The following is a 134,467-nucleotide window of genomic DNA, read 5'->3' as shown; positions in this document are numbered from 1 at the left end:
TTTCTAACATTTTTGGCTTGAATTTGAACCTAAAGTAGACTTCGAAGAACACAGACTTTTAATAGCCCATGAGAGATGAGCTTTCACAAAAAACCCAAAACATTGTGTCTAGCAAATACTGTCGGTTGGTGATAATATCAGTGTGTGGGATTTAAATGATTGCCTCTAGCCTACATAGTCTAATTTCTGAATATATCACTCTGCTTAAGCTACAAAAAAAAGAGATATACTTTGAGTATGTGTGCAAATAAAAAAAAAAACTGTTAATATTTGCAGATATGAAATGTCTCATGAGAAGATTTAAATTCCATAATAATGAGATTATCTGAAAAAATGTAGCCCTTCATTCCGCTTGTTCCGAGGCTTTGTGAAGGATCCCAGCGGATCTGAGTCATTTCAACTTTAATCTCTCCTAGTATAACAATACGTCGACGTTTGAAATTCTCTCTGTCTCCAGCTTTAAGTAGACTTGTAGTCAAGACCGCCTAAACCGAGACCAAGACACTACCAAGACCAGACAGTATCAAGACCAAGACACTACCAAGACCAAGACCAAGACAGACCAAGTCAAGACCAAGACCAGTTCAGCTCGAGACCGAGACCGAGACCGAGACCAAAAAAAAAAGTTGTTTTTGCCATTTTGCATGAGTTGTAGAACATAAGCACCATATTGGGTTCAGCTGCTTAGTATATGAGAAATGTATTATTTCAACTACAGGCACAATAATACAGTGACAGTACATGTCTTGTGTGTGAACTCACTATAAATGTTTTCATCAATTGACTAAAAATCTAATATGTGTAGCAATTGCATGACCACACCGTACTACACTATTTGAGGATTGACTCTTGAGTGCTGTTAAGGACTGACATGACTATAGTCCTAAAGTCATCTAACAAAATAACAAGCCCCCAACACCACCCTGCACCTTAAAAAAAAAAGTCTAATGAATTGGAAATATGTCACCAATTTAAATTGTCCTTAATTTGTAGATAAAATGTTAATTCTAAATATTATTATATTATAATATCAGCATCACTGAAATGGCATAGGCCATTGCCCACTGGCAAACAATCTCTTTATGGTCTGTAAAACCGAACCTGATGACTGACGAATTCGCCGACATTTTGCGTCCTCCTTCATAGATCTTGACCGTGCTTCAGAGGCTTCAGAGGGGGGAGGGGGGAGGAGGAGGGAGGGGAAGCGTGAGAGGACAAGCGCCGCCGTCTGTGTCACAAAATGTATGTGATTGGTACTTGAAGGGGGCGTATAATGATAGCTGTATTTAAAAAAAAAACTGTCCTTGCCTGCCTGGATAGGTTACATTCCCTTCGAGACCGCGCTGCCAGTCCGAGACATTGCGAGACCGAGAGACCCGAGACCGAGACAAGACCGAGACCAAAGACTGTCGAGGCCGTGACAAGACCAAGACCACGAAAAAGCGGTCTTGAGACCGGTCTCGAGACCAAGACCGGTCTCGAGAACTACAAGTCTAGCTTTAAGTGTGAGCTAAACTGCTGTGGAACTAAAATAAATAACTAAAGAACTTAAATTCTGGAGAACCGTCCAGAATAACTTAAACTCACATCCATAATATTACTAAAACTATAATTACAGTACAAGATGTGGGAACCGAGACGTCTTCTGATTACTGCAACAGTTTGGGTCTAACTCACGCAGGCTCCGCTCCCAAAAAAGGACGCAATTGACTCTCCTCCAATCACAAGCAAGCACTGAAAATCTGCATAAGCATACCCGTCAATCAGGAAGTGCCTTCCCGAATATGTGCAGACTTCAAAGTATAGAAGGCAGCATCTCTTTTCTCCTCACTGACTCTACTGACTTCAAGAATCTGGTCACTGGTTTCTTCCCAGCCCACCTTAGACTGATATTTGCAACATATCATAGGCCAAATGAATAATGGGATTCAGGGGTAAACCTGGGGAGTACACACACGTGTTCCTTCCTCATTAATTTCCACACGGGAGACGAGAGAGATTAAATACAGAGATGCAACGTTTGCTGCTTGAGTGAGCCGGCATTCACAGACCTCATCACCAGGTTGACCCTTTCCATGTCGGCCCCCCCATCAGCCAGTCTTCCATTCATGGAGGGTCTGGCTGTGACACAGCTGGTCGCTTGTCCTCTAGAGTCCTTTTTATGGGGAGTGGCAACGCAACAGAATGGATCGACAGGACAGTGAGACTGGGTTTATTCTCTCCAGTTCTGCAGCATGAATTTATCCCCCCAGGAGGAGATAGATTACCCTCTTAGCAAGATCTCGGCCTTGTTGCAGCCGTGTCTGTCATCCCTACTCACGATGGACAGAAAGGTACTACTTTCTGGTTCAGATTCATTTTGGATCTCTGTGTCCTGAACCGATGCATTGTCTGCAAGATGTTGTGTATGCTTACCGTCTGTTCCAATGCTTCTATCTCTTGGATCGACCTGGTTGCTTCTCAGGGTCTGTAGTTCTATTCCATGGGGGGCCTGTTGCTTCTACATCACCCGCTGAAGAGGGTAGCAGACAGTGGTGTCTGCTGCCTTGTATGACAGGTTTACAACATCGTAACCTTTGTTTCTTGTGCTCTTATAAAAACTGCTTCCCACTTAACAGACACAATACAATCTGGCTACATGAAGCCACTCCATCCATCCTGGCCTCCCACCGGCTCCTTCATGCCAGCTTTGACGGTACATTACTTGCATTTCCACTATGCTGTTTAACAGACCTCATTGCACTCCAAATACCGCTGAGCATCCTTGGATCGCTACTTATCTACCTGTAGTCAAAATGAAAAAAAAACACTGCACAACCACTTCTTAATGTCTTTGGGTTCTCCATGCTGGGATTAATCAAGCGAATTCCCCACATCTCTTTAAATTCAGGCTGGAAATGCGACCAATTCAGATTCTCACCATGGAAATGTTTCGCCACACTGGTGCACGTTTCTTTGTGTGAGAGTTTGTCCACCGTAAAAAATGCGTTTCCTACCTCTTTTCATTCCGGATCATGCCTGGCTGGGCAGTTATCTATGCCCTTTGTGGTCTTTACTCTTCCGGCCTCCTCGTCTTTGGTGGTAGCTGCTGTTCATGGTGACTGCTGATGTTCCTGCAGGCTTTACAATCCTCTGTTGACCTTCATGACAACAAATGACAATGCAAAGTATTATTTTCTGGTGCTGGATCCATATGTTAAGCGAAGAAACCTTCTAATTCTGTTTATTCTATGTAAATCATTGTATATTTTTGCTATGGATATGTATAATGTGTTCTCCATTCTGAAGCCTGTTTTTAAACATTGTGTGTTTCCATCCACGACCGTACCGTGAATCTTAGGAGTTGGCCACATCGAAATAAAGTTGGTAGTGCCGATTCCTCAGTCAGGTGCCATTAAACAACTGCAATAAGAGTCTCTGAAGAAGTGGTGCTGGTGCATCAAACACCTCTAGATTATTTACAGTTGCATCCGTTTAATGATTAAAATATTCTGTCCATCATGGTCAGTGTACCAGTTTATCAGCAAGGCATCCGTCCGGATCACTACAGGCACAAGATAAAATGTTTCAATTACAACACCATCCAACTCCCTCTCGGTATAATCAGAGCACTAAATACATCACTGAGGGCTTCAACGTGAGTCTGTTACCAAGACCGCTGACTAGAGGCTTTTTCACGGCAAGTCTCGGACTGATTTACCGTCCACCAAAACTCTGCTTTGGAGGCAGAGGATTTTTTTCAACTCAGACACTTTAGTAACATCCGGTTGCTATGATACGGAATATGCAGATAAGTGAAAATGTTTGTTCAGATTCAAAATCAACTTTACGCCCCAGAGAGAAATCCGTTTAGTTCCAGTGTTCCAGACATGAGGACACCATGATGTCCGAAGTTAAACACATTAAAAACAACAGCATAAGATACACAATAACAAAAACATGCTCATAATAAAACGCATCACGTCTTCTTGGTAGGCTATTTGTCCGTCCCTTTGACAGGTTGATGCAAAGTTAAAAATGTTCAAGCGACGCTGACCTGAAAAAAACCCAAATGTGTAGCGTCAGCGCTGAATAGATGAGCGTCTCCACGTGTTAATAGTTGTGTAAATACATTTCTCATTTCTTTCCTGTGTGCCTTAATTTGAATATTATGTAACTCTATTTGTCCACAGTCCATTAAAAACACAAAGGTGGAGAAATGTATGTCTACACCGTGTATTTTGGAACAATGGCTTTGTCCCTGATTACAGCAACTATGCTGGGCTCTGGCTGGTATAAATGTTCCTTAGTACTCAGTGATGAGGCTCCATGGTATATTTAGAATTGAGAGATTCACAAGTTTTTTTGTTGTTGTGTTGAATGAAACACAGAGGCTATCATTATTTAACCATTATTATTATTATTATTATTATTATTAACAATGTGAGAAAATACTGCTCTCTAGTGTAGGAGGACATTGCTTTAACAAAATATACATTTTTATATAATAAATATACAAATATTCATATATATTAAATGATAAAAGGCTCACTCTGATATATTGGTGCTCAGGTTGTCCTTTTCATGTTTGCTTATTTTCTTCTGCTGAGGCTTGTTCTCTCTTCAGCAGACACACAGATAAGCATGCTCATGCCTGGAAATACAGCATGTTGAGGGGAAACAGAAAATTATAAAGAATGCATGCAGCCATAATGGAGGAGGTGACGAGTTGAAATGATTGCAGACGAGAAAAGTGTTTATGACATTCAGCTACATATAGAAAATACTGCCTTGTTTCTGGGAGATCCGTGTCTGGATTAGCAGAACTGACAGATAAAGAAATGGGAAAATGTCATGTATGCTATCTGGGGAATAGAATTTGTGAATACTGAGCTTCCTGGATATAATTCAGTCTTTTACTGCCTGAATCCTTTCACATTTACAAGCTCAGGCTGTACCCTACGCTGAGAACTTTTTTTGTTCTGTGTTTCACAAAAATAAAAGATCCAAAAGGCACCAAAAGTTATGTATGACACAATAGAACACAGACAAACTTCTTGTGCACTTCACCTCAATTTGCGTCACGACTGAACATTTACGTAGATTATCTCTCCTATTATTTTTTTCCCCTGTGAGGTTTGCCCATACATGCAAATGAGAAATACTTTTTTTTTTTTTTTTTTTTTTTTTACGTCATTAGCATTATAATTTCAAGTCAAATTAGTATCCATTTCCCCCATCCTGTGGAAAGAGATTGCTATCTGTGTATGACTCATCGGTAGGGCTGGACCATTCGTGAATTTAATTCATAATATGATTAAATTGGTAAACGGCACACATTTTTTTTGACATTTGTTCGCTTTCTTGCCACGAGTTAGATGAGAAGGTCAAGACATCATATGGTATACGTGAAGATACAGCAGTAACACAAAGGCTGGGAGACGGGGAGGCTGACTCTGGGCAAACCTAAAAATAATCCTACTATTTTACCCACACTTTACCTCCTGTGAGCCACACAAAAATGCAAGCCGAAACCATACCTTGTGATTTTATGGGAGACTTTTACAGACTATTTGCTTGGTTGTATAAGCAAAGTCTTTATGCAAAGCTCAGCTTAGCTTCCCCTGGCTTCATAGTTAATAGAAAGATAAGTCTAAGAAGGGATTCAGAAAAAAAAAGCCCAGCATTAAAACAGATCAAGATCATGTTCCTGACACGGTGCCGTTGTAAAACCTTGTCAAAGCTTGTGAAGGTATCCAAACTCAGTGGAATTCATTAATTTCAATGCTTAATTCCGTGATTTGACAAACAAATAAAAGGTGTGGGATGTGAGGTGATGCACTAAGGTGATTAACAGCGTGAGGGAAGACACCAAAGGAAAAGCAGCATATATGTGAACACAGACAACGCACACTTGACTTCTCATGCCAAATTTGTGATTTCATGGGCTTGTTATTATAATTATAAGGTTCTATCTTATATTTCGTTATTTTAACCTGACTCCCACAAACTGTCAATGTTATGTACATTTTTGAGAACCTTGTCATATGATGTTTGACAGTTTTTCAGACTCTTTATCAAATGTTTAAAAACTTGGAAGCCCAGTTTGAGATTCGCTGAGGGCACGCTCTCCACATTCAAAATGATTGAATTTGCAGCGTTTACCTCCAGTATGTAAGTGCATTTACACTTGTGTTGACCTAATTCATCTTCTATTACCATTTTCAAGTCGTAGCAGATACAAACGTCAAATCTGGCTCATGCTGTAAAGACACGTATCCTGCCTAGTGGTGCTAGCAATTTTGCTAGTTCATGCTACCTAAATTTTCATTTTCTGACTCCACAGATTACAATGGTATAAGTCTTATCACTTTACAATCAAAACTCACTGAACTCAGCTGAATAAAAAAAAGAAATCTCACTTTATAAAGCCATGACCATAATTTATGTCTTCCCATTGCTGTGTGAAAGGGGATATTAATGCCGCTAACAGCTACTCCAGCCGTCTGTATTCATTTCCATAGCAAGGAGGAAGAGTTGCAGTCTGCCTTCCTCCAGCATTAATCAATAAATGAAGTGAAATATGTTTTACAGTTACTACAGAACATTTGCACACACATAATACCCAAATGTGGAGATTCCGACTAAATATTTCTTATCATTAATGTACATTTTAGTATGAGTTGCCAAATCCAGCACTTCTTATCTCTGCCTCAGACAATCACAGGTTATCATTTGATGGATTGATTTTAAAACGGTTCCATGATGGAAAGTCTTGTTGGAGGTCTTTGCCCGACACAATATAGCTTGATATCTAAATTATAAATCTTGACCAAATAATCAGGGGGAGATAATGATGAACAAGTGAGAGTCTGATTACGTTCCTGTCTAATCTTAACCCTGCATTAATCATGATAATTTGCCTCACCCTGACACCTCAAGTGAGCGTGCCTTGTTTAGCTGCGATACCATTCGTTTGTCATCAAAATTGTGTTAACTGGACTCCGGTTGTACGACGTTAAAATGTCTTCTTGTGGACTTGAGATGTCTTTGTCTATTCTTGTGTGTAGGTTTATTGTTTATTTACCATGTTAGCATTAGACAATGGCTCATTTGCATAAACTTCGGAAGATTCAGAATACACAAAACAATTATCATAATGTTAATAATCAACTGGAGAAGTTTCACAGTGATACCTACTTAATTCAAAGCACGCAATTTATGTTCTTGAAATATATGCAAATTAGCATGTATTTAATAGCAATGGCACATTTTAAACATACATTATGTAAAATGTAAAATTGTGTTTACATTTTTTATTTAGTTTTACCCTATCCACATGCAGTACCTCCCCTTACATGTATGATCCATAATTATATGAGTGAAGCTACATAATCCTCCTTTAGCTTTCTATCTATAAACCTCAAAGCCAGCTTGTTAGTCTACTACACACACACACACACACACACACACACACACACACGTGCACACACGCACACGCACACACTGAGTTGTGCTACCCTCGTCTTCCTTTGGAGGATCAGAGGTTTTGTCGCTGTAGGTGTCGGCGATGAGTCACACCGGCAAATTACCACGTTTCAAACAGCTTTCAAATTACTTCCCTTCCAGTCGGGCGGTGCGCTGATAACCGATAACAGTTCTCATTTCAACAAGGAGTTTTGGAGGACTCATCTTTCCTTCTGTTTGTCTGCCTCAGGGTATATAGCCTATGTGGAGCCTGTGCCCGTTTGCATGAGGCCTAGAGTGCAGCACATGCAGCAGGGAGGCCTTCAGCACATACAGAGCTCAGAGTCGACAGGTTGGTTTCTTTACTTCACATTTTAGATTTACCTTATCCACGCTTGGGATGCTGACACCAATATGATCTGGAAAACATCAAAGGAAGCCAATTAAATCTTTGCTCATAAAAAGGCTCATTTAAGCCGACTCATTATCACTGAACATACAGGGTATGTTACAGTAACATCACAGATGGTGTCGTGAGCTCAAAACACACAAGAAAACATCTTCATATCTTAGTCAATAGTTGCTTAGCAGCTATATAGTCCAAAGTGCCACCGCATTACACTTGAATAAAGGGATGCAGTTTGTTTTTTCCCATGAGTAAATTTACGTGGCGCGCATCACATCAATGCGGAGGGTTGCACGGCCTTTAAAATGTGCCTCATGTTATAGCGAAGGTCTGCAAAAGCATGGTTTCTCCCTCCATTACACCTACAGTCCGTGGCTTCACCATCTGGGCTTTCTGGTGCAGTGATTTCAAATGAGGTGCATGCGAGCTATTAGTCTAATAAAGTCGAGGTCCGACTGCGGTGCAATAAAGGCAGCTGGCTGCAGGCCGAGCGCCCTGTCCTCCTGAGGCCTTTTCAACGTGCATGCATTGCCTCTGGAATCATGTGTACGTGTGTGTGTTTTTGTCAGGGTTGGGTTTCCATTCACTTTCAATAGTGTGTTTGCTGATGCATGTGCCAGATGTCTACGGGGGAGAGAGGGGGAAGAGATTGATGGTGAGCGCTGATGTCGCACACTCTGATATGAGTCGCCTCATCAACCTCAAATTCATTGCCTGCTTCTGGCCTCAAACACTATCCGTCACTGCCGCCGCCAGTTTCTCAAAGGTTGCAATGCCGCATTTTTTTACAGCTAATATTCAAGGGGGGTAAATAATTTCTGGGTAGCAGACAATGAGAGAGTAGGACAACAATCACCACAATGCGCACACATCACTCACACGGGATCCACTTCCCACGACTCCCACCATAACTCTTCTCACAGGCCTAATTTATGCAGTAGACATTTGGCATTCAGCGCCTGTTCCACGCTTATCCTCTCACATCATCTATATTGGCTCATAGATCCAAATATTACGTTTAACGCCATATTCATCAAGGTGGAGGTGTTAACTCATTAGAGGACGGCGTTCATTCACAGAAGCCGGGAAGAGGAATGTCTTTCAGTGCCGTGAGTTATTCTTTATGAATGATGGAGAATGTGAGGGAGCGGAGAGGATGAGAGCAGCGTAAAGAAACGGGCGCATTTGAGTCTGTATCACTTTTGATGCTTTTTCTTTCACTGTAAGCCACAAACATCTTTGAATTGTATTGATTTATTCAGTTATGTGCTCCATTTTAATTTCACAGGCGTGGAGTGTATATGGAACTTCCTTTAACTATTCTATTTTTTGCCATTTAGTCAAACTGTATCGTTCCCAGCATTAATCATTTACAAGCAGCACTAAAGAGACCTATAATAGGTGATAAAAGTCACAAGTAATAGTCAAGACACTTCATATTGTTGGTGTCAAAGCTCCTTGTAGTTATTACATTCTACAGAACATATACACACATATACATATCTATTTATGCACACACACACACACCTGAGAGAGAGAGAGAGAGAGAGAGAGAGAGAGAGAGAGAGAGAGAGAGAGAGAGAGAGAGAGAGAGAGAGAGAGAGAGAGAGAGAGCTCTGGTGTTGAAAATAGTGTTTTCTACAAAACTGGGCCAAACCTGATCTACTTCCTTCATCTCTACCTGAACACTGACAAACAGGATTGAAGGATAACGGATAATCTTCATAATGTAATCATAAATCCTATTTTTTTTTAACACCATTAAACACTAATTCCCGGCCCTGACGCAAACACACAACATGCATATCAGACATTTTGTGCAATGATTGTGGCTTCCCGCAAATTTGCGCTTTCGAAATGCATGTATGACGATAAAAAAACAAAAAAAACAAACCCTGGATGAAACTGTAGATTACAGTGTGGGGGCCGGGGTCCTGCACACATCATCAAGTCCCAGCTATGCATTGTGTTGTAGGAACCTTACGGTGCAATTACTTGTCCTTCCCTCCCCTGTGGCGTGGGCAGAAAAGCTTCTGTTAATCATGGGCTCTATTTGATCACTTCCAGGTAGAGACCCTTCGCTGTGCGAGGGAGCTGCATTAGCACACTTTCCCCAGATCCCCAGCTTGCATCACCATAATTGTTGGCGAAAATGTCAGCGAGAAAAAAAAAAAAAAAAAAACATACAGACATCGCTTCTCATCTTAGCAGTTTGTATGGAGAGCCATCAGTGACAGCCTCCTGCAAAAGTTGAATTTGTTTGGTAATGTACATTACAGTAAGAGAGTGTGTTTGTGCGTGTGCACAAGAGCATAACTGAGAGAGAGAAATGGAACTATTACCGCGAGGTGTGTGTGTGTGTGTGTCCGCCACTGTGTGTATTCTATTAAATGCAAGCACAGTGTACCGGTGTTAATCTATGTGAGTGGCCGAGCAGGCGGCAGAGTGTGAGTCAGTGCGGGGATGCGGACATGGAGTGAGGGTAAGGGGCCAACTAATGCTGAGTGGCAGTTGATAATGCCACACCGTTATATCAGCATCTGCCCTCGGGCGCCATGCTTACCTCTCCGGGTCTGCTGCTACATCAAGCATTTCAACAAAGACACACACACACACACACATGAATCACATGACCGCCAACACTCCACATTCTGCAGCAAGCAGTCCCATTGCACAAAATCTAATCAAACAGAGGTTATGTGGTGCCTCGAGCCACCGTAACAAATTACAACTTAATTGAATGTGCATATCTCGTCTGCTAACTCAAAACAAATATTTGCACGCACAGACTCAAAGTTGAAATAAACCCACCTCCAAAACGGAAACTCCATCTGGGTGAGAAAGAAGTGTTTATCGAGAAGCATCTTTACCTTCCACTTGTCAAAAACACAGGGCTGTATAATTTCAGCAGCGTCACTGTGAGCTTTTGTGTTTATTTTAAGCTTAACCCCCCCCTCCCTTTTCAAATGAGACGTCAAAGATGATATTTCTGTTCTGGGATCAGGTAAGAAGTAACAAAAATCTAACATTCACATCAGCGGAGCGTGACATTTTGAATCAGCCCACACAATATTGGCTTAATAAAGTTGGCCTTGTGTGACATCTTGCGCTAATATCCAATTAACCTTAGAACAATGCTGATAATATGGAATCCCTGTCTGTGGTTAACTGAACGTATAGTGCAAATATTAACACTGCACACAGACACAAAAACACACACACACCTGGAAATAAAAGCCTCGACGCAGTGAGAAACCAACCCGTATGAGGACTGACAGCTGGGTTTAGTGGCACACAAGGCCAGAGCGGAGGCTTGGCACTGATAAATGAAGTGTATGGAAATGAGCTTGGCTTTAACATCATGAATAAACTTGTTTCTACATTATCTTGTGCATGAATTCCTGTAACGTCTTCCTTTAACTTAGGGCAGAGGAAGAAGGCTGAAATATCAGACATACTGTAGCTGCGTACTTATTTGCCCTTCAACCATAATGTACAAATGCTCCATTAGAGACCTTGGGATTGACTGGTTGACGGTGAGTGTCTTTTTTTTATTTTATTTTATAATAAATGGAGCAGAAAGAAAGTGGGGGAAAAAAACAACAGAGGTGACATCACATGAGTGCATCATGTAATCAAAGCATCCCTCTACAACCTGGAGTTGTTTTCTTCAGGGAGCGATTGATTCTTATCCTGTTTCGAGACTATTCCCGCTTTAAAGCCTTCGGGCAGCCTAAATTCTCCACCGCCACATTTCTGCAAAGCTGCAGAATTTCTTCTCCCTGCCTCGGATATCGATCACAATTAAAATCAGATGGCATACAAGTAACCATTCAGAAAAGCTTTCATATTCATGCAATCAAACGTGGGTAACGCTTTATGACGAGGGTTCAGATCAGGTTCACGCTTAATGCACAACGAACGATGAGTCATGATGATTTAATGAATCCTTAATTAGAACGGGACGCATCATGAACTCCTGTTGGTCACTATGAGTTTATGTTATTAGATGATGCTGAATCAATGAATGTCAACTCCCGGTTCCACCAAATTAGGTTGTTAAGGGACATAAAATAGGACACTCAGACACATGCATGTGAAAAAAACGTAATTTGAGACATTTTTCGACAATGTAACTGTAACATATGCTCAACCATGTCTGTCCATTCCACCTTAATTTGTCAACTGGCACTTGCTAGATGATATTTGGTTTCAGTGCACTCCTTCCATACCATAAATCACTCATATGTTAAAAAGAAATGTCCTGCTTTAAGAGGGCCTGATCTAATGTATGTGCTGTATTCCCTCCTGTATGTACATAACAGGATTCAGCCAATAGTAATCACATAAACTCACAGGGACTTGATTTCTGAACGATGCATTCATGCGTTCCCTCTTTATTGTAAAGTGCTTCCGATCAGGACACAAATGGTTACTCACTCGTGTCTCTGTGGTGTGAAAGAGAATGGCGATATGTTAAGAGCACAATGTGCCGCTGGGTGGAAGAGCGGCCAGAAAACCATGTGAGGCGGCGGGTGGAAAATGTGCAGTCCTTGGAAATTGGGCAGAAATTGAGCAGCAGAGCACGACGGCTCCCCGTGACCCACGAGCCGTGTAGCGATGGAGGATCAGGGCCACCTCAGACAAAAGCCTAACAACCGGGCTGCAGGAGAAATCATCCCCTGGAGTGCGCACCACTTTTCTGTCTGAAGCCGCAGATGCAAGACATTGATTCTTTAGAGCGCATCACAAAATGACCCTAATTGATAACCTGTGAACGAGGTCACTCTACCCCCCTCAAACCCCACCCCCCAGGCTCCTGAATCTCAAACCAGCTAGAGGAAGGAAGGAACAAGGGAGGAAGAAGCAACACACTAACCTTTACCATTTGAGAAGGAAAATGGCTGCGCACCAAGCTCTATCTCTACAATTTTCTCTTTTCATTGAGGAAAAGTACTATTTCATTCATGCCATTTCCGTTCATTCATCAGCTGGGGCCAGCCTAGACTCACAGTGCCGTCTCCACACCAACATTCTTATCAATGGAAGTGACGTCAGCACTGCCTGCAGCTGGGGGGTGGAGAGGTGGTGGGGGGGTGGTCACGTGGTTCAGTGAGGGGTATATACAATAAAGTTGCGCTGACAGGGGGGCTGAAAACATTCACTCAATTGTACATTAGCACCAGGGCTGCCGCCACAAACACACAACACAACTTAATAAAGATCCGCCAGGTTTTTTTTTTTCTTGATGTTGGTCAAAGGCTGAAGAGAGAGCGAGGGGGAAAACAGAAATTCTCTCAGGTCATCTACATGAGATAATCTTGGCTTTACCCGCGTTGTGAGTTTCACCACTTCCCCACCCCCCAGTGGGACTCCAGGTAAGTGGAACGGAATCACATTTTGTCATTTGCAAGCCATAATTAGATACGTCAGGACATTTTTCTTGCCGTTATTCATTTCACCCTCATTCAATTTTAATTGTAAAGAAAAAAAAAAGAAAAAAAGGATTGAGGTGTGTGTTTTAGGCTAGAAGGGCGTGGAAGAATTCTATAATCTCAACCTAATCAGAACAATCGATCTGTTATCTATTTACCACAACTGGTTGGTTGTCTGTTTGTAGTAGATATGCTATGTGACTGTTTCTATCAAATATTTTATTTTAAAGAAAAACAACACATTATGGAACTATTGAGAAATTCTTTGGTATTATTTTTTGTTTAACTTTGATAATCTTTACTAAATTGAGAAAATGACACGTTTATTAACAAACCAATTTTAATGAATTTATTGTAATATATGTGTAGTAATTAATACTAACTGCAAAAACAATAGAATGTGCTATTTAGTATTTAATTTGGTTGAGGGATAATTAAAGAGTTAACCTCTACAATGCGCAGCCAATACATATTTCTGTGTGAAGCTGCTGGTTCAGAGCCACTGGAAAAATTCGGTCGATATTTTTTCCTAACGTGATTATAACAAAAAAAAAATCGGGACAATTTTGGGTGGGATTGAAAAGCCACAGTAAATTATGTGTTATTAAATCCTAACTAAATTAGAGTCTGAAACACGTCTCCTGCAGGCCAGTTATCGAATTATGTGGATTCGGATGTTTTTTTTTTGTTTTCCACTCTGCTGCTTCAGTTTATAAAAATGGAAACAGTCCAAATTTGAGCTGCACACTGTGCTGTCCAAATTTGTGCTCGTCTGCATTCCACCACTGCCACCGAGGAGAAACATGCCCACACCACACAAGGACAAAGCCGCGTTACTTACTGACTGCTTCCCTCCGTTCTGTGTGCCAAAAAGGGGTTCGCACCCTAAAATGCAACATCCAGCTCATTTACTGTTTGGATTGCTCGCTCAGGGACCGCAGGGTTAAATAACTCGCCCGTAGCCACCGGCTTTACGCATGACTTCCCCGTGCGTGCCGTCTTTGTACCGGTGTCCTGCTCACGCCGCGTCGACGCGCGGAATACCAAAAATTACAGCTAATTCAGTGACAGAGCTCGGATCAATTGGCGTTTTCTGCATTTTTCGTATGAAATATACGTTTTGCGCTTAAAATGGCAAGTGCGTGCGTTCTGGTTGGATTGGCTTGGAGGAAGAGGTGAGACATTTTTTTTTTTTTTAATTAATCCTAGAAATTCAATCAGAAAATTGAATACGTGCATTTTTGTGTTACTGTTGTAACAGTTTTCTCGGTTAAATCGAATAGAATATAAAACACACGAGAGCATGCATCCGTTCGTCCGCGCTGTGGAGAGATAAGGAATGGGTTAACGCACGAATACAGACTGGTGTGGGTTCGAAGCGCAATTTATATATGCAAATTATTACCTTCCCTCTTGAAAGGCACGGGCAATTAGATATGGAAAGCATCACGGCTGGTGTGCTCAGACCAGACGTCCATGTCTGTGTTTCCAGATATACACCGAGGTTACAATGGCAAAAAAAAAAAAGACCTAAGAAAGATTATGATAGAATGTCATATTCCATCAAAGACATCCAGAATAATAATACATAATAATAAAAAACAGACAGAGAGGGAAAAGCATACAACTTTCTTTGTTGGATTTGTAGCTCTATAGCTCATTACACTGCGTTTGCCTGCTGCTTTGTTCTCAAGCGTTAGTTCATTTCAATTGTAAACTGCATCTGTATGGTGGCATCATGGTGGAAAGGTATATTGTTTTTAAATAAAAAGATTAGCAGTTTATATGCCATTTGTGTTCTCTAACCCTTAAAACTGAGAAATATTCAGTCACCCTCTGTTCCTTTAAAAAAAGGCTTTCGACAAAACAGCTGTACATTATTTAAATGATCCAGATGTGCTCGTATTGCCATTTGAAATTCCATGTAATCATGAATCTAGAAAAAAAGAACCTACAATAAATGTGAATAATTTCTCATGATTCTTTTGTCCTTCTCCCCGTGCCTTTCTTCTTTTTTTCCGTCTTCAGGTGCTTAACCTCCCTCCTGCCAGTTCTGCATGGTCATGACCTGTCATCACGCCTCTTCCACAGCCCACCTCATCCTATTGGTCCTGCTCATTGTCACTCCACAGCTGGCTGGCACCGCCCCTGCTCGGGGTGAGGGAAGGGAGGGAGGGGTGGAGGGGCGCACCCGGACAGACCTTAAAGAGGAGAACCTCGCCCCCTTTCTCTCGCCCCCGCCGCAGAGTCCCTCCAGCCCTGACAACAGGTCGCTAGACCGAGGCCAGGGCCCGGGTCAAGATAGACGATCCGATAAAGTGACGGACCCTGCGCAGGTGCTCGCTGTTCTTTTGGAGGCTTTGGACCACCAGGGGGAGAGTGAAAGCCAGGTGAGCAGACCCAGATTCTGGGAAGAAGATCAGAGTCAGCAGCTGCCCTCCATTGAAGGCTTGGAAGGTGGTGAGATAAGGAGAACAGGGGAGACAGAGGGAGGGAGGGGGCCGGAGGAGGAGGGCAGAGGGGCTGATAAGGCTATTGAACAGCTAATTGTAGGCCATTTGACAGCTGCTCAGGCTGATGACTTAAAGGAAATGGATGAGGAGGATAAAAACACAAGGTCAGAGGAGAATCGCGGGTGGCCTGTGGAGGATGTGGGAGCTGATAGTGTAAATGAGGAGGAAGGGAAAGAAGAAGATGAGTGGCAGGAGGAGGGAAACGATTTAGAATTGTTCTTAAAAAAGGCCAGGCTGAGTTCCGCCTTGCAGGGAGATGATTCCTCTCTGCAGCGCAAAATAAGAGGCTACTTCCAAAACATTGACTTGGGTCTCCAAGACAATGAGATCTTGCCTCCCCTGAAGGGCTACAAAGCATACAACACTCAGCTAGCAAGAGCCGGAAAGAAGCTGCACTGGGAGGAGAACCAGTCCAACAACCGACCCGCCAAGGGGGGCAACTTCATGGATGACTTCGAGGATGAAGGAGAAGAGCTGGAGGAGGAGGTTGAGGAAGAAGAGGAGAGCCTCTCCCACATGCAAGAGGAGGCGAGAGCGCGCGCAGAGAAACAGGAGGTTCTCCGGCAGCAGGAGGAGGCGGAGCGAGCCAGGGAGGAAGAACAGAGGCTGGCTGACATCGCCTCCGACATGCTGCTGCAGTACATGGGGAGGAAGCAGCAGTCGTTCATGAAGCCCCGGCAGAAAAGCAGCATGGGGCCCGCCAGCAACACCGCCGAGGACAAGCGCTCCGAGGAGGTCATCCCCGACGACGACGACGACCTGGACCAGCAAATGATCGACAGGCTGATCGAGATCAGCAGCAAGCTGCACCTGCCCGCCGATGATGTGATTGAGATTATTAGCGACGTGGAGGAGAAGAAGAAGAAGAGGAAAGAGTTGAGATGCCGATCAACAGCAACCCCGTCGCCCCGCGCTTCAGGCCTCTGGTACCTCCTCCTTTGGCGGCTCCGCCTATATACCATTACACAGCCTCAAAAAACCCCAAGAAAGCCCCTTATAGGTACAATAAGTCCAACAAGAAATGGCACAAGGACAAAGTCAAGTCATACAAGCAGGACTTTTGGTATAAGCCTCAGAAGCAGCTTGACTACTGGTATAAACCCCAGAAACAGTTTTTAGCCTTCCCCTCCTATCCATACTACCAGAAGCCATATCGAGCATACTACCCTGTTTATTTCCCATATCCCAAAGCACAATATTATGGCAAGCCCCCTCCCTCCAGAGAACAGCCGTTCGGCCCCCAGGAACTTGGCCTCCAGGCCCCAAGGCGCAGGCACAGGGCTGGGGGTAAGAACCGTGGACAGGGCTGGAGGCAGCAGCCAGCGCCGCGCCTGCCTCTCCCCCCTTATATCTCTAACTATATCCTTCCTCACCCACGGACCTACCAACCCCTACCTCCGCCCAAACCAATAACCACACCCAGGAGAAGCAGGCGACCCCCGCTCTACTATCAACAAGTCACACCGGGAGATGACTATGAGGAAGACGGGTTGGTGCCTCAGCTGGACAGTGAGGAGGAACTGGAAAACTTTATTGAGAGGATCTACATGAAACGTAGAATGTATTGAGAGACTTTTTGGACATTTGTCAGATCGGAGGGGCTGACAGAGGTGGGAAAGATGTACAGTAGCTGAAGAAGAGCTAAAAGAGAGGTGAATAAAAAAAGGACTCCGATGAGATATGCGCTTTGAGCCTGGTGGAAATTTAAGGGTTGAGAAGTAAAAAGTTAGATTTATATTGTTTAATCACTGTATTTTTTTGTTGATTTTCTCTGTCAGGGAGAGGATGAAGGTGGAAGCTCCCTGTAAACCATGTTCAGCCTCTTGCTCAGTTTACATTTTGAAACAGAACATACCCTTGTGTATGTCTGCCTCCATTCAGGTCAATCTCTGATGCTCTTGCATTATTCAGAGATTTCTACAGGACACACACACACACACACACACACACGCACGCACACACTTACATATACTTACATTTTTGACACACTCACAAGCAGATGTGCCCATTTTAAGAGAACCATGTTTACAAAATCACTTTGTATCTTTTGTTTTATATTCTGTACGTCATGTTACAAAATTAAAGTAGTTTAAATGACTTCTTAGCGACACAAATATGAAAAAAAACAACACCGCTATTGTCAAACGTTCAGTGACGGTATATTTTTGGTGTATATTGATGTGTGTAATTGCCTGTCTTATTCCCGATTGGATCAACTTTAAACAGCTGCAATTTGCAAAAGGTGCCAAATACACCCATTTTAGTTTTTCAAAGTAAAGATATTCAGATATTTGCCTTAAAAGCAGCATGGTTCTATAAGGGAAATATCATATTGCATAATATTATCATCACAACCGGTCCCAATGTAGAAACCCTGTGGACTCCAAAAGCACAAACTTGAACACTAAACACTTCCAACCTGGTGGACGAAGGGTTTTCAATCATTTTGGGATCCAGAGGTTATTGGTCAACATCTTTATGGCAGATTCACCATAATCACCACCGCCCTATAGTCCTCCACCATTGAGGATTCCTTCATATCTTCATTTTCACTAATTTCTCATCTCTAATTCACATCCTCAACCACTGTTTTCTTTTACCATTTTCTTGCATCATTCATCACCTCCATTTTCCTTTCCTTTCCACAAAAAAACATCTCTGTTCTGCAGCCTTTTCAAACAGATTTCCACCAAACATTTTGTTCATTTTCAGAAGAAATTCATTGAAAAGTTTCAGGCCGGGGAGTCAGGGATTGTGCTTAAACAGTTAAATGCACGTCTTTCTACTTGCATCTTAAAAAAAGAACAAAAAAAAAAGAACAAAAAAAAGAAAATAAAGAGAAAAAATAAAACAGTAAAAGGGAAATCCAGATGGTTGTTTTCTCTGAATAAACTGTGAACATAAAAAAAAAAAAAGAAGAAATTTCAAAAAGGAGAAGGGCCACTGTGTCCGCAGTGAAGCCATCCGTCTTGTAAAAGGAGATTGTTGTTGTTGATGTCACCTTTAGCATTGTAAGATGTACAGTGTGAAATAAATATGCCCGTGCAATGTGTAAATAACAGCATGATGATTACTAGTTTTGCTATATGATAAAAAATAAAAGCAATTATTTTATTAAAGTTCAGTTTTTTAATGGCTTTTTGGAGAGTGCTATGTTGTACTTGGAGAGCATCAAATACAACAAGATGACTTGATACTCGAGCAACAATTCAGTCGGAGCTTAGCGACAGCGCGACTCTATAAGTCACCATTACATCAATACGGAGACAAACAAAGACTATGGAGGGGGTTTATTATATTTCCAGACAATCAAAAAGGGAACATGAGAAAAATAGCAAGAATGGAAATGAAAAAGGGAAGGACAAACAGAAAAAAATGTAGAAGGGGATGGAGACAAATGGTAACTGCAGTGATTGATGAGTCACATGATTGGTGGATGAGTCATCCATCTGTTCACTTTACTGCGCAGGACCACGCACACACACACACACACACACACACACACACACACACACACACACACACACACACACACACACACACACACACACACACACACACACACACACACACACAATTCTCTTTGAGCTGTATAGTAATTTAGCTGCTGGCATTCAAGATAAAGATTCGTGTTCGCTCCTGCCTCGAGCCTGCCAATCAGCAGACGGAAAGGTGTTTGGCAGATTTTTTACCATATCTTGTTTCCACACCTCCTCACTCTCACAGGCAATATGCCCTTCTCCTATAATTCCTTGAAGTGCTTGTGGCTGCAGCCTGTTTGGCATCACAACAAACCTGACGTATGCCATCAGCGGAACAAACACGGACTGTGATTAGCTGGCTTTCAATACGGTCTAATCGCGTGTCATCTCGCCAGCTTGCTCACCAGTTGAACGCAGGACCTTTCATGGCAGGGACTCTTGGACGCAGTGTTATTATGAATGCAGATTTTTGATTACAGCGTGTAACTTCTGCCGATATCCCAGCTGGTTATCCGCTGGCTGAATGCAAGAATGACTATGTGCATTTGTTCCAGCAATGCCAGCATCGTCAAACAGGACTACAGCGGGATAAGTGACCCTGTCTGCAACAATTATATGTTCAGCAACAATATAACACATGCTGTTGTATTGTATAGGAAAAAGCAAAATGGTAAAATGAGACATTTTAGACTTTTACAGATTTAGAGAAGATCAATACCACTCTCATGTCCGTAGCTACTGTGTGATCTTAGTATAGTAATTAAAGAATTCTCCCTTTTATTTCTCTAGAAAGGCTGAGGTCCACTGATTTCCCTCATTTAAGTCTGTTCACAGGCCTTGAGGCAATCAACTGCATAAGTGGAAAAAAGAAGATTATAAAGCCTTCTCTGGCTGCGGAGGGAACTGTGCAAGTCAGGGTCGGTTGGGTGAAGACATGTTTTCCATCTTTAAAAAAAAAATGCTGCTAGGAAAGCACTGAGCGAGTGCTAACATAGCTCAACACAAACCATGAACTGTACGATACGCAGTACAGGAGTGTAAATGAATGAAAACCTACCTGAAATCTCAAGTAGGCCTGTTGCATTAGTTTACCTGCAGGCCTGCTGTTTGCGTTTAGATAAAAAAAACTCCCCACAATGAGAAAACCTCTAATGATGGTGGGCTCTTTTCCAACTGTGTTCAGGAGCCTCCTGCAAAAACACAGGTGCATGGGGGGGGGGAGCCACTCAGCTACACAAATGCAGCGTGAAAATGCTTCACTCGTTGAAAACAATTACTGCCTAACAACCTGAGTACCCTTTTAAGGTAGAACAATCATGCTATTCCACACAATCATCTTCCAACTCTGATTTTTTTTAATTTTTGGGGGCAATTTAAGAGGCTTTATCTCGGATGTGGTCTCTACCAACATGCCAAGGGGAAATACCCGACAGTTAAGCTGCTAAATGTTCCACTGTGTTCACCAGCGAATTGCTAACTTAGTCTGTCCAGACGTCTGTTCTGAGCTGGTGATGTACAGTCGGCTGAAAACAGCTGCCTTCTGCGTCCAAAAACAGGTGAGTGAAGAAGAGGAAACTGGAGTCGGGTGATCATTCTCTTGGGGTCCCCTTTCACATACAGTCATGTATTGATTATAGCTGCTTTAAACTAGGTTTACATGGGACTATTTGGTCTGTATGATCGCTATCAAGGAGTGAGTGTGGGACTTTCAATATGATAACAGTAGACTTTAGAGTGCTCTCCAAAGTGTCGTTTGGGTATATCTACACATCAGCATAAATCATCGTCAAATTGAACATTATACTTACATTATTCAGTTGTCAGATATCACAGTAACTAAGTTAAATTAACCTGATAGAGGCTGCCAATCATCTCAAAGCTCGTTACATCGCGCTCCCGGTGGTTTTACACCCACCACTCGCAAACCGACGGGTCGATGATTTAATGAGAGTAAAGGTGCTACATAATGATAACGTGTGACGTGTGGGACTATTAAGGACTGACACGCCCTGTCACGGTTTGTAAGCTCACTTTTGAAAGAGGAACTGAGCCCAAATGCAGACAGCAGAGGAGGCAGCAGAATGATGATTTCAGTGATATGAGAAAAAGGCTTACGGAGTCCAAACGAAGCAGTACGTCCGACAGGCAGGTAACAGGAAAATCCATAGTCTGGAAACAAAGAAAACACAAAAGAAGAATATAGACATGGTGTATGAAGACAAAGGAACTGGGCTGGTAAAGTGAATGAGAACAGGAGAGCAGGAGGTGACTGCAGGACTAAAGAGGGACAGGTGAAACTACTAGGAAACAGGAAACATGATGTTTAATACCCCCCTCTCCCTGAAGATGTGGCTAAGCAGGTCTGCTCTGATGATACAGAGGATGCTCACACTGTTGCTGATGAAAAGGAGCCGTTCATAAAGTCCTTTGTCACACCTTGCTGCCAAGCGGTGGACAATAAGAGCATTGTTGAGATGCTGCTATTTACATTCCCACATTCAAATTTCTGCGACGTACAGCACAATTGAGATTTAGGGGGGGAAAAAAAGAAGAAAATTCCAGCACAATAGGATAATTGTGTGTCAAGCTTTAGATCACATTACGTCCTCGTAGTAATCATTTATATTTGCCTGGTGGGTGCGCTATAATTAAAATGCTATTTAAATTTTTTTTTCAAAAGGCTCCAACTCTCACAGGCGCAACATTTGGTATACGTCCAGCTCCCGACACAAAGGAGTCTGACAGCGAAGCAGTTCATCAGTAATGGCACCAAGAAGCCCGCGCATTTACAGAAGCAGAAACACAAGGCAAAATGTCAGAGTGAATACTGAATTACTACAGCGACAAGACCTTCAAGATGGTGAATTTCTACAGCGACAAGACCTTCAAGATGGTGAATTTCTACAGCTGTGGGAGTTCGGCTCAACCTTTCACTTTAAACGTGTGATATGAGCTAAACTGAATTTGCTATGCACATCGATGCATATAAGGTGTAGTTACAGTAGTTTACACAGCAATACACACGCTTATGTGTTGACACACTGCAAATGCAACATGGCTTTTAAAAAAACACCATAAAAATAGGGCTAAAATCACTGTTACTGATACAAAATTGGTCATATTAGGTTGCATGGCAACTAGAAGTATCTTGTTTATGGGTTTTTTTGTTCAGTAAATGGTGAAGCCTGTTTTCAGGCCCTGATTTGATGGCTTTTCATCTTTCCTCATGCTTTCTGTATGCGTTGGCTCTATGTTGGATCGTGTGGCATATTTATTATTTTAGGCACAACTTTCTCAAAATAAAAGGTTAAACAGAGATTAAATTGGTTGGATTTAACATCTCCATTCTATTCTTTTCATCAGTTTGCCCATTGATGGGATTTTTTTGACTGAAGCACCCGTTCGACCACGATATAATCTGGTTCGTTAGAGCTCTGGTTGCTTTGAAAAACTTGCGTCAAAGTTCTGATTTTTTGTAATTTTAGAAATGCTACTAATCGGTCTCTAACATGTCTTTCTTGAAGTGCTTGGAAGACCGTCAGCATGTCTTTTCTGACCGAGTGAACTTAAATCCAATATGAATTTGACAAATCCTTCATTACTGAAAAATGCGATCACATGCATTGTGTTGTGATTGGTGATGAACTTGAATGGATTTATCATTTATTTGTCGCTTCTTGCTTAAGAAAAGTATGAAATTAGGATTACGAGTATCTACAAATTGATACCTCTGGGCCAAAATAAAGAGTTAGTTAAAATCACATTCTAACAAACAAGAAACACCACAGATAGAACTTTCTCACACGACGCGAGAACACCTAAATAAAATAGTTGAAATAAACTTTTACCCACGTCATCGTGACACTCTCCTCTCCTTGTTTGTCAAAGTTGTTGTTGTTTATTTTCAAAGCACCATTGTCGAACGTGTCTCTTTGCCACATAATATGCCTCATCAACCATGCTCTCACCAGCCATTAGGACAACAGAGGCAGAGCAGCAAAAGGCCTCTCCCTTGAATATGCATCCTCTGTATATGATCTCTGCAACCCCTTGTCCTTTTGCGCTCTCCTTTCATCTCTCCTTCCTCATCCTTTGTGCTGCTCTCGATCATCATTCCCATCTTCTCCCCTTTTTCCTTCAATTATCCATGCCCCCCCCCCCCCTCCCCTCCCCTTTAATGCTCCCTAACACCCAATCTTCCCTTTCTTCTGTATTCTCGCTCCATTTCTTGTTTTGTATGCAAGCCCCAAGGGAGAGGAATGGGTGAAAAGCACTCTCTCTGCACCACTGTCACAAAAGCCTGGTGAGTCATCGCCACTTATGTTCCTGTCTCCCTCCTCCCACAAAAAAACACACATATACAGAAAAAAAAAACACTCAAATTACTCCTTACCTGCCGTGCACTTACAGGAAGATATGTACAGACGCACACATTCTACAGCTCTTCAAAACAACCCAGAAATCAACACGCATGTCGCATCATTTAGTTGATGACTGTGGTTGAAAACGGCTCTCATTCATGTGCACTTCCTATTGCGTGTTTATGTGGAGTTTGTATGGTGGAAATGTGAATGAAGGAATGGAGAGGGAAATAGGGAGCTGCTCATGCAAGAGATGCTCCTGGAATATAGGAAATAACCGGTGGACAAAATGGGAAAAAAGAGAGAGGAAAAGACAGAAATCCCCCGGGGGGAGCGATGTGGCTTTGGTCTTGGTTTTGCCCACCTATGGTTTATGAGCCACAACAAAAAAAAAAAAAGGGGGGGGGGGGGGGGGGGGGGGGGAAGCAAATGCTCTTCCTCCATCTGCTGGAGGAGTGAGTCACTTACAATGCAGTCATGTTGCTGTTGTGTGCGCAAGATGGCAGTCCTGGATGAACACAATGCAGCCACCAGAATGACACATACTGAGCTGCAGTGGATAAAAACAGCTTGAGACATTTTTATTTTGAAGCTTTTTAAAAAAAAAAATGATTTACAAGGTGTAAACGCTATCTATAGCTATCCTGTTTTGCTTGCTACACTGTAAAAAATACCACATTATAATTACATTTCTTTATCTTACTTGTTTTACACGAGTTATTGTTCGGTCAATAAAATGTAAATGTTCTCATTTCTACTGAAGCCTGAGTTAACGTCTTCATATAGCTCGTATCGTTTAACAGTTCCAAGATGTCTGACAAATAAGACAAAGAAGGCTGAAAATTCTCACTGCTGAGAAGCTGGAACTGAACAGAAAAGTAATGGTCGATTATTTTGATCATTTATTTATGTCAGTCTTTTCTGACTAAACAATCAAATGACTAATCTTATCGTTTTGACCCTTCAATGATTCTTAAATATATAAGCAGACGTCACACAAAAAGATATACAAAGATCAGATGGTCATTGATTCCCTCATCCTGAATTTGAAGTGACATTTTTTGAATGTGAAAAGAAACATATTTTACTGTTGAAATGATTGTAAATAAGTCTCCATAACAACATATTCTGCTGTGGATCTGTCAGACCTTTTTCTAGGTTGTGAATTAGCAGAATTGTATTTAGTGTTGTTCTTATCAGGCTTGGATGTCAAAACAGACTCCACCGCAGAGACACCAGAGTCCTCACGTGAGGACTCTCTACAGAAACCTGCTTGTGAGCGATTCAGACACATGAAATATTAAAAGCCTGGAGTTTCCGTTTCACACAGAGAGGGAGGGGAGACGGCAGAGAGGCGGTCAGACGGGAGGACACACCGGGCCAAAGGAAGAGGGGGGAAAAGTCAGAGAACGGCGGGATTAAGTGGGAATAACACATCCGGCACCCTGGGAGGGAGACACATGAGCAGGGATGGAGGGAGAGAGGGAGGAACAGGGAGAGAGCACCCAGAGGTAAGACAGGGAGAGGGTGAATGTTAATGCCTAATCAGGTGCTTTAGTGTAACAGTAGAGGCTGCGGCGGTGTAATAAGCTGAAGACTGATTGACTGCTAACTTTCTAGTCAGTCAGTTAGGAGGATGCGTGTTTCTAATTCAGCTGCTTCTCTCTCAAACCTCAGTGGGACGACTTCTACCCAGGCTGACACACCGACTCAGATCTGCAGCACGGAGAGCGAAGAGCCCCAAAATCATTGGGAACCGGAGGAGGAGGACCGGGTCGAGTGTAGAGCTTGGGACGGAGACTTAGAGGCCAGTCAGGTCAGATTTGAAAGGAAAAATTCACACTACACCAGCATTTCATGAACATTTGCATAGAGTTAATCCGACTCAAAGATCATAGTGATTTGGGGAAGTAAATGCAAAGTTTTGCTGACAGTTTTTGTCCCTCGGTTGATGTGATTGATGAAGGTCGGGCAGGATCCTTTGCCACACGAGACTCTGATAGCCACAAACACACCGGATGTTGCCGACTGCCTCCCATTGTCGCCCCTGCCAACAGAGGAAGAGTTGACCCCCTCTTCAGTGTCGTCTCATCTCTCCAACACACAGGGTTAGTCACGCGAGTGACTGATATGTTGTGTCTGTGAGCAGCCCACGCACATGCGAGGCTATATAAAGGCAGTGGAGCAGTGCTTCTGTGTTTGTGTTCTCCCAGAGCGCCTGTCTGAGCCCTGCTGGTATTGCCTGAGGTCCCTCGACTCAGAGTGTCGTCCTGAAACTCCTGAACAGGTTTCGACATTTGTGACACATTATTTCACTGAACCACTGCTGATCAGAGTGATGGATGCAAGCAATGGGGTGCAAAGCGTCGCAGAGCACACTTCATAAAGAGTAGCGAACGAGGAGTCGGCAGGCAGACTGCCTTTAATTGGCAGTATAGAACAGTCAATACAAGTGTTTGAGAAAGTGTGTGAGTCACTGCAACACACACACACACACACACACACACACACACACACACACACACACACACACACACACACACACACACACTGCACCTTGCAGAGATAAAAAGCAGACTGATATTGATTAAAGGGAATCCATATCGTCTTTATGGAAATAAACGTTGTGGGGTTTTTTTTTTTTTTCGGTGACCTGAGAAGAAACCTGCCCCTTTAATTCCACATGACCGTGAAACAACTACAACCCAGCTAAACCACATAGATTCAACTAACAATACAGTTAAACTAAGCTAAGACAAAACTTTCATTTAAACACATCAGTTAATAAAATACTACATGGTTCAATGGCAATGTGGCTAAATAACTAATATAATAATTAGTAAACCACATCAATTCAGTTTAATAAATAAGCGTCGGCCGTTGGCGGAGGGAAAAGTGATCCGTAGAGAAAAGGGGGTTACTCACCACACACATGTGCCCATGCCCTGCACACATACACTTCAACCTAGGGAAAAGGTGTAAAATTATAAAACAAAATGCAAAAATAACCACACACGCAATTATGGGGCAATGAACTTTAAATATGTTGCACAATCCTGTTTTGTACTGCGTTGCAGGACTCGGGTCCTTTGCCAATGTCGCCCTCTAGTGGCCAGAAAGTGAGCTACCAGACAGACCCTCGACCTCACTTTGGCGTGGCGTGGTCCTCCCACTCCACATGTCGCCCCCTGTGGGGCAGTGAGGGGCCCTGCTGGGGACAAAGGAACCAGGACGTGCCTGATCAGACTCACACCTGCCCTCACTGTCATCTCGGGCTGCCCCCTGACACACTGCGCTGGCACGAGGTTGGCGCACACAGCAAAAATACATAGCTTATGTCACTGTGTTTACCAGATAGCCTCTAACTCTCTTTCTCTCTGCACAGGCAAAGTGTCTACTGTTTGAAGGGCTGAAGAACTCTGAGAAATAAATAGTGATCATCAGAGAAAAATGTTGCCTGTAATTATGCTGTCTATGCTCTCAGGTAAATACTTTGCACCTCATTAAGTGCAGTATCCTTCTGCTACAACAACTGTTTGTTTAAACCAAGTAAAGCCATGTCCATTCCATATTTCATTTTTAGTTAATGTCTAATTTCTGTCATACATAACAAGTTGTTTTTTTTAAATATGAAAAATAAACACTTTCTCCCCCTTGTAAGAGTATAATGTAGCCTTCTCTTTACAGAAACTGAAACTGAAAACACACCAGAAAGGATTTACTCTCTTCTTCTCTTTAGGAATAGAGCTTTAAATGTTGGTAATCCAATAATAAATCCTGAGTGTCTGCAGTTATACATCTTAATGAGTGTTAATAAGCAGCCCCCTACCTCAATAGTGTATCTCTTCAACCGGTTTGTTTACGTTTTGGTGTTTTATTTTTTTTTATTTTGGTAGGTGACTTCACAGGTTTGACCTGTGATGGGAAGTGTGAGGGCTGAGTTGGTGGGGAGTATTGGCTCCTTTTTTGCCTTTTTGTAAGCTCTGCTTTTGTTTCCCCATTATGTTTTTAAAATACTGCACGTGTTAAATCACTCATTTGATTTAGTATCTATCTGCATGTGCGAAATTAATTTTAAAAGAATGAATGAAAGAAGTGATCATTCCAACCAGTCAAAGGGAAACATTTTCACCTGTTTCCTTAATGTAAAAAGTGATACCTCCAATCTATAAAGGTATTTACTGTCCACAGTGATAAAGCCTGATACTGCAGCAAATCAAAGAAACTCCTTTTTAAAATCCAACATGTAATCTCTTTAGATACACCTGCAGCACTGGAATAATAGGATCAGGAGTTTTTCTCCAGCATTCTGGAGGTGTTTGGAGACGAAGAGGACAGTGAAGATATGGGAGAAGAACTCGGTGATCACTTCCTGATGTATGCTTGCTGCACGCGCTTCTTCCTGACCGTGAATGTAGGAGTGCAGTTTGTCACGTCGGGTACAATGACATGCATACCAATGTCATGCCTCTAGCAGCGGAATTAATCCCGTATTAGCCTGTAACTGACTCCCCAAATTGAACATTATTTTTGTCTCCACAGAGTAAAGGCCCCACTGAAGTCCCTCTCCCACTAGTCTGGATTTGTAGGCTTTAGGGCCCAGGAACTCTTCAGTAAAGTGAAGCTAACCGTTCCCGTTAGTGTGGGCGCTGTGTGATTTGGGTTTAAGTCCTGGGTGTGAGCACAAACTGGAAAAAGTAAAAAAGTGAAGAAAAAAAACTCAAATTAAACCCCCTCAGGTTTCCTTCGTTGATTTCTGCCTCCGCTTCATCTTTTCCATCAAGGTGGTTTGTGGTGACTCATGGGCTGCCAGACATGAAAGTCAAACTTACAGAGGACCAAATACATCATAAATGACTGGTTCACATTGCAGCCTGACAGAATACACCATGACAGCTGTCTACTCGTCAGACTCATGACGCTGAACAGGGAGCATTACACAGTGCAACCTGTAGAAAGTTGGTTTTGAACTGAAAGTTCACCCAGAAAACACACAATATGTTCAAAGGAAAAGTTAAAAGTAGTTTCTCCATAAGTCTGGGCTTTCACTGTGCAGAGGTTGCTGCACATCTGATATTAAAGAGCTTATACAAGAAGATCATTACTGCCTGAATCTGCACATATATAGCAGTATATTTACACACGAATGTGTTGTTGGTATTATGCAGGTGATAATCTACCCAGTAAATGACGACACTGGAAAGCAGGTGGAGGAAATATTGTCTTCCTACCTTCATCTCCCTCCTGAACTTGAATTTTTCACTATTGTCTTCCCCTTTATATGATCCACATGCACAAATTCTCGCAACCAAGTTACAAAAAAAAACACTGAAGCATGAATAATATATGTTTTTCAGATTAATTAACCGAATGAACATGAACTGGTCATTGTGTTTTGACACCGACTGGCTGTCTCTCTGTGTCCGTCTATGTTTTTATCAGGGGGTGGGGGTTGGGGGTGGAAACACTGACCTAGTTTCATTATAAAGGGTGATCGGGGGAGGCAGCCTGTGTGTGCGTGTGCTCTGGCATGGCAAGAGCACTATTTAAGGGAACAAGGATTAAGAGCCAGCATCAAAATACCAGTCTTGATTGCGTGGGGCATGATACACATACTATTGTATGGTAATCTTATTCATTTGAATATTCGAATCATATATATATATATATATATATATATTATTACCCTATACTATGGCTCTTAGAGTCCAATTAATAACATAAATATATTTTCTGTTACCACAAAATCTTCCTACATACCTCTGCATATATACGTATTTTATGTGCATTGTGTATTATTGGACATTCTCACTGTAATACATTTGTCTTATTGGAATTACATTTTTTAAATGATATTACTATTATTATTACTATCATCATCATCATCATTATTATTATTGTTATTATTATTATTATTATTATTATTATTATTATTATTATTATTATTATTATTAGTAGTAGTAGTAGTAGTAAATTTAAAATAAATTATTATTATTATTATTAGTAGTAGTAGTAATAGTAGTAGTAAATTTAAAATAAATTATTATTATTATTATTATTATTATTATTATTATTATTATTATTATTATTATTATTAGTAGTAGTAGTAGTAGTAGTAGTAAATTTAAAATAAATTAAATATAAATTAAATATGTTAATTCACCCTTTATAAACAAATATATAATATATATATAATATATATATAATGTTAACGTCTTATAAAAAAAAGAAATAATGTTTATATTAATAAAATGTATAATATTTGAATACTGGTGAATTCTGGTGAAAACTGTTGCTGTGGTTTATCATAGTATTTGACAGCGAGGGTTAGACTAGATATTAACCTCTGAACATCAATAAAAAAAAAGCATCCTCCACGTGATTGGTCGCCAAAAGTCATGCCTGGTCACGTGATCGAGTAAAGGCATCAGGCAGCGTGGCGAGCCAATGGCCTTCCCGATCACCTGACCGCTATTTGAATATTGATGCTCCGTCAGACACCACCTTCCCGTGTTGTTATTGTCTGACATTGTCCGGGTGGGACCGTCGCTACCGAGGGGACATTTCTGCACGCGGCCCGGACCACCGACATGTCCTCGCTGCTCAAGCCGTTTTCGGTGTGTGAGGGACCGTGCGCGAGCTGCGGCGTCCGGCGAGGATGCGCGAGCTCGGCTCCCTGTCAGCAGCCTCCGTCGCAGCGTCTCGCCGCTGCTGCCACCGCGGCGGGGCCGGGCTCCCTGCCGGCCCACCAGCGCTCCTACGCGGCGAGGAGAACCATCGCGGCGGCTGCAGTCGGCGGGAGGAAAATCACGCATCCCGGAAAGGCCATTCTCGCAGGTTGATTTTGAAACGCAGCTATTCATTGAGATCCCCCCCCCTCATGTTCGCCTATTGCTTTCTGCACAGCACAGCCTAATCTCAATCTGTCGCTCGTTAAGGCTACCCATGCAGAACTGGGTCAAAACGCAGGCAGCCAGCAGTGATGCTAAAGCAGTCGCATGGCGTATTGCATTTGTCTTTTCTGTATTTATTTAGCACATTGTATTCATTTGCATTCATCTAAACGCATCTATAAAGAAGCCACATGATCATGCTGCGTATCGAAAATACTCATTCAGCCTCTTTCCAAACCAGTGCACGAATCTGCTGTGTAATTACACCAAATTAGCATTTAGTTAAAACACAAATGAAACCACCACTCAGCAATTCATCCTGATAGAAAAAAAAAACGCTAGTGATGAGTTCCTCCTGCTTCCAGAACATTCAAGAGCAATTCTGCACAGGGAGTCGACAAATTCTCACAGCAGTTTTTCCTCCTCCTCCTCGCTCAGGTGGCATTGCAGGAGGAATCGAGATCTGTATCACCTTCCCCACAGAGTATGTCAAGACCCAGCTGCAGCTGGATGAGAGAGCCAACCCACCGCGATACAGAGGGATCGGTAAGGTCACTGGGACATGTGTGACTGCTGCCTGGCTGCAGGTCTGTGTGCTAATCTCCTGTGTGTGTGTGTGTGTGTGTGTGTGTGTGTGCAGGCGACTGTGTGAAGTTGACTGTGCAGGATCACGGTCTCAGAGGGTTGTATCGAGGTCTCAGCTCCTTGCTCTATGGATCGATACCCAAGTCTGCAGTGAGGTGAGGACGCACACATGATTTAGAGAAGCTTCACTGCACAGATCGTATGTGGAGCTGACTTGACATTAATGTGGACTGTTGACTGACATCAAGCGGTGACGCGGCGTTTTCACGTTACTTAAATGAAAGGCAGCCACATTCGATGGGCTGCAACAAATGCAAGAGTGCACATTTGAGGACATGAAACCATCAAAAGACAATCAACTAACCAATGATTCAACTTTCCTGCTGCTACGTACAAACATACAGGAGACTACCCTTGAGTCAGTTGAATGTACCACCTTCCCATCCTTCACAGGTTTGGCACGTTCGAGATGCTCAGCAACCCGATGCGAGACGCCACAGGTCGCCTTGACAACACACGGAGCCTCTTGTGTGGTTTAGGAGCCGGTATAGCGGAGGCCATCATCGTCGTCTGCCCCATGGAGACGCTCAAGGTTGGTTTGGCCCGGATGCCGCTACACATTTCTCTGACTGTAAGGAAGCTTTTATAAACAATGATGAGTGGATGAAACATGGACTGATTATTTGCTCGTCCTCCAGGTGAAGATGATCCACGACCAGTGTTCCCTCAGACCTCGCTACAGAGGCTTCTTTCACGGAGTCAGTGAGATCATCAGAGAACAGGGTAAGAGAGAAGGAGAATTTTTTTACCCGCTACTTGAAAACAATAATGGAGTCCTTAAGTTGGTTTGTGCTCCATATGTTTGACTCTTTTAGGTGTGAGGGGGACGTATCAAGGATTGACAGCTACTGTGCTAAAACAAGGATCCAATCAGGCCATCCGATTCTACGTGATGAACGCGCTGCGCAATTGGTACAAAGGTGAGAAAGGCTGCAAAAACAGAATCTGATATCCCTGTTATTCACTCGTTTTAATGCATCCTCCTCCTGTTTTCCTTCCGTTCTCCGTCAATCCAACATCTGGATTCGGCCTCCCAAAAGGGGACGACCCCAGACGAGATATGCACCCGATTGTCACGGCGATGTTTGGAGCGACGGCGGGGGCAGCCAGTGTTTTTGGAAATACACCTCTGGATGTGGTGAAGACCAGGATGCAGGTAGGAAGCCCGACCTGCGGCCATTTCACTACTGTGAAAAGAATTCCCCATTCTCAACCCTCTGCTTCCTGTAGGGTTTGGAGGCCCACCGCTACAAAAACACAGTGGACTGTGCCTTCCAGATCTTGAAGCACGAAGGACCACAGGCGTGAGTAACCCTGCTCCGACTGCATGCTGGGTACAGTTTAGTTTTCACTCTTGCAGACAAAACCCGTGGAACCTCGTCCCATCTTGTCCTCAGGTTCTACAAAGGAACGGTTCCCCGGCTCGGCCGCGTGTGCTTGGACGTGGCCATCGTGTTCGTCATCTACGAGGAGGTGGTCAAACTACTCAACGGCGTGTGGAAGACCCAGTAGACCAGCTCGGAGGGCGACGGACGTCCAGAGGGAAGCACAGACCAGTGCCTCATGCTACACACAACTGAACACCTCTATTGTAGTTCATACTAGCTCTTTGCAACGCCCTGAGCAGATGACACTTCATCGTGACCAGTCTCTAGTCTGTTACACAAAGGGAATTGCAGGACGTATCGATAAAAGAAAGGGGAGGAGAGTATCTGGCTGCGTAAAAAACAACTTGGTATTCTCGTCAGACTTAGGGATCAGGAGAGAACATTTTATTTTGAAGAACAGGTGAAGGCAAAGTCAAATGAAGCAATGAGCAAACGTGTAGATGCGTCTTAGTACCAGAAACGTGTATGTTGAGAAGAATTACTAACCAAAGGTTCACAGGAGGAAAACAGCTGGAGTAGGTTCTAAAAAAAGGGGGATATATTACGTCTAAAGCTTTCTATGACTGTTAATGATAATGTTGTGGAGTGAACATTTTGTACGGAAACCATAAATGTGTCTTTTGAGTCACGCTGTACTTACTGACAGAGAACGGAGACGCTACCCGACACTGGAGATGTCCTCAACTGAAGATATTCAGTCTACCAACACTCGATACAATTTTGTCAACTATTCGATTAGTTGATTCAATTTAAATCTGTAAAACTAAAGTTTCTCCACAAAGAATCATGCGCCACCCTTACATCGTGTTTACCGGAGATAAGTCATTCAGCATAAAAAAAAAAAAGACCAACCAGCTCTACTGGACATGCGTGAGCTTGCTGCACTACTTTAAAATGTCTGTGCAGAACATTGCTTTACCTGCCTGTGCTCGTGGCGTCGCCGCACATCTGCAGTACTTCCTCGCCGATGAACTCCAGGGGCTGTTCAGCGAGCATCTCCGAGTACGGCTGCACGGATCTCCATGTGGCAGCAACGCAGGCTTGTCGAGGCAAACCCAAACTGGTCTGGAGTCGGTACCTCCCCTCTTGCAGATTGTTTCAGAGTGTTACAACCTGATACAAGTAGTCAAGCACACATTGTAGGAAACAAATCCATATGTAGCATAATCTTCATGTACAGTCTTAAGAGGAGGAGTCGAGTCATTCATAGAAGCTAGTGAGCTCTTTGTTACTTAATTATTATAAAGTATTTGTCCAGCAATGTTCAGACCCTCAGTCAGGCTGCTGTTTCCAAGCAGGTGCTTGTGTTCAGCCTGAAATATAAAAGTTAATTCCATAACTTGAGATGTCCAACTACGTAAAGCCCTTTGGACGTCTAGTCTTCTAGTCAGATATCGCCACTTAAATAATAAAAACACTTTGTTTACCTCAAGCTAACCCGCTTCACAAGCCTTTTGTATGCTGATGAAATAGTTAATTAGCCATCTTTAATATAGTGTTTACATACCTTGAGCGACAACACGGTGGCGTCGTCGTCGTCGGAGGCTCGGTAACAGAAACGACTAGTACGTGAGCAAAGGCTGGGTTATGACTGACCTAGTTGCACCACACAGGCCTTGCACAGAAGCCTTTTTCTCCTCTTTGCCAAACTCCGTTCTGTAGAATCTCCAGTGTAATATTCCTTACACAGATATTCTTTAACCTGTAGGGCTCTACCATTTTTTGTTTTCATTAACTAAAGTACATTTTTATTGTATAGAATTAATCGTTTATTCTTTGCTGCTTTTTCCATGAACAGACATGCAGAGTGTGTACCTCGTTGTACAGCATATCAGATTTGACAGATCAGAGTGAAGATTTGTGTGAAATATGTTTGTGACATCAGTAAAAAAAAAAAAAAAAAAAGGTTTTACTTCATGATCAGATTTGGAAAACTGACACAGATTTAGACCTGATGGCACTGGTTTCAATAAACGGATAAACCCGATATGCGTGACTCTGAGAATGTGTGTTAAATCCTCAAGATATATAAAATGCCCTGTAATGTTGATACTATAGGTGTAAATATGGATAACAAATTCTGCATTATAACACTAAAAAACAACCGCTGAGAAGAGGTTACTGCGGTTACCATAGTTACACTACATAAGAGTTTAAAGGGACTGTGTGCAACTGTTGCTGTAAAGGGAAAGCACAAAAGGCCACATAACATAATTGCTTGAATTGAGCCGCGGATTATGGTTTGCTGAAGGGAAAGACGTTGGGAATACCCTGATTAGCCTGCTGCTCCTGCAACCCGAGCCCAGATAATCCCATGAGAATGGATGGAGTCGGTTCTATATTTTGCTCTCGGAGGTTGTGTTTAATGGTGGCATCTGTGCTGTAATGAGGTGGATCCAACCTTTGAAAATGAAGTGGTTTCCTTGACAAAAACCTCCACTATTTTTCATTACGTTTTTTCCCTTGTAGATTTCTGAATATAATCTCACAAATGTGTGATTCCGCTGCAATCCATAGCTGTTGTTTCTCTGCATATTAATTGGAAGAGGACTACATGCCATACATCATGCTATAGAGATCTAAAGACTAATGATTAAGTTATTACTTGTTGGTTTCTTCCATAACTTTTAGTCCAACAACTCAGGCATTTCAGTGAATGTACTTAAATTAAAGCTTCTTCTTTAGATAATAGGGACATGCGAGTCAAGCAATTTGTGTAAAATTATGGACATACAATTTCTCTGGTTTTGGTAAAAGTTGTGATGTAAATATTTATTCATATCAAATATTCACAAAGCGATTAGATACAGAAAATAAAATGTGTTATTTTAACTGTAAAGGTGAATCAGAGAGTTCAGAGCTGGTGACACAAAAATCAGCAGTTTGAGGCTTCGCTGACTGCAGGACAGAAGAGATTAAAGGCTGAAGACGCTTGGTCAGCATTAACATCACAGAGGAGGGTATTAAACGCTCCCACCTGTTGCCACGCCACTCCACCTGTCACCTGCTGTATACAGGAAGATTTAGTAAGATGCATCTAAATTCTTCAGATCATAGATTAAGAAATTGAAGTATATATTTGTTGTTTGTGCATATGGGCATGGCACCAAACAAGGTCTTAAAATTAGGAGCAAGTATATACATGAATGGAAACCCTTTCGATTTGAGATGCTAACACTAAGATACATTTTAAAGTGTAGCTTCTACACGCAGGGATCCCAGTGGATGAAAGCTCCGATGATAATTAACTCTCCTGTTTTACATTCCAACTCCGCTTAACACCTTTACAGCGTTGATGTTCTCACGTGGGTTTCAAACGCGGAGAGGGCGTTTGCGTCATGACGAGGCGAGAGCTCCTTGACACAGCGCCACTGTTGACTAACGGTTTAATGAAGCCAAATGGGGGATTAGGTACGGCCGAGCCGCCTTTACTCCAGCTGTCAGGCTTCTTGATAGTAAAAGACGCTACATCCTCTGCCAAAGTGAAGAAGGGGGTGTGTCTTATCGTCTCCATCTGGAATTACAACACAAGGCCAAAGGGTTACGTGTGAGGAAACATTGGTATTTAAGGAACTGCTTAAGAGATAAATGTAGCTTCTTCACTCACATTCTGAGACATTTGTCTTTCCCGCCACTGGCCACTCTTTGTCCATCAGGACTCCAGTCCACTGCATAAACCTACCCACACACACGAGGCAATTAGACAAATAATAATAAGAAACTAACTATTAGGGAGCAGCACTTTCCCCTCCCTCACCTCATCAGCGTGGCCAGGGAGGTCCATGTTCAGCTTCCCAGTCTTGATGTCCCAAACTTTAAGTGTGCTGTCGCTGCTGCCGCTGACCAGCAGCCTGCTGTCCGCCGACCACGCCACTTGATACACGGATGCCACATGGCCACGCAGGGACATCAGGTATCTTTAGGAAAGCAGACATAGATCATCACTCGGTGATACACAAACCTTATGCCCACAGCACCATCACCTGGACAACAGCGTTATTACACAGATTCATTCACAGATGTACTTACTTCCCAGTGCGCCCGTCCCAGATTTTTATGGACTTGTCGAATGAGGCGGAAGCGAGGAGCCTGGTGTCCGGAGAGAAGAGCACTTCATTGACCAGGGCGCTGTGGCCGGTCATCCTGGCCAGAGGCTTCTTGTCTTCTGCAGGGTTCCACATGAACAAGGTGAAATCATCTGAACCAGACACCAAGCGCTCTGGAGCTGAACCCTGCAACACGACAACAGAAGTTAGACTACCGATACATGGGACTTAAACACATAAATACAGGCAACAAACAGTACTTACCCTAACTTTATTATATCTCTGCAAAGCCTTCTCCTTCAATTCTTCCACTGGGGGAAAGAAAAATGCTTGTTAAATATCAGAAAACCTCTTCTTCACACCACACTATATCCTTAAAAAATGAACATGTTCCTTACGTGATCCTTTGAGGTCCTGAGGGTTGATGGTGGCATCTGCAGGTTCAAAAGCTCCAGTGCGCAGGACGTAGTCCGTGCTGAGAGCCAGGGTGTTTACCCAGTGAGCGTGACCCTGCAGAGTCCTGCACTGGACACCCTATACCCACACATAGAAGTAAACACACATTAAGTTTTTCTTTAACACACAGATGCCTCCGTCCTCACAGTCAACTCCTTCTGTTCGGAAGAATCAACATTTAAAGAAGTGTCACACTTACATCTTTGGCTCTCCAGACTTTGACCGTTCTGTCCTGGGAGGAAGTGTAAAGAAGTCCGTCTCCTCCCCACTTCACACAGGTGACTGACTGAGTGTGTCCAGTCAGGATCCTCTCACAGCGTCCCAACACAGTGTCCCAGACACGTATTGAGCCGTCCTTAGAGCTACTGGCTAGGTACCGACACTCTGCGTTGCTGAAAGCGAGAGGAAGAGGAGAGATACAGTAAATCAGGACAACAATGTATCCCGATTCAAAATCAAGTATACGCTCTCGAGTCCTGACGTCATAAAATCTAACACCTATTCCACTAGCTTCTGGAATTAAATGGAATCTCTCAGTGAGCATTTTCATGGAAAATAAAATGTATTTCTGGGGTTTACTGTTAACATTCAAAGCCAAATTGGCATCCACTACAGCACATGCTATTTCAAAGGTGACATTTTCACAACATTAACAAACTGAAACTACTATTAATTTCTTAGCATAAAATCTGGTTGCACAAGTCGCCTCACAACTCCAATCACACATCTCAAGTTGCTTATCGTGCTGTAAAAAAATGCATCCCCTTATCTGTTGTCAGATTAATTACTAGCCAATAGCCAATGGGCTCAGAGATTGTGGTTCCTGTAACTTCCACAATACCCACCAAAACTCTCTTCCAAAGTAATTTTTACTAGTTGTAGTCAAAGTATGAATGTACATTATGTTATCCACAAAAGACTAACACCACCATATAAGATACAATTTGAGTTTGTTATGTTTCACGGCTGTTTAAAGTTACTAGCATTATTGCAGGGAGCAATTTACAGAAATTAGAATTGAGTGCTCACAGGTGGAGAGGTTCCCAGCTGAGCCAAGTGATCCATTTGGTGTGTCCCGTCAAAGTCTTCCCCATCTGTGTTCCCGTCACTGGATCCCACAGACAGATCTGCAGAAACAGCGCCACAAACAATAAATACAACATGTTCGGAGGATATATATCTTAAAAATACAGAAATGGACTGTATGCATTTTGGATGTTCACCTGACTGTTCTTGCACCCTGAAGCCAGCTTCTTGCCATCTGGTGACCATGTGATAGTCAGTACCCAGTGTGTGTGTCCTGCAATAGAGCAGAATACAGTTCAACGATGTCGAAACCCATTCAAAAATAATTTGTTTGTTGATGCATAGCAGATCAAGCTGCCTTGTAGAAGTGATTTTTTATACCTCTGGCAGTGTGATGGGGCGTCTCGGTCATCAAGTCCCAAAAACGCACTGTGGTATCACCTGAGCCGCTGGCCAGATATCTGAAACAAGCAAGGAGAACTGAATTAACAGCATGTCTAAATCTACGGGTGTGGGTGTTCAGTGGGTCTCCTGAATGTAATTTACAGTTTCATTCCCTCTAATTGTCCTTATACTAATATATAAATATAAATCCATGTACAAAAAAACCCCACAACAAACAGGCAGCTGATGATTCTGCATCGGAGATACTCACTTGCCAGTGGGGCTGAAAGCAGTTGAGATGACCGCTTCTGTGTGTCCCTGTAGCGTACTTGTACAGCGGGCCACGGCTCGAACCCTGAACACAGCCTGAGGCTGGTACACCACTGGCACAACCTGCTCCGTCTCAACCCCAAGAGCCTGCACACATGACCCCAGACTGGACACCACCTCGGCCTCTCCTCGCACAAAAAATGCCAGCGGCACTGGCTCGTCCTACAACGGATAACAGCAAAAAACAAAGACATATTCATCAAGTTTAAGCTTCATGTACCTTTAATAGCTAACCATGTCTAAGAACAGTTTTTATCATAACAATGAGAGATGTGTTCAAGACAGTAAGTGAAAAGGCTGTTGTAGCTAATATTTCGACAGTAATACTTTTTGCACTTTTACAATGCTAAATTATACAGTCTGATACACTTGATGTAATTTTAAAATGAATTGGAGGTGGACTGGCTTAACATATATGAAATGATACTATCTAATAATGATGCTACATCTATACTATATAACGGCAGCTTACCTTCTGCAGCAGCGCATTGCAGACGAGCTGCAGTTTGTCTGGGGTGATGTCTAGAGGCACATCGAAAGGTGAGCCCAGGACCTCCCCTTCCTCATCCTGGAACTGGATCAACAGCCGCTCTGTGTTCTCACTCGCCATCCTCAGATTTGGATCTAAAAAAAACAATCACGTTCTCTTTACATTTATGAAGGTATATTCATGTATGTTAACACTTATTCAGCTACGCGCTGTCAACAGCAGGCGATCGAGGTTGTGCCGATTCTCAAGTTGGTCGTGAAGGCAACGTTTTAGCTAGCTAGCTAAACTCTGACAGAACATCTATGACGTGAACTCATTAACGTAAACTAAATAGGACAAGGAGCAACACACTGCAGGGCCATGTTTAACAATGTTATTACAAAGTTTTAGACCAATTCCCAACACCTGAAATTAACTGTGTAGCCGCTTATGTTTAGCTAGCCGTAGTCTGATGTCCACCAGTAACGCTAAAGCTAACCCCGCTAGCCTGCTATTTACTAACATTTCGAACACCGCTTTCCTTTTAGCAGCGACTGAAGGACAGCAAGCTAACCCCACTCTGTTGACACAACCGTGTCTACAATTACATGGCATCGAATTGGCGCGAATATGCGATAAAACTGTACCTTCAGCGAGATAGCGACGTGTTTCAAACTCCCCACGTGTGTATATCTCCGAAGAGCCTTTACAGGAGAGATACTCCAAGAAACCGGAGTTGTCATGTCAATGACCGGACTCGCGCAATGCACCATGGGAGAGTAATGAAGGCGAACCGTCGTTGTTTATGGTTGCCGTAATACTTAACTTCACTTTTAATATATTTCATGAATACAATAACAATTTAATTTATTTATATACCAACAAACTCTTACAGTTAGCTTCATATTTTCTGTTTTAGTTAGATTATACATTTTTATGTGATGCCATTGCCACAAAAACTCTTTAGAATACACATCATGGATGCTGATAACATCTATCCACTGTCTAAATAAAGGTGCTTATGCCTAAAAATGAAACCATAATGAATGTACCTTAATCATTCATTAAATAATGAAAAAAGTAATATATTTTAATGTGTTTATCATAATGAAATGTAACCTCAGATACTTTCTTAAAAAATTAAAGGGATCAGTAATTTTTATTTTTTATTGAACAAATTATTTCACAACAACAAACAAACATTAACATAAAAAAAGTGTTAAAAATGTTAATAAAAATTAACGATGATCATAATGAAAAAGATGATAATGATGTTAATTATAATAATAATGACAAGAATTATGATGTTGATAATGAAAATAAGAATGACAATAATTATATTATTGATGATAATAATATAATAATGTTGATAATACTAATAACACCAATAATTATAACAATAACAACAACAGCAATAATAAAAAAAATAACACTAAGATCTATAACAATCATCATAATAATAATTGATGGACTGCGTCCTGTCCAGGTGAACCCAGCCTTCGCCCAATGACAGCTGGGATTGGCTCCAGCACCCCCGCGACCTTGAATACAGGATAAGCGGTAGACAATGGATGGATGGATAATAATTATTTTGTGGGGGGGTTAGGGGTTGGGGTGGACATGTCTGGTTCTGAGGTATGGATCGTATAATATCTGTCTTAGAGGAACATGGCATTGATTTTTCAAATTTTCCTCATCCATTCAAAGTTTGAAGAACGTCTCCATATCCTCCTGGTGTTGAAAGGTGATGATAAAATCCTCCTTCACGTTATCCAATTGTCCTTCAAGGACGTCCTCAAGTGCCTTTATCTGATTGGCAGGGTCCATTTGGAGAACTGCAGGCTCCATCACCTGCCCATGGAGTAAATGCTGGTGTGTGTTAATGATCCAGCTCATTGCTCTGTGAATGTCGTTGAGGATTGCGTGCTGAACCTGGTTACAAGACCCACGTTAAAATCAGAAATAAATCCAACATGCAGTCATAACTGCAGTTAAATCACAGCCACTTCATATTTGTAATTTTTTAAGAGGAGAACTGGGCCTAAGAGGAGAACTGGGCCAAGTCATGACTAATATTAAAAAATAAAAAATATGTTACCTACATATGCAATGTAGGTAACATTAGCATGTTACCTACTCGGCTACACAAACCAGGTGGCGCTGTAGCAAAAAACCAAGGGGTCTGAATGTGCGGGTCCAAACGTGCGGGTCTGAATCTGCAGGTCTCCGGGGTCTGCAGACACATGCTCCTCCCGTTAAGGGCAGTTCATTACTCTTGCAGCGCTCTACCTCCCCCTAGTGTTAAGAGTGGGGTTCGACCCTTTTTGTTGTAGTGCCATAGATGTCATGATCCACAAACATATTTGTATTTGATATACGACTCAAAACACCTCGGAATAGAAGTCCACATCCATAACCAACATTAAATAATCTTAGAGGAATTCATGTCCATTTTATTTGATATATCCTTTCATCTGTACATCTGTGTTTATGGATTGAATGCAGTTTAATAACAGTAGTTTAGACTTCAACTATTTACTTTGGACAGCTTGTCAGACCTTCCTTTTAGGTCGATAGGATCTCTTGGTCGTCTTCCCATGCAGATCTATTGAAACTTCTCATTCAAAATTGTTTGCAACTGACACCGATTTTGAATGGTTTTAATGCATTTTAATTTTGTCTATTCATCATGCCCTCAGTGTGTAAAGGCCTTTACACTTATTGTACAACACTCATTGGCACTAATGTAGACCACACCAAAAATCAAACACTTGACCTGCAGTGTATGACCACTACAACCACAATCACAAGCAGTTCTTAATGTATTCCTTTATTTACTCTGACATACAAAAAAAAGGCACATAAACCTTTTTTTGTAGAGCAGTCAATCTGATTCAAAGTGAACTCCTTAAAGGCAAAGTGGGAAAACAACAAACTGAAGTTTCATGTTTCATGGAGTTGATCTTGGAGCATTTGAAAGACAGAATCTATTCTGCGTAAATTTCCAGGGGAGAGGAATACAATATGGCACTGCGGTGAATTTTCTTCTTTTTAGTTAAGTCCATTGATGTTTTCAGGAACGAGACCTTCCATGACGGCACGCTTTGACTCCAGGATCTGCAGCATCAAACCAAAGGGAACCCCTTTAAATTAAACAGCCACACGCATTTCATATAAACTCACAGCTATGTACATATGCGGATGTAGTGGATGTTAATGAGTCGGGCATACATGACACAATCCTCTCCTAAATATACAACTGATAATAATTTACAGCCTAATCATGAAGTATAATTACAGATGTCGTAGTGGTACACTCACCTGGAAGTTAGCACTGAGGCCGATGATGCTCTGCATGTTTGTACTGTAGTAACCCAAAACATAATGTCCTCCCAGCAGAGGGATCTCGTCCTTATCCACAGATATCTGTCACCACACACACACACACACAAAGCAAACCTTTAAATACTATTCCTCCAATCATGATACAAATGTCTCTCTCCCACGTTACCTGTATGACTTCATTTATCTCTGGCAACTCTTCCTCTCTGACCCAAACGAAGGTTTCATAATCGAACGCACTCTTGAATCCCACCTGCAGGAGAAAAGCCCCAAAAGTTCAAATCTCTCTTGCGTTATATTGTTATTCCTCTCTGCCTGTCCCAGTACCTTGTACAGGCCGATCCAATCCCATGTGGAGGACATGAAGTCCTCTTGGATGGTGTAGTTAAGAAGTGCATCCTGGTCGGCGCTCCATACTCCCAGAGGAGAGACGTGCACCAGTGGTGTATCAAAGCACTTCCTCAGCTGTGGGAAAGACAGGAGGCAAGAGAAGAGCTTTAATGATGCAAGAAAAACTTGTGTAACAGTCCTGGCGTCGTATAGTGAGGCTGCTCTCACCTCCAGACTGAAGGTGGCGATGACAGGCTTGTGGTCACTGACTCCGTAGCTCATGTCACATGTGTACTTGTCCTGACTGACCAGGAGTGGATACTCATCGAGCCCGTCGTCAGTAGAAGTCGATGCCTTCTCGTCGTCATCGTCTGACGGCGGGGTTTGGGGTTTGATGCGCCAGAGGATCCGATCCGTCCAGGCTGGTTTCCTCTTCTTGCCACTGAGAAAAGCAAAGAGCAAGTGTTGATGACGCAGTTTGTAATGCTTACAATATATGTCACACTTCCATTTGAGTCAACCTAACAAACACATTTTTATTTTATAGGCTACAAACATATTGGAAGCAATGCTGTTAGAGAACACAGTACAAACTGACAATACCATATAAAATGGTATTACAGCTTATGTATATGCATGTTCACTAAAAAAACCAACATATACATTAGGCAAAAACAAACAGTGGGGTGCTGGATGCAGGAGGAAGTTGTGGAACATGTCTGACATTCATCTGTGTCTCCAGTTATTCTGTGATTGTATTAAACCTTCAAGGTGCCCATTTGATGGTATGGGCCCGCTCTCATTCCTTCAGGGTATATCTATGGAGACACCCACCTTGGTGGGTCTAGCTCCCTGCGCCAGGCCCCCAACCACACAGAGAGCAGCCCCCAGGTGAGGGAGGTGAGGAGGAAGAAGAGGGTGGTGCTGCAGCGCTGCAGGGGCCTGGGTCTGTACATGGTTAGGGGCAGCACCACAGTGCTCTTTCTGAGAGAGACACATACATGGTCCTAGCGTCATGGGTGGATGGAGCTGCTCCCAATAGCATCTATACATCAGGGTTTACTGCCCTGGCTGCTCGGGGTTCCCCTTCAGTGTGTCTCAAGGAGTGCTTCTCAGGGGTTACATGTGTCGTTTAGAGATACCATCAGGAAGAAAGACAGATGGGACGTTGGCAAAGAAATAAGTCAACGCATGCAACACATAAAGGTAGAGTGCGTCTTACTTAAAACCGAACCATGTCTTCGGAGTTCTGTGTAAAGTTCAATCGGGAACAAGAGCACAAGATGAAGTTTGGGAAAATGTGTTGAGTGTTTGTGTTTAACGCATTTGTTCGTGGTACACGTTACCTGGTATCATAGGTTTCAGAGTTACGGTCAAACTTGTAGGTGGGTTTAAAATTTAATGGCCCTTCCTCGAACTCCTGCAGGAAAAGTTCCTTCTTCTTCATCATGGTGAGCTGCAGGAACATTAAATACATTAGTTAGTGTGTGATATTGTGTGTTTGTGTGTGTGTGTGTGTGTGCACGCTTATTCTGGCACATCACCTGGTCTTTGGACCACAGCAAATTAAGGCGTCCACTGTTGATGGACGAGCGGAGGAAGTGCAAGCCATGGTCTGCGATGCGGAAGTTCAGATCACCGAACCAAAACACCACCCTGTGTGAGACGGATGGAGCCGGATTTTTTAAAACAACCCTCAATGCAAATAATTCACAGCGTGTGTTTGTGTTTGTGAGCACGTAGCGTTTGTGTGCCTCGGCAGAGGTGCACTGACTTGTGGTCCCGGACATGCGGGGTGTCAGAGATGTCAAAGTCTTGAGTCTCCAGGATGTGCTCGATCTCATCAACGCGCTGCAGAGCGTAGTTCACGTGAGCTGCTAGGTGGCAGTTAAGGAAGCACACCATGTGGCCATAGAAGGAGAAACGCACGGTCACCCCTCCTTTATTACCCTGACACAGATAAACAGAGTGACAGATCAAGTGGATTTCCAAAAGTCACGTTTTATCTTGTAGCAATAACCATCAGATTATCTTCACTGCAGTATTTACAAGAAACCAGATTATGTTTTCCCTTCAACATGGATTAGACCATTTGTCTTGCCAGTCTTTGCCCCCAGTGCACCGCACCAGATTTACTGTTCTTTGTTAGTCCTTTAATTCAGGCAAAGCTGCTGCACATCCCACTAAACAAACACAATAGGTCTTTCATAATGTGCTAAAACTCGACAGCGTCTGATGCCAGTGGGGATTCCTGGTGTGCAGAGTTTAACAGTGTTGTCGTCCATAAGGTTCCGGGTGAACCAGAACTCCCACTGGGAGAAACCTACCCAGTAGCCAAAGAGGCCAGTACGAGTGTAGGTTGTCTGAATGTTCCTGATGTAGGGGAGATGAATTTGTTGAGCAAAAACCAGCAGCAACAAACCCTGCATCCTCAGTGACGTGACCTAGACAGAGATGGAGATAGATTGTATTCATCTTTTTTTTATTTAGTTTGTCAACTTTTTTAAATATTGTTTAATTTCCCCTTTATTTCTACTATAAAATGTTGTTTAGCTTAACTATGTTTAATATTATACACTGTAATTTGTATTACATGAGAATATACAAATGCAAAGCTTAAAAAGCACACAATGTCAAAAAGAACAACATTGTTTGAGGATTATTTAGCAATACATTTTCATACCAGTTTAATGGAACCAATTGGGAATGTTCCCTCTTCCTCCCTCCATCCTCTCTCACCTTGACGAAGCCTCTGGGTGCCAGCGTGTTCATGAGGACGTGGCTCCACGAGTCCTCCACTAACAAGTCCGAGATAAACCTCACAGGGGCGGCATTCACCTCCTGCAGGCTGACACACACACACACACACACACACACACACACACACACACACACACACACACACACACACACACACACAAAGAAACCGTCTTACCTCACCCAAGCATTAAAAGAGAGTCTTTTTGTTTTTTATCAACATTTTAAATTCCAGTTTCGATATTGCTGTGTATTTCTCACCCGATCACATAGAGGTCTGTGGGGGGCTGGACATCTAGCTGCAGCAAAGAGGAGACGTCTTCAGGGGGCTCTGCTGTGCCCACGTTCCAGGTCACCATGTGCAGCCTGTCAGAGGGTTTGATTATGACAAAAAAAAAAAAAAAGTTAAGGATGAAGCAAAAATAATGAGGAATATCGGTTGCAATGCTACATTTGTCTTGTCTACTTTCGACAACAATCAACACTTGTTTGTATCCTCAGAAATTGGAAAAAAATTAAATTAAAATACAAAAGAATATTGTTAACAACTTTGCTTTTTCTTTAAGAAATGTCAAACTGTAATAAAACAAACAAACAGATGAACTTAAACAGGTCCTCAAAGTTGCGTATGGGCAAATAAACAGGTGCACAAGTCAACCTGAATGCATCTGTGGGAATGAAGCGCCCGCAGAGCTGAAACGCTTCATCCAGCGTGCGTGACACTTCTTCACTGGCTTCGTCGTCAGAGCTCATGTCCTCGATGCAGGTCAGCAGCTGAGACAGACGCTGGCGGAGGAGCACCTTGGACCTCGAGCCCTGAGACACTGAGCTACTCATGCTGTCTGAGCGTGAGCGTGGCCTGTCAGTGAAGGGGTCCATCGCTGGGTTTTATTATCTGTTTGCCCTAAAGATGAGGGTTGAGGGTTCTCAAATATAAAATGGAAGTCCTGCCCTTCTAGCAAAAAATCCAGCAGATAATATTCCTTTTGGCTTCTCCTCAGGCTTCTTTGGTTGGTTCGGTTTCGGCCATTTGTTGTGGCTCAAGATGGAACATGAATGGCAGCTTTTGATGCAGGTCCTCCAAACTGTCCGAATAACTCGGAAAGCTCGGGGTGAAAAGCAGTGCAATCCCCTCCGTGGTAGAGTCCCGTGTGGTCACGCAGCTATGAAGCAACGACTGACAAAGCAGTGGGGTCGACTCAGGAATGCGGGCAAGAGGGAGTCAGATTGGAACGCTAATCACAGGCAGGAGAGGGGCATGTGAACATGTGTGTGTTTGTGTGTGTGTGTGTGTGTGTGTGTGTCGTCACGGAGGAGAAGAGGAGGACTGGAGGCTGATCCTCCATCGTTGTGTTGCAAGACTTGAGTAACCTTTCAGATCCCTAAGAGGTTTATTCCCCGCGTCCCCCCTATCAGCTGAGTACACTGAACAATTACAGTCATGCATTAGCGAGGGGACGACAGCGCACAATAGCATTAGCTTCTTTTGGCCTCAATCCAGACTCTCCTCATATAGGTGAAAGGTTATCTTTGTAAACCCAGAGAAGAGGTGGGGGGTTAAACGCAGGTTTGTAAGCTCTGATATGGATGTTTTTTGTTGTTATTGTTTTTTTAAGAACAAAAGTCCATAATAGTTCAAATTAAGTGTTACAGCACGGTTAATAGTGGACATGTTGCATAATAGATTTGGAAGCACACAATTCATGAAGCAATCAGCAACTCCAAAGCATTTTGTGTAATCCTTAAATGCTTTTCATACAGTTCTGTAGATTTTAAAACCATGAACCCGGTTAGATGATATTTTCAACTTTAGATGCCAGTATTGGAAAAATGTGTCTCTCTTTAAAAATAAAAGCAGTAAATCAGGAGGATACGGTTTTACATTTTTAGAAATCTGGAACTATAAACATTACAATAACGACTTTTCCCAATGTATTGGAAAAAATGTTGATTATTTCACCATAGAGTATATGAATAGACAATAAGACAGAAAATAAACAGCATTTATTTTCTTTAATTTGGGGGGAGCTGTACAGGAAAGAACCAGAGGAGATTTCCCCTTCCAATATTAAAAATGTTAATCTCGTGTGCCCCAGTTCTCCCCTCCACTTCATGTAACTGCATCACATGTGGAGACTTAGAGCACATTCTTTAGCAGCCAGAAGTGTTAAGTGGATAACCTCAGGGGTTCACCAGTCCAGTGGGAGACGATGAATGGCTATTTAAGTTTCATCACAGAGCTCTGCAAATACTCAGAACCTGCTGCCTCAAAGCTACTTATGAAGGTTTGGCAATTCAGACACTGTACAGGTGGCTTACACCTTCTTTTCATACACCCTTTTCTGCCTGGAGTGCCTTTCATCACCCTTCTTTTACCCTTGCAAGACCGTCAGAGGGCAATGAAGAGGATTTGGTTCGTCTTACCTGCACTTGTCTCTCCCACCGCTTTGAAATCTTCCAGTGCTCATTTCCTCCCCTGCAGGAAGACACAAACACATGTACACCTTAACAATGTGTAAACAGAGAGGAAAAACACCTGTCAGGATAAAACACCTATCTTCTATGACAGCCAGTTCACCAGGAGCACAGACCATTGCCCAATACAGCAGAGCTGACAGGGATGCCTCAAAGTCATTTCTGAAATGGGTTTGTAATCCTGTCAAATCATGGTTGGCTTCATCCACGTTAAAGTGGAAATGATCTGAAGGTCGAATGTGAAAAGAGAAACACTTTTCCTGGAAACCATGTTGTGAGGACATTGTGTTGAATTAAAACTCAAATGATCACCTTGTGGCATTAGTATTCATTTGGAGTCGTGTTTCTGGTCACTTATAAAATAGTAAATATTGATTAGTGTCGCTTTAATTATCCGGCTTTCTGCCCAAACCTGCCCCAGTGTTGGTCTCCAGAGGCCCAATTATGTCATTCAAAGTCGGTGACTAGGTTTTTGTCCCCACAATACACACACACCCCAAACATCTCAAAGCCTATTTCTTTAAGATGGCTTCCTATAATTTCAAAGTTTAAGGGTTGATCGGAACAGTTTGCTATATGCTTTATTTTTTGTTAAATGTGTTATATTTGTATGTATTTTTGATGTGGTTATTTTTGTGTGTGCATTTGTAACCCATGTTGTAAAAAGTGCAATATAAATACAGTTGTACTTACTTAGTCACACATACACAGCTACACACAGACTAATTAAGAGACTGGATTTTTTTTTCTTTTTTTTTTGGAACAGGCATCTGAAGGTCTGAGGATTACAGATGAAAAACTGAAAACTGAAATGACAACTCTCCAAAATTTTGCAACTAGTTGTCCAGCCTGAAACCTCTGAAAACTTTAGTTCATAGACAGAAATAAGGAAACACATGCCTTCTTCACAGTGTCCTTTACCTTCATGAAATTGAATAATATTATGATAATATCCTTGAATAATATCCTTCCCCCACCATTTTTAAGTACCTGCTTAAAACCAAAAACACCATGACATTCAGTACCTTTATCCGCGTGTCTTTCTTGTGGTGTCCGGAGGAAGCCGCAGACTCCCTGTGCACAGACGACGAAGGTCTCTGGGGAGTCAAGAGCCTGGATCTGCTTTCCTACGGAGAGTCCCGTTGTTTGACCGTTTGTTCTCTTTTCGGTTCCCTCACTTTTCCCTCTCTGCTCCGCTTCAAGCTCCCGCACACAACCTGCTCTGGACTTAAAGCGTAGCATCGGATCAAGCTCTTATCCCAGGTTGGTTAACAGCCCAGTGAGAAAGTATTATCTTATTCATGAATGGACATGTCTGTTTATTGAATGTAACAATGACGCGTGGTATTTGTTGCACTAAAGCCCTCTTTGTATGTTTGTAAATAATCCCTCACTTTCTCAACAGTATGGAATGTGTAAGGTGCTCTGCTTGTGTGCTATTTCAATCAAAGTACATTAAGGGGCATGACTCAGGTCAGTGGCATGCTGGGAAATAATAATCAAAAACAATCTTTTTTTCACATGATAAACTGGTGGTAAATAAGATATAAATGTGGTTTCTTGTGACTGGATTTACAATATTTTAGCAATGAATTTCACAAATTTTCCGAACTTAAAAAAAGATGTTAAGAGCACGTTGTTTACTATTTTACTTTAGTTAGTTACTCTATTACTGATGTTCTTGACTTGACTTGTAATGGAAGGTCATCTCTCAGCCCTACATGACTTTTAAAAATATTGTGTTTTTCACTTGTAAGCCTGCAGTTCAAAAGATGTCCACCCACACATTGTATACATCTCACAAAATGTGTAGCAGCTCTCCGTCCCGGCCCCTCTTCGGCCTCATAATCGGGATTTAAAGATTTAAAGTAATCTTTGCCATCTAAACCTGATTAATTTTACCCTGCCATGTAGTCGTCAGTGACTGTCTGCCAGTATGCATTTTTTCATACAGTGGGTGAGCCAATCTAAACACGTCTGTGTACACATTTGTTCATTTCAGTAAATAGTTGTTTCTTAAATGCTTTTTATTTGGATCTATTGACCAATGGACTGCTTTATTCATGTTTTGATATGTGTTTGCTGTATCAGAGGTTTGTCTATAAATCTATATGTACCGGTATATGTATTGTCCTTGTTAGTCAAGGATTCTATACTGAAAATGTGTTTGATTTCTCTTCTTACTAGCCACAAGCTCTTGTGTTATACTGATAAACACATTCACATCAAATCCATATGTACAGTTGCTTTGCTTCTTTTTATTCATTTCTTTACGTCTCCAATGTACAGTAGTGTTATTGGAAGATGACAAAAAGGCACAAATTCACAATAAAAGAAAGAAAAACAGGAGACAAGTTAACAGGAGTGAGAGAGAGAGAGAGTAAAAGAGATAGAGAAAGAGAGAGAGATATTTAAAAACAGTTTCAGATTGTGGAATCATTTGGTTTCATGATCATAAATTGAGGAATCTAACAGATATCTATGAGATTGTCTCTGTCGAATCATGTTCTCTCACAAGTTTTTCTATGGCATCGTTAGGCTCTTAAAGTGGCAGTCCGTAACATTTTGTCAAGCTACTTTCCATCAAAAAGTGAGTTAAAACAATGTTGATTCATCATGTGACCTACTCAGCCAATCAGATCGCTTCATGCAAATATATGCAAATAAAGTACTCTGACGCTGGCAAAAATTGCTGTTTTGGTACGACCGGGGAAAGCACATGTGAAAAGCCGATGCAAAGAAAACATGGAGGACGGGTTAATCATTGCGGTTGGGAACAGGCTAATTCTTTATGATCAGTTCCTGTTTTTTTATACAGGGACTGAATAACTTAAACACGTAGCAGCACTCTTCTTGCTAGAACGGGATCCATTCTGCACTATAATAATAAGGAAGCCGGAAGTAGCCTGAATTAGCCGGCTAGCGGGAAGGGATTTCAATGGCTGCTGGCTGCGTCCTCGTCCGGCACCGGTCCATCAACGTAAAGGTGCAGTCTGAGCGTGCCCTTATAGCCAGTAGAGAGCTGCTACATGTTTTAGTAATTCAGTCCCTGTATATAAAAACAGGATCATAAAGAATCGGCCTGTTCCCAACCGCAATGATTAACCTTTCCTCGATTTTTTGTTTACATTGGCTTTTTACGTGTGCTTTCCCCGGTTGCACCAAAACGGCGATTTTATTGGCCAGCGTCAGAGTAGTTTATCTGCATATATTTGCATGACGCAGTCTGATTGGCTGACGGATCCGTCGGCGCCTGAAAAGCTGAACTTTTCTCAAACTTTTTTTTTTTTCACGCGAACGACGCCAGCGATGAAACAATTCATTTCGGCATAATGTGACGCAAGCCCATGCAAAGTCAATGAGGTTTGTCGATGGAAAGGTGCAGTGTGAACAGGACCTCTAAAGTGTTTGACCGGTGCGGCCAGGTACATCTCATTACTGCTGACTCACAATGGAGGATCAACAGGCAGAGATAGAAGACCATTCAACTTCCGGTCCAAAGAAAAAGAAACAAAAAACTGATGGAAGTGAAGAAGGAAAGTAATCACGAAGCAAAGTGACCGCCAACGAGAGAAAACGACGGACCTCCTTTCAGTGTGGAGCATTTGAAGACCTCACACAGATGAGTCGACACTGTTCGGTGAAGGAGATGAGGTCCCAGAGGCTCGCCTGCAGTTCCATCTACCGCCAAAGAGGCCGCTAGAGGCAACGCATCTCAAATCTTACGAACTGACACTTTAAAATGCCACAACCACATCTAATTTGACTTTTTTTTTCTATGTAGCTATACCTCCAACTGTCCAGCTCCCAGTGCTCCTAAATGCAGAAAAATATTTGCCTCGATGCCCATAAATGGGGGAATCTAACTTGCACTGAGGCTCCACTTAGGGCTGACACCATCAGTCAATTATGTGGATCAATGAACTGACCCAAGCTGCCGTTATATATGTTCCTTTTCAGTGAGAGAAGCGAGTGTAGTTCAGAGACTGACAACAGAGGTACAACAACACTCAGAACAAAAATATATATCTATACACTGTCCTGCCAAGGAGACGTGGTCCTTGTGAGGGAAGAACTACGTCAGAAGGACGGGAAATAGTGAACAGGGCCTTTTGCTTTAAATTTTTTATTTCCTCCAACTACAAACCACACAGCAGCTCACTTCACTGCTTTGTTGGAGTATCCTAAAGTTTTTTTTTTTTATGTCTACAGCTGAGGATATACTTAAAATATCTTTATCGGCACTAAAGTTCAGTAATTCTACAATTCCTCAAGATAATACCTCCAAGAGAGCAATGTGGTCACTGTGTGATCAAGTGTCAAGAGGGTGTGCTGTAGGTCTGGCAGGACAGTCTGATCTATATATATGTGTTCATCTACATTAATTTATTTACTATTTACAAAGTCAATACATACAGTACATCCACATATCTCCATGATTCAGTTGGTAGCCCCATCACAGACAGTGAGTGAGATGGACACAGAGAGAGGTGGAAGGGTTGGACATCCAGCTCCAGTGTTTTCTTTAAAGGGGAGGCAACAGAAAATGTTATGCAGTGACGGGTTTATTTAAACTTAATCGGACAGATAGATCTACAGGGGTTTGAATAAAAAGTGTCACAAGATGAAACAAATCTAAACTACTGCACTTGAATGGTTGCCAATAATGCCCTGAGCAGTTTTAATGTCCTTTTTTATGCCTTTAGCACCGTTACTCAAATAAAATAATTTGGGTTTTATTGGCTACTGTGCTTGGGCTTAAGACAGATCACTTAATGTACAGGCTAATGATCACACGATACAGTACTCTAATATCATCCTGTAAGATCATGCCTGAAGTAATTTAATTTCTCCATTTCTGTGTGTAATCATTATTGAAGAAGCCTTGAAGACAATGCTGCTCTCTTAAATCCACATCAATTATATGAACACCTCAGGGCTATGGTGAACTATAACATATATAGAGATATGGCAATTCATTATCTATAATAATCTGCTTTGCTCTGTGATGACAGACTGAATTTAGCTAGAATATGAGGCCCGAGATTCAGTCTGTGTTTAATAATTGCAGATGAAAAGTCCTACAGTGGAACTGACATTCATACTGTTAAACATCCAATCTGATTCAAAGTAAGCATGAATAATTGTTCTGATTGCACTTTTTGGCCCAACATCTTGAAATCACTACTATGGTTTTCACATTTATCTGTTGCTTGCTCTTTAAAGTCTCCACGCTGTTTCAAGAAGTGTAGGGAAGGTAAATGGAGGATGGATAATAACTGAGGAGAAATGAGGCCAAACAGACGTCAACGAGAGGAAGAAGGTTGGTGCTTGCTGTTACTACTCCTTTAGCTCCATTACTTTCACCCTTCTTTACCCCGCCAGCATCAGATCTCTTCAAAGACACGCTACTGTACATCACTCATGTATACTCATGCAAATACCGAAAAACCACACTATCACAGGTAACAGGCTTCAGATTCCAGCAGACACACCTGCCTCATCCAAAGACGAACGCAATAAAACCAGCAGTTAACAAATAATGAATCAACAACTTAACCATCTAGCTTGGGCTCTGCTTTACTTACAGTTTTTTTCAGGATAGGAACTGACAGTAGAGTAAGATTAGGTTTGTGATGAAAAAAGGAGAGACCAACGTGTCATGGTAGTTATTGCTATCGCTGGATAAGACCATTTATCCACTGGAGGTGACAGAATGGGTGACAGGGCAAAACCTGATGCAGATCACATAAAGTTTTTACTTTAAAATAACCATTAATCTATCTATCTACAGCAAGCAGGGGGATTTGTGTATATAAGATGGCTGCTGATGTGAAAAAGGATGTAAAGTCTGTAGAAAGAAAGATCAGTTTATGGCTGATGTACTGTGTGTGTGTGAACTTGTTTATCTGGTAATGTGGGGACATATATCTGAAAAGACACTCACATTGTGGGGACTCAGTGTTTTTTTAGACCAAATGGGGACAATTGCACATCCCCAAACATAAATCAATTAATTTTAGGTTGAAGGCTTGGTGTAAGGTTAGGGTTAGAATAAGGGTCAGGATTAGACTGGTAGTGGGTCTGGTTAGGGTTAGGGTAAGTCTCCAGCAAATTAATGTAAGTCAATGTCCCCAAAAGTCATGAAAACTGTACGTTTGTGTGTGTGTGTGTGTGTTTGTGTGTGTGTGTGTGTGTGTGTGATACTGCACTCCCTGCCTGATGAAACTAAAGAGTGAGAAGTGATGTGGAAGGAGAGAAAAATGAAAAACGCGGCTGAAAACCTTGATAGCCTTACAACACTACAGAAACAAACACACGCACGCACACACACACACACACACACACACACACACACACACACACACACACACACACACACACACACACACACACACACACACACACACACACACACAGAAACTCGCAAAGCAGCAGAAATTGCAATGGATGCCTCAACATTTTAAAGGAGATACTGGGAAGAAATCCTATCTATAGGTCTGGACTAAAGCAGAGACAACTCAGCTCAATCCCAACCTTGCAGCTGTGGTTTGTGGACTTGAAAACGGATTAGAACAACAGAAGAGAACACTGCTTATAGCATGACACAAATGGAGAGTAGGAGGTATAATGACAAATAATAATAATTTTAAAAAAGTCATACGATCAAAACACTGAGCAGACACAACTTGGTCTGGAAAAATAAAATAAACATCCACAGACAAACTTACAGACAAAATATTTTTTTTAAAAACCCTGTTCATATATATTTATATTTATATATATATCTATATATATAATTCAATACAATTATTCAGCTCCCCCGATATACGGTATACTATATATATACACACGATATCTTAAATAGAAATAAGTCCTAAATTGCAGAGATAAATGACACTATTCTCCTTAGTTTAGAACGGTTTAGAGAGACAGAGAGAGAGAAAGAGAGGACTGACCGACAAGATCTACAGAGTTGCTACTGGAGGCCTCAGAGCACTTAATAAGATGGGGACACTGGATGGAAAAACAAAATATGGATGGGACTCAAAGGAGGTGGGATGTGGTGGAGCAGATCATCTGAAAACTGGGAGTTTACTGGGTCCAGGTCCCTGAAAACCAGATTGTACCAGGGGGGAGGGGAGGTTGGGGAGGGGGGAGTTGGACCGGCCGGTCAGATGTTGTGTCAATTGGAATAGAAGGAGGATGTGAATCCGCTGGTGTCTGGGTAGTCTGGTCTGAAAGATATAGAGAGATAAAGAAAAGGATAAGAGCATACACAAGAGGCTCTCCAGTCCAAAAAGTTTATAAAAAATATATAAATAAATATATATTAAAAGGTATATGTAACGTTTATGTCTACAGAGAGACAGTCTAACAAATATTAGGATACACCAAACAAATTCTTCTTACCTGATTAGCAGCAGCATTCACGGTCCAACACAACCTCAGTCCTCGAGAGCCACCATGCCTTTCACTGGATCCTTCACTCTCATCTGACGCACAAAACACAAACAATGTGGCAGATGAACCATAATTCCCATTCTTGATCCAACATGAGCACGTCCACAGAGCCAGGCCTCTTTCAGGAATCTCAGACCATTCAATGAATAATTGTTGTTTTTCTAATACATTCACTGATTTAAGAATACATTTATTTGCTCACCTCATCTAGCTCTTTACGCGTCTCCTCCTCCATGCGACGAATGTCTTCCATGTTCAAGTCAATCCACTTGTCAATCCAGCAGAACAGCTGACGGTGGAAATTAGTGAACAAACGCTTCTCTTGCTGTGAAACAACACATGAGGAGAGAAAGTCACAACTGATAAAATCAAGCTACTTCATTCCATCCTGTATTATCCTGTTTATCCACTAGAGGCTGGTGCAAGCCCATGTTTACGGCATCATAGTGGGTGGTACTTTTCCACTACTGCCTCAAGCTGACAAGATGTGAGACACTGTATGTAGTGTATGTGTGCACAGGAAGTGAGACACTACAGCACAAAGGTCAACACACACACACACACACACACACACCTCCTCAGGTGATACTGAGCGGTGGCTACCAAAGTAACAAACTGGTATTTACCACAGGACCGGACTGTAAACAAACCTTTTGAATAAAGCTCTCCACTTTATTTTGCAGGCCCCACCACTTGAATTTGACAGTGACCAGTTTGTAGGCACACATGTGTGGGCAGTCTGTCTTCTTAGGAAGCTCCCTCTGCAAGTGCAAACATATACATGCAGGGATGTTTTAATTGTTAACAAAGATTGCCGGGGCTACAAATTATATATAGGATCAATACATCACTACCTGCTGGTATTGGTATTAAATACTGCACTCAAAAGTAACTATGGCACTGGTTACATTACGATACAATATTTGTCCTGGAAGTATTTAAACACTGACGTCAAGAAACAAGCATCAAATTGTGTTTTGTTTTTTTTGCACATCAATGATTATCAGTAATGAGGTTGTAATTATGTGTTTATTTCAGTGGCTTCTAATGTATCTCAACTAACTGAGAATATAACCACGAGATGCTGTACCTTCCAGTCCGGCCCTAGAGGGCCTCGTCCTGTCTTCACTGACTTGTACCTGCAAGGGTCTTCCTCGGGCTTGTAGTCCTGGAGAGAGACGCAAGAAAAACCATGATGAACAACGCAAAAAAAAGTAACAAATCTAGTCACTGTAAGCGTTTCGATGTGGATTTTAAGTTGAATGCTTTCACCTTTGAATCCACTTGGCTTCTGTCTGCGATATCAATATAGACTACATCCACCTTCTTCCAGGTTTCTGCATCCAAACCGTGTACCTGGAACAGAAGCTCAGAGCTTAGTTTGGTCAGGGGTTGATGTGGATTCAAATCAAGCATCAGTGGTGTGCATGGTTTTAAAATCTAATTACATTTTCGAGGTGTCCCGTGTCAGGTTTGTGCCATGTCTCAATCTTGATCAGGAAGTTATCTTTCATATACTCGTTCTGCAGAGAAAAGAGAAATTATCTTGAGTGACGAGGGAACAGCAAATGTATGGAATAAAATGTAAGCAACTAAAAAACCATTAAATACAACTGACAGTCACACACACACACACACACACACACATGCACGAGCACACAGAGTAATGGTGTCTGACTATCCCTGCCGCTGCCGTGTCACTGAAATAGATCACATTTCTTTCTCAACTTTCAGGTTAATTTGGCAGCTCTGTGGCCATCAAAGATCCCTTCGTGTCAACATGCATAACATCTGGAAGGGTTAAATATATACTTACAGTGATAACTGCAGAGTCCCATGAATGGAAGTGCAGGAGGAAACAGAGAGCAAGAATTATAGCATTATAATATTTGATAGAAGGTCAAGGATAATTTTTCAGTAACATTAGTCAGTGAGTATTGGGTCCGTAGGTTAAGGTTATCCCTTTGACTGCCCTGTGTGTGTCTGAATGATGGCGGTCTTGCAACTGCTAGTGTGTGTGTGTGTGTGTGTGTGTGTGTGTGTGTGTGTGTGTGTGTGTGTGTGTGTGTGTGTGTGTGCGTGAGATCTCAGCCCTGAGAAGCTTGAGTGATTGCATGGCTCTTCTCACTGGATATGCAGTTAATAATTCATTACTTGTTCAAGGTGTCAGGGACAGAGAGACAGAGAGAGAGAGAGAGAGAGAGAGAGAGAGAGAGAGAGAGAGAGGTATTCAGACCTCTAAATCGTGTGTGTTAACTGTATTCACATCTTAAAGTGCATTAAAGTTTGTGTTTATTGTGGGATAGATCTCAAACACCAAATATATCAAAAATACTACTCATAATACTCTGCTACTACTAAATGGAACCATGTTTTACTAACTGAACATCGTGCTAATGAGGAAGTTTTGGATCTCTATAAACAACAACCATAAACTGATGTTTACAATGAAGTAAAAAATCAAGTAAGAAGTCGTCATTTTCTCAAAAGACTTCTATTCAATCGGACTTCTTATGCAACCATGGCCTCACCCCCTGCTGGCCATTATAAAGAATGTAAGTTTAAGGCACTTCGGTTTGGCTTCACTTTTCAGACCTGGAGGTTGAGTGTGTGTGTGTGTGTGTGTGTGTGTGCGTCCTACCCGTGCGACAGTATGGGTAGGCGTTCCAGGCTTTCTCGTGGATGTTGAGAGCTGAAGCTGGAGCCAACATTCTGACAAATGACGGCACTTTACTGGAGGACAAAGACAGTTAAGGACCAGGTTAAGTGTCATTTTTACATTTTCATATCAATCAGTAGAGTTCAGTTAAACAGACAACAATCATAGTTATTATGCACACAAAAAGTCACAAATACATGTTGGTGCACACATAGGTGATTATCATTTACCTCAAAGCACCACAAAGAACCAGCTTACAGAGCCAATGGCATGGCTTAGTCTTGGAAGGAGCTATGTTCCCTTCCGCTTCCTGTTTTTGTGCTATGCTAGGCTTAACCAAAGCAAGTAAGCAAGCAAAAAAGCAGTCATTAATATTCCTTCAAAAGTCGGTTTTTACTAGAATGCTTGGAGTGAACCAGAGAGGACTGTAAAGTGGTGGGATAACAGACCGAAGCAGACAAATGTACCAGTGGATAGGAGCCAGGAGAAGTGGCCTCGAGAGAGAGATCAATTAAGTACACTTCCACAGCGAAACCGCTTTTAAACCTGTCGGGACGAACGCTTACCTCTGCAAATGATAAATTTTGTGTGTGTACTGTCCCTTCTCGCCATCTTTCTCGTAGGGCTCGTTTTTTAGCACCTCCACTCCCTCTCCTCCACCCGTCTCATTCTTGCTGGCCTCGGCCACAGAGTACAGCTGGCCGACCTGGTACTGAAAACAACAGGGGGGGGGGGGGAGCACACGTTAGAATGTCATCTATGTCAAGCCTGGTGATGGATTACTTTTTCTTCTGATCCTTCTTCCTGATCTCTACCTTCTCATTTCCTTCCTTTAACCTGAATCTTCATAATCTCTCCCCATACACTCTTGTTTGTTGTCAACTGTTCAAGCTTTGTTTCCTTTTTTTTTATTAATGGTCCACTCTCACCTCTCCTCTCCTCTCTCTCCCCATCTCCCTGGTCCATGGATTGTGCATGCAAGTGTTTAAACATGGGACAATGGCTCCATTCATTTCTTAATCACATATAATCCACCATATAACCTCTGCACAAAGCTGGAGCAGAGCACAGACACACGTATAGCATCACAAAGATGAAACCGGTCCATGTAGTCGCTTCACATCACTCTCACGGGAGAGACATTACAGTTATTCTTTCTTTACTATTTTCTATTCTATTCTATTCTGTCCTCATGTAAAGAAACATAAAGCCTGAGAATATTCTAGGCTTTTTACATGAAAATAATTAAAAATATATATATTATTTTTTTTACCTATTTATCGATTGGTTGTAGTGCTTTTGAGAAGCACAATATATGCAGAAATATAGTCAAAGTACAAGTACAGTGTTTGTTTGGATGTTATTACAATTGAATGATTCTCTCTCTCTCTGTGATAGAAAACATAACAGAAATGTTTTTTAGCTGCAATGTTTGCTATAAAACTCCATCATAGCTACAATATTTCACCCTAATATGGTCCAGGAATGCTGGATTGGGCCCGCGGTGGATTTCTTTCTCACTCACATCTCCTCTCCCATGTCTACTAAATACTGAATGTGACACGAGTTCAGCTGGTTGCAAAAGTTGCTGAAGTTCTGAAATCACAACCAACAGAAATGCTCACAACAAATCAAGTTTTAATGAGATTAAACTGTTCAGGATAACTCGTGCATCATTATAGCGTCACTGAAATTAAACAGGACAGTGATGTGACGCCTCATAGATGTGTGTTGCAGTGGGACAGGCTGGCTACGCTTTGATCGATACCCACCAATCATTCATTTAATGGCAACTGCTCACTGTGTTCAGAGCAACAGCGGTCACTACTACATCAATTGTTTTGGCTAGCATAGGACTTTTTGTGCTAGAAAGATGACCAAAGAAAATGTGTTATTTTGACCTTTTGTGTCTATTTAAAAGGTTACCTCTCAACAGCAACAGCAATTTAAGACAAATACCAAGATGACCTGTGCCAAACGGACTTAAATGACCTTCACATAATGTGAACACTAAGATGAAATAAAGAAGGAATAATTGCGACCACGATGATCCGGGTTGAATTACTAGACACATATGGAGAGCGACACAGAGAGCGTTCCCTCAAGTCAGCTGCAGACGCCGCAGCGGCCGACTAAATAAATGGGATGCTGGAACAGCAAAGCCTCCTGGGTAATAGGACCGGACAAATATAATTCAACCTTGCCTCGTCGGGTGAGTCCATGTTTAGTTGTACCAGAACTTCCTCCTTCACAAAATGTAACACTGATAAAGCTACAGGTTCAAATCTGCTCCTGGGAGGAGGTTAACAGGGGTTTCAACAGCTGGAAGAGCCTCATTCAACATATGAACCGCAACACAAAACCTTTGCCTGAAACTGTTGTGCATTTTGAAAGAATCAGTGGAAAGAACTGAAAGAAAGGCATTTGATTGGTGGTGAATGAGTGAAGACTGTTGCTTCAGAGAGTTGGGATGTAGAGAGGCAGAGAGAGAAGCTCTGGAGGGACCTGATTCAAGGGCAGAGGGGGACACATGGTTCAAGAGACCGGAGACGTCAGGAGACATTAATCAACTGTATTTAGGCTGAGTGGCTGACATTTGAGTCAAATATTTCTCTTTTAGTATGCCTTCTAGTGTCTAATCGTGGCAAAGCATGCCGACTGTCATGCGATTTGCTGGCTTTTTGCTCTCTCCTTAACTACTGTATGTAAAGATATGATCAAGAGCAAGGCTACAAATACACAGTTAATAGCAGCAACATGTGTCTAGCTAAAGTGTCCATGCTCCATTCAGGTCGAATGAAAATGCAAAATACATGAGTACAAGCACAGACCTGAGTCACCAGACATTTCTCCCATTTGGTTTCCTGACGTCGTGTGGCTGATGCAGCGTTGACATGGCACTCGGGCCGCAAACTGGTTATTGTGTCTGAGCAACGGCGGCCGCATACGCTGCATGCTTGAAGCTGTTTACCCGCGTTCAAGAGCAGATTAAGTGCCCGCTGGCTACGTGAGTCAATATTTATTGGTCATTATTAAAACAGCACTGAGTCAAATGTCTCCACCAAAAGTAGATTACTCTCAAGTAAGGACATAAATATGAGGGCGACAGCGAAGGGGGCTAGGGTTGGTGTAGAGAGGAAGTCATGGAAGTGGTTTCGGGTGACTCATTTATGATGCAGTCCTGAATAGAAGAGCTAACTGCAATGGAAATGAGGACGGGGCGGGGACAGAAGACAGGACCAGGATGGCGAAAGACTGGGCTGAGTGTGTCTATTCTAATATGATGAAGAGTTTTTCTCACAAGGGGATCCCGGTTCCTTTGTTTTGTATGCATAAGCTTGATACATATTAAATATAAAAGGTCTTATGTGTGTGTAAGAATATGAATAGGAGCAAATAATAAAGCAAAAAAAAGCAGCTTTAATAATGGCAGGCGCTTGTCCTTCACTCTTGGGAAGACAGTGAACCAAATAATCAGATAAAAAAAGCTGAGTCTTGGGGCATTTCAGCTAACACACAAACACACACACACACACACACACACACACACACACACACACACACACACACACACACACACACACACACACACAGAAACATACTGAAATGAAACTCACCTCTTCCACAGAGATGGGAAGAATCACTCGACTGGAAGAGAAAGAATAAGGAGGGAAAGTTACACAACAACACTAAGGTACAGACAGATGCAGTAATCCCATTCTAACCAAATAAAGAAAACAAAACATCAAGGTTAATCAATTCCTTTGGTTTAACATAATTGCACAGTATGGTGATTGATCCTGAGGGAGCAAAAAAAAACAAAAAAAAAACAGCTCTATAAATTGTGAAATTCCCAAATTCATTGTTGGCATTGTGAATGACGTTATTCGTGCTTTAATTTGGCGACGATACACTCTCTGTGAACTGGATTAGCTGGGAGGAATCCCATGAGTAACATACTGACAACATGAACTGACATCTTAAACCTTTCAGCTCGATACAGATCTGGACACCAATTACAGGCGTCTTTTCCATGATGCTGTTTCAGAGGAGTCTTCAGCCGAGCTGAGTAAACCCTCAGGGAGTTTTAATGAGGAACTAGGAGCTATACGATCGGTGCATGACAATCAAAAAGTTATGGTTAAGTTTTTTTTAGAGGGATTGTACCTCTCACAGAGTGAAGAGTAGACTTCATTTGATGCTTTTTTCTAAGTAAATGAAAAGGGCATGCATGACTCGTCCATTATTAACAATAAGATATTAAAAATGGAATGTTAATTCCAAACTGAACAACAACAAAAAACGTCTCATTAAGTATAAAATTCACGTATGTGCCTTTGACACTGTAACACTGAGTCATCGGGAGAGGCTTAAAGATCCCGTCCGTGGCTGTTTTAAGGAGAAGATGAGAATATGCTTCACTGAAGCAAGAAAACAGAGATAAAACGCAAAAACTGAGCTGTGAAGTCTGGTTTTCAGGCTGAGCGCTTCTGATATAAAGCTTTAGAAGAGTTTCCATGAGGACCTTAATTAGATGGATTCATTTCCTCATCATGATTCAGGCGCTCTCTACACTATGTAAGAGCATTTCTGCTGAAAGCCTGCGCCTGCCAAAAGATTTTCTGCGCATACAAAAGCAAAGTCAAAAACACACAAACCCCCGAAAAACAAATGCATCAGAAAAACACAGCAGATCCGTGCTTCTGCACCAGGTGAACGGAGGTGCCGGTGATCACCTGACCTGCAGGAATATTTTCTCATATTTTGCCACAATAAAAACGTGCAATTAAAAACAAAAAAACATGGAAAAATGTCAAGAAAGGTACAACACAATGAGCACAGGGTCCACACATCTAGTGTGAGGTAAGCTGCTGTTGAAAATGTGTGTCCACTAGCAATGGGATGATATAAGATTTGATCACACATCGGGATAGACAACACAAATAAGTTAATCCTGGTTAATTTTCATCATTGCTATAAACATTAATATCGTCTCGAGCGACTTGAAAAAGCAGTCTAATTCACCTTCATGACACACAAGTTAAAAATACAGCCTGATTAAAAAAATATAGGAAGTATCAGGTAATAAAAAGACTTCTCATTTTTAAAAAAGTATTTATTTTCGCAGGGAGAGGTTATGATAACCGTATTTAAGATTGTTTTTCACTAAAAGAAGACGTGTCCTATCTGTGATTAATATCTTAATATTAATCATAATACAAATATTTTGATAATATCGTGAATCGCAATTATTTTGACCAGGATAATTGTGACATGGCATTTTCCCATATTGTCCCGCCTAATGAACACTGTCTATTTCTCTTGGATGAATAAAACTTCATATAGCAGTTTCTGCTTTGTCGTCTTCTATGTCAACTTTTCAAATGTTTCCGTTTCATCACGATGTTAACCAAAGAATGTTGTGAAACGGAGTTGCCTTTGGCCACATAAGTCGCAGACCATCAACAAAATAAAGACATCCATGCCAGCACTCTTTCACAAGGAGACAAGACCAAATGTCTTTGTGCAAAGGTTCGACTGCAGGCCCAGTGACACTAGAATGAAATAATGGTCGTTACTCAGTAATCCATCAGTGCAAGAAAACATCTAGTATTTAATTTGTATGAATTATATCGGACAGCACAATTTAGCTGCCGTTAGTATTTGATCACAAAATATATTAGACACATTACGATCTGAGTGTCAAAGTCTTTGCAGCTTGAAAACATGATTAATAAAACTGTGTTCTTGGTACAATGATGAATATCACAATTTGACAAATATATATAAATGGGGCAATATTTTTTGATGGTGACAATAATAACTCAAACTTAAAACGTTATGGGGTTTTTATTCTGATCGTAGTGCATTTTGCAGGTTTTGTAATGTACAGTATGCAGCTTTGTTGACTGTTTTGCAACTGTACGTATGCCCAAATTCTGATAATCCTGCACTCGCTGCCGCCGCCACGGATGTAATCTGGGTCTGACTCCCAGCCAGACATTGGATGGGAGGCCAGATGCTGCAAGGAAGGCAGAGACTGTCCGTAATGTCAAATGACAATATTAAAATGGGATTGCACTTACAGTATAGATGTAAGTACAGAATAAGCAAATCCCAAAAGATTTTTTGCTGAGGGGAATGTTAATTTAAATACTTTCTAGAATGTAAGCTTAAGTAAAACAAGGACTAAAGTCACCTTAATGCTCTCTCTCTCTCTCTCTCTCTCTCTCTCTCTCTCTCTCTCTCTGGTCTAAAGGGCTTGACAGGAAGATCAGGTGTCTCTCTGCTTCAGAAAACAAACACCCCTCTTCTCTCCTGCATAGTTCATCTTTTCTGCCTTCCCATCTCCCTTTTTCAGTCTGTATCTCCTCTCACTCGCTGCTCCTTCCCCTTCATCACATCACACCTTTGCACAGTGGCTCGTGTATCGCTGTTCACCCTTCCAAAGCTCATGGAATTGGAGAAAAAAGTGGACCAGGAGTGATTTAGGTCAGTGGCTCATGAGCAGTATAAAAGAAACAAACCTGTCTGCACTACAGCGTTGGGCTACATGGATCAATTCACTGTCTCTTGACCCCCATGGTGGCATCTCGGTGTGTGTGTGTGTGTGTGTGTGTGTGTGTGTGTGTGCCTCCGCCTGTGTGTCGACAGCGCATTTAAGTGCATTCAGCATTTAATCGTGACCGGTTTAATTAATTTCCAGGCAGACTGCTGAGAACCAGACTCTCCCTAATCACTTTGGATCTTTAGCCATGCCATCACTCTCATCCGGAGGTTTTTTTTTTTTTTTTTTTTTAGATGCTGGGCCATTAATTGATTGAATACATTTGTTGAGAAACCAAGACAAAACTGAGTGATATTTAATGTGTGGCCATTTAAACTAATCTCTGATCTATATGGATTTTTCAAGATCAGAGGGTTATTTTTAGGCTGAAGCTTTACATTAGCTCTGACCTTGCCCTAGAACTGCAATAAAAAACATCAAATGCATGTAAAATATATTTAAATATTTCATAGATGAGGGAGTGCAAATCATCTGAAAATAAAACATGGAGTAACTTATGCTGACTTTAAAAAAAAACAAATTTTTTTTACAGGTGGGTCACTTAAAGAACAGTGAGTGTGGTGTAGGCCTACAGGCTGACAGCAGTTAACAGCATCAATATGAAGCAACCATCACACTGTGACATGACTAATATCTCATTTCTAATTTTAAGGCAAACATCATCCAACCCATTATCCTCATTCTACCCACCAGCTGATTTCTGAGTAGGCCTCAGTTATCCAGAACATCGAGGCCTGCAAAGGCAATGTGTTAAAGTAGGCTAATGTGTTAAAAATCCCTCAAATCTTTCCGTTCGCATGCACGATCCCACTTTGACGAGCCACCTTCGGCCCAGCTGTCAGATTCTCAGAAATGTCTGAGTGGTGCGTCAAAACCTCACCATTTGCCTTATTTTTTATCCAACGCTTTGCCAACCAGCACCACCCATATACCTGCACACTAGCATCCCTTTAGCCCACCCGGGATCCCCCTGCGCCTCCATTCCTCCAGAGGTAAATGCCGGAATGCTCCATCAGTCATTTCACCTTCACCGCGCATCAATAACATGGCCACGGCGGCTTTATGGGGATGGACGCTGGCACTGGCACTGGCACGGCACGGCACGGCTTACACACCAGCCATTCCTCCCCCCCTCGGCACCAGCACCACTCCTTTCACAGCATCCGTCGTTTTAGCGCCAGATCAGAGGACATTTGGGCAAGCGCATCACCATTTCACTGGAGCGACTCGTGATGCAGAATGTGAAGGACACCGCCGTGCGTGCGCCGGCTGCTGCCCGCTGTTGTTCGGCGGGAGGGTGATGGAGTGTCGCATGCATGGGGGAAACGATGGAGCGGAGCGGATCCGGGCTGTCGAAGTCACCCTGACCGCCCTCCTGTCATCCCGCTCTCCGGGGCGACTCGCCACAATGTCAGCGCCGCCGAACCAAGAGAGATAAACGCGCGCACATTCTCACACTCACACACGCACACGCTACTTACAATTCCTTTATGAGCATCTTTTTTGGCGGTGTGGTAGCCTACAGGCCCTTTATCCAAGAGGGGAGCAGCTCCGATACGAGGTCCAGAAACTCCCTCCGCTGGTCTCTTCTTTCTCCGCTCGCTTCTCTCCCACCTCTCTCCCCCTCTATGTCATTCTCCCTCCACAGTCGCTTATTTTCTTCAAATTCACTTCCTGATCGGGGCCGCGGCGCGGCGTTGCTGTTGCGCGCAGAGCACCGAGGCCTGTGCAGAGCAGACTACACACACACAGAAATGAATGGTTCGCCGGAGGGTGGTGGTCTGTGGTGGTGGTGGTGGATCAGCCTGCATATAATGCCTGAGGGAACTAATTGAGCCATCCACTTTTATAGATCATTGATGAAAGTGATTAAATACGCTTTCAAATGCACAGCTTATCTAATTCTACTGATTCTGAAGCAGCTCATCCTGACCCTCGAACAAAATTAAAATATGATAATTCAAGTTTATTTCTTATCAGGCTAATACCCTGAAGCTTTTAAACCATATTAAAGCTGAAATTTGAATGCCATCCCCCTATAATAATATCATAACTTTATTTAACACGAAAAAGATCACTGACACACACACACACACACACACACACACACACACACACACACACACACACACACACACACACACACACACAATATATAAAATCTATTTTACACAAGTGGCCAAGACAGCAACACCAGCATAAAAAGCATAGGTTGCAAAACATTCACAGCTGTACGGCAAAAAATTTAAAATAGGCACACACACAAATAAGAGCTCTTCTCGCTGAACCGTTTTTTTTCAGAGTGCGCTACATCCTCTGCGTCATCGCAGTCACGGTGACGTAGAAGCGCAGTTATTCACCACCACAGTATATATATATATATGGCCGGGCTTGACACGGGGACCACCACCGCTGGCACAGACGCACGGTGCGTCAGCTCTCTAATCCCTTTAAACAAAGTCCCCGCATCTAATGAGATTATCTGCCTCCACAAACCGCAAGAACCGCATCCCGTCCACTAAAAGCCAATCTGCATTATTTGTTTTTAACATTACGGCGAATTTCACATGCATTCCTTGGCGGTGTTTATTCCCATGAGACGATCATAAACTGGCTGGCCTGCTGTTCTCTCAGAGACCCCTTGACCACGCGTCGGTCCACCACCCCACGGCTCTATAAAATAGTGTGTGCACGTGATGCGATGGCATCACAGGTCCCTAATCCAGCCCCACGTCCCGGAGATCGCAGGATGTGAGTGCGTGTGTGTGAGGCTAAAATTACGTAACAGCGCGCTGCTGCTGTATTTATAGCGCATCTGTATCCGTCTGCCAACATCCGCTCATCATTCCTCTGTCTCCTTATCTGTACAGGACCTGGTATAGCTCCTGTCATAGATGCCATATGGAGACATCTATCTATCTATCTATCTATCTATCTATCTATCTATCTATCTATCTATCTATCTATCTATCTATCTATCTATATAGAATTTAGAAATGCAAGATCAGATCGCTGAACCAAACAGTTTTGCCTCACCAGCAGCAGCACTCCAGGAACCACTGTCCCTGGTGTGAGTGACGTTGTCAGATCTATTCTCAGGTAACAAGAGGGGCCATGCTGTTGATAACCATCTGCTAGAGCGGTATCAGATGGCAGAGCGGCATGTCGACAGACCCTGGTCCAACCAGACGGGAACAACTGGTGGCAAAACTGTTCAGCATGACTTTTATTATCTCACATCTGAACGAGCTTCCCGGGGAAACGGAGTCAGGGGACACCCTGCAGTAAACACTGTTATTAAAGCAGATTTGCACATGACACGTGGGCAACTTCTGCATACATGTAGCTCATATATGAAATGGAACTGTGTGTGTTTAAAGCAGTCTGTGTCTTTGCAGGTTTGGTTTAATGTTGAGAAATTAGTTTGCATGTTTCAAATCCTGTTGTTTTTGTATCAAATAGTTTCTTCGAGTGTGATTGCTTAGAAAAACACACACTGCCAATGCTGACCTCTGCTGGTTGGTTACAAAACCACCCTAAAACTCATCCATCCATCCATTGTCCACCGCTTATCCTGTAATCAGGGTCGTGGGGGGCCTGGAGTTGATCCCAGCTATCATTGGGCGAAGGCAGGGTACATCCTGGACAGGTCGCCAGTCTATCACAGGGCCGACATGTAGAGACAAACAACCATTCACGCTCACATTCACACCTACAGGCAATTTAGAGTCATCAATGAACCTATCCCCATCCTGCATGTCTTTGGACTGTGGGAGGAAGCCGGAGAACCCGGAGAGAACCCACGCTTATGCAATTTGTAAAAAAAATAAAATTAAAATAAAAAACTACTATAAACACAAAAAGAATAAATTCAGAAATAAAAAGCTCATCATTGTTGTATCAAACCTGAATTTCATTATTTGAATAATGAAAAAAACAATGATCATTTAAAGAGATCAACTCATCTTTATTAACCCCCACATATCCTTCCATATTTAAACAGGAATGCCTGCACAACCAAACGTCTCAACATTGTCTTCCACAGGAGAAGAAATTGTTCTACGCGAACAACTAAGTATACAATCTGACATAATGGTGTCGTTGCCAGCACAGCACAATTTAAATATGAAAGTGATATTAAAGAGAAATAAATACACGCGTGAAGGAGGGAGGTGCTCAAGATGAAAGTGGGACTATTTTCTCGAGAGGCATCGGGAGAGAAGTGCTGAAATTGGAAAAAAAAATGTGTGATGTGTGTGGAATTTACTGTAAAACGGTATAAAGTGCTGAACAACAGGCAGAAAGACTTTACTGACTTTAAGTTAAGGCATTTGAATGATGGTGTTATGGATACAATTAATGGAGAACAAAAGGCACCCCTAAATGTATAAAGAAAAGAAAACTAAAGTGAGCAAGAAATTAAATAAATATTCTAATCGTACATGAACATTTTGCTTTTAGCAAAACATACAGAATACAGCCCCACTAGGCTACAGTCGTTTACTCTATAATAATATGTTAGCCTGGTAAAATGAAAACAATCCAGCCGCCATAATTAACCACAATGAGTCTTCTTTCAGCAATAAGGCTCTTCTCTACTCCCTGTCGCTCGTTAATGCCATTCAGTCCACACTTACCTCACACCGTCTATCAAAAACTCCAGCTGATGAATAGACATGTAGCACCACGTTATGGGATTTACAATCAGAATCATTTAAAAACATTAAAAAAAAACATTAAAAAAGAAAAGGCTCACATATTAGAATCACTCACATATTCACACGTACTGGTGAGGCTGCTGAGGGTGTTGTCAGTGTCACAGGGGGATAATCATTCATCATCACTTCTGGGATATAAAAGGTGTCTCATGTGGAATGGAGCTGCATTAATGTGTCGCTCAGATAGGAGGGTATAAAAAGAGGATTTGGGGGGAATGCAGAGGGCTCATGCCTCTTTCCTTTCACAGTCTTTTCCTCGTGTTTTTTTTCCCCTCCATGTTTCAGTTTTTCGTCGTCAGCGACTGTCCATTTGACTCCTCTCTGTGAAATTTGGGGGGAAATGATGTGGCAGTCTGTATGTGTGTGTGAGCGTTCACTCTTCTCTAGACGTAGGCTTCGGGTATGTCGGAGCCGTTGATTCTGACGTAGATATTGGCTTCGTCCTCCCTCTCCTGTTGCTGTCTGTTGAGCGTCCGTCTGTAGCAGATCAGGTAGAGAGGCAGCAGGAAGCCCAGCATGCTGACACCAAGGAGTCCAATATTGACCTGGGGGACGACACCAGAGTTAGCCACGTCTCAAGGTTGGATTTGTGAGTTTGTGTGTGTGTTTGTGTGTGCATTCGTACCCAGAATGGGTCTCCCTGCAAGGGTCCCATCATAGCCAGAAACAGGGGCTGCTGCAGGAGAGCAAACACGGCACTGACCAGAGACTGCATGCCTGTTAGGCTGCCAAACAGGGAGGAGGGATACCTGCAGAGACAGAAGTGGTACATTGAGTTTCTCAGTTTAAAGCTGCATCCACAAACAGAAGATGAAGGTGATGGTGAAGACATGTGTGTGTGTTGAGGTTAGAAGCACATTGAGACTTACACAGCAGCATAGAGGCCCCCAACAGCAGAGTGAATGAATCCTCTCACCACAGTGTGCAGGACGAATGACACAATCTGAGGCGAGATGAAAGTAGAGGAGATCAACACTCATAATCATTCAGTCAGTCGGCCTGTATGGGCTTTACAGGAACAGTCCAACATTCTGGGTAATATGCCTTTTTGCTTTCCTGCCGAGAGTTAGATGGGAAGATCGATATCACTCTCACATCTGTCCATTAAATATGAAGCTACAGTCAGTTAGCTTAGCGTAGCAAAACTAATGGAAACAGGGGGAAACAAATGGGGTTATAACATTAAATGCTATTAAGTCCGTTGTTTCCCTGAAGCGCTCTGAAGGCCTGTGTGTCAGCTGATTGGACCACTCACCTGCAGGGGGAGATTGGGCACCAGACAGGTGATCCCGAATCCCACTAAAAGGACGTTTGTGAGGACAAACGCTCGCAAGGCATTGGTCACCTTCTGGGTCTTCTTGTCTCTGCGCTTTTTCTTTGTCTCCCCCCTTGAATCAGAAAGCAGTTTCACAATAAAGGTTCATTTCTCGGTTCTGTTTCATCACATAGACATTGCAGCACATAAAGAGCTATAAATGGAAAGGACTGAAGGCAGGCTAAGGCACAAGTTGACTCACTTGCTGCAGGGCTCCTTTTCCTCCTCTCCATCATCACAGTCTTTCAGCTTCCAGTCCATGATCTGACCAATCACAGGCGTGGTCATCAAGCAGAGCAGCTGCAGCATGCCGAAGATGGAGGAGTACAGACCCACTGAGAGAGGGATCAGAATAATGATTCAAATACAACAGGGGAAAATGAGAAAGGGGACGTTGTTAGAGGAAAGGATGAAAACACGAGGAGGGTTCAGGAACCTTTTTCTACCTGGTTAATGACTATGACTGTACAGCTAATTATTAGTTCCAGGTGGTGGAGCCATATTAAGTGCAACAACAGAGGATATGGAGAAAAAAGTTTATTAAAAGTCAATTTCTTGCTGTTTTGTCAGCATATTTATGGCCGAGGGTGTACGATAAATGAAGTGTGAGTCATGTGAAACTGCTCATGTGATGCTCTTTGAAGGGCAAAGTTAGTTAATGAGTGCAACAAATGGTGCCCGGTGGTTTAAGATTCAAGCTAAATGACGGCTAATGGACTATGCTATTGACATTGACAACAGGCAAGGTCAAATGAAATAACAACACCAGCTACGACAAAAGCCAGAGAGTAGTGTTAGTGGATTTAGTACAGTCTAAAGATGGCAAACCTACACAAGAATAGAGGATGAATTCTAATTTTCTATACTATAAGCTATCAGTCTTACCGACTTCCATTCTTTCCACTGAAAATCAAATTAAAACCCTTGTGAGTCCAGCTGCTGAACAAGTAGAAACAACTTGATTCAAGGTAAAGAGAAGTCTTCATATTTGTAAAGATACTCGAAAAACAAAATGCAGAGCCACCGACCTTTGTTGAGGTCTCCATCGCTGAGCGACTCCAGCACGCTGTTCATGGCGCCCATGTAGAACAAGAGACGGAGCTGAGTGACGGACATGGTCACCAGGCTGAGCAGGAAGAGCGTGCTGGTGATGGTTTTCAAGAATGTCTGAGCTGCAGGGGAGAGACAGGAACACAACAAAGTTCATTAACGTGCATTACGCCGAGAAGCACAAAAAGAGGACGTCAAAGAGGGGTTTAAATCCTGCACTCTTACATTCTTCTTTGGGCTTGCAGTCCATTTCTAGGTCCATGGTGGAGAGACAGAGCTTGTGTCCGTCCTTGGTGGTCACCTCTTTCTCCTTGAGGCTGTTGCCCACACTGAGACGACGGCCCACTGTGGTCACTTGCCGGTAGAACTGCTTCCCGGTGATTTTGTGGTCAAAGCCCAGCCAGCTGAACTTGACCTTCACACTGAAGATGAGAGGGGGATGAAAAGGAGAGAAGATTAGAGGCCAGTGTGTGAGGAGGGAGAAGGTCAAGGAGGAATACAAACACATTTTAAAAAAGTAATTATGATAAATAGAAACTGGTGACCAAATAGCCTATACTGCACATATGACACGTAAATTAAAGGTACTTACGTGAAGTCCATGTCCTCGGGTGATGGGAACGGCTCCGTTGGCCAGTTCAAGAGGCAGTTCAAGAAGACCAGTCCAGCACAGGCGGCCCACACCACCAGGATAGTAATGAAAGATATGCCGAGGTCGTAGATCACCTGTGCACATAACCACACGCATTTGGCAAACAATTCTAGGAAAGTAGCATGACATTAAAATGAACAAAGAGAGGTGAAAAAGTACCTTGACACCGGGGAAGGTGACAGCAGACGAAGCATATGAGCCAATCATCAGGGCGATGAAGGTGGAGCGGAGGTTACCAAACATGCTCGGGAGCTAGAGGGCAAGAGAAAGAGACATCATCACAACCCGTCCCTTTTCTACTGCAGAATTAAGGTATTGACAGATTTGCAGGCGGAATGAGATATATTACACTATGTAGCCTATGTGAGAATAAAGGATCTCCTGCCAAGATCACGCTGATCTCAGCTGCAGTGTAGCTGCTATAAGACGAATTGGGGACACTGTGAGGCGCCTATTGACACCAGGGTCAGAGTGCATAGGGGGAAACAATTATCAAGCAGACATCAGAGAGATGAAAACACAACAGGGAACACCAGTAACGGCAATATGAAACAGCATCACACAACACACACGCACAGCTGCCCGCCGCACGACGCGAACGCGGTGCTGCTGGGACGGGGTGTCTGAGGTGAGGTGACATTTTCTCCGTCTTTTGCGCGCTTTACTCCAGACCAAAGAGAGCCGGGAGGGCAAAAACGCGAGACAACGGGTGGCAAAACTTCCAAATACAAAGGCATTCACAAGCTGTTCAGTTTGCAAGAGACTGAACAACAACAAAACGAATCCAATTACGTAAGAGCGGGGATGTTGTTGAGTATGCATAGTGAAGAACCCATTATTTCCCAGCAGTGTCATCACGTGAAAACGGCTCTTAATAGATTTTTTTTAAACATTACAGATACATTAGCAGCTGCTGGATAAACCTGGAGGGGGGAAAGGTGACCTGTCGGCTGACACTGGCAGGAAGCCAGCGGAGTATTACCTAACAGCCGTCAGCTGAGAATGAATGCCTGTTTGGTGCAGCCATGATCAAAGAGTCAAGACGCAGCATGAAGGCTAATGATTATCCCAATACTAGGCATGTCAAGTTGTGAAGGACATGGGGTGAAAGATGGTATAAGGGGAAAATGTGGTTTTATGCACAGCCTCTGGGCACCCCCTATTACCAAAGAGCACACAAAGCATTAAATTATGGTTTACTACACCTCTGACATTTAGGCCAGTGGCAGCAAACTAATGGGAGATTTAGAGAGATGCAACAAATACCAAATGAGAGATGTATATCACAGTCACGGCCTGTGGTGGTATAGAACCATGGCATTTATAGGGAGATTTACTGGACTAGAGCCCCTCTCTAGTGAACGGCATCACCATGGTACTGCCCAGGACTTCTGTGGGAGTCACTGTACAACTGATGACAAAGGGGAGGGAACGGGAAGATGAAGAACAGCAGAGAAAGAATGCAAGAGGGATGGTGAGGGGTTGGTCCTTCCGATAAAAGAGCATCACTTGTTTTTCTGGCCCTATCTCTGGTTCTGTGGCTCAATCTTAACGAGCAACTCCCACGATTTAACACATCAAAGCCTGTTCAAATATCTTGGGCATAAAAAAAAGTTGTTGTATAAAGCTTTTTTTGGGTCTCCAAAGGAAGCTGCACGAAGTGAGTTGGAGCTGAAGTGTGAAAATGAAGGGGAAAAAATGAATCTGATGATATTAGAAAGATGTGAGCTTATCTAACTCGCCTCTCTGTTTGAGGCTTGTGGCTCCATTAACTACTACAACACAACCCAATATCCAACTCAACTGTCGAGGGGTCACGTCTGCATTGTGGGTAATGTAGTGTAGGTACAACAGCTTTTATAAAGATGGATGATTGGAATAAAAAGGGTGATATCTCTGGTTCTGCTACACCTGCTGCACTTTAAAAAAAATGCAAATCTGACAATGTAATATGAGTGTAAGTAAATTACCTGCATATATAAAAAATTAGTGGCAAAACATAAGAGCATACCAAAAAAGAAGAAAGGGGGATAGGATGTCTCCATGATGATGATTCTGAACATTAAGCTTTTTTTTAAATGTGCTATAAAACTGCATATTAGAGCTGTACAGTAGATCTACAGCCTCATTATTCCATCCAAAGAGGGTTGGTGCATTGCTAGTTGTGTCTGAGTGTGTTTGTTTGCAATTAGGAATGTATGTGCATTCGTGCATTTTGTGCAGGTGCATTACAGTGAGCGCATGTGTTTGGTTAAAAAGGGGAAAACAGAAGAGCTCAAACGGCCAACGGCTTCTCTGATGTTCTTTCTGAAGCAGCACAATAATAGATGCTGTAGAAAGTGATAATGAACCATCACTTCACTTCCCCCCCTAATGAACTACCACCCCCCCCTCCCTAACCCCACCCGACACACAAACCAAACCCTGCCCCCTCCTGCTAGGAACACAGAGTGCAGTGTAAGAAGCCAAAAAAACAGAATGCCAGACGAGAGGGGAGGGAGAGTGTGCGCAGGCGGGGAGCCAGCAAACTATTATAACAGGGCAGCAACAGGGAGACAAGGGCCGATGAAGATAAAAACTATACATCTGGACAAACATCACGCGGCAGGTGCAAAAAGGCTCTGCAGCAGGCGGACGACAAAGCACACAACCGTGCACACACTTACTGTGAGAGAGGTGAAGGTCATGCACATCCCCCCGAAGCCATTGAAAGTCAGGGCAATGAAGATAAGGACAGAGAGTTCTGCAAATGACAGAGAAGTTAGCTCATAATGGACTCTGTCAACAAACCAATACTGTACATGTTTCAAACACAGTGGCAGAAAATAAAAAAGGCTCCTCTTCGGACCAGCTTACCATTTGGATTGTAGGCTCCATAAGCAATGAGTAGACAGGACAATCCAAAACACGTGCTGGAAATAAATGATGATGAGAACATATGCTGTCAGCTTTACATTGTCCCCCAAAAAATGGAATTGAAAGGAATTTTGTTCATGGAATTGAAGAGATATAACCGCTTACCTGCCCAGCAGTCGTAGCCTGCGAGGCCCGTATTTATCCATGACGATCCCCAGTGGGAGGGTGATGGCCGAGAGCAGGAAGGATCCTATTGTGAACGCCAGATTCAGCATCTCGTCCTGTTCTTTACAAATCAGCCAGCCGTTCATCCTCAGGGGCCCATCCATGGGGACCAAGGGCCTCATCTCCACTCCGTCTCCCAGTCCAACCACGCCGCCCTCGCTCTCATAGTAGTCGGCGTAGTCGTCGGGTGCCGCCGTTGCCAGGGGTTGGGAAAGATTGTAGAAGGAAGTGTTGCCTGGCGAACGTGATGAAAGCAGGTAGAAGATGAATGTTGAGTTCATTTAGGAATCTGACACGAGGCAGTCATGCATGTGGAAATGTGTTTCGTCTTATTGATACCAACCCCTTACAGGAGTGGCTTGAATAATCACATGAGCGTGTAAAATTGAGTTGCTGTAGGCGGTTTAATGTATGTGTGTAATGTGGAATCTTGTTCTGCTTATTCACATCATCCTAATACTTCAACACATCATGGCTACCTGTGCACTGAACACGTGCAGGGTTAGAACTAACCTATATAACATCATATCGTGGAAGAAGCAAAGACCTGGAGACAAATCCGTTCAGTTAAGACCCACAGAAACGTTAAAAGGTGCCAGCTTGCCTTGACTAAGATGGTATTTAGATTTTTAGATTTGGATTCTTAGAAAGTGAACAGGGAGCGATAAGTGACAATAATCTTCACATTATCATCAGAACCTGCACAGACATGAAGGTACAAAAGTTCAGGAAGTCCATGTGAGGGAGAAAGGGAGCGTTGTGGGTCATGTATGCTTTCTGGATCACACTCTCTCACACCTCTATGGTATCTTCCACCTGACGTCTTTGTAGTCAAGAATGTCCGTGGTATCCCTGTGTGAAACACCATGTCACCTTCACAACAAAGTGCTAAAGCCTATGAAGCGTATGCATGCACGTGTACATTATGCTTGGGTTGCAGGAAGATCTGATTGGGGCCAGGTGCTGCAAAATGATGACTCCTGACCAACGGCCCTCCTAAAGTCAAGCTTTAACTATGACTCAAACGTGTCTGCTGCACGAGCACAAAGGCCTGTTATCTACAACGCATCATCCATTCACCAACAGTGGTTCCGTTTCTACTGTTCATCACTTTTCTATCAGTCTTCGCCTCCCTTCCTGTCCTTTATCAGTGGACTTTAACCTTCCATATTACCAGCCATAAAATCTGTCCCTCTGTCACATGTCACATGCCTGAAAACAGCTGAGCTGGTGCTGCGGTCCTACCTCTCTTATATCATCAGAGCGAGATAAGACGGCTGCAGCAGCGCTGCAGGAAGCCACCTACAGCCTTGGGATTCTCATTTGTTACTCAGTGGTGAGTCGGCACACGGCATCACAGCTGAAGCGTGTTTAGCAGCCTATAAACGTGACTGGGATTATCATTGAGTAAATGAAGGTTTATTGTTGCTAGAGATGCTGAATAAGATTAACGATACACTAGATATAAAATACACTAACTCAATTGTGAACTCCCTAAGGAATAGGACGACTACAGGGTGAGAACTGATACCAGTAGTTTAGCATTAGCATGTCTCACCAGAGTCCAGACATGGGGCAAGACCTGAGTCACCTCAAAGGATAAGTGTGGCCTGATCCCTCTCTCACATTCACTGTTCCTCACTCTCTTCAACAGGGCCTGACTGGGGCCACTGTGTGCATCAATTCCACCTTTGTCCTTAAAAACACAAAGCACCTGCCTGACTATGCTCAAAGTGAGGGACGAGGAGAAAAAGGAGAAGGCAACAGGGTGAGGGCAAAGGACGGCTGACTCAGTCCTTCCATGGATTATCAGATCCCTATAATCAGCCGTGTCAATTTAGTTGGAGCCACTGAAAGTGAAAGCTCTCCAAGGGTGTTCTATACAATGATCAAAATTCATGAGACATTTCAGCCTTTTACTTTTTGACTTTGGACCACTTTTATCAACTTGCAACCCTGCTCTCACTTTAATTTAGCTGATTTAATCTCCCGAGTCTCTCAAAAAAGAAAACACTTATTCTGCTTGAGAATGGAAGATGCAAAAAAAAAAGAAAAGAAAAAGAAAGTTAGACCTCTTGAATAAAACCCTTTCAACATTTCAGGAAGAAAAACCGGACCACATCCAAGTTCTGCACTATAACCTCATTAAGGCCGGTGCTCAGGACTATTTCCTTTCCCTAATGAGCGAGGGCTTCACCATCGCGACCAATTAGGCAAACTTGTAGGGAAGTATAACGGGAACAAATGGCAGATAAGTAATGTGACAGAAATGCAACGGTTGTGACTCACCCTCCTCGTTGCAAAGGTACGAGTAGAAGCCTTCGGACTTGAGCATGATGAGGAGCGAGCCCCATCCCAACAGCACGGCGGAGAAGAGCAGATTCTCAATGATAGCAGTCACTGCCATCCACCAGCGCCTGGCGAAGGCTGTGGTCAGGGTCGGAGGCATGGTCGCTGGATATGACTTCGAAGAAGTAAGGGACGAAGAACCAGAGGAGAAGAACTGCAGCGAGAGACCAGCAGAGAGGAAAGGAAAGCTCAGAGGCAACCTCCCTGACTCAGGATGAACGATCACTGATCACTTATCTGTGAAGAGAAAGGCACAAGAGGGAGGGGAGGTTTTATAGTTCACCTATCAGTGTAGTTACTCAAGGACAGCAAGGTTCAAACATTTTTTATATAAGATCACAAGATGAAAGTGCTTAACTTTGAATGCAACTGAAGAGAAAATGAAGTTGTGATACCTGAACACAGTTTGTTTTATAACTTTCCCGATTCATTGGAAATTCTCCTTTCTCTTTAGAACACGAGCTAATGGCACGTGTTCTCAAGAACTAACTAATATTTACAACGCATGGCGAATTATTAACTCTCCTGCTAGTGCAAAGATCATTACATCACTCTGCTGCAGGCAGGGACCAAAGATCTTACATCACAACTAATATCTTAGGAAAGCATCTGCGGTGGCATCACAGAGATTCTGCTGTTTGGATGGAAAAGAAAGGGCAAACTAGTCTAAACTGGACTCTGAGAGAAAAATAGGTCTCTCTCTCTCTCTCTCTCTCTCTCTCTCTCTCTCTCTCTCTCTCTCTCTCTCTCTCTCCTTCTCTGCTCTCTCACCCCTTGGCCCCTCTCTCTCTCTCTAAGTAACCCCTAAAATGTCCTCTCGGGTCCATCCAACCGCAACTTCCCTCTGCAATTACCGTGGTGCATCAAAAACACAAAGGAGCTGCCAGACAAACAATAAACAAATCTGCACACACAGCCAACCCCCCCCCCCCCCCCCACACACACACACACAAACACTTACACACACAAAGACACACACACACACACAAAGACACACACACACACAAACAAAGTGAAGAAGAGTTGGCTGTATATCTCAAAAATAAATAAGTAATAACACATTATAATCAGGGATAGCCTTACCCACTGTCTCATTGGATTAAATCACGTTTCTACCATCCAATGAAAAACGACATGTATAGGTTACAACATGTCCAGGCAACAACAAACGACAGAGTCTCTTACCTCTCCGGGCTGTGAGCAGCACCATCCAGCTTCAAACACGCGGATGAACTCTGGTGCCTTTTTTAAATGACCGGTTATCTGTGTAAAGCCACGTTTATATACTCGGGCCTCTTCACGTGGCGCCCCCTATCGACCATTGGCTGCCTGACGTCCTGCACCTCGGCCAACCAGCACTCGTCGACCTCGTGGAGGCTTTCTTTATTATGTTTCGATAACAATAGGGTCCTGAATGGAAGTCAGTTTGTAGGCCGATTAACCGTTTCTCTTAAAGACACAGGCTGCATTCATCTATTATTAAATGATCACTTGACTTTGATCAAAGTAATTGTGCAACGGGTGGTCCTGTAACGCGCTTTATCTGGGTGAGCGGAACGGATTAATCAATGCAAGCAAAGTCTGGTTGAAAAACATAATGGACTTCTGTAGATAAGGATGCGTGGTGGCGGTTGGATCGATAACGGTCATTGATCATGTGCACGAGACGGACCAGACGGGCGACTCCCTTTGCTTCCATTGCGTAAAAAGTGTTTACTGGGTTTGCCGCGTTGTTGACCGGGATGTGATCTGCTGAGGTTGGAAGTCTGTAGTAAAACACGCGCAGACACAAACATCACCCTCATCAGTCAATAACCTGTTTTCCAGGTCGCTGAAAACTGTAATCAATATGCAAAGCAGTCACTGAGTGGCTGGGGCTGATTAGATCTATCAAACTGAGTATCAGCCATCAACTGATCAATTGATCTCACACTGTTAACGATGGGCGATTCTACCTTGATGGAAACTCATCACAACACACACACACACACACACACACGCCACAACTCATCATTACTACAGTTTATTTCCTGCAGTTTATCAAAAGGATTTATTAATCTGATCAGGATGCCACAGATTTCCAGGTTTGGTTTATCAATACCAGACAGGTTTATCTATCAGAGTAAACATAGAACAGAGAAATCCTCAACTTTTAAATTCTTTATATTGTCAGACTCACACAAAGGATAAACTGTCCACATCAAAGCTACAAAAAAGGGTTGAACAGTGGAATACAAGTGAATTCCCGCCACCTTGTGGTTGTAGGTGAAGCTATCACAAGAGAGACTGATACACAAATACCACAATACAGTTAATACACGTTTCATTGTACATTCATACTGGAATATTTTCTATTTTTTGGTATGACAACACTTTGCAAAAAATAATAATAATAATAAAATAACAGCATCAAACACAAAGTGCAAAAAAAAGCAATTCACAAATATAAAATGCCTCTTTCAGTCCGTAGAAATAAAAACAATCCTCTACTTTATACATGACTGTACAGCCCTTGATATATTTTGATATTACATACCACCCATCAAACACACATGCAATAGTGATTTTTCCCCCCTGTGCTTTTTCCCCTCAGTGCATTAATGACCACGGGTGTCCCTTCATCAGTGCAGTCCACCACATAGAGCCACGAGACCGAGCGTCAGCAAGAGCAGCGGCGCCACGACGGTGTTTTCAGTTCCTGAAACGGCAACAGGAAAGGTGATGATATTGGAAGAGGAAGTGAGAGACAGGAAGGGAGGGTCATGACAAGTAGAATGATTAAGCATTTTACAACAATGACATCTTGTTGCACTTCAATGTACAACATGAATCAAAAACCTAAGCTGTCTTTGAATTATTTGAATTCACTTACTTTGTGATGCGTTCAGTGTCACAGGATTACACAATAATCTCTAATCCTCACCTACACTGGTCTGGAAGCGCTAATACGACACATTTCATGCTCAGCAAAGTATATATTGTCAAGAGTGTAGTCAGAGAACGATGGCTCTAAATGAATGCCTGACCCAAATTATATTTAACACGATCCCCATGCTCAATGCTTACTCAGCAAACATAGATAACATTTACCAAAACATTCCACATCCATTACGTCACAGCGGAGACAAAGAAAGTGCAATACCTGCTGTCCCACTTTGACTCGTGTTGAACTAGAGAAATGACCGGTATCGGCCATGACCGGATCAAACGAAACCATCAATAGTCTTAAAGGACTATTCCAGTGTTGATGCATGTTCTATCCCATTTACTATTCATGTTATTACAACTCACAAGTATGCATTCCATTACCATTGTAACATTGTTGTCTAATCAATTGTTATACTATAAATAAACGAAGGGAAAGCCACGTCTGCATATAACTTACAATCAAAAATATTCCACACATGATATACACTTTCGCCCATAAAGTTGGAATATTTTGTTTTCAGACACAACCCTCTGTTTATTCCTATTTAAATGCACTTTTGACCAGGTGCAATGACATACAATAATTATGTGTCACAATAACCAAGAGGAATTCATTCATGCATAACATTTGTTTGGTGCTCTAAAAGACTAGACATTTGCAAATTATTCCAACTTCATGTATAGAATTTATGCTGAATTGAATTGTCTTGGAATCTAGATAAGGTGATGAAAACGAACGTATTTAAAATATCAACGCAGTACTGAAATACCATAGTATTACATAGTAGTTTGACCCGGCCGTGTGCTGTGAGGTGACAGATCTTACCATGTGAGGAGCGTTCTGGAACTGAAAAAGATTTAAAAAAAGAAGAAATATGTCAGACAAACGCTCTACACTTTTGTTTAGATCCATGTACAACACAGAACAGAAGTTGTGTAAACATCATTTACACAAACGCATGCATGCACACCTTTGATGGTGAACGTCGTCTCCATGCCAGCGTGGATGTGGTCAGTCACGTGACAGTGGAGCAACCACGTCCCCGGGTTCCCGGCAACCATCTCGACAGTCTGGAAAGTCCCGGGGAAGAGGTCGAAGACGTCTGCACGGTGCACACGGTCCGTCTGACACACAAACAGGAAAGGAAACAGAGAAAAGGAAGTAAGCACTAGTTGTAGAGAAACACATCGGAATAACACTTATTTGATTTAATTCAAAGGCATCAGCTGTACACTGTGTGACTACGGAAGGACATGATGTACTATCTTTCATGATGAATAATTAGAATTAGCTTTAGTGGGTGATGGCGAGGGGTTACCTTGTAGGTAAAGGTCTCCGCGTGGAAGTGGACTGTGTGCATGTCCACTTCATTCCCCATCCCCAGCAGATACCAGTCAACTTTCTGGCCCCGGGTCATCACCAGTCCATGGAGGTTACCGTACAGCATACCATTGATCCCTTCACACATAGAGATGATGACACGTTCACACCATTACACATAGAATCACCATCAGGCACGCAAGTGGGACTTCCTCTTGATTGACAACATTAAAATAAACTTATTTGATCGTTGAATGAATGTAACAAAGGCATCTTCCTGTTTTCCTTTTTTATGTTCAATATGACCCTCATGTTTTCTCATTTTCTAACAAGGACCAATACATTTCAACTTCAGGACTTCAGAGTTTTATTTCTGTACCCCCCCCCCCCCCCCCTCTTCTTATCGCTCACCGTGCATCATGTTACTCTCCTCAAAGTCATCTTCTGGGTTGAAGGTATCCGGGTCGACCCCGAGGTAAGTTCGGATATTGTCGTCCAAGTACCAGGACTGGTTTTCATCATGCACCATGAAGAGCAGGGCGAACTCCTTCTCCACGTCAACCCTCTGTCTGTCGGGCCCCTCGCCGCGCTGCAGAGTCCCAGGCCTGCATACCACCAGAGGCCCCAGGAGACCACTGTACAGATCCTGAACATAAACATATTAACCTTTAAACTCCTACCTACGCACATCCAGTAAAAACACATTCTTTTTACAGCAACACTGGGATTTATGTGCTTCCATGTGACTGCGACTGTATACAGGGAGTATGTACCTTAATGAAGGAGACTTTGGAGTAGTAGGCGTAAGAGATGCAGTTTGGATCTGTGGCCCCTGGACCAGAGCTTTGAGGAACATCCCATGTCAGCTCGATGATGTGGCCTGGAGACAAGAGGACATAAAACCTTTTGTTCGAGAGCAACAGCATACATTTGATTTATTTAAAAAAAAAAATTAGATTCTCACCAGGTTGGACAGGAACGTGTGCACCACTGGCCCTCACTCCATGTGCGCTGATCGAGTACGGCCGGCTGGCTTTGTTCTTGAATGTGATCACGATCTGCTCTCCTACCTCGGCTTTGATTATTGGACCTACAGGTGGAGAAGAAAACCTGCCCTCAATCCTCTCCTGGTATACAAATAATGACACAAAGAGCTGGAAACTTACCCATGATTCCCAGGTGCTCTTCGCTGGCCTGTCGTTCCTTCTGAACACTGAAGGTGTGATCCGTGTATTCTCTATACACCGCCTTCTTGTAGCGTGAGCCGATTCTGTTGTGCCCTTTCTCCACAAACTCATTGCCTGGACTGGGAGACATGTACCAATTGGCTTTCATTAACAAACAGTAATAAATTCCGCCACTAATCACAGGCTCTGGCTCCAACGCCGAAATACATCATCCTGCAATTATCTGGCTCACACACCTGTCCTCTAACGTGTTGTGGTGATTCTCCTTCTCCCAGACTCTCTCGGGTGAGAAGTCCCACTCTATTTCCTCGGCACCGATAAAATACTGCACAATCTTGGTCGGGTCTCCTGTGTGTGTGGGCTTCAGTTTGTGCTTCTGCGGGCAGTAGTTCACTCTGTACTGCTGCCTCATGCCAGCCGAGTAGTGGTCTGTGACTCTGCAGCTCACCTCATACACACCTGACAGGAGGGTGAAAAGAGGTCAAGCATTTGGACACAGCAGATGATATAGTTGCAGATTTTGAAAGTTGAAGACGTTTGCAGCTGAAACACATAGATCTCCAAAGCAACAGTACTGTATCTTTCTGAACACTGTGCTGTTGTGTTTTGGAGGGTTACATATTTGACTTTTTTTCTTCTTTTTTGTTTTAATGACTGCATGTTGGGTTAGTGAAATAGTGAACTGCATATTATCACACACTTTTTGATGTTGACTTATTTTATTTTTGTTTTTAAAGGGAATGTGTTCATTGTGCCTTTTTGAGGGGAAACAGACACCATTTTTTTTGTAGATATAACCATCTTAATGGAAGAGGAGTGGTGTGTGTTTGGATTTGAGACTGTGATAGCACAGGTCATTCAATGTAGAATGGAGGCGGTCAGATCCTCCCTGTTATATTACTGTAAACTGTATTTGCACTATTTCCTCTTGAACACGACTGACCTCTTTGTGGAGGTCAAGTAGGGTAGTCAAGTTTTACCAATGACTGTGGTATTTTATTTGAACTGGGCCATGCCCAGGAGGGCCCCAAACATGTCAACACATCTCTTTAGATAATAAGATAATATAAGATTATATTTCCTGTTGCTGGATGTTTCCTGTTGCATGTTTGTAAACAAGAAGGAAGACTGTGAGGAAGGGATGTGGTCGTGGAGGGTCAGTGTGTGTGTGTGTGTGTGTGTGTGTGTGATATGACTAACCAGGAGTGTTTGGCTGCATGGCGGCAGTAGCAGTAGTGTGGGGAAACAGGCTGATAGTGTCACGTGTTGTGCTCTGCTTCTTGAAGGTGTTCCCCTCGAAATAAACCCCATGGATGTCCACCTCTGTACCAAGCCCAAAGGTGTACCACGTCACTTTGTCCCCAGCGCACATATCCAGGCCGCGAAGGTTCCCATACATGCGTCCATTTACAGCTGAAATGAAAAACAGAAGAGTCAGAAAAATGCAAAAGAAAAACTAGATATAAATACTGTAAAACGACACACTCTTTGGCGGACACATTACCATGCATCAAATTGCTCTCCTCAAAGTCTTCGTCTACTGGATTTGTCTCGTTGTTGCCAAAAATCTCAATATTTTCCTGGAAATACCAGCTCGTGTTTTCATCCATGACAGAAAACAGAAGGAAGAACTCCTTATCCAGACCCTTCTGTAAAACAAGTATTATACAGTAACAGTAATGGTGAGTGTCGTGCAGGTGCAGTTAACAGAATAAAAATGGAAACATGTAAAGATGTAAACTGTTTTGTTATTACAATTAACTTATAAGTGTATCTGAATGGATAATAAAGCAGCACCTGGGTTCCGTTCTCCCCAAGCGTTCCCTTCTTGCACACGAGCAGAGGTCCCACTAATCCAGAGTTGGTGTCCTTGGCGGGATCGGTGCCCGAGTAGTACAGGTATGGGATGCAGGGAGAATCAGATGAAGATGGACCTTCCAGAACCTGCCAGACGTAGGTAAAGTTCTCCCCTGGACCAACGTGAGAGCCTGGCTTGGCGACACCTACAGTATTGCACAAAAATAACCGCTAGTTTGAAATAGGCCTTTGAAGTAAAACGGTGCATAAATTCATCCTGCAATCGTATTCCTTTTTTTAAATTTGATGTATTTTCTGAAATTCAATATCATTCAGTTGCAGTGCAGTCTGTGTGTGACTTTTTGATGTTGATTATGTGATTGATGACACCACATTCTATCCGTCCTATCCTTTTATTACCACTCAAGTTAGTCGAACCATTTGAATGACATCATAGCCACCAACGTTTATCTGGGCTGTGCAGCCACTACAGTATCTGTGCCAATGCAAGTGACTGCTTCCTCACCGTCCTCCTGGCTGCTTCCCTGGAAGCGTTTATCATAGTGCACGCCATGAGGCTGGATGCTGTAGTTTCTGTCAGCTTTATTCATGAACGTCACTCTAAGGGTGTCTCCTTCCTCTGCTCTCAGGACTGGACCTGGACAAATACAGAAGAACATCGTAAGCATACAAGACACCAGCGTACCGGTGAATAAGATACAAAATAAGGAGTATGAGATGTTGGCTCATGGTTTAAGCTGCATGTTGCTGCTTTGTTTTGTGTCGCTATTTTATTCTCGCACCACTGCTCTGTGTGCCTTTATTTGCCCACGCAGAGACAAAGAAAGTTTTTGGAATTGAATTGAATTACCTAAGAATCCTAAGTGTTGAGAATCAGAGGATGTGGGCTTTGTGGTTGTGAAGGTATCATCCGTGTACTCTTCGTATAGCACTTTAAGGTAGACTCCTCCGATCCTGCCACCATCTCTGCCAAAAAACACGTCGGATGCACTGTGGAAGGAAGGAAACCCAGCACAATGTTTAGCCGGTTGAAACTGGCAGTGAATACTTGGCCTTTATAAAGCAATGTGAAATATGTTATTAGAGATAAAGTGATAACGGCACGGTGGGGGGGGGGGGGGCGTCACTGTGTCAGGTCAAATTACAAGGACACAACAACAACTTTGTCACTGTGTATTTATCTATTTACACCAAGTTTAAAAGAATAGTTAAAATAGTTGAAATAGTCAGCATGAGTCAGCTTGAGTTCACCCTCCTCAAAAACTACTGAGGTTGTATTTTCTAAATCCAAAAAAAATGACTGATACATATTAGCCTGGCTATAAAACACAGGGATTACTCTCATTCATGTCTTTGGAGACATTATGAATATCTTAACAAGACCTCGTCCTTGAAAAAAATAAACATTCAGACATCAAACCTAGGGACTGTTGAAACATGCAGGATAGTCTCAATAGTTGGGAGAAAGCATGCATGAAATCACGTGGGCCCAGCTCACTATCTGCTCGGTACGTGTCAGTAGACTTTTGAATTACATTGCACCATTGATTAGGTTGGCTGCAGCAGTATGTAACTCCTGATTTGATAAGGTGTCTGCCCACCTGTCTGCCTCCGTGAGGGATACATTATTAATCAGATCCCTTCCTGAGGGCCCATAGCTCCATCGGACTTTCTTTGCTGCCAGGTAGTAATTCCTCACAACGCCACCCATCGCTGCAGAGTCGGCGTCCCCGCCACATGACTTCACTTCATAAAAGGCCTGCATTCCAGCTGGAATAAATAGAGAGACACACACATTACACAGACCATAACTCACACGCACAATGTCAAACTGGTGAAACGGGGCCTTCAGAGGAAATCCTCATGGCTGAAACCTGACAAGTCTAAAGGGACAGATTTAATAGTCTATAAAACAATAAATATTCCAGGGTTCAGTTAACACACCCATCCTTATCGTATCCTTTAGCAATCTAGACCCAGAGAGAACACAAAAACAACTTTATTTGTACAGTAAATGTATTTGTGTATGTTTCTTTAAAGCTACAAATGGGCTATTATGGGTAGCCGGGCATGATACAAAGGAAAGGCATCTCACGAGTGTAAACATTATTGTTATATGTTGTGCAAGTATGGCACATTCAGTTCTAAGCTGAATGGACTTTGGACGGCCTTAAAATACAAGTCCTGGCGTGTTTAGAGTAGAAATACACGCTGCGGGAAGACTCATAACTTCATATTCTGACAAGATAACAAGAGGTGTACGTCACACAAATGCATTCGCTCCTTCAGCAACTCTGCACAGCCAGTTAAGCCTGAGGTCAAAGGTCACACAGAGGCTAAAGGCCAGGTGCCTTACCATGCAAGTGGTCATTAACCTGACACATCAGCAGCCACTTTCCTTCTGCTTTAGGGACCATCCCGGCCGTGGCAAACGTGGCTGGGAACAGGCTGAGGGTGTCGGTGCGGTGGCCGCGGTCCAGCAGCGTATTCCCGTGGAAAAACGCAGAGTGGATGTCCACCTCGTTACCCATGCCAAACAAATGCCAGGCCACCGCACGGTTGTGGCACAACTCGATTCCGGGCAGGTTACCAAACACGTAGCCATTTATAGCTGTCGCACAGATAAAAACACAGAGGAAAGGACAAAGGGAACAACATTAGCCTTAAACCTTCCTTTATACACAAGCAACTCACATAACAATTAAGTCACAGTCAATTAAGAATGAAGGGGCAACTGGTTGCAGGGGATGTGGGAAAACTGAGATAATACAATGAATAATACTCTTGTTGTCAATGAACTTAAAGTGCGTGTCGTTGTTATAGTATCAAACAATCTGAGGAGGCTCTCTCTCACCGTGCATCAGGTTCGACTCCTCAAAGTCTGGGTCAGCCTCGTCAACGCCTGTTGGATCCTCGCAGCTCTGAATGTTTTCCTCCAGGTACCAACTCAGGTTTTCGTCCACCACGTTGAACATCAGGAAGACATCCTGATCCACGTCATTTCGGGCTGATTCCACAACAGACCCCGGCTTCGTCTGACCCAAGACTGTACTGGTAGTCTCCCTCAAGATTCCTGCACTCATAGAGAAAGATGCAGGATGCGGGATGGGTGGAGGCTGGACTAAATCTCCTTGTGGTTTTCCTCCATATTTGATTTCTTATGAAGCCTTCTTTCATTGGCAGTTTGTCATTAAGGGCTAAACACAGTGTTGGTGCAACATGGGTGTGGAGTAGCCTATGCTGACTATTTTATTTGGCGCACAAGCAATGCATCGGTACAGACAATATGCAGAGACTTTACAATCAGGAACATTTAATATCACATCGTCACATATCCTCATACCTTTCTTGCAGGTGAGCAGAGCCCCAATCAGTCCAGAGGCGATGTCCCTGGGGGCTTCCGTGTGAGAGTGGTAGACCCAGGTCAGGCAGTTGGCGTCGTCCCCTGTGGGGGCAAATTCCGGTCTGACCTCCCAGCGGTAAGTGTAGTTGCCCCCCGGAGGAACAGAGTCATCCTCCTTCATCTTCTTTGATGTCCCATCTGGATAGAGCGCCCCTTGGTAGACAAATACAACTTGTGTTTGCTGAGATCCTTCTGTTTACCCTGAGCTTCAGAGAGCAGCTGAGGATGCATACTTTCACTTTACGTCAGTGGAAAACAATGCTGTGGGCTTAACCAGAACAGTTCTTGCCAGTTTAAAACTGTGCATGAAGGATTTCGAAAATATTGTGCTTGAAATCAATAATTCAGCAACTGCAAATGGGTTGAAAAGCACATTCTTCACCGGAGGTTTCCCAAATGGAGGTCATATCCATTTCCTCCGTGGGTCTTATCTCTGTTAATCATTCAGCCTCCATGTGTGTAAGTGATGATTAAATGCATAAATGACATTGTGGTCATGGTGAGAGGTGTACACTGACCTCGTTACCAATCTGCACAATGCGTGGTTTAACACAGAATTAGCTGATTTCACCAGTTTTATGTCTAGATGTGTTGACATCACTCCCTTCTTCCCTTATTGCGCAATTTGCTGTTTGTAAAAAAAAACAGGTGGTCCCTTAACATAAATGTTCTAACTCAAAGACCGATAGTACAGGCAGTACATTCTTTAATAAAGCAGGACAGAATGTGTTTTAATATGGGAAAAAAAACATTTTAGTTTCAGTTTCAGTTCGAACAGTTTTCTGGAAATGTGACCTGTATCTTCCCTGAACAGCGGGGGATGGGGGCTTGTTGCATAATAGAAAGTGGTGAAGTTCAGAATACTTACACATATCTTCCATTATAGTCACCCGGTTATTAAAATGGTGCTGCAGTCATTTTTGTACTTTACACAGGCCAAATTGTTCTCATATAGTCCATATCACATTTGCTAGTCAGGCACTGAAGCTGAGGGGCAAAACACACTGGCTTAAAATAATCTAAAATAATGATTCAGCACCTTTGTGAGCAGACACTTCTGAGATACCAGAACATGTATTTCAACCGCAGTAGTGCAAGGAAATCCATTTGGAATATCATTCTTTTTAATAAAAAACATATTTGCAGCTAATGTATTATTTGTTTGTTGGTGTTCCTTTCTGTCTAAGGGATATCACAATTGATTCCCAAGGTGTGAGTACAGTAGGTGTATCTCTCCATGCAGGCTTTGTGTTGTGTAGCACTTTACCCTCTGTGTTCTTCTCATAGAAGACTCCATGAGGATGCATAGAGTAGCTCCTGGTTGCAAAGTTCTTCAGGTGGACCACGATAACGTCATCGACCTCAGCTCGCAGTATGGGCCCCAGGAAGCCCAGCCAACGGGGTCTGGGGGCCTGGTGGCTGTACGTGGCATCTGTATACTGTCTGAACATGGCCTTCTTATAAACACGGCCGATACGGTGGGGTCCTTTATGCAGGTACTCAGAGGCACACCTGAGGTGGAAGTGGAGACAGACAAGATTAAACAGGAGGAAGAGAGAGGAGGCAGAAGAGAACGACTGGTTTGTTGATCAAATTCAGGTTTGCAGTTTGATCTCCTTATCGTGTTACCTTGAACGTTTTACAAAAAGGTAGCATAAATATGTGTATTGAGTCTAAAAACACAACATCCACAATTTTCAAACACCATGACAACAGTGTAGCTGTATGTAAATAGTGAAAACAAATAAAATAAATTTTAAAAAGTGCAAATGTGGCAAAACATGTGACGCCTTAAGTGGTGTGAGCACTTAACTGCAGATGTAATGCCGCAGAACAAATTGCATCTGGTTGCCGGTCTCTAAAAATTAGACTTGTCATTAAAGTGATGACATGTTTCTGTGGGTTAATAATGTGTTACTGGAGCTGTGGCAAACACAGGTTTGCTTCTCCAGCCCATAACCAAAGCAACAGGGAAGGTGAAAGGCATTATGTTTACTTGATTCACAATAGTGGATAGTACTGACAACCTTTGATAAAGGTGGGGGTTTCATTGAGTATCTGTTTAAAAGAATTTAGTGCTAATGTGGGCGCTTCAAGCCTATTTTCGACAATATTGTAGGTGTACTTATTTTAGTATTGATGAGATGTTGCAGTCTACCGTATACACATTTGTTATGATGGTTAGTAAACCACACCAACTCTTTCCATTGGCTGATATTACATGTTTTTCATGAAGGGCTATATAAGAGCCACCGATTGGATGAAGTATCTTTAGAAGAAATGATCTGCCAATGGATTAAACAATACTTCAAAAAGGAGGAACAAATAGACAATATCTGGGGAAGATAATAAATCTATTCAATGTATGATAAAATCTCTGTAAGTGTTTCCTGATATCATTTTAGTAATTGTACACATAGCAAAAGAAGCCTCCAATCTCACGAAATAGCTGCCAAATCCTTCCTGTGCATCAGACACTGTCACACCCAGGAAATGACATACTGGAGAACTTTTTACCTAAATCTTTTCTTCTTCTTTTTTTACACAGCAGCCTCAGATAACTTCAGATAAACTCAATAACCCATGTGTGTGAATTTGATATGAGCTTCTCTCACAAGCTGTTAACCTCTAAATAAGCTGACGGCATCACAACTCACGCATCATGTTCCACGTCTTTGCCGTTCAACAGGTTTTTTCCACTTGGTGCGTAATCCCAATAGTCCTCTATGATCCCCACATAGTAAACTTTCTCCCTGCCGGGCTTCCCTTCCGCTCCGGAGGCGAGAGAGAACAGCAAACAAGCCCCGAACAGCCCCAAAGTCCGGGCCATGTTGCGCTCCGTCAGATGCGGGGCTGGAGTGCGTGCTTTCGGTTCAAGAGGAACAAGTGGAAGCCTCCGTCGGTTCACCCATGGGTTACGGGGTAGTATCAGCGTGCGTTGTGGGGCTGCGGCGCTTATGAAACTCTGCCGAGTCAAACAGTCGCCCTATTCAGACAGGCAGAGACCACGGCGCTACCGCCTCCTGTGGTATCAGAATACTACGGGGACAATAACCGCTCACGTGTTCTCGCGTGCGTTATCATGAAGAGTTTTTGGTTGAAATTGCCTTCTGGGAAATTAAGACAATTGGTCCACTTAAGTTAAAAATGCAGACTCAAGCACCACGGGGCGCCTGACGAGGCTGTCAACTTTCCAGAGGTGATGAATAAGCATCCGAGTCAGGTGGAGATTTTCACATTCTGTAAATCATAAATCAACACTTTTGCACCACTTTATAATAAGTCAAGACGGACTCCATTAAAATAGTCATAATAACCGTTATAAGAAGAAGGGCTTCCAGGTTGTGAAACATCCTGGTGTTTATCTTCTCTATGCTATTTGGTAATAATGCAGGCGTACACGTTGATAATCCATGCATGAATAAATACTTAATAAATCACACTCATGGCCAACACGGGAAGTTAATGACTGGATTATGATCCAGGTTTTCAAAGTTTTGGCATTACATGTCCTGTTGGAGGATATAGCAGCTCAGGACAACGTTTTTCTTATTACTATAACTAATCTTTAAAGTACATAAAAATTATATTTCTTTTACAATAATTAATTACAGTTCACAAACCCTTTATTAATGGTAACCGTGTCTAAAGATTGACCTTATTTAAACCTCATATGAGCCAGCTCATCCTCCCTAGCACAGCCCCTACATCCCTGTATAAAAGAGGTGACACTGACATCTGCTGGCCAACTCTGAGCAGTGCAACCGATTGCTCTGCCTTTGTCAAAGTAAATTCAGGACACATTGATAATACACAAAAAGCTTAATGTTCTGATCAGTCTTGCTCCCCTCATTTTGTTAGGTGAGTGTGATCCTCGAGCTTCCTATTTATGATAATCCCCACATATCTCTGAGCACAATCTGCAACCCGACCACAGTGGTGATATGAAAAACAAAAGTATTGGGTTGTGGCCCTACAGGGAAATTAAATCCTTAATGCAGCAAGTCTGAAAGTGCTGTGTAGTTTTGCATTTTTATAATTCTTGTGCTTGCTGGTCCCGGGGTCAAGGTCGGCACAGCAGTTTTCTTTTGTAGTTGCTACCCTGAAATCCAAGCCCATACAATAACACATTGTTCCACAAGATCACTCTTGTGCTTTCATTTTTTGAGTCTAGATCCAGCCCAGTGGTTAACAATGGGGTAGAAACGCCTGGCAATTCAATTTGATGACTTTGATGTTATTTAAGCCTACATTTGATTAGAGTAATAATTTGCATTCCAACTGAATTCAAACTGTCAGATCCCCATGCCTTTCTCAAATGCATGTCTCTGTAATGTTTTTTTGCTGTTACATTATGTTGCAGTCTAACAAAAGATACAAAAAGTACGTAGTAGGCCAATCTCCACTACCTACAATCACAAAAATAATGTTAGTGTGCAGGATATGTTCACATGCCTCCACTTAAGCACAAGCACACCTTTTTTTAAAGTGAAAGTTTACATCTTGTGTCACATTAATCCTTAACGTATTCCAATTTATTATTGACAACAACTGATCTTCAATACATCCTAAATTCATAATGTAGAGCATCTTTGGTGTCGCCTTGTCCAGTCCCGACAGTGCCGTACACGTGCACATCTCTCCGCGCGGTGTACGCGCACGTCAGCGCGTACCCGCCGGTTGCCGCCTCCCTCCCCGCTGTTGTCAGCTGCCAGTGGTCAGCAGTGGCATATCAGACATGGCCGCTCTCAGCAAAATACCGCACAACTGCTACGAGATCGGTCATACTTGGGACCCGTCGTGTGTGCAGTCTGCCGTGGATGTAGCCAGGGGTGCTCTGGAGGTCTCCTTCAAAATATACGCCCCTCTTTACCTGGTAAGTTTCGCCGAATTCCCTACAATGTTTGAACTTGTAAGACTCTGAAGCTAAATGTAGCTAGCTAACAAGTTAGGCTAACTGACATTAGTTCTGAAGTAAACAGCGCAGGGTTTGGCGGATAAGTCGCTGGCTTCCCCTCGGGGACTAAGTTCAAGCTGCTTGCTTGCACGCGCACAGCGTCAGTTAAAGAGGTGCAGACGTTGAACGCAGTATGTTAACATGGCCGTTAAAAACACAGAAGGACACACCGGCTAACTGACAGTCAGGTTAATCAACTGAAATCCAGAGTGAACTCGTTTGACCAGTTTCTGGTGCTCTGTAAGCATTTCTTTCGTTTTCTCAACACTCACGAAACACTTTATATAATCCGCCATTGCAGATAGCAGCAGTGCTACGGAGAAGGAAGAAGGATTACTATTTAAAAAGGATTCTCCCAGAGATCCTGTGGTCTTCCTCGTTCCTCACCGCCAATGGATGCCTGTACATTGTTTTCTTCTGCATTCTCAGGTCAGTACGTCCCACACATGTCACACTGTCAACCGGGTGACGTTACGACGAGAGAAATATCTCCTCTACAAAGATGATTAAATGTGTTCTGTGGAGTGTTCTTGTAAAGATGAGATAAGCTAAGCGTGTATTGATCCGTATAGGGGGGGGGGGGGGGGGGGGGGAGTCAGATGTTGCAATTGCTCAAAACAAACAAAAGTTGTCTTTACATGCTGCTACTCACTTGAACCACATGTGCATTTTAAACTCAAAATGCTGAACATATTTTCAAAATAATAACATAGACAGATGATCAAAGCCTAACAACTATTTTATAATAAAAATCATGATTTAACCAAGACATTGATTCTGGAAGAGAATCAGTGCTGACACTGTCCCTGAGTCCACTTTCCAGCTGAAGAAAGCAATAACACTGTACATTTGTACCTTTTTTAGAAAACTGTTGGGAGGGTTCAACTCATGGTCTGCTGGGTTTGGCTCGGCACTGCCTGCCTCCTATATTGCCATCCTCCTGGAGCGCAAGAGCAGGTGAGGTTTCCTATCTCACGATTTTCTTGCTTCTCCTATTCTTTTATTATTTACTTTATTATTTTATTTACTTTTTGTGGCCCTAATTAAGTTGTTGGATGCATTTTAAAGTATCAGGTATGGATCAGACATGCCTTTTTGTGAATATTTCTTCTATATTTATTGAGAATCCATATGAATCTCTATTCTCCCCCTTGCCAGGAGAGGGCTCCTGACAATATACATGGCAAATCTTGTAAGAGAGCATTTTTTTCCATTCAAATATTATTTGTTATACATAAAGAGATATATATGCTTCTGCCACACAATATGTGACACTGTCATCTTGTTGCCAGGCTACTGAGACTTTGTTCCGCATGGCAGTGACACGAGGTATCGTCAAACCCATCAACCATGGTGAGGTAAGATGACGGGGGTTTGGGTGAACTGAACGTAAAGGAGCGAAATAATGGGACTTGGAGGCTAAATAATATACCACATAAAAACCCCAAATACAATTTCTGCTGTCATCTATGGTGTGTTTCACATAATGCCAGATTGTGTCATGGTAGCAGTGCTTACATATCCCTATTGTCTTGATGCCCTTTTTTTCTGTTTTCCATTAGGTGCTCTTGTTCTGCATAACTGCATCCCTCTACATGTTCTTCTTCAGGTTAGAGCAGCACAGTGGACACATTGTTCAAAGGAAATGTGAAACATTGGTCAAATATTAAACAAGAGTGAGTGTTTACTGGTAGTAATTAGATGCTGTGTTTTGTGCTGCAGGAGTAAAGATGGTCTCAAAGGCTTTGCATTCTCTGCACTGAAGTGAGTTGTCCCCGTTTCCACTGATGCCTTGATTTGGATTGACTGACAGCGTTATGGTAAAGCCTACAGACGTTATGTGCATTTTCTGTAACAGGTTCCTCGTCGGGAAAGAAGAGATTCCAACTCAGTCTGTTGTGGCAGAACAGACCTGCACAAGAGCCCCCGAGAGGACAGCTGCTGTAGAGACTGAGTATTCACAGGTGCCAGGAGAAAGGCCCAGCTCTAGGAGGAAAACTCTACTCACCTACACCAGGGGACTGCTAGAAGCAATGTGAGAGAATACACTTATTTACCCTGAAAATGTGTGTGTGCACTGTGTTGACTTTTCTTTTTTTGAATAATCCAGATGCAAAAATGGTCCAAAACACAGATGCTGTAAGCATTACCAAGACAACTGCATTTCCTACTGTGTGAAAGTAAGATATTCTTGTTATGATGGTGGATTTATAGCAATCATATACCATATTATTAAATAATAATGATATGATTCTGATGTATTTTCTTTTTCTTTTATTTTCCAGGGTTTTGTCAGGATGTTCAGTGTTGGCTACCTGATTCAGTGTTGTCTTAAAGTGCCTTCAGCGTTCAGGCACATGTTTACTAAGCCCTCGCGGCTCCCATCCCTCTTCTACAACAAGGAAAACTTCCAGCTAGGGGCCTTCCTAGGATCTTTTGTCAGTATCTACAAGGTACATATTCTTGCATTTTTCCCTCCTCAATGACGTCACCTTTGCATTTATTTTCTTGCTGTACTCCTTTTCTCCCTTACTTCCATTCTTGCTTTTAGGTTGACAAAAATATTTACAATTATGTCTGTCACTTTCTTTGTTTGATTTGTAATGTCACATATTTGGTGTTACATTTGCTACCATATTTTCCCTATCTATCTAAAAAGAATGTTCCTCTTTCACTCAGGGAACAAGCTGCTTGCTGCGCTGGCTGCGCAACATTGATGATGAACTCCATGCACTCATAGCTGGTGAGACGGGGTTGTGTAAACTGTCAAACAAAGTTGAGATTTTCTCATCTGATTAAATCTCAGGAATGCAGACGACTTTGTTTTTCGTCCAGTGCAGTCTTTTTCACAGCAGTTTGGGTGACCTGGGTGGATTGTACAGGTCTGAAAATGTCAATGCCGATATCACAATTATAACCAAGATCTATGGATAATGATGCAACTGGATGTCTTCTACTACTCTTAACTACCACTGGGACTGTCAATTTTATTCCCCACTGACTATTTCCTCTTTATTTAAAGATGTGGCACAGGCCTTTGTCACACATATGATATTACACCATCACATTTTTTTAGATTTGGAGGAGCTTTCTAATTTTGTTTTTTTGGGGGCTTTTTATCAACACATAATTTTGCATCCCTGTAATCTGTTTGATAATTGTCTCTCTTTCTGTCATTTCAGGCTTCCTAGCTGGTACGTCGATGTTCTTCTACAAAAGCACGACAATATCCATGTATCTCTTCACTAAGCTGGTAGAGGTAAAAAAAACAACAAAATCTCAAGAAACAAGTAATATTAATAACAGACATTAATGTCTCATCACAGGGATGATGAGACCTATCTTACTGAATATCATAAGAAATATGAGGTGAATTAATAAGAATTCATCTCTCAAATATTTAAACAAAGGTGCCTTAATATGTGAAATATAAATGCAAGGGTTCACAGGTAATTACCCTATTTTCATCATAATCTAGACACATCTCCTGGTGTGTTAAAAAGAATGTTTACATGCCAAGAATAAATCATGTTACTGAGGAAATCTGAGGTGTTTACATGGACTGTATTAACATGGTTACTCTATATCTGAGTAAACATGCAGCGGGTCATAATAAGCATTACTCATCCTGCAATGTGGCGGATTATGTATGCACACTAGTGTCTTGTAGAAACATTATGGACATGGTAGTTCCTAAGTTGGCATATTGCCAGTACAGCTATTACAGAAGATAGACTTGCGTGTTAGTAGTAGTACGTTGCTATGCTTGTCGGTTGTTGAAACGTATCTGTATTGGACAGTTTATCATTAACAGCACATGTTATCTGTCTTTAGACCATGTACTTCAAGGGCATTGAGGCCGGACGGTTCCCTTACTTTCCTCATGCTGACACGGTCATATATGCCATCTCCACTGCTATCTGTTTCCAAGCTGTAAGTGACGCATACACATACATGCATACTTGCTCACATAAATATGGTTCATGCACATGATTATTGATTTTGTATTTTTTTGCTGAGTAAGGATATAATGTTTGACTTGTTACTGTTACACAGGCTGTGATGGAAGTGCAGAACCTCAGGCCTACATACTGGAAGTTCCTCCTGCGTTTGACGAAGGGCAGGTATGAATGTGGGGTGTGGATTTGTCAGCTGTCAAAACCAAATCTGCATCTCTTTTATGTGGATGTCCAGTCAGTGTTGATGGTGCACGATCAATAAATTCCCCAATGCTTGCTATATTGATGAGAAAGCAGAGTTCTCCTGCTCGCAGAGCCATGCCAGCTTTGCCTAAGTGAACCAGAATACATTGTGCGCTTTCCTTTTTTCCACTATCTACTGTTTTCACAATAAATTCTTTAATTCCCTCAGCATTTTGCTTGGAGAACTGAACAAAACAGTTTGCTTTAGTGTTAGGTGACAAAAATAGTCACTCATTGGTCATCTGCCCTTTCAGCCCTGCTGATCTTGTTCTCTTGGGACGGCATTTTCGCTGTACTCCACCTGGCTAGCATCCAACTACATCACTGTAGCTGCCAAACAAAACAACAACAAAAACTATCTGTTTCGGCTGATAAGGCTCATCGACCATCAGCAATGGGCTTCAGCAGGCATTGCCCCCTTTTTCTGCTGATCCGACCCATGACTCAGAACTGTGGTACGACCCGAACCTTGAGTTTCATGATCTTTTGCAACCCTGTTGGCAATAACTGCAGGCAGTTCTCACACTAGATCCCCAACTCAGATAGAGGATTTAATCATTAAGCAAATTCTGTCACGAGTCAATAATCCAACTGTTTGTGTCCATGTTAAGGTAAATTGCTCAGACTTGTATTTCATAATGGTACAGAGATTATTTTCTATCTGCCTAGGTTTGCCCTGATGAACCGACAGTTACTAGATGTGTTTGGGACTCAAGCCTCCAGGGACTTTAAAGGCTTTGTGCCCAAACTGGACCCTCGGTTCACCACTGTGCTTCCACCAGGAGCCGACATCCTACTGGGTTGACTCGGGACCAGGATCTGGGGGAGGGACATTCGGGGAAATGGAAACAACATGGCTGTTATTTCTGGGTAACTCATGGATTTTTCTCAAATGGAGTCATAAAACTCAGATAAGGTAATGTATGTTATGAGATGAGATGCTTTGGAGGATTTAGAAGCCCAAAGCAGAGGATCATCACCGTCAAGTGTGGCGCTGCACATTTCCTGACTGGGATTGTATGTAAACAGGTAACTGGTAAAATCAATTAAATGCGTATAGAAGTATTTTTTAAGTTCTAATGAAACACTTAACAATACAAACATCCTTATTATAAGAAAGCCATCTAAATGTCTTATTTTTTTGTCAAATATCCATTTGCATTTGGCAGGGTGACATACCTCTTCTGTAAGATATGGAAGGTATTAATACGGTAGATAACCTTATTTGGTTAATTCACACAAATAAAGCCCAAAATTAAGAGAAATAAAAAAGGATTTCACTTTGGCTGCAAAAACATTCATTTTATCCTCTAACGTTTCTTCAATTTGAAAGTTACCTGTAGGTTTCGTCTGGCTGTTATTTTGATGGTTGCATTCACAACATCGGGTGAAACGCACTAATCTTTACCGTGATACCTGATTTTGACTGATTTCAAAGGAGAAAGAATTTGTGATCATTACTGCCTGATTACCTCTGGATGGGTGCACCTGATTATATATTTAATAATGTAGCCTGAAAAGGGGAGCTGTCTTTTGATTGTGTTCTGTGATGTGAAACACGTAGGTGGAGAGGTGCAATTTTTAACTAGTTGAATCAGTTTTGTTTGTTTTGTTAATGCAATTTAGTTTTTCCCGATCTCACACTTGTTAAAACTAAACTTCACAGTAATGATTGAAATGGAGTGAGTCTTTATAGATGATGGTGTAAAGGAAGCACCAAGGGCGATGGTGAATATTGAAATTTTGTGGAGAAGATGGTGAAACCTAAACAAAATTATTTGGTAATGTATCAGTTTACAATATTAAATGGTAAAGATACAAACAATTTCACTTGGAAGACACAAATTATGAGTGAAGTCATTCATCTGTAACTACTTATTCTGTCCAATCCCAGCCGACGGACAACTAATCATGCTCACATTCACACTTGGAGTCAACAATTAACCAAGCCTGCATGCCTTAGAGTGTGGGAGGAACATGCAGGCACACAGAAGGGCTGGCCAGTGGAAATGAACCCTTGCCCTCTTGCACTGAGGCAACATTGCTAAACAATATGCCACGGCACCACCCCCGAGTTGAACTCTTGGCCTTGAAGTCCTTATGATCAAAACAATGTTTCCAGAGGAATTTGGTGCAACATTGAAGCGTTTGCCTGAAGGCAACAAATAATCTTTTTCTGAGAATAAAGTGTACACCACTCAATTTTTGTTTCATGATTTTTGTTGCAGAGGTATTATATCTACAAAAAAAGAGTTTTACTGAGTGATAAGTATTCCCAGTGTCTCTGCAGTTAAGGAAATAATGGGAACATCTGTGCTTCATGTAGAAATGCCTGTGCTTGACACAAATCATTGTATTGCATTGCACAGCATTCATCATAACTTAGTTCTAAATGTGAAATAATTGTATAATTACGCTGTAAAATTGTTGCATCTTTTCATCTGATATTTCCGGTAGTTTATTTGAACTGCCAGTTTGTTTATTGCTCATTTTGCATTCGACTCCACACAACTTCAGACACACCTGACCTCTAGAACATAAGCCATGATTGTACAGTGAAAAATTCATGTTTCGACTAAAGAAGGTTTCAGAATAGTGAAGAAATTATATATATCATGCAGAATTATAATACAACTCTCAGCAAAGTTTTTGATTCATGTAAAAAGGCTGTATATTAAAATACTTTTTGAATCCAACCCTGAATGTTATTCTGATTATAGTGGTATGGGAACATTGTACAAGGTATCCATATTTAATGACTTCCACAAACTTTGCAGTACAAGGTCAGCAGATTTACCTTCCTTCTTTCACTATCGGGTCAATACTTCCTCTAATAATCTAACAGCCAGCTTTATCTATGACATTTGCTGACTAAATAAACTCTCCAGAAGACACTTAAAGAGCTTTCTTCACCCTCAGACTAAAATGTTATTTGCCTGACAGATGGTCACGTTTATTAATATGTTACAATACTACTTTACTGCAATATGTTAATGGATGGTAGTGGTGAGTGCACAATGCTATTAGATCTCTCCAAATGGACATAAAGAAGAAATCCATAATGGAAGTAACTTTATATATTTCAAGTAAAGCAATTCTGTTTTGTGCACTCAAAGTGCAACTGTGTGATTTACCTGATTCGAAAAAGAAAAATATAACATGCATTTTAACTGACATTATAGTATAGAACAGATAACCAATATGGCATCATTCTGCATATCGTTTGAATGAGGGACCAATTTTGATCATGCATGTCTTATCCTGCCAATCCTGGATAAATCTACAGACCTCAATGTTTACAGTTTTCATTGAAAACAGTTTTCTCTACCCAAGATTAAAATAAAATTTAAATTACAAGAACTGTAAACAAGTTTAACACCAAATGTCATCAGTGTACAGTATAACTTCAGTGTTAAATGATTGAGATGGTAAAATTATTTTTGGTACCGACAGCATTACAGTCGCGAGGATGACGTTTTATTTTGAAAGATGTATACCGGAAGTGTTGAGTTACTTCCGCTAAACACGATCGGCGTATTCTGCCCTGTGTCATTTAAAACGCCTAGAAAGTTTCAAGATTAATGCGTATCCATGGGGGGTAAGAATAAACAGCGAACTAAAGGAAATGTTCGGGTAAGTGGCGCTGTCTGTACGTCAACGTAGCTAACGTCACGGTGTTAAAGTAACGTTAAGGTTATGTTTGCTAGCATTCACGAGCACATGCTAATGTAAACTTCACAGCTAACGCTCGCGGTGAACGTCGTGTTAAGGCTACGTGTAGCTGTGTTGTCCCAACTGTCATAACCACAACGTGTACCTTTGGCTTTCAACTCTCATGGGATGTAGTTTTTAATATATATACATATATATAACCACACGGTTCTCTTTCGCTACTAGCCGTCCAGTAGCGGCCGGGCTGCTGAGGTACTGACCCGCGAGGGTGGTGTCATCCCGGGGTTTGTGGGCTTCGACACAGCGGTCACCACGGAGCTGAGTTATGTCCCCGCTGTCCACGGCGCGGAGGAGATAGACAACCTGGTAGATGCAGACTTCCGCCTGGTCCTCAGGAAACTGTCGAAGAGGGATGCTGTTACCAGACTGAAAGTGAGTTTAACACACATACGTAGCCTAATATGCCATTCATAGCTAGAACCAACCTAAAATGACATAAAACACAGTCCCCATGGACAGCAATCTCTCATTGGGTGTGTTGTACTCTTCTCAGGCTGTGCAGGACTTTGGGTCCATGTGTCAGGAACGGGATGCTGACGATGTGAAAGGGGTCCTGCCATACTGGCCAAGGATTTACTGCAAGATAGCAGTGGTGAGCTGGTCATTCCCCACACATTCACAGCATACATTTTTCTATCAACATCGCATCACTCATCACAATTCTTCAAACTTACCATCTTAAACATGTAAATAAACACTCCCATCATACGTTTTTGACGAGTCTCACACAGCAAATGAAAGTAATGTATCCCATTTCAAATGATTGTCAATATATTTCAACCAGAGGTTGGCTGACAGCATACTCACAACATTTGAATGAGACTTTAATGTGTGCACGTTACGAGAACGTTGTCTTCATCGTTATGTCTCTCAGGACCATGATCGCCGGATCAGGGAGGCCACCCAGCAGGCCTTTGAGCAGCTGGTGCTGAAAGTGCGTCGCAGCTTGGCCCCCTTTCTGAAGAGCTTGATGGGCCACTGGATTCTGTCCCAGTGTGACACTTACACACCTGCAGCCTCCGCTGCATGCCAGGCCTTCAACGCTGCTTTCTCACCCACCAAACAGCCCGAGGCTCTCAGCTTCTGCAAGGATGAGATCCTTAATGTTAGTAGGAGTGGTTACTTCGGTGCAGACAAGGGAAGTTGTAATGCGCTGAAACTAAATTTAACATATTGTTTTTATTCTTATAATGCAGGTGCTTCAAGATATTTTATTAAAGGAAACAGCGGACACACTGAGCGATCCACAGTAAGTTTTGCTCATTAGTCTACGTGTCCATTGCTCTAACTGTGGAGGCACAATGCTGCATTCTATCAGATTCCTTGCTGACGCACTGGTTCCCCTTGTTTTCTAGAATTGTGACAGAGGAGGAGAGAGAAGGAAAATATGTGCGTGTACTGACCAGTTCTTTGTTGGGGGTGAAGAAACTGCTTTCCCTGTTGCTCCAGAGTGACAGGGTGGCTCTGGAGGAAAGACTAGCACATCTTCTTAACTCTGGGAAGTTCTGGAAGTACAGCAAACACAAGACACCACAGGTACTGGCATTGCATAGGGCTTGTTCACCGAGTATATGCACATAGTGTAACTGAATTTGGTAACAGTTTGTTTGGAATCGGCTGTAAAAATCCCTGAATCCTTGGGAGCCGGTCTCTCTGGATGCATTTATGTTGTTGTGAATAATGTTGATGTTTTTACGTAATGCAATAATCTGTTTTTGTGTCTGCTTCTGTGTGTTTCTCAACAGGTGCGAGGGGCATTTTTCGAGATGGTGTGTGCTCTGTGTGAGTATACTCCAGGACTGGTCCAGGCTGAAGCAGCACGACTCTGCCCCAATGTTCTCCTCAGCATTGACGACACCGATCCTGTGGTGCTGCCTCCTGTATGGGAGGCTGTTCTTCATGTCGTGTCTTCGCTTCCTGTAAGCTTGTGTTTTAAATGAGGACCTCATATGTATGGTTATGCTAATGCCATTATAATGTCAGGAGTTCTGTCTACCCTGTGTTATTAAAGTACACATGATGAGTAGTGCAATGAGGAGATCTACCGATGTAGCCAATTTATAGTTGTGTGGCATCTAATCTAATACTGCTTCTATTTCAGGATTGCTGGACATACGTGAACGCCAAGAAGGGCTTCTTACCGAAACTTTGGGCTCTACTAAAAGAGGGTGGCAAAGGCATGGCTAAAGCACTCCACCCTAATCTGATGCCGCTACTTAGCAAACTACCCCAACAGGTCACCGATCCGACCTTGGACTTCTACTCCACTTTCTTCTCGTCATCCATACAAGGGTACATTTATTGCTGTTGCAGTGTCTTGCAAAAGATTTAGCGGAGAAAAAAATTTGAAGTCTTATTTTACAAATTTAAAGACTTTTTCCTGCTGTTATTCATAGCAGTGGAACAGAATTGTTTTATTTTGTTTGTGATTTTGCATACGTTAACCATATCTTTAGATGTCTGTTATAAACCGTTATTCCTGCATCACGATCGACTATAATCATTAGTGTCTGTGTGTTTGTCTCAGTCTGTCTAGTGAGCGTGCAGCAACTAGCCCGTCAGAAAGTGCAGTTATAGTGACTTCTGTTGTTGAGTGTTTGAGGTACTGCATACTGCACAGTACAGAAGAAGAAGAGGAACAAAAACAAATACGAACCATGCTTATTTCACAGCAGGTGGGGTCACACTCTCTCACATACGTTCCACATCATATCAGAAGTACTTAAGTCCCTATCTGTCTCACATTTTGTCGTTGTCTTTTTTTTTTATAGCTCTTGCCACTACTAGAAACGGCTCTTGGAAATCCCTCCCTTCAAAATGGTCCTCTGTTCCTTTTGGTCACGGAAATGCTTGTTTCCTGGGAGAAAAGGGCAGGCCTACACAGTGAAGATGAAGCTAATGGCAACAGAGATGTCTTTCAAGGGCTTCTGGCAGACTTCTGGGAAGGGCTCGGTGTGTTGTTTATGCGTTATGCCGACAATGAGGATGCAGATCCACAGGCTTTGGAAGGGGTGGCTACCTTGTTGCAGGTACGTTTGGCTTTGGGGAATCTCTGGCAAGGATACTGCAGATCAATGTGGCCGTCAGACTCACTCATGTCTTTACAAGTGGTCAAAGTGAAACGGAAAACAGGAAATAAATAACTCTATTCTCACTTTCTCTTATGTCTCCAGGTAATGCGCTACCCTGACAGAGTAAAAAGAAAGCACATCCAGAAGAAGAAATCTGTCAAGATCTGTTTCTCTAAGCCAGAGGACAATGGAAAAACTGGAGTGGAGGCGGAAGGTGTTGAGAAACCTGCTCAGACAGTGTCTGGGCTGGTGAATGAGCAGGCATTTGGGTCCCTACAGACCCAGCATTTTGAGGATGTAGTATGCCAGCTGGCCCAACTCTGCCTGGTGCATGTGAATGAGAAAAACTCAGAGCGACATCTTGTTTTCCTCTCCCTTCTCCTGCAGTCGTTCCACACACACAGGGTCTTCAGTGTAAGTCATATTTGCTCATTATAGATACAAGTGTTTTTCAGTGTCAATCCTTTGGAGCCATCAATTTGTCTTTGTAATGGGCATATTTTTGAGAAAGTTGCATGAAAGAATTCCATATCGCAATTAACTTTTCCCCTAAACTGTGCTTGTCTTAGACATTGGCCGAATTGGATAAAAACATAATGGACGGTGAGCAAAAGGACGAGGTGACCATGAAGAATCCAGCAATGGAGTTCCTGCTGGAGCGGGTGGTGGTTTGGCTGGCTGAGAAGGGGTGCAGAGACACCGAGTACCTGGTTGAGATGGTCTTCAGCTCACTCTACTGCTGCAGCCAACAGGAGACCACCCGCATCCTCAACCACATCACCACGGTAACCCAAGACGCAGATGCCATGTGATATGATCTGAGGCCCAGGATTTAGAGTTCACACCTTACAGGGGTGGATTGCCATGGTAACATAAGCCATGCTGCACAACCAACCTGCTCTCTTAAAATCGGTATTCATACCTTATATGTAGGGCTGTACCAAATATTTAAAAACTTTAGTCACAGCGTTATTTGAATTTAGTAAAGATTAAGCTACACTAATATAAGGCCTATTATTAATATTACACTAGTTGTAGAGTTAGACATTTCCAAAATCCATCGCAAATTTTTCTCTAAGGAAATATCCGGCCTCAATACATAACGTTTCACATTTTCATTGAGGTTAAAAAAAACTTAAAAAATGCAAACATACCTATATTAACAGGGCGGTCTAGAACCACCATAAATAACTTTTCTATAACCACATTAAAAAAAATGAGGACATATTCTCTTATCAAATGTTCATATCCTATATTCACTTATTTGAATTCTTGAGCCGATGCAGTGAGACATGCTGGAGTCCTGCATTACAGTCCCACAGAATGGCTATGCATTTAGTGATTATAAGATGAAAGTAAGCCTTCATACTGCCTTGAATTATGCTTTCATATTCATCCTTTTTTTTCCCCCCAAGCAACTGAAATAATAAAGCAGAAATTTTCACACACACCATAATTTCCCAAAGGGAATAAATCAAGTATTTTCTAGTCTATGAGAATACATCCAAGCAACACATTAATTTAATGGCATACACAAATAATAATAATATAATAAACTGTATTTGTATAGCACTTTTCAAAAACATAGTTACAAGGTGCTTTACAAGATTCCATTCAAATGTAATTATAGTCATTTCTACTCGTGCTCTGGTAGTCCTATAATAAATTAAGCCAAATGAATGAAAATATATCCTGGGTTCGTTGACGCTGCTTTGTAGTGAAGGCCTCTGATGTTGATTCACGTCTCTTATGGGTGCCATGATGACCCCCCCGTGCTGTAGATTAAACCTATGTTGCTGTTGCTGCCATTTATGCTCTTCCCTCTGTTTTGTAGATGGATTTAGAGTGGGGAGTTATCCTGCAAATTATACGGAAGGTAGGAGTCTTCTGTGCACAGTTTTCTCCATCTATACATTACATTTACATACGAGTAGTTACAAACATCCCGGCTTCTATCTCTCATTTCAGGCATGTACAGATCCTGAAACCCTGAAGAACTGTAGTGATTGGCTGAAAGGTTCGGTTCTGGGCGAGCGACTCTTGGGGTTGACTGAGGAGCTGTGCAAGGTGGGATGCAGCTCTACCACTTCTACCTCTTCTACCAGCAACCACAGTTGGACACTCATCAGCTTGGTGCTCTCCCAGCACCACAACAATGGTGAACACGGACACACACGAGCAAATTCTAATTATTTTTTTTCTCAGCGGAAAAGTACCTTTTTGCTGTACTCTTGGTGCATGTCGTTTGTGGATTTTCCTATTGGTCACCAAACTTTATAATCATCTTTTTTTTATCTGATTTTACTTGTGCAGGGCCTCTGATAGGGGAGGTTTACATGGAGAAGATGTTAGAGAGGCTCCATGCCACTCTGTCTGAGACCAAGAGTCTGTCGGATGCAGGCCACACAGAGCCGCTCATCTGCTTCATCTGCGACGTGGCTGCCACGTTCTTCTCCTCCGTACAGAACTGTCTTCTCCTTCTCTCGGCCGAGGAACTCTTGTTCACCGTCTTCAAGCTCACTGCCCAAGATCAAACACAAACACACCTCTCTGGTAAGTACCTGCTCAGTGCACGGACATATTTATAGTTTTCAGGGAAGCTAAATTACTAATTGTGTCGAGTATGCTTTCAAAGACTCACTTTTAGATAAGCTGAGGAATGTGTGTGTGGCTGGGGTCCAGTCATTGGTCCAGCACTCTGAATATGAGCTCAAGGAAGGAGGTTTCCTGCACAGCGCAGCCCTTTGGGTGACAAACCAACTACTCACCATCTCTCTGGATATAAAAAGGTAACAAAACCCTAGAGGATTTGTCAGTAATCACTCCCCACATTTAGGCCTGATTACTTTGTCTGAATCTGTGCAACCATGTCTTAAGAATCCGTCCCAAAACTTTGTTGTGGTTCTAACACTTCTTGGTGTTATTTTTCAGTTTGCAGGTCCTAATAGTGGCTGTAAAGAGCCTTGTGGAGACAATCATCTCTGTCTGTGATAAAGATTCCCCCCTGCTCATCCAGTTCTTTACACAACTGATGCCCAGCCAGACGGAATGGACAAGGATCAGACGAGCCCTCCCTCCTCAGGTGAGCCAGCCAAGTCATCATCCTTACTGAAAGTAAGGAAAGTAATTACGTAGTTCAGGCACTACCATACATCGGTTATGAAGAACCTGCTGTGGGAGGTTTCTGCTTTAATCAAGAATCCCTGCACAAAACGCTTAACATTCATAAGTTGTTCTTCCCCTTTTTTCTGTCCTCTGCAGTGGATCAAAACCCCCTTACTCTCCAGCCGTCACAGAGGAGTTTGTGAAAAACCCTCCATGGACATCTGGAAGTTGAGGGTGTCAACGAGGCCACCAGCCCACTTATGTGCCTGTGCTCTTTTGGGGAGCGTTGCCCGGACCGCTGCATTCATAACTCATGACGAAAAGGAGGCAGATTATCCTTCACACTTGCCAAACCTCAAGTACACAGGTACATGCACACACAGAAAGTGAACGAAATGTTTCTGTAACATAGGTTGTCTTTTTATGTCTGTCAATCTATGATGATGTTTAATATGTTTCTATTTGTATGCCTTTCTGTGGCAGTTTCAGAACTGTTGTATGCACTGCAGTGGTGTAAGGAGGTCGAGTACATCCCTGCCTGTCAAAGCCTGCTGACTGACTCGGGGCTGATAGAAGGACTCCAGAGCCAGGTGCCAATGAAAGATCTGCTGGGGACACTCTACACAAGGTCAGCTACACAGATCAATACATGCAATGATTTTCTACATATACAGTGTTAATGGAGCCTCCTCAACAACAACAAAAATCCTGTTTTAGAACAAATTAATGAAATGAAGATTTTAATATACGTTTATATTCCCAGGCAGTCATTTAAAAAAAAATATAAACTGGATATATGTGTATTATATTGATACCCTGTAGGTCAGTGGAGGATGGAGGTCTCTGGTCTCTGACTCTAGAAAACTACATCAACACCAACAACCTAGCAGCCACACACAGTGCAACCGTGAAGATGCTATATGGCAGAATGGACAGGTAAAGGCTCACATTCAAATCTATTATAAGACCCCTTTTACCATTGTCATATATTGAAATGTGTCTGTCTGTGGTCAGTTTGTTCCCAGTATCTCAAAGCAAACTGAGCACACTTCAGGTGCTCTGCCCCAACATGACCAACGAAGACAGAGATAATCTTGTTGCTCTTGCAGCTGCTGGAATAATCAACTGGCAAGAGAATGATGGTAGGAATACACACACACAAGTATCGCCACAATGCATACATATAAAATATAAAATAATAATTGTGTGTGTGTGTGACAGATGTGTATGGGTGTCTGGCGGTGCTGCTGTGCTGTCTACAAGCCAACACGCATGTAGAGGCGGAGGTTTTGCAGGCTATCCTTGCCACTGTGATGGAGTGGAGGACCAGCAAGGTGGACTGGTTCCTCTTTAGCAGGTAATGTAATCGCACAAAAACGTAGACGTGTTTTTTCTATTTTAATTACATCTTCTGAAATGCTGTCTCCGTGTTTTACTTATATGCCTACATCTGTTATGTCTCATGGTATTTCAGTGACCTGTCTAAAGCAACTGCGGAACAGTTGAACCTTTCCGTGGAGATGATGCGTTTCCTGTCCTGGCTGGTGGCTAATTGTCCCAGAGTTCTCGGGAGCAGCCAGTGGGACTTCTTGCTCTGCTCTATGTTAGCCTGGTTGGAGGTGAGACACAGATACATACTTATTGTGTTGTTTTGTGACATTGAGGTCAGGGGCCGTAGGGTGGTCTTTACTTTAATTTGCTTGCTTGAATTCCGTTTCAGACTTCCAGCGAGAATGTGAGTAGTCTATGGAATCCATGGGTGCAGCTGTTCGTGTGCGAGAACACCGCGTTGATCGTGAAGCTGAACCAGTTCTTCACATCATCTGCGCCTGACATACAAGAGAAGCTGCCCTCCGAACTGACCGGTGAATGGAGAGACTTCTTCGTTGAAGGAATCTACAACCTGCTGTTGCCTCTTCCTGTCAGCATCACAGGTGTGTGTCTGTGTGTGTGTGCGCTTTATTTGATGTGTTTCACTATATCCAAAACCTGTAATTGCAATATACAGACAGTTATGGCAAGTTTATATAAGCACTTTATGTAATAGTCCTGAGTTCACAAACCTTCTGACTGTTGTCTGAATGCAGATTCCTTCACTGAACCGGATGACCCCGTGTTCCCGTTGGCGGTACTGCAGTCGGTCGGCGTTGCGCTGACATATGTGCCTGTGCAGCAGCTAAAACAGAACTCCCTGCCAGCAAGGTTCATAGCGGACCAGAAGACAAACCTGCCACAGCCCCTCCAGACGCTCCTGAACACTTTCTGTCCTCTGCTGCTGTTTAAGGCCAGGCCTCTGCAGATCACTGTCTACCACTTGTTGGAAAAGTAAGGCTTTTGTTCCAGAGTCTGCATCAGTGTGCAAATGGGGGTAGCTTCTCCTTAAATTAACATTAAAAAAGCATTTTCTGCGTCATGCTTAAAGTGTTATGCCTGTCCTGAGACATTTAGGACCCTGCAGGAGGTTTGGAATGATCTCAGGTTGGGTGATCATTTCTATTTTATCACCAGGTGGCGGCATAGCTCAGCGTCTGATGGAGCAGTGAAATATTAGAACATTTTAAGCTTTTTCTAAACATTTTCTGCAAGTGTTACAGTTAAAGTTGCCTGAATATGCCTAACATAGTGGCTTGTTGTCAATACAGGGTCATGCCTGAGCTGCCCGAGTGTGATGGAGAAGGAGACAACAACAAGTCTGATGATGATAGAGATGAGCCATGTCTGTGAGTATACAGACGAAATCATTCATGATTTTGGGCTTAATATAAGTTATATTTTCAAGTTCATTCTTACAGTTCTGCTTAATTTCTGTCTTCAGTTCTCCTCCAGCGTCTCTGATGGCCATCCTGTCGACCTGTGAGGAACTGTGTGATAGCATCCTGGCCGGGGTTCAGGTGGGAGAGTTTGCAGTGGTCCAGCCTCTCAGTGTGGAGTACTCCTGCATCCTGGGATACTTGCTGGCCTGGAAGCTGCTCCTCACTTTCTTCAAGTCCTCACCCTCCCATGTGAGTGATGATTAGTCCTCGGATGATCAGATATGACGTCCTTTGTGTTTGACTACTGTTTTACTGGTTTTGTCTTGTGGTTTGAGAGTGTATGAGAGTACATATAAGCTAGTAAACAGATTTCTCATGAATTATTGTCATAGTATTAAAGTGCTTTTCTGTTTTATTTCTAGCTGCGAGCCCATTACGCCCAGTATCTCAGGAGAAGTTGCTCCCTTAACAACCTCCTCCTTCACCTCTTCAAACTGATGCCCGAGAACCCCATCTATCCCGTCCAGGGGGCGGAGACAAAGGAGACCAAAACCTTTTTCACAGAGAGCCAGTCTCTGGCTGTTTGCGGTAAATGGCACGCATCCCACTTGCACAACTTCTGCACATAGCTGTGAAATGAAATGTGAAAAGCTTAGATCTCGCTCCCTGCGTTTCCTGCCCATAGACGGCGAGAGTGTCGAGTGGGAGCTCCGTCATCTGGCTTGCAGTGTGTACTACAGCACAGTGCAGGACCTGCCTGCCATGGTGCGGCTGTGGTGGAACAGCCAGGAGAAGAGAGTCAGCGCGGCGGCGGAGAAATTCACCATTAAATACGTCAGCCCTGTTCTCTCAGCCCAGGAGATCTCATCTGTCCACTCCAGCACTCAAATGTTCGACAGCATGACCGTAAGTCAACAAATGCAATGCATTTTACGAGTTGACTCACTGTGAGACTGAAAGAGCCCAGATGGTGAAGGCAAAAAAGTGTGTGTGTGTGTGTGTGTTTATTTGTTTTTATATATATTCATATATTCATCTTATTACCCCAGGTGAAGGCTCGCTCAGCAGCGCGGGAGGTGATTGCTACCTATTCTGTGGATGACATCTTCATCGAGTTGGTGATTCAGCTACCACAGAACCACCCTCTGGGCTCCATCACGGTGGAGAGTGGGAGGCGTGTGGGAGTTGCCGTACAGCAGTGGAGGAACTGGATGCTGCAACTGAGCACCTACCTGACACATCAGGTAGAAACACACCGTGGATTTAAATGCAGGAAGTTGGTGTTGTCTGTTCTTCACCCTGGTGCCAGATTCTATCCCAGCTCATGCAAGTTGTCTTGATATATACAGGAGTAGTGAGTGAGTGAGAGAGAGGAGAGGCAACGTGATAATAAATCAAACCAAAATGTTAAAAAGTACAGCTAAAACTGCAGGTTATCCATCTATCTATCTACAACAAACCAAGCAGTTCAGACAATGTACATATGGGTTTTTGTGTGTTTAGAATGGCAGCATAATGGAGGGCCTGGCGCTGTGGAAGACCAACGTGGATAAGCGCTTCGAGGGAATAGAGGACTGTATGATCTGCTTCTCCGTTATCCACGGTTCCAACTACTCCCTGCCCAAGAAGGGTTGCCGCACCTGCAAGAAGAAGTTCCACTCAGCGTGTTTGGTGAGATATGAGTCACGATCATATTACATCCACTGGTGGGCTGTCGAGATCTGGAGCATAAAATCTTTGATCAAGTATCATAACGGAGGGAACAATAGTTCTGTAGTTTCTTTGTTTATATACGTAACCAAAGATGTTTTATGATCTTTTCTCCTATTTACTGGGATCCAGTTAAAGGCATTATTCATAAATCCATAGCAATATTACTCTTTGTGTTGTACACTTTTCTGTCTTACATTTCTCAAATACCATATGAAGTTTACTGCAAAACAGCATATCGTTGTTGTCACTAATCTATTTGTATCTCATCTTTCTACAGTACAAATGGTTCACATCCAGCAACAAGTCCACCTGCCCGCTGTGCAGAGAAACATTCTTCTAACGATCTGTTGACCAGGGTGGAGAGATTGACGGATCATTTGTGATTTAATAGAGAAGCTTGTTAAGATCTAATTTATTCGGTCACAAAATGGGTTTAAATAGTGTCTCAGATGGTTTAAATGGCTGGCATTTCGTGTGCTCAGTGGAAGTCTGAACTAAAGTACAGTAAAAACTATTGCTAATTATATTTTGGGGACTTTTATGTCCATATTCAGTAGTTTGGGTTGTTAAGCTGTCAACGGCTTGTTCATCAGTGCTTTACTGTGCTGTATATCTGCAGCATTACTAGCTCCCTGACGAGGTTTTTCTGTTCATTTGTTTTTATCTTTTTTGCAGACATAATTTTTTACCATTTGAAACGTACAGGTGTGTAGAAGAGGCTGAATCAGAGTTGGTAAAATCAAAGCTGACGGAGTTGTCTATATAAGCACCTGTGGAAATGAGTAATTTAAAAAAAAGAAAGGTGTCACAAGTATTTCCTAATATTTAGGAGTGTAAAGCGATCATGTCTGAATTGTGACACACTTTTACCATTGTGTTATGGCGTGTTAAAGGTTTTTAAATTCAAAATGCCAATACTTCCCCTGTGCCTGTATACAGTTATGAAATGCTGGAAAGTAAATAAAATACACCTGGATGTTTATTATCAAAAGATGCAGTTTGACTTTGATTCAGAACTTGGAATCAGGGATCAAACAGAAAACCAAATGTCGTTGGAATGTGTGCTGGAGCCTTTATCTGCTCTGAATGTGATGGACTAGAGTAAGTGATGTCAAAGCTTTTTAGACGTATGTATTATTAATGGTCTTATTATTAATCATCATATTCTGGATTAATGGCTTTGAAACAACACACACAGCTGATCTGTAGTCTTACAAGATGCTGCCGTTTCCAGACCAAGAAACAGAACAAAGTACAGCGCTTCCATTTTCCCGGCGACTTGAGTTGTGTAATACAGAACAATGCATATGCAGGGAGATATGAATCTGGCTCAAAGACCGCTCATGCATATTTTTACTTTGTGCACACCCAGACTTTTAGTCTTGAATCCACAGTGTTTTATACATCTGACCCCAGGTGTATTATTATGCTCATGATCCATTAAATCTCTTTGGCGAAGCTAGCCGCTTTTATAAGTGAATGATCATTATCGTGGATATTGCGGTTTCCAGGGCCCAATCAACTAAGTATAAAGATTTAATGATTACAAAAACAAGAAATGTACACTTAAAGGATAAACCTAATGGGACTTGGTTAGAGGATATATTCCAACTGGGACCAGCTCTGCCTCTCGGCTACACACAAACTGGCTATATGTACAGGTATATAAATCAACTAATGTGACATTTATGACATACTTTTGCTATTCAGTCAACTGTTAACTGTTTTGTTAACCCACGCCTCCAATTACAGTTCTATATTCCTATAACCGTTACTGAAAATTAACCTGTGCTAGTTTTCAGGAAAAGACTGTAATTAGCCTCAGCCTGTGACTGCTGGCACTATGTCTGCTTCACTCATTTATCTTGGGTCCACCACCTCCTCACGCTGAATAATTTATCTGTTTAATGGAGGCTTGCTCTCATCACGGTTGTTCCTATGGAATTAATTATGACAGATTAAGCATGATCAATGAATTAATCCCTGTCATTTGGTCCGCCGTCTATGTGCGTGTGTGTGTGTGTGTGTGTGTGAGCATGTGCATATTTGCAATTCATTATTGTGGTCAAAATATATCAATATATACAGCCAGCATCCATCATCATCTGCCCTTGACCTTTTTAATGGCCATTGATCTGTTTGCCAGGCATAAATATTTATACTGAAATCCCTGTCTCTCACGAGTTTACACACACACACACACACACACACACACACACACACACACGCACGCACGCACGCACGCACGCACACACAGAGAGAGAGAGAGAGAGCCTCAAATATTATTGCTCATTATTTGCTTGATTAAGCAGTGCTGCAAATGTTTTGAACGGCGATACACTGCTGTATGCAGCCTTTTGTATTCATAATATGGGTAATTTTTTTTTACCAGAAGATGGCAGCATAAGCACAAGAACTAGGAAGGAATTAAACGTCTATTGGGATGTGTACATATTCAGCTGGAAGAAGAGGAATTATTATTTTGGACTATGTAGGGGATTAAATCACCTACAAAGATCGCATTTTTATCGTTACATTTTCTGTCTCGTTGCTTGTCGGAGAAATAATTTTTCAGTTGATCCAAATAATTAATGGGGGATTTTTAAAAGGGAGCTAATGAGGGGTCCCACACGGATTATTAATGTGCCATCTTTAATTACTCAAATTAATTTGATGAATATATTCAGTTATAATGCCGGAGCCTAGTCCATCCGACAGCTGGAGACCCAGGACCAGGAGGATATAAATAGTTTGCCAGATACTTAATATGTAGATGTCAGTTAAAACACTCAAACAGATTTGAATTGTCCTTTGACAGACTTTAAACTTCTTTGCTGTTAGAAGAAAGCAAATTTGTTAAATAGAAATTTGTAATAAATAATTATCGAATTACATAGTGATTTATTTTCTTTGCATAAGTGGGGTTTCTCAGGTGATGAACACTAAATGGCTTTTGGTGAAAGAGACACGGTACAGACATAAGTGTCTCCTTGCTGAGATGCCATCCATCCGACAACCAGCCAGTTCACCGGCCTTTCTGGCCTTCAAACCTGATTGGTGGAGACTTGCATACTGCATAATTATATATATGAATTGTTGTCTTTTTGATGGGAAATTATATTAAGTAGACAACATAAATTATTCCTATAATATCTTGCTGATAGCGCTGATAAACCCTGTTTTGGTCGATAATTTGAGTGATTAACTGGTTAACTCGTATTGATTGCTGTTAATATTCCTAGGTCCATATTGAGCAGTGATATTGGTCTGCGTTATTTATTTTAAGAAAACCACCAACCATGTTTTAGAAACAACCCTTTAAATATCTGATGGTCAAATTTAACCATAGTTGTCATCATTGAAGACACCCATGTACAATTTCTGTACTTGTCAAATTGTATGTTCCTAATCCTCTCCTGTTTAAATAGCTTGAATTTGGCAATACCATGCTCTTATTTTGAAAAGAGGCTCTCCAAAAACATGCCCAAAATTGAATAAAGCTGCAAGAAAGGAAGAATAGTGGAATCCAAATACAGGTACATTGAGCTTACCTCACAACACACCAGCCTACACGTTTCATTGGCTGTACTGTGATCCCCTAGCATAGTGTGTTGCTATCACAGTGGGACAGCTGTGCAGCCATGTCACTGAAGCATGCTACCACAGTGACACGTGCTAATTTGACTGTCAGCATGTTCATTATAACACAAGCGGAAATAGGATGGAGGGATGGGGACACATTCTGTTCTGGTAAAAATTCTACCAAGATGTCTGGTGTAAGTAGCACGGTGTTCAAACCCAGCACATTACAGTAATGACAGGCTCTCTTATCCTCAATAATGCACGGAGAAACAGCATATGATTTCTGGCAGACAAACAGAGGAAGATCAAGCTGAATGACTACAAACACAATGCACTGTGTGGTTTTGTACGTCTGAAGTTAAAACCCTGCCGAAAGGGAAAATGTGCAAACATAAAGACGTTTTTTAAAGTGCAATTATCTGTTCTCCTGAGCAAGTGAAGCCAAACATAATGATACTGTAAGGGCACAAGTTTTGTTTTTGTGTAAAAGTATGTTTCTCGTTTCAACCGTATCATCAGCGTTTCACAGTTAAGAAATGAGACGAATTGACAAACAGACGAGGGATTTGAGGTGATTGTTTACTTCGGTTTTTAGTAATCATGAAACGCCAATTAGGCTCTGATTTACATATTCAGCAATATCATTGAGATGGATGCTAACTGAGCTGCCGACTGTCAACATGATTTGACAAATGTGCGAACACAAGAGCAAAGAATAAGAAGTGCAAAACATAAAAACACAAGATAAAATGCAAACTGTGGAATATGTGATGTCGGTACAAATTATGTGTTCTGTCGTTCCAGCAGAATTTGCCATTTTTGTTTTTCTCTTTTATACCAAAAGTACAAACTGCGTGCCACAGAGGTGGCGTCGGACTGTTTGGTCCAATGCTTGTATGTATCCATCCTTGTTAGGAAAAAACAAGAAACAATTAAAGTTGCAGTTACGCAGCTTGGATGCTTGGCTGACAATAGGTAACCATGACAATTTCACAGGATTCAGCTGCAAAAATGTGTAATTGGCGCTGTGTCTGATGTGAAACTGGGCCCAGAGTGGTGTTTTCTTTTATTGTCGTTGCTGCATTGTGCTGCTTTGAGTACAGATTTCTGACTATTTGAACATATATTTTCTTACCTGTGAGAGTCGGTATGCTGTGATATACATAAGGGAGTCGCCCGTGTTATCACTGCCTTTTAAGTCTGGCTAACAGCTCATACACTCAACTCACAAAAGGGAAATCAGCTACACGTCAACATTGATGCCTCTTCTTATGTCTGCAGGATTTGGAAGGCCTGCTGTGTTGTTTCCATCAGCTGTTTGTCTGTGTACAGTAAGCAAAGTATAATGCATTCGCCAGTTGCCATAGCAATTCTGCTTTGCATCCTCCTCGGTAGACAAAAGTACGACTTCCTTATGTTGCTTATGCAGTCGGATGCGATGTGCTGCTAATGTGAGGTAAAGGCTGACAGCAACCAGTGGGGCTCCACTTTGCAGCTCTTACACTTGAGCCTCAAATGGCATTACTAACTCTGTAATCTAATCACTGGCCGGTGTAGTAATGCGGTCCATAGCACAAGCCCCAGGAAACTCCTGGGCATACAAGCAATTAATTAACTTAATTGCATGGTTAACTTAATTGATTACCTTGTTATTTTGCTAGCCTTGATATGGCTCCATTCCACAGTGAGATAATGTAGACATAATGCGAGTATTAGCCCACTGGCAGCATTGGTTTCGTGTATCTCTCGCCCCCCTCCGCTCCGCTCCTGACTCAGTGAAATCCCAAAGTGTCCTCAGTTGTGAAGTGAGTGAGTAATTGATGTTAAATTATCATTGCATTATCATGACCTTAATTAGTTTTGTTTATTGGCCATTAGCTGAATACCTCCAATGTGACACAGAAAAAAAAGAGATAAATAAACAGGGGTTATTATTGTATTGTGAGTGCTGCTGACTGGTGCCAGTTTGGACGAGTCATGCTAATGTCACAGAGATACGGCTGTTTGGACCGCAGCACGGGAATGAATTATGTTTCACATTAACCAAGAATAGGCTCTTTTTTTTTTTTTTTTGTTGAAGTTCAGATATAACTTACCTGAAACAAAAGTGTTACAAAAGAGTTGTAGGCTACTCTCAGATATAGGAAGCAAGAGGGAGAGAGAGAAAGAAAGTAGTTGTGCATGCATCTGTCAGTGTGAAGGTTGCTAAAGCCGGAGGCATTTATCAGTGGAATGAGTTGGCCTCAGATTTGGCCTCAGACAACTGTCATATCAACACTGCTTTAGGGTAGGGCAGCCAGCTTCTCTCTTTTCCCTCTCTCCGCTCTTCACCCCCCACTCTCTGTTCCAGTTCTCCATTATCTAGATTCCTCCTCTCTTAGTCTTCCCCTTCCGACTTGTCCTTTTCCCCCCGTCTTGCTCACTCATCTCCATCCCTTCCTTGGCCTCACACTGTTCCCACCTCCTCTCTCCTCCTCCACTTCTTCCGTCTGCTGTGTTTATGAGAGATGACTCTTTCTCCTGGCCTGGGTATATTAGCTCCCAGGCCTCACTCTTTCCTGACAGCTCCGACCTTGTTAGAACTGGAGAGTGAGACGTCCACTTTTACAACTGTAAAAAGCTGCAAGGGCAGCTGAATGCCTTTTTTTTTTTTACCTTTTAGTTTTACCCTTGAAGATGGATGTACATAAACACATCATCATCAGGGGATGATCATTAAGAGGAGAGCTGCCAGCACCAAAACATCTCACTTCAAAACTCCATGTGTGTCTATTTTTATCTGAAGGGCTACAGCTGGGGTTTTCGAGATCATTGCCTAAACTTCTTTTGTAGAAAACTTTCTCCTAATGCCTCATAATGGCTCGGCGTATAAGTGGCACCACCCACCTCACAAGCACACCTTGATTTTAACACTTCTTATAAAAACCAATTACCATACTCTATCATGCTCCATGGCACCATTAAATGAGCTCATTAAATACCTTTAGGATTACAAATCAAAGTAATTGGCAATTAGGATTTACCTAATTGTGTAAAAAAACTGATAGATCTGATGCCTTTTCACTCAGGTCGTGGCACTGCACCAGGCCATATCGCTTGTTTATCAGCTGAGCCATTCTGATGATTGATGCGGACAAGCAGAACCAGCCTGCATCATGGTTTGATATACTCGCAGCAGTAAATACTACAGCTGGAGAAGGGAGGGACAGGCAGTCCAGTAACTAAAAAAAAGGTGTCTTTATCTCTCTGAATCATGTCGGCAACAATACCGGGGCAACCTTGATGTCAAGGTGAGTAAATGACATGTTTTGTTGGAGCCTCGTGTAAAAAGACAAAGCATCTACAGCAGTTGTACATTTACTGCTGGATCCGATCCCAGCTGACATTGGACGAAGGCAGGGTACAACCTGGACAGGTCGACTCCACAGTTTATCGCAGGGCTTAAATGTGGACATATTTTTTATAAATTGAGCTACCTAGCAGGATATAAAGTAATTAAAACTAGCCCTACCTTTACCAGCTGCTGCATTAATGTCCATCCATCCATCATCTACCACTTATCCTGTATTCAGGGTCTGCATGTCTTTGGACTGTGGGAGGAAGCCAGAGAACCCGGAGAGAACCCACGCTTACACGGGGAGAACATGCAAACTCCACACAGAAGGAACCCGGGGCCGACCCGGGAATTGAACCCAGGACCCTCTTGCTGTGAGGCGACAGTGCTATCCACTACACCACCGTGCAACCCTGCATTAATGTGATTAATACAATAAAGCTCAATAATCATTATCCAGTAATATGATTCTGAAATGGGCCATTTTACTTTGTGAGCTAATACTTTTGTACTTAATAAGTAGGACATGGAGAACTTTAACTTGTTTACATTGTAGTATTTTATGTCGTATTTTCTACTTTTAGGGTCCCGGGTTCAATTCCGTGTACCCTGCCTTCGCCCAATGTCAGCTGGGATCGGCTAATAGACGATGGATGGATGGATGGATGGATGGATGGATGGATGGATGGATGGAAGGATGGAAGGATGGAAGGATGGATGGATGGATTTTCTACTTTTATTTGAAAAATATCTAATGCTTCCTACAACTGTATTCTACAGCCATGCAAGAAGCTCCAGTTAAAGCTAAATCCTCCTGTCTGCTCACATGCTGCTCACAATGACAGAAGGTAAAAACAATTTGCTAATAAGCATTCATACTGGACCAAAGTATACTGCTAGCTTAGAATAGAGCTGCAAAAGTTTGTTCACTTATGGAAAATAACAACTGCTCCAATTTCTGCCTGTAAAAATGGAATGTGAAAGACAGAAAAAGTTATCAAAATGCTGGATTTAAATGCACAGTGTATGTTTTTGGTGCACTAAGCCTCGCCTTCAGCGTATTAATTGGTTACTTTTACGGCATGACATATCTAAACACCCGTGGGCTTAGAAACGCCGACCTCTCTGAAACAGTGTGGCCATTTAAATAGGACAGTAAATCAAATTTTGCCGCAGGGATTATAAGTCCATTTTCTTAGCCTCTATCACAATATATAGAGCGTTTTGTGCAACATATGGGCATGCCCGTGGGTTTCTCTAAATGCAGTGGGTGGGATTGACGTCTCTGTGTCAACTCTTGGTAGTAGATCTGGCATTTTGTATGAGAATAACACTGCAGAGGAACCTCAAACTGAGCTATTTCCAGAAGTGTAAAGCACACTGTCCCTATCACCTGCCTCTATTTAACTCATGTTCAGGGGTTTACACACACACACACACACACACACACACACACACACACACACACACACACACACACACACGACCTAACATATTCAGGAAGTACCACGCATGTGTTTTGCATCTAAAAGGATTTGGTCATGCTTAGATTCCTTCTACATTTCTCATGTGCTGTTATTTCCATGTACGGCTCCGCTTTGGAGTCAGTCAACTGGAGCTACTTGGTAGCTTTCTGGTAGGACAACATGCTGCCAGTGTTATTTCTAGGCAGTCTTGTGCTGCTGGTGCTTGGCTGTCAACTTAGACAGTGCTTCAGAATACTTAACTAGTCCTTTGCCAATGCATTTCCCCCTTCGGCTGATAAGTTCCATCACGGGAGAGTTAGTTCAGTCTGGGCTCAAAGCTGCAGTATGTGGGATTTGGTGACATCTAGCGGTGATGTTGCAGAATGCAACCGACTGAAACTTCTACTGTGTTCCAAGAATTTAGGGGAATGGCCCTATCTAGAGCCAGTGTTTGGTTTGTACGTGCTGGGATACTGAGAAACATGGCCGCCGGCTCCATGAAGAACCCGTTACTCATTTTAAAGTAACTGAAATATATTCAATTTCTGCCGATAAACCCCCCTTAATTCTACACACTGTTCCTTTAAATTGGAACCAATTTGAGTAAATCAGACAAGACACTCCCTTTTTTTTTACTGTTACAACATATTCTGTAAGAAAACTATATTGCATGCATGTCCTATTTTTTTTGCTCTCTTTTTAATTTCTATAGTTTAAAAATATAGAATCCTTAAATAAGAAATGGGAACAGTGAGTTCCCAGAGTCTTTTGAAAACAGCACACTCATCCACCTGGTCTTCGGTGTCCTCCATTGCTGCTGTAACATGGTAGGGGTAATGGAAAACCATAAAAGGCCTGTACGCGATGACAGAGTAATAACAGTAGATTTAAACTGTGGCAGACCGGGCTGCCTTTCCCATCCTTAATGCCTAATACAAATGCATGTCTAGGAGCCAATAGATTGAGGTCAATAATCATTGTTTATCACCTTCATTATGTGAAAATGGCAAATGTTAATAAAATTGATCATTTTGCCTTTTGAGTGCAGTTGAAATAATAGCCCCAATAGAATTGTAAAGTTCCCTGCTTTGGTTGAGGGCCGATAAATTCCCAGGATTACATTCAACAGATTCAGATATTGATCGTATGCTGTGTGTAATTTTATAGTGTGAACATGGGAGAGAGGTACAGAGAGACAGAGAGAGACAGAGAGAGAGAGAGGGGGGGGGGGGAGCTGCAGGAGGTGAGGGAGACTGGCTGTATAGAGGTGAATAATATGAGTGGATTCATAAGCAGAGTCGTACTGACGGGTACAAAACACACGTCCATGTACAAAACTCACACACCCACACACACATGCACACACGCACACGCGAAGTCATTAAACTACCAGCTTAATCTTATCCTAACCTTAAATCAAGTCTTCACCCTGAAATGTAATGAATTATGTTTTGCAATTGTCCTCATTTTGTCCCCACATGGTGGTCATAAGATTTATGTCCCCACATGGTGGTAAAACACACACACACACACACACACACACACACACACACACACACACACACACACACACACACACACACACACACACACTCACACACTATGCTTGAGTCCTCATACAGCAGGTGAGGGAAGTGGAGAAAATGCTCATTTTAATTGAGTCCCCCTGAGTAGACTGGGGAAGTTCGCCCATCACTCTAGTGCACGGCTTCTATTTTTAAACACACACACACACACACACACACACACACACACACACACACACACACACACACACACACACACACACACACTACACTGGAGAGACCATACTCTTTAATAGGCTCCCCTGGGTTATAAAGTTATTGTTGATTTCCATGCCGAAGACACAAAGATGTACATAATCAAATTCACATGGAAGCACACACAGACACACTGCACACATGCATGAATGCATGAACACCAGCAGATCCACAATCAGATATTCCTCGCTCTGTCTTTCTCCGTCACCCATACATGCGCATTATGCAAACAGAAAACACACAAATACTGTACAGTGTCGAGACTTCCAACAACACGCTGTAAAACTATTTCCATAAACCCGAATATGAGCCTGAAGTCTGATTTAGTGAATGTGAATTTTATTACACTAGTAGGAGTCTGTTCAGGGAGAGCTTCCAGGATCAGTATTTAAACTGTGACTGTATAAATCTTTTTCTTTTTGTTTTGTCTTCATTAAATCAGTTAATAGAGCGCTTTAAAGCAAATCCCCCTGTTTCAGGCACTTTATCTTGTCCAGTCAGCACACACTTAGTGCAGCAATAAAAAAAGCAAGTTTGTTGTTAGTGTCTCCATCATCTTCATCGGCTTCATCACGAAAAATCTTTTTATGGAGGAAAACTGCATCTCTGTTGGTAAAAGTCAAACAGGGACACACTTACAGCATTGTTTTATGACTTTACAAATATTGTTGGCCACATACCGAACCGTAAGCAAGTTTTTGGTGATATTGTACATCTTGTGCTTTAAGCAACATGTAAGCTGTTTTTGTGTTAATGTCACTGTCAGTGTGATAATTAATTTACATTAAGTCCCGAAGTTTGACTGAGACCATTTCTGACATGAACTGCACATTCCATATTAAGTCAATAAGATTTAGGGCAAAACATCTGAAACTAAAATATTCCTTAATCATGAATTAAAGGTTAAAAATAACAAAGAAACAGGAGATGAATCTTGCTCTGCATTTTGTATTTCCAGATCGATACACCAGTGTGAATGTCAGACATAATTCATATTCGGATTAGTGACCATATTTGCCAAAAGAAAAGAAATGTATGTAAAATATGTCAACAACAGATACGTAAATAAATACACATCAATCCTTAATTACTCTTCTAAGATATCATCAAGACTGAGCCTAAAAATCCAGATTCAAATTCTAACACAGCAACTGCATGAAGGGCAGACTACTGGATCAATACACAGTTGAACTGGATCCGATGTTCATTTGGACCATTCTGTTTCATTGATCAATACTGTGTCTATTACAGAATGCCCCTCTTAGTAAGTGTGTTTAACATCGCTGTCGCTGTAAAAACCAATGGAAAAACACTGAATTTGTCCATCACCATAAATGTATTCCTTCCTTTTCTATCTGTGTGATCTTGCACCAAACTTCCAGCTTTACTCAAACAATTAGCTTTAGGTGTTTTTATCGACACAAGAAGGTGACAGTTTCCTTCACCCCATTATTGTACAATATTTTTGACCCCCCTCAATGACCCTCCCCTGACCAAATCTAATTTGCATGTCTGTCAGACAGATGGATGGATGAGATAATCATTTTTCTCTTCAACTTCTTTTATGGGCGACGGGAGGGCTATAAAACACATGAAAGACTTGCCTGCAGTCTTGTCATTAGTATTCATCTTGCGGAGTCAAGTTTGAACTGCACAATTAGATTACTTTCTAGACGTTCTTATTATTCTTATTCTTATATAACAGTGAATGCCCTAGAGGCAAGGGTTAGCGGCACCTGCTATGCAGCGCGATACACCCGGGTGCCGTGAACAGGTGAGCTGAACCACAAGCGGCTCAACATGCTTTCAGATGTAGCTGTGGAACTGTGGACTGACTCACCACAGAAATGAAGTGCTGTAAGAGAACATGGAGATAGCAGATAGGAACATTGAAACTGCATGTTCACACATTTCTTTTGCACCAATACATCCTAAAAGGTTTGATATTAACTTGTATACGAGGCCGTGTTCAAGACGCTTGGCAATGTTCTAGAAAAACAGTGTTTCTTTATAAAAAGATGACATTTGCCATGAACGTCGTTAGAAATGTTGTGATTTAGGTTTTAATTTGTTCTACCATCTCTATCACTGGTTGATGAGTCCATCGATTAGTATGGAGGCGACCTCACTTTTGCACTTCCATGTACTTTATGCCTCAAAGTAACATGATTATTGGGAGGAAACAAAGGCATATCACGTTTCCATTGATGCTTGTACTGGTGGTTTACTAGAACCCGGTGGATGGGTGACAGGGTCGATTGGGTAATCAGTAGATTGTGCAGAAAATAAGCTCACTTTGATACATTTCACTTATTCATTTATTCAATGCCAGCTTTCCAGAAGATAAACTCTCTGCTAATATAACCATATGGCAGTTCAACACTCACGCATCCCACTCACACAGTTAAACAAGCAAGAACATGTACAAAGGGCATGTTACAGGTCATTATTTTGAAGTTTTGTATGTTTACTTGAACTAAAACTTGTCTGAAGCATTGCACTCGTGATCTTGATTTCTCCTTACATAACGCTATATTCCTTGTGATTCAGATATCTGGTTGCCCTGACGTTTGCATTTTGATCAGAGTCAGTGTCACCGCAGCAGCTGCAAGTCTAGGTTTTTGTACATCGCCTCACGTGTGGACAATGAAAGTGCAATTCACCTACAATTCATTTTAGTTCTACAATAGTGTATGTGAGCTAATCAGAGCAAAGCTGAGCATTGCCGTTGACACACACACACACACACACACACACACACACACACACACACACACACACACACACACACACACACACACACACACACACACACACACACCCTTTGGTGGTTGATCTAAACTGGGCCAGACAGGGCCTTGGAGGGAGAAGGAAGCAGGACAGAAAGTACAGCAGCCAAATGGAGAGGTGGAGGGGCCAGAGGGTTAGTGAGACTGGGGAAAAGGGAAGAAATAGGAATAAGGTGAGGAGTTATGGGAAAGAGAGACGTGACAAGGGAGAGATAGAGGACAAACTTTGTGTAGCCCCTTTAGCTTAAAAACACAGGTTTCTTTCTCCTCTCACATTTTCAAAATTGCATTTAAAGTATTCTCCCATAAAATGCAGAGGAACACTCTGATTGTCAATGACAATTCTGTTTGAATGCTAAGGTGATTCTAACACAGTCAAACCTCAGTATTAATTCACAACGGTCTAATCCCTTTTGATGTGTGCTCCTTTGAAAGATTCCAAACATTTAGCAGGCCTAGAGGGGTACTAAAATGTCAAATTTTCAAAATTAAGTACAAGGAACGTTGTCTAGACATCCTGTTTCATTTCCAAACTCAGTATCTGATATTCAAACATTTGCACCAACTATTTGGACATCACTATATTTTTTTTGTTTGTTTTTCTTTTCTTACCTCTAAATCTTACATTGCGTTGTCTTATCACATGGCTCTGAGCTTTGAATTGCTAAATCAAAGTCATGACTAGACTTATGGCTGTAAAGGGCACAAATGTCCTGATGCCTTATGATGCCGGAGCATGTCTGCTCTCTTATAGCATTTGTAGTTTGGCTTGTAAACCAGAAGTGTATTACAGAAGTCAAACAAAAAGGTGTTTGCTTGCAGTCTAGCGCCGGGTCCTTTTTGGCCCATCTTAATGGCACATCTTCAATAAATATTTATAGGGGTCATAAGGGGATATTAAAAAACATGACATGCTAAGATGGCTTTATTCCAGTGACGATAGAGATCTATGTCGAGTTAGAAAAGGGAGAGAGGTGAGAGAATGAAGGCAAGGCAGTCGTTTGTTTGGAGATGGCAGGCCAACAGATGACTTTGGCAAGGACAGGTTTGATGTCTGTTACACAGTCTGCGTTAGCAATTATGCCACAAACTTAAGGGCACTACAAAGGGTTTCTCATGGGAGAGAATTGCTGATATACACATCCAAGATTGTTTACTTGTAAAAAGACTTTTATATTTATTTATTGGTCTGTAGAACATGCTGCTACACGAGTGACTAAAATGATCTGCAACTGCTACATTTAATAGATATATGGAAGATTAAGGAGTCACATCATGGATTTAGCCTGTTCATATAAAAAAAAAGTCATGGTATGTTGAAATATTTTTTTTTAAATAATTGTGTACTTAATTGAAAAAGTTTCCAAAAAAGTCATAGTATACAGGCAAATGCAGAGGATAGAAATTAATAAGGCAATTCAATAAATATATTCCGACACTATTACAACATTGTTAAAGGGATATCAAAATAACCTATTTAAAACATGACAGGATTTTAGTACATTTTTCTCACTAACAAAGATGCACTTCCTCTGGTTACAACGCTGCCTCTATCACCTCCACATTTACTTTAGCTTATTGTCTCTTCACCTCTTAATATAGTAGGCATATGACTAATTGCTGAAACAAGAATATGGTAATATTGTATCATAGTGTCACTGTCAAGCAATGCCGAATTAAAGCACAGCGAATTCATATAAAACAAGAATGAACTGTATTTATAGGCTACTTTCTTTGGCCGCATACCTCACTGATGGCTGATGTTTGCTAACCACCCCGACTGACTGCGTCTGCATCCAATTTAGTATGCGTACTACTGTGCGTCCTTTCAAACGCTAGTGCGTGCCCACACACAGTGCTCCAGGAGGTCAGAGGGAGGTTGCGGGCATCAGCCAGGAGCAAGTGATATTTTGATTCAATTGATTTTCTGTAACTACACTACTTCTACAGAGTGAGGTAAATAAGAGAACCGCAGGCTCTTTAAAAATGTTCATTTTTCAGGAATAGTTTGGGCTTTTTTTTTTTAAGAAGCTGTTGGAAGCGGCGTCTGCTGGCGGTGGTATGGACTTTAGTCTCAGGCTTCTACAAATAAAATAAAAAAATAACTTTGTTGATGCAGCAGCTTTTCCATATGCACGATCACGACTGCAGTAACACACCAAGCCTGATGTTAAACCGGACCTTTAATGAGACGTTTAATGTGCAGAGCTTGGCAGAGTGTAACTTTAATGATGTGCATGATTCAGAGTTTTCCCTGTGAGCCTCTCTTCCGTCAACAGCCGTGACTCAGGACACTGTGCTGTTTTTAGGGGGGAAACATGCTGCGTTGTACTCTTTGTAGTGTCGCCTCTGCACAAGGTAGGAATAATCTGGCATTCAGCTAAATTTGTAATCTTATAATAGAAATTCGCACAAAGTAGACTAAGCATGTGCTGTTTATTGTCAGAAGAAGCTCTTACGTAGCTCATCTTGGACATATTCCTGCATATTTGTGTATAATAGTCTATGAGTACTTAATTTAATCTTCGGGTAACGATGGTCATGATACACACTAAGAGGTGGGGATGTGCACTCAGGACATTAAACAGTATGGATCAGGTTACTGGGCAGAATGGAACCATTAAGACAATGACCTCTTAGACCTCCATATTGTCATGTAATATGAACTAGCTTTGGCCATCGAGGTTTTTATGCTTTGCAGTGGCATGTGGTATTTAATGACACTTGTTTTGACCCTGCAAGATTAATTAAAATTAAGATGCAGCTCTGATTATGTTCAACATCTGCTTCATATTATAAGATGCTCTCCCAGGACATAAACCCTGAGGGATATTCTCTCCCTCGATGCTAAGAAGACGTTTGACCATTAGATATTGATTAATTAAGCCTTGTGCTTCACAACAGCCTGACTTTAAAAAAAAAACTAATTTTCATAATTGAGGGTTTTAATATTCTGACAGGTGATGCATGCTTGTTGAGGTTCAGAGTCTCCCCCTAGAGTCGTCTTTTGTCCCCTCTATTGTCATCCCTTATCTCTGGAGCCCATTAATAAAGCAGTTTAAACCAGCCAATCACCATTTATGATTCTTCCCATTTTGTTCCTCTTTCTGCTGATGGCATCTTGATTTTCGTCATAGGAAACATATTCTGCAATTTCCATTAGAAATATATTGTGTGTCATGTCATTGTTTCGGAGGATCGCACATAAATCGACTCAGTATTCTTTGACGCGGGTATGAGGGGGCTGATTGACAGAAGCAGCCATTTAGGGGGGTTTTATCTGAGATCCTCTGAGGGAAAATTTCCCTCTTGCAGTGGACATCTCAGCTTGGCCATTAATCAAGTCATATCAGTGAAAACGTCTCAAAAGTTTGCTGGAGCTAAATGCAACTCATCCATCACATTAGTGAAAGGCTTCATATGTAAGCAGTGTAGACATTTTTCTTCTCTATCCCTTGTCGACTGTGGATATGATCTTTATGCAAAGTCAGGTTCTACCCCACACTTGATTAGTTTGTGAGGTCCTCCAGAAAAGAGAGAGCAGTGGGTGAAAGACAGAGGGTAGAAAAACAGTGAAAGGTACAAGTGTGGTGAAGGCGGGGGAATAGGTGGAAATGGGGAGAAAGAGGAAGGGGAAGGAGGGGAAAGACAGATGGACGGGTAAGAGGGAGATTGGGTTACTTGCTGATAACATCGCGGTGTGATAGATTCATGCGGAGACTAAATTGGGCTCGTGGGCTGAGAGGGAATCAGTCTAAGTCCTGAGTGACAGGCAAGGAGAGCGCTTATCAATGACTAGTGAAGGGAAATTGGACGCCTCCTGAATGGCCTCGTGATAAAGCTGCTCATTTGTGTGTGTTTCTTGAACGGTAGCCTACACGGCGCGGCGATCGATAATTCTTTGACATCAATTCAAAACGCGCCATTTCATGCTTTGTCTAATCTGTAGTTAGGCTGACATAGATATTAGTCTGACCATTAGAGCTGCACTTTAAAAAATGAACAGCAAGCCCCTTGGCCCATGGCCCAAGGAGCCTCTGGGTATAATCATTTTACCTTGAGATTGAGAACCAGACGTTTAATCCAACATTTGGCGCTTGACGATCATCAAAGGAACATTTTGAATTTTGGGAAGTGCACTTGCTCACTTTTCTGTGTGAATTATGAGAAGATTGCAACCACTGGCGTGTCTTTACAGTAAATATAAAACCTGCGATAGAAGCTGGTTGGAGCCGCCTAGCATCCGGATACACAAACTAAATATTAACCGTTGTTTAATGGGGGAAGATTATAAACCCGACTATTTCTAGGCCGGACATCTTGTCATCGTCATGACATCACCAAGCAACTAGAAATTGTCTGGCACACAATGCACTTTTTTTTCATTGTATGTGTATCTTCTGTAGACACAAACACGCAGTTTCCCCCTGGGACCTGGTCTTAAAAAAGTGCGTTTACAGGCACCAAAAACTCTGGATCCATTTGGACGGTCGGCCCAAACATGCAAGACTTCTGCGTTTACATGCAAAAAACATTGCCATGTGGAAAAGCCAAGTCAACCAACTGCTTGACCCTTTTCCTCATCTACCTCTCGGTTGGAAAGTGAATTAGTGTATTTCCCATAAATAAGATGTGCCTATGCTTAATGAGAAGGTGGCTGGAGAGTCACTGTGGCTTTTCTTTGTCTCTGTTGGGCTGGTGCCCATTTTCACCTTGCTCCTCCTCTCTGTCTCTGTCTGTCTGTGCTCACTGTCCTACTAAACTGGCTTTAAAAGCTCTGACCAGATGGCTCAAGAAAACGAATGGCTGTGCCTGTTAATGTGTGTGTGTGTGTGTGTGTGTGTGTGTGTGTGTGTGTGTGTGTGTGTGTGTGTGTGTGCAGGTGTGCAGGTGTGCACAGTGACACATTCAGGGTTAAGAGGGAAGAGGGATTTTGACACCCCGTCAGGGAGAGAAATTCTTTAGTCCTTCACCTCATTCATTCATCTCCATGTCTGTATCCCCCCTTCAGATATTCAGTCTTGCCTCTATATTTTGCATGAGCATCTATTTAGTTCTCAAACAGGGTTATTTTAAAGTACTATCTTGGCACCGTGAAGTAAAATCAGCGCTGGTAAGAACATAAACGCCTTCCTTTTCAGATTGGAAGAAGGAAAATGTGCCACTTTCATTTTGAGTGAATGCAACTAAAAGAAACTGAAACAGAAACATATTTAATCTGCAAATTACTTTCATGGTCATATGTTTACAGATGCTGTATATATTATATTTTAAAAGGTGACGTCAGTTTTATAAAGTAAATTATGCTTCAACTCTTTCTCATGAGAAACTCTTTCTCAGAAAGTCAAGTCAAGTCAACGGCATACCTCAGCCAACGCCCCAAAGAAAGTTATTGTTTCGTCTGGAGGGGAACATGCAAATCCATAACTCACTTTAATAAAGTTTCCACCACAAATGTTGCTTAACAGTGAACCTGCATTTGTGTCGAACTGGCAAACAGCTTTGGTAAAGGCAGAACATATTGAACCCCAAACGATTGTGCCGGTGCACCTGTACGAGCCCTCGGTGCATTAAGCCATGCAGAGTATGCAGAGTAAAGCTCGGCGTGACTAGAAGCGTAATGGAAATTGATTTTATCACGGAAGACAAATATACAACATAGATACATGATAAATAGGGTTCACAGTGCATACTTTTCCTGAGGGAACTCACTTCTTCTATGTCACAGACATATTAATCACCTCCGGGAGGGAGAGTGACAGCGTGATAGTTTCATGAATTAATAAAGCACTTGCTATACAACAAAGCCTTCTGGTTAATCCAAATAAGGTCATAATTCAGTTGCATTTATTTGCGAGAAGTCAAACTACACGCCACGCCACACGCACACACACACAAGGAGCTACCATCACTCTATTGGAGCATTTTTCATTGAGGAGATAGCACCACTGTTAATACTTATTATTCAGAAACAGTGGGGAGGTGTTGAGCTCAGCAGTCTGCCCATTTTTTAATAAACAGCACACCACTGGGCTTAATCATATCATCGTGACTGTGGTAGTGTCTATCAGTGCATGAAAGAAACACACAAAAACACAGGAAAAGGCAAAGTGAGAACAAAAGAATTCGCTATTTCTACTATTTAAAGGGAAACAATTAAATTGCGTAATTGGATTCATGTCAGGATCATTAACACACCTTTAATTTTGCTCGTGCTACTGGGAACAAACAGCTAGAATGAAATGTTGAAACACTTCATTTGCAGTTGTTCCCCAATGGGTTTTAACTTCTAATTTTAATTAATTAATTGAATAAGATCTGCATTTTATGGGGAAAATATATTGCAGACAGTCTGTATTTTTCTGAAAACACTCGGCATCTATTAGATTATTTAATATCGAGTGTGGCGATGCAATTATTCTCTCCTGAATAAGCAATATTTTTTTAAATAATATAGATTTCCAAATAATACAAATATATATATATATATATATATATATATATATATATATATAATTTTGAGTAATAATGAATGAATGATTGAATGAATTCTCTCTCCCTCTCTCTCTGAGAATTTAGAAGGAAATCAAAGATTGTCACAGAGGAATATTAACTCAACACATACTGGGTCAACAGTGGCTGAATGACGTGATTGCAGAGAGTCAAGATGGATTAATTCCTTTCAGGGTTCGACAGTGCTTTTTCACAAACATTAGCAATGATTTCATAGCAACGCCATGGCAACAGCGTCAAATCTGGACTCCTGCTTTCTCACCGACATGTGGGGGGTCTCCTGACAGAGACCGCAGCATTTAGTCAACTCAAAGAGGATGTGACATGGTAATCCCTTCGGTTCTGCAGCACCTGCTTAATACTGACCCATGTCCTGACGCACTGGCAGCGGCCCCCGCCATAACATCTGTTCAAAGGTGACCCTGACCCCCGTGTAGTACCTTGGTGTAAAGTCGTACCTTTCTCTCGACATAGATCATTACCTCTGGCAAAACCACAGGGGGCGTGTGTGTGGATTGAGAAGCATGCAGAGTCAGAGCTCAGTGAAAAAACATCTGGTTCATCACGACCCTTTCGCCCCCGACCTCTGTTAGAGCTACAACTTTTTTTCAGTTTTTCTTTTTTCATTCTTACAGATGGATGGGTTTTGCCTGCTAGCCAGGTGACATTATTGTTATAAAATAATGATTTTTCAGGACCTGCACAGTGACTTTAAAATGTTCTGCTTCTGGGGAGTAGTTCTGCTTCTAGTAAAGTAGGTCAGACTTTAAATACATATCTCTATTTAAATGAAATCAAAACAGGCTCTATAACTCATGTTATTCTGTGTCAATGTTAGTTTTCTTCTGTTTCGTGTGGATACATTAATAATTTCATGAAGAAATCGAAGCATAATGTAAACTAACACATGGCCGCTGTTTAATAAGATATGATAGCAATGTAGGCAAAGTCCAAAGTGTTTCAGAGGACAGTCAGGTCTGCAGAAAAGCCATAAAGGTCTGCCCACCATCCAAGACCTGTACATCTCCAAAGTCAGGAAACGTGCCGGAAAGATCACTGCAGACCCATCCAGCCCTGGATATCACCTCTTCCAACTCCTCCCCTCTGGTAGACGATACAGAGTGCTGTACCCCAAAACCACCAGACACAGGAACAGTTTCTTCCCGCAGGCTGTCACTATGATAAACAGTTAACATTCATTCATTGTTAAATTATATATGTCATATCTATTCCTGCATCTTTTTGCACTCTGTTTAAAATGCCATTGTCCTCTATATATACTGTATGTATATCTGTACATAGTTATCAAATGTTATGTTATTCTGTTTGTTATCCTTGTTCTAGCTGTATGTCTATTTCTGTGTGTGTATATTGAGAGCGACATAAAGCCGGAGTCAAATTTATTGTGTTTACACTTACTTGGCAATAAAACAGATTCTGATTCTGATGTTAAAAGATAATATGATACCACTTAGTTTCTCAAAATAATGAGAAAATAATGAATTAGTGTAGTGTAATGGGATTTTGGATGTTTGTACTTCATAATCAGAATATTTGTCAGGCCAGACGTCGATCCGCATCTCCTCATCTGACTGTTATGCTATGACGGAAAATGAATGCCTGTTTGTAGATGATATGAACATGAGTGCCACATTGACATAAGATAATTTCAGGACTATGACGCCTGTGTTCTGTAAATCTTGACCTTGCCTGTACATCTTGTCTTTGTAAGATAGGACATGATCCGTCCTTTGGTTCCTCCTCCTTAAAAGGGAGACTGTTGTTGGACTCAGGGTCGTTCCTGCTGGGTCTGAACCTTTGCATCAGAAGGCAGGAGTGACCAGTCCCTCCTCTGCAGATGAGAATACTTAGTGGAATAAACCTTGGAGAAAAAGCAGATCCTGGTTGTTGATCTTTATTGGGCAGATTCATTTTTCCACAACAGTAGTAATAAGAAAAGAAACTTTCATGAGAAACTTGGAACTTTCTCTTTTTGGGGGAAAGTTTGTCATGAAAGTTCCAAGTTTCTCTATTTTTGGGATAGCTTCTCATGAAAGTTTCTCTTTTTGGGAAACTTTCTTGAGAACCCCCCCCCCCCCCCCCCCCCCCCCAAAAGCAGAACTTTCCCCAAAAAGAGAAACTTTACCCCTAAAGGAGAAACTTTCCCAAAAAGAGAAACCTTTCCCCTAAAAAGAGAAACTTTCATCAAATATTTCCCCAAAAAAGAGCACCTTCCCTCAAAAAATAAACTTTCATGAGAAATTTTCCCCAATAAAGAGAAACTTTCATGAGAAAATTTTCCCCAAAAAGAAAAACTTTCACAAAAACGAGAAACTTTCCCAAAGAAAGAGAAACTTTCCCAAAGAAAGAGAAACTTTCATTAGAAACTTCATCATGATTTAATGAAACATTTCCACAAAAAGAGGAACTTTCCCCCCAAAATGAGAAGCTTTCCCCAAAGAAACGGAAACATTCATCAAATATTTCCCCAAAAAAGAGGGACCTTCCTCAAAAAAGAAACTTTCATGAGAAATTTTCCCAAAGAAAGAGAAACTTTCATGCGATAAGAGAAAAAAGAGAAAACTTTCAGAAAAAAATTGAAAATCTTCCCCCAAAAAGAGAAACTTTAGTTAGAGAAACTAACCCTACCCCAACCCTAACCCTAACTCTAAAGAAATCATATCCTGAATTAGCGAGCCCCAACTCCAAGGCTAACCCACTAACCCTAACGCTAATTTGAGAAGAAAATCAAACTTAAGTTGGGGCTCGCTA

General features: G+C 42.2%; 10 protein-coding genes across 13 annotated transcripts; 5 read left to right on the top strand and 5 right to left on the bottom strand.

Annotated features, from left to right (window-relative positions):
• The first annotated feature begins 13,061 nt into the window (after positions 1–13,061).
• LOC311025510 (uncharacterized protein) lies at positions 13,062–18,936 on the top strand. The gene is given in 3 exon segments (XM_084028433.1): positions 13,062–13,230; positions 15,316–16,674; positions 16,677–18,936. Coding segments are annotated over 2 exon segments (2,022 nt in total). The 5' UTR covers positions 13,062–13,230; positions 15,316–15,344; the 3' UTR covers positions 17,369–18,936.
• A 6,082-nt stretch (positions 18,937–25,018) lies between these two features.
• On the top strand, positions 25,019–27,333 carry LOC311025505 (uncharacterized protein). The gene is made up of 6 exons (XM_084028427.1): positions 25,019–25,154; positions 25,321–25,459; positions 25,610–25,751; positions 25,857–25,930; positions 26,721–26,948; positions 27,029–27,333. The coding sequence occupies exons 1-6, from the start codon at positions 25,114–25,116 to the stop codon at positions 27,071–27,073; spliced, it is 669 nt and encodes a 222-aa protein (XP_083884553.1). The 5' UTR covers positions 25,019–25,113; the 3' UTR covers positions 27,074–27,333.
• Positions 27,334–30,165: 2,832 nt separating this feature from the next.
• On the top strand, positions 30,166–33,382 carry slc25a1a (solute carrier family 25 member 1a). The gene is made up of 9 exons (XM_084029007.1): positions 30,166–30,480; positions 30,975–31,082; positions 31,177–31,276; positions 31,575–31,713; positions 31,820–31,904; positions 31,997–32,101; positions 32,222–32,337; positions 32,412–32,485; positions 32,579–33,382. The coding sequence occupies exons 1-9, from the start codon at positions 30,234–30,236 to the stop codon at positions 32,691–32,693; spliced, it is 1,089 nt and encodes a 362-aa protein (XP_083885133.1). The 5' UTR covers positions 30,166–30,233; the 3' UTR covers positions 32,694–33,382.
• A 1,929-nt stretch (positions 33,383–35,311) lies between these two features.
• Positions 35,312–40,050, bottom strand: nle1 (notchless homolog 1). Its single transcript, XM_084029328.1, has 13 exons — positions 39,928–40,050; positions 39,284–39,435; positions 38,753–38,973; positions 38,479–38,558; positions 38,295–38,371; positions 38,101–38,198; positions 37,271–37,463; positions 37,014–37,149; positions 36,880–36,926; positions 36,599–36,801; positions 36,327–36,486; positions 36,177–36,247; positions 35,312–36,083 (listed from the first exon to the last, which is right to left on the bottom strand). The coding sequence occupies exons 2-13, from the start codon at positions 39,419–39,421 to the stop codon at positions 36,071–36,073; spliced, it is 1,437 nt and encodes a 478-aa protein (XP_083885454.1). The 5' UTR covers positions 39,422–39,435; positions 39,928–40,050; the 3' UTR covers positions 35,312–36,070.
• Positions 40,051–42,167: 2,117 nt separating this feature from the next.
• On the bottom strand, positions 42,168–49,426 carry inpp5kb (inositol polyphosphate-5-phosphatase Kb; the record flags this gene model as incomplete). Of its 4 annotated transcripts, none has more annotated exons than XM_084029865.1 (13): positions 42,168–42,397; positions 42,602–42,706; positions 42,792–42,875; positions 42,950–43,087; positions 43,181–43,394; positions 44,299–44,408; positions 44,497–44,608; positions 44,727–44,902; positions 45,280–45,396; positions 45,692–45,800; positions 45,971–46,075; positions 48,134–48,185; positions 49,210–49,426. In XM_084029865.1, 13 exons carry the CDS (start codon positions 49,424–49,426, stop codon positions 42,332–42,334), a joined length of 1,605 nt encoding a protein of 534 aa, XP_083885991.1. In that variant the 3' UTR covers positions 42,168–42,331. The 4 variants fall into 4 exon arrangements, with proteins under 4 accessions (XP_083885991.1, XP_083885994.1, XP_083885992.1 ...); XM_084029868.1 differs by lacking the exon at positions 49,210–49,426 and adding an exon at positions 44,175–44,201 and having other exon boundaries at positions 48,134–48,254; XM_084029866.1 differs by lacking the exons at positions 48,134–48,185; positions 49,210–49,426 and adding exons at positions 44,175–44,201; positions 46,368–46,803.
• Positions 49,427–50,422: 996 nt separating this feature from the next.
• pitpnab (phosphatidylinositol transfer protein, alpha b) lies at positions 50,423–66,597 on the bottom strand. The gene is made up of 12 exons (XM_084029595.1): positions 66,357–66,597; positions 61,925–61,955; positions 58,874–59,019; positions 58,290–58,381; positions 57,465–57,472; positions 57,097–57,171; positions 56,921–57,004; positions 56,739–56,816; positions 56,299–56,409; positions 55,851–55,973; positions 55,598–55,680; positions 50,423–55,422 (listed from the first exon to the last, which is right to left on the bottom strand). Exons 1-11 carry the CDS (start codon positions 66,371–66,373, stop codon positions 55,633–55,635), a joined length of 813 nt encoding a protein of 270 aa, XP_083885721.1. The 5' UTR covers positions 66,374–66,597; the 3' UTR covers positions 50,423–55,422; positions 55,598–55,632.
• A 1,959-nt stretch (positions 66,598–68,556) lies between these two features.
• Positions 68,557–79,282, bottom strand: slc43a2b (solute carrier family 43 member 2b). Its single transcript, XM_084028659.1, has 15 exons — positions 79,226–79,282; positions 77,981–78,277; positions 75,632–75,926; positions 75,467–75,522; positions 75,277–75,353; positions 72,770–72,862; positions 72,551–72,684; positions 72,184–72,380; positions 71,937–72,080; positions 71,794–71,811; positions 71,111–71,243; positions 70,849–70,981; positions 70,463–70,536; positions 70,219–70,342; positions 68,557–70,138 (listed from the first exon to the last, which is right to left on the bottom strand). Exons 2-15 carry the CDS (start codon positions 78,138–78,140, stop codon positions 69,977–69,979), a joined length of 1,800 nt encoding a protein of 599 aa, XP_083884785.1. The 5' UTR covers positions 78,141–78,277; positions 79,226–79,282; the 3' UTR covers positions 68,557–69,976.
• A 765-nt stretch (positions 79,283–80,047) lies between these two features.
• On the bottom strand, positions 80,048–91,704 carry hephl1b (hephaestin-like 1b). The gene is made up of 20 exons (XM_084028634.1): positions 91,355–91,704; positions 89,965–90,209; positions 88,638–88,850; positions 88,149–88,367; positions 87,651–87,905; positions 86,896–87,064; positions 86,145–86,284; positions 85,800–85,931; positions 85,274–85,479; positions 84,981–85,125; positions 84,677–84,889; positions 83,713–83,935; positions 83,456–83,595; positions 83,254–83,379; positions 83,063–83,169; positions 82,701–82,935; positions 82,288–82,427; positions 81,940–82,093; positions 81,795–81,815; positions 80,048–80,738 (listed from the first exon to the last, which is right to left on the bottom strand). Exons 1-20 carry the CDS (start codon positions 91,525–91,527, stop codon positions 80,662–80,664), a joined length of 3,333 nt encoding a protein of 1,110 aa, XP_083884760.1. The 5' UTR covers positions 91,528–91,704; the 3' UTR covers positions 80,048–80,661.
• A 1,698-nt stretch (positions 91,705–93,402) lies between these two features.
• Positions 93,403–100,543, top strand: tmem135 (transmembrane protein 135). Its single transcript, XM_084029126.1, has 15 exons — positions 93,403–93,573; positions 93,956–94,083; positions 94,519–94,611; positions 94,813–94,846; positions 94,947–95,012; positions 95,217–95,263; positions 95,377–95,418; positions 95,513–95,689; positions 95,765–95,834; positions 95,940–96,107; positions 96,334–96,397; positions 96,837–96,913; positions 97,489–97,587; positions 97,711–97,778; positions 98,526–100,543. The coding sequence occupies exons 1-15, from the start codon at positions 93,436–93,438 to the stop codon at positions 98,659–98,661; spliced, it is 1,407 nt and encodes a 468-aa protein (XP_083885252.1). The 5' UTR covers positions 93,403–93,435; the 3' UTR covers positions 98,662–100,543.
• An 822-nt stretch (positions 100,544–101,365) lies between these two features.
• Positions 101,366–113,218, top strand: ltn1 (listerin E3 ubiquitin protein ligase 1). Its single transcript, XM_084029702.1, has 32 exons — positions 101,366–101,489; positions 101,754–101,960; positions 102,082–102,180; positions 102,463–102,693; positions 102,785–102,837; positions 102,944–103,124; positions 103,334–103,507; positions 103,690–103,880; positions 104,116–104,263; positions 104,360–104,617; positions 104,762–105,073; positions 105,229–105,444; positions 106,494–106,535; positions 106,628–106,817; positions 106,973–107,212; positions 107,295–107,448; positions 107,591–107,741; positions 107,921–108,131; positions 108,248–108,392; positions 108,587–108,700; positions 108,779–108,906; positions 108,986–109,121; positions 109,239–109,383; positions 109,485–109,698; positions 109,852–110,089; positions 110,407–110,484; positions 110,580–110,766; positions 110,940–111,105; positions 111,203–111,423; positions 111,567–111,761; positions 112,021–112,188; positions 112,508–113,218. The coding sequence occupies exons 1-32, from the start codon at positions 101,448–101,450 to the stop codon at positions 112,568–112,570; spliced, it is 5,298 nt and encodes a 1,765-aa protein (XP_083885828.1). The 5' UTR covers positions 101,366–101,447; the 3' UTR covers positions 112,571–113,218.
• The last annotated feature ends 21,249 nt before the right edge of the window (positions 113,219–134,467 follow it).

Source organism: Eutrigla gurnardus (assembly GCF_963514095.1).
Source record: "Eutrigla gurnardus genome assembly, chromosome: 15".
Taxonomy (NCBI): Eukaryota; Metazoa; Chordata; class Actinopteri; order Perciformes; family Triglidae; genus Eutrigla; species Eutrigla gurnardus.
Note: the sequence above shows the minus strand (reverse complement) of the source record. Positions and strands in the feature narration are given on the sequence as shown.

Bases quoted from the DNA above. Each gene is read 5' to 3' on its own strand.
- nle1 (XM_084029328.1), bottom strand. From the start codon at position 39,421: ATGGCGAGTGAGAACACAGAGCGGCTGTTGATCCAGTTCCAGGATGAG. The intron at 36,487-36,598 runs GTAAGTACATCT...GCTTTCCTAAAG, and splicing joins TGGGACGGGCGCACTGGGAA to ATACCTGATGTCCCTGCGTG. The intron at 36,248-36,326 runs GTGAGGGAGGGG...GTGTGTGGGTAG, and splicing joins TCCCTGGCCACGCTGATGAG to GTTTATGCAGTGGACTGGAG.
- slc25a1a (XM_084029007.1), top strand. From the start codon at position 30,234: ATGTCCTCGCTGCTCAAGCCGTTTTCGGTGTGTGAGGGACCGTGCGCG. The intron at 30,481-30,974 runs GTTGATTTTGAA...CTCCTCGCTCAG, and splicing joins CGGAAAGGCCATTCTCGCAG to GTGGCATTGCAGGAGGAATC. The intron at 31,083-31,176 runs GTAAGGTCACTG...GTGTGTGTGCAG, and splicing joins ACCGCGATACAGAGGGATCG to GCGACTGTGTGAAGTTGACT.
- pitpnab (XM_084029595.1), bottom strand. The intron at 56,817-56,920 runs GTGAAAGCATTC...GTCTCTCTCCAG, and splicing joins GAAGCCAAGTGGATTCAAAG to GACTACAAGCCCGAGGAAGA. The intron at 56,410-56,738 runs GTACAGCATCTC...TTGCACTTGCAG, and splicing joins CTCTAGGGCCGGACTGGAAG to AGGGAGCTTCCTAAGAAGAC.
- tmem135 (XM_084029126.1), top strand. From the start codon at position 93,436: ATGGCCGCTCTCAGCAAAATACCGCACAACTGCTACGAGATCGGTCAT. The intron at 95,690-95,764 runs GTGAGAGAATAC...TGAATAATCCAG, and splicing joins AGGGGACTGCTAGAAGCAAT to ATGCAAAAATGGTCCAAAAC. The intron at 96,914-97,488 runs GTAAAAAAAACA...ATCTGTCTTTAG, and splicing joins TCTTCACTAAGCTGGTAGAG to ACCATGTACTTCAAGGGCAT.
- slc43a2b (XM_084028659.1), bottom strand. From the start codon at position 78,140: ATGCCTCCGACCCTGACCACAGCCTTCGCCAGGCGCTGGTGGATGGCA. The intron at 75,354-75,466 runs GTAAGCTGGTCC...TGTCATTTGCAG, and splicing joins TGGAGCCTACAATCCAAATG to AACTCTCTGTCCTTATCTTC. The intron at 72,863-75,276 runs GTAAGTGTGTGC...CTTGCCCTCTAG, and splicing joins TGACCTTCACCTCTCTCACA to CTCCCGAGCATGTTTGGTAA.
- hephl1b (XM_084028634.1), bottom strand. From the start codon at position 91,527: ATGGCCCGGACTTTGGGGCTGTTCGGGGCTTGTTTGCTGTTCTCTCTC. The intron at 88,851-89,964 runs GTAAAGTGCTAC...TTGTCTACCAAG, and splicing joins CTATGAGAAGAACACAGAGG to GGGCGCTCTATCCAGATGGG. The intron at 82,094-82,287 runs GTAACCCCTCGC...TTTGTGTGTCAG, and splicing joins CGGAGACCTTTACCTACAAG to ACGGACCGTGTGCACCGTGC.
- ltn1 (XM_084029702.1), top strand. From the start codon at position 101,448: ATGGGGGGTAAGAATAAACAGCGAACTAAAGGAAATGTTCGG. The intron at 103,125-103,333 runs GTACTGGCATTG...GTTTCTCAACAG, and splicing joins GCAAACACAAGACACCACAG to GTGCGAGGGGCATTTTTCGA. The intron at 107,449-107,590 runs GTAACAAAACCC...GTTATTTTTCAG, and splicing joins ATCTCTCTGGATATAAAAAG to TTTGCAGGTCCTAATAGTGG.
- LOC311025505 (XM_084028427.1), top strand. From the start codon at position 25,114: ATGGAGGGAGAGAGGGAGGAACAGGGAGAGAGCACCCAGAG. The intron at 25,460-25,609 runs GTCAGATTTGAA...TGATTGATGAAG, and splicing joins GAGACTTAGAGGCCAGTCAG to GTCGGGCAGGATCCTTTGCC. The intron at 26,949-27,028 runs GTTGGCGCACAC...CTCTCTGCACAG, and splicing joins ACACACTGCGCTGGCACGAG to GCAAAGTGTCTACTGTTTGA.